The sequence below is a fragment of the Rosa chinensis genome, chromosome 4 (assembly GCF_002994745.2).
Source record: "Rosa chinensis cultivar Old Blush chromosome 4, RchiOBHm-V2, whole genome shotgun sequence".
Classification (NCBI taxonomy): domain Eukaryota; kingdom Viridiplantae; phylum Streptophyta; class Magnoliopsida; order Rosales; family Rosaceae; genus Rosa; species Rosa chinensis.
In genome coordinates, this window is record NC_037091.1 from 38,216,743 (window position 1) to 38,338,638 (window position 121,896).

Here is a 121,896-nt window from a genome sequence, read left to right on the forward strand (position 1 = left end):
ATTCATTATGGATACATGTTTTATGGGAGGTACCTAGTTCTGTAATGCCTATATAAAGAGGTCTTGGTCCCTGCTCTAGCAATGAGAAGCACTTTATTAACACACTGCCCCACTGAGAGAGATTGCATAAAGAATTGCTCAGAGGAGAAGTACCATGATCAACCATGTATGTTGCAGGTTAGTACCAAGTACAATAAACATTCATCTTAATTGTAATGAATAAACGTGTTCTTATATTGAGTACAATATACATATCTATAATCTTAATTTACAATATGGGCAAGGATGGTGAAGATGAACATGATCGATGCTCATGGACTCAGGGGAGACTTGGAAGATGAATACTGCTGCACCATTAATGAAGATGAGTTCTTCAGCTTACATTCTAAAGAAAATAATGATTTAAACGAAGATTTGATGGAGTGACTGACCCGAATGGAAGATTAATAAGATTGCTTATGAATGTGATCTTGTTCACACTTCCATTCCATTGGTGCCCTGCAGGTAAGACTCTTAGCTTTTAACTATTTACTGTTCTTTATGAGTAATGACTAATGCTATATATTGTGGGTAAATTACTAGGATCTATCCTCTTTCATGACTCCAATCTTTGTTTTGCCAATTAGTTAATGACATTTTTGTTTTTGCTTTCTTATAGATTCCTTTTCTTCTGCAAAAGTCTTGAAGGAGGCTGGCACTAATTCAACTGTGTTGGTTCATGGACAACTCAACTTTAGTTTTTTTTATTTAGTTTGTTTGACATGTTTACTTTTGGCGCCTGTAAATTTTTATAGCTTCATGTAAAAGCATTTGAAACTTTGCATGATGAAATGAAAGTTGGTGATGAGTTCTCTTCAGTTTTAGTGCCAAGTACGTTTCATATATGCAAGTTTTTTAATCCAATTTATCTTTTCTCCTATGTCAATTTGAACTGTTTTGATTTAAATGCCTTTTTTTTGTTTTTTTTTGTTTTTTTGAGTTGAAGGTGGTTAGAATTTATTGATAATCAAAAACACTTTAGGGTACAAATTTCTCTTCATCTATTACATGTTGTATAAAGAAAGGAGCATGAGACCAATAGAAGTCTAGATCATGTGCAGAAGCGTGAGCTGCTAGAAGATGGACTACCTTATTGGCTTCCCTCCTAGCATGAACCAAACGAGAGTTTGGAATGGAAGCCAAATCTTCACTGACATCGTCATACAGACTACCAAGAGCTGAAATGTTTTGTGCCCTAGCTTGACACAATTGTTGCTTCAAAGTCAAACAGTACGTCTGTTTCAAAAATAACAGGATGTAGAGAATGACTGATAACAAAACCAACTGCCTTTCTACAAGCCACCAACTCTGCATGTTCTGCTGAAACAATATGATAGATAACTTTCCCAGCAGCACCCATATATGTACCACTATCATCTCGCACAACGAAGCCCATTGTTGTCCTGCCAGTACCACTATCAAATGCACCATCAAAATTAATCTTCAACCACCCTTGTGGAGGAGCTCTCCACTTAAGGACCCTTCGCTTAGCCATCACTGTCTGAAGCTTAGAATTGTGAAAGATGAAGTTGCTTAGCCTTGTAGATGACATAAGAGCAACATCACTCGATCAAGTGAGCTTATTGTCCCAAACCCTCACATTCCTTTCTTTCCAGATACTCCAAATGAAGAATAGAAGTTGAGCAAAAGTTATTTTTGACAATTTTTCAGAGCAAAAGTTAAGCCAACTAAGGGCATCTAGATTATCAGAATCCATACCAAAACAGTTTCCACTCAGACTATGGTTTGTAACCATCACTTCTCTAGTAAGAGAGCAATTGCGACACAGATGAATAATTGTTTCATTCTCAGTATTGCAGAGTACACAAACCTGAGATTCCACAGGAACATGCCTAGCAGCCAGTCGGTCTAGTGTTGGAAGAATATTCTGCCTAATTTTCCAAGCATTCACTTTTGCCAAATTTGGCATTTTCGCTTGCCAGATCTTTCTCCAGACTCTCTGGTTCATTACCACAGAAGGAGGAAGAGAAGAAGCTATTTTGGAAAATGCAAAACGATATGCAGATTTTACCGTAAACATACCTCTTCTTTCTAGGTGCCAGGAAAGCCTGTCTTCAGGACCTCTAGTGCTCAGAGGGATTGAAAGAATAGCCTCAGCCATGATTAGCAAAAGAAGCACGCACCTTTTGCTCATTCCACAAATTAGGAGGTACAATCAGGTCAATAACTTGTCACGCCCCTGATTTTTAACACAAATAAAAATCGATATATAATCTCATAATTATACATGCATGAACATTCAGTCATCAATAACAAATACCTGGAAAATTTTTCCTTTTAACTACACACATATTGATGCCCTGAACCTACTATGTCAATATTGACCCGCCCCACAGAGTCATATATTACATAAACTTACGAATTAAATTGCCAACAACAAGATAAAACGTAAATGCTCCTCAGAGCTTACTACAACGGAAGTCCAAAATAACGGCAAAGTCACAAAATTGGCTTCCTACCGTTTAGCTGCAAGTATGCAACCCCAACTTCAGCCACGATTATCCTGACTTGCAGGATTAACCCCTACACCGTTTGAATGATGTACCGGGTTGCCACACAACAAATCCGGTAAGCTTTTGCAAGCCCGTACGAGTAACTTAAAACAGCTAACACAACTCACACCAGAAATAAGGAAAACAACTCACGTTTTAATTCCTTAAAACACGAAATAAACACTACTAAAAAACCTTCAATTGCGACAGCAGTTTGCGACGGTAAATAACAATTTTGCCGTAGCAAATACTTTTCGCGATGGCAAATTGAGCATTTGCGATGGAAATGTTAGCGTTGCAATATGTGGCGTCACAAGATCCAATTGCGACGGTAAATTTCTGTTGCAAAAAGTATTTGCGACGGAAACTGCTGCCGTCGCAAAGGCTAATTTAATTGCGACGGATACTTTGCCATTGCAAAAAGATATTTCATTTTTTTAAAAAAAAATCTGGTGTGAATTTCACACCAAAGCTAGTACTGTATTACAAAAATTATAAATTGAAAAATGTTAAAGATACCATATGAACTCATTTCAATTACAAACCAACAATCATAATTACAAGCATCAAAATACCTAAAACTACTAAGCTTCTTGTTGAACTTCAAAGTTACACACAAAGCTATTCACCAAAATTTTTGAACCATAAGTATGGTGATAACTAACATCCTCCTTGCTTGTAACATTCCTCACCAAAAGACATGTTGAAAGACCTACACATACAAAGACAAACCTCAATAGCTTTTCTGTATCCAGCAGTAAATATTTGCAGAAAAAGGTGGAACATCCTTTGTAACTCCATATATGTTTCCGTTTGTGTCAAAGCTAGAGAGAGTAAGAAAGAGAAATGAATTCTGTGTTATATATGGCATGGATTCCTAACTTCTTATCTCAGACCATAATGCAAATTAATAAGTAGCTCAAGGCAATAAATCGGTGGGTAAATGTACATTATACCAAAAGATTAATAATTAGCTATACCTCCATTGAGTCAAATGACCAGAGGCTTAGACAACGGATCTTTAATAGCAGCCTCAGTGAGCCAGTAAAAGAGTGCTCTTCCAACCCTGTGATTCACAGTGACAACCTACATAACTTATTCTTTCTCTGAACTTTTGAAAACAGAAGCACACATGCAGCCAAAATCACAAATTTTAGTAGAAAACAGAAGCACACATGCAGACACGCATCAACACATGTGAATAGATTGAGTATCAAGGATTACCTGAGAAGAAATATGAAAAAAAAGGAGAATCTGGTTTATTGAATATATCAGTAAGGGAACCATGATCACCACCAGATGTATGTCCATCCAACCTAAGGTACCGATACTGCTTAAAGCTGAGATATTCCTCCATGACATCAAGTAGCCTAGTCATTGTGAAGAAAAAAAAAAACAGAACCTGCAGAATGAAAAATTTCAATAATTTACATCTTACATCAGATAATTTAACTTGCAAAAAAAAAAAAAATCTATGGAATAAAAACAAACAAACCATGTCGCAAGAAACATGGAAAAGCATTTCCATACCGTATGTTTGTTGCTTTTAGCTTGGGAAATAATCGATCTAACATCTCAAGCTTCCCAGAAAGCCTTATAATTGATGGTAGATAGTGCTTTGGTATTAAGTTATCAACCTGCAAATAGCAATCAGATAACAAGTTTTATCCAGAAGAAAGCTTACTCTGTATACAAAAGAAAGGAAAAGATAGGTCTTCAAATCTTAAAAGGGAGCAATCAGATAACAAGTTTTATCCAGAAGAAAGCTTACTCTGTATACAAAAGAAAGGAAAAGATAAGTCTTCAAATCTTAAAAGGGCACTTGTGAAAAAACAAAGAAACAATCTTCATTTTACAAGGTGATAATTAAAAATTATTTAGTTCTCATTTCCATTATCATTTATAAGAGTTGAGAATTTAAAATGAAAAGGGAATGAACATACCTCCTCTACATGAAGCTGGCTGAAATATGGATGATTGCATACATTTTGTCGATCGTTTGAGTATTTGGGTTTCTCGTATCGCTTGCTAAATAGAGAACTTCCTTTTGACGTGAAATAGGCTTGCTTGAGGGCCCAATTAGGTTACGAGGTTGATGACTCATTCCCTTTGCCTGTCACTAGTTAAATTTGAACTTGTGGAAATTTGGGTATCAACACACCCAACATCACATTTTATGGGTAAGTTAAAATTACCAAAATAAACATAGTTGGAATTAGGAAATATCAGCAGTCTTTTTTTTTTTTTTTTTTTTTTTTTTTTTCAGGTTCTACTGCAGATGGATATCATTAAATGATTCTCAATTAATTTAGTATGCATGGGATCGAGCCTTCCTATCAATCTAGTTTCAAAAAATGTACTAACTGTTCAAATGATATGGACAAACAAGAGCAAGTGAAAACTGCTAAAAAATTCCTCAAGAACTCTTAGGATGTATTGTGTTGTTTCACTCCAATTTCATCATCAGTATTTCACAAATCTCAACAATTGGCATCTGAGTATTGTCTTGGTCAAGTCCTCAATGATAAGCAATTCCCCATTGGCATCTGAGTATTTTTAACCCAACAAGTGACAAACAATTAAAACCTTTTTTGGGTCCGTTGTATTAACTTTAGTGATAACCATGTTATTTACCGAAACTTTCACATTGAGCCATTGAGGAATTGATGATGAGTCTTCTAGTGTAATATGCTCGTCGTTTTTTTTTTTTTAAACTGCAACAATGCAATAGGTAGTCTCTCTTGTATAAAAATAATAATAATAATAATAATAATAAAATAGGTAGTCTCTTACCCTATATTTATCTCAATTTATTTCAGCAAAAAAAAAAAAAGGATTAATTTCAGTTTACCCCCCTGAGGTTTGGGGGTGAAATCATTTCACCCCCTAAACTTTCAATTTTGAATTTTTACCCCCTAAACTTTTCAATTTCAATCAGCCGTGTCCAATTTTTACTGTTCCGTCCAAATTGGACGTTAAGTTTGACTTTTGAGGGTTAAAATGGTCATTTCAACATAAAAAAATAAAAATAAATTTTTTTTTTTTTTTTAATAATTTTGTCTTCAACCTATATACCACAAGTTATAATAGGTTTATAAAAACAAAAAAAAATACTCTAGGTAGTTGAAAGCCGCTCGCTGGTCTACGATATTTGTGACATATCTCCGATAAAGTGAAGAATTTAGGATATATCCCAAATAAAGTGAAGAAATATTTGTAAAAAATAATTTTACACTTTATCTGTAAATAAATATCTGTATATTCCCAATAAAGTGAAGAAATATCTGTGTAAAATCATTTTTGGTCTGCGATATTTGTGATATATATCCAATATTTATCTGTAAATAAATATCTGTAAAAAATGATTTTACACAGATATTTCTTCACTTTATTGGGGATATACAGATATTTACAGATAAAGTGTAAAATCATTTTTTACAGATATTTCTTCACTTTATTGGGGATATATCCTAAAATTCTTCAATTTATTGGACATATATCACAAATATCGTAGACCAAAAATGATTTTACACAGATATTTCTTCACTTTATTGGGAATATACAGATATTTATTTACAGATAAAGTGTAAAATTATTTTTTACAAATATTTCTTCACTTTATTTGGGATATATCCTAAATTCTTCACTTTATCGGAGATATGTCACAAATATCGTAGACCAGCGAGCGGCTTTCAACTACCTAGAGTATTTTTTTTGTTTTTATAAACCTATTATAACTTGTGGTATATAGGTTGGAGACAAAATTATAAATTAAAAAAAAAAACTAAAAACCAGAAAAAAAAAAAAAAAAAAAAAAAAAAAAAACAAACAGAATTTTTTTTATTTTTTTTATTTTTTTATGTTGAAATGACCATTTTAACCCTCAAAAGTCAAACTTAACGTCCAATTTGGACGGAACAGTAAAAATTGAACACGGCTGATTGAAATTGAAAAGTTTAGGGGGTAAAAATTCAAAATTGAAAGTTTAGGGGGTGAAATGATTTCACACCCAAACCTCAGGGGGGTAAACTGAAATTAATCCAAAAAAAAATGTATTTAGTGAAAAGATATGGTGTATTGTGAATGATCGAGCCCCAAAATGTATTTACTCCTTCCTCTTCCCTTCCCATTTTTAACCTGCTGGGGTTGTCTTCTCTAAATTATCGAGCCCCAAAGTTCACTCCAGTCAACTGGATTTGTCCCAATCCCCCATGGATAAAAGTGAATACAGATGGGTCGTTTGTTGATGACCAACATGCAGGCTTCTGTGGAGTCTGTAGAGACTCTAATGGCTTATTTCTGGGAGCTTTTGCATCTAGAGTAGTGGTTCCTAGTGCGGTGGATGCTGAGGTTCTTGCTGTCATTAAGGCCTTACATATTGCTCATGTTTGTCATTGGACGCATATTTGGCTTGAGACTGATTCAAGTCTAGTAGTTCACTATTTTAACAACCATACTCTGATTCCTTGGCGGCTACGGGTTCCTTGGTTGAATTACCTGCATATTGCTCGTCAGTTAAACATAAAAGTTTCTCATGTCTATTGAGAAGGAAATAAGGTGGCAGATTGTCTTGCAAGATTTGGTGCTGCGAATGATGGCTCCCTCTGGTGGGACGAGGTTCCTGATTTCATCTCTGGGCCTTTTGGCAGAGACATCACTTCTACAGTTTATTATCGGTGTTCCTAGTTTATTATCTGTATTTTTCTTATGTCCTTTTGAGACTTGAGTACTTTTGTTTTGTGCATTCTTCTTTGTACTCTCTAGGCAAGGTTTTGGTCTAACCCCCCTTGCTTTGTATTTTTTATTGGTTATTAATAAAACTTCGGGTGAGGGCGCTGAGTTTGCCCTTATCTCGCTTCCCTAAAATAAAAAAATAAAAAAAATGGTGTATTGTGAATGAGGATAGTTTAGGAAGTTTGGGGTTGTATTTCCAGTAAAATGTTAAAATAAAAAAGATAATATACTAAGTAGGAGATGCGTATTTATCATTTAGCAATGTGTGAATAAAATTCACAAGGGACAAACCTCACCTCATACATAAATGAGAAAGCTAAATGAAAAGATAAAACAAAAATTACAAAAGAGAAGCAAACGAAGCAATATCTAAAACTAAAATAGTGAAAAACATAAACCACCACCTTATTAGGCGATGGGCCATCCTAGAAGTAAGGTCATGGACAGGATTCAAAATTGCTCACCATCATTGGGTGGTGATACCACCACTCTATAAAAATTTGCCACGTGTTCTACAATACAACCTTGGTTAACTCTTTAAAATTCTATTATAATAAACTAATAATATTTGTAATTAATGAAAGAAATAAAAATTACTCTCTCTTCCTTCCCGATTCTTAGAAACAGTTCTTCGGGAGCTTAATTTCATCTTCCTCTCAGCAAACTCGATCAATTGTAGACCACTTCATGTATATTTTCTCTCTTCTACTTTTACTTTGAAATTTAATATTCATGAAGTATGGCAACTCTAAAACAAACAAACAATAACCGAAAAATCCCAGATTAGGACCCATCATCTACTGTTCATTGTTCATGGTTACGGTTGGTTTTCCACGACCTCGACTAGTTCTCTGGGTTTCAAAATAATACCGGGTCATGCTTGTTTCACAGAGTGGAAGAATTTGGTGGAATTCTGAGAATTCGCGTTGCCTCTGTTCACAGATTAGCTGATTAATCTGCCTCTCGATACCAAGTACAAAACAATATTAAGAAATTGAAGCTTTATGGATTGTGGGTGGCATTTCGATTTGGGTTTTCCTCAAGGAAATCTTGTTGGAAGATGTTGGGTATAGATTATAGTGGGACTGTGGGACTTCGGAATAATTTGCAAAACTAAAATAAAATCCCAAAATTGAGGTTTCTGGTATAGAAAGCAACAACACCACCAGCACGATAGGTTTGACTGTGGAAGATAATGGACAAGGAAGCATTAAGATTCTGAAATTGAGTTGAGAATATGAACGCCCGATGAAAACCCATAGCAAATTTGAAGTCTAATCGAAATTTGGAGGCCATTTGATCACCCAAACAATCCTTTTTTTTTTCTTTTTTTTTCTATACAAAAGCTTGAAGTGAAGAGGGTGAGGTAGAGAAATTGGAAAAGGAAGGCTGTAGGGGAAGGTGATTCGATGGATCAGGGAAGAAGGAATCAGAGGTTTCGTGGTTCTCTCTACCTTTCAACTCAAGATCAGTATTACAAAAATGATTAGCCAGAGAGGGAGTTAGGGTCGTTATGGTTGTGGATGAGATGAAAGGGTGAGAGGAGAGATATGAGGCTGCTGTATTTTATTAAGAACATAATAAAATATTAAAATATAGATAATTAATATATCATTTTTATAACAGTTAACTATAGTTAACAAGTTAACCAGAGTTGTGTTGAAATACACGTGGCAAACTTTTATAGGGTGTTAGTATCACCACCTAATCAAATGTGTTGAGCAAATTTGAATCCTTATAGACATGACCTAATTGGTTGATAAAGACGAAAATTGATTATGACGTCAACATTACACCTTGATAAGAGTGGTACATGCATGAAGGAAAAATAATACCTCTATCAAGCTCCCTTTAAACATTACCCACATTAGTGGGTTGCACCTACAATTATGGCTCTTTATATGGGTTTCCAACCCTCTTATTATTTTTCTTCTGATATTGATTCAAGTTTGAATTTTTTTTTTTTTGGGTTACATTGAAAGGATGAACTTGCTAAAGTAACCTAATGCCAACTCATTTTCGCATCCTTCTCAACACTTGGCCAACATAGGGGCCGATTCAAGCTTTGTTTTGTAATTTATTAATTGTTTTTTTTTCCTACGTGGATAAGCAAATTATTGTCATGTTTGAAAGGGCAAATTTTTTTGTTTTTTGTTTTAGAGCTTATTGGTGAATGACCAAAGAAAGAATAAGGGTGGTGCAGTCTCAAAAATGGCTGGAGTCAGTTAACAGTTATTGGGCTTTTCTATCAAAGCTCGTTTATGTAATGAACCTCCAAATTGTATTTAAATCCATACATCTCTAATTCTTTCGATCTCAGAATTCTACCAATACACAAGAAGAAGAAGAAGAAGAAGAGGCGACGTCGTAATGGCGTTGAAGTTTCTGAACAAGAAGGGGTGGCACACCGGGAGCCTCCGGAACATAGAGAACGTCTGGTGAGGAAGAGGGAGGTTTTGACTGTGTTGGGAAAGAAGGCGTGGGCTTTTATTGGTAACCAGCTGGGCAAGTTGAGAGAAATGGAGGCTCGGCTTGAACAGCGTGAGGCAGAGAGAGAAAGGGAGAGACAGAGGAGTGAGAGTTTTAGAATGGAGTGTGAGCAAGAACGGGAATGGAAATGGGAGGAATGGGTGAAGAAGAAGGAAGTGAAAGAAAAGGCAAGGGAGCAGTTGAAGAAGCAGAGGATTCAAGAATGGGAAGCATTTCGAGAAGGACAGTGAGGAGAGACAGAGAAGAAGAAGAAGAGGAGAAGAAGCGTTGATTCATGAGAGGGAATGGGAGGAGAGGATGAATAGGAGGGAGGTCAGAATCAAAGGAGAGGATGGATGATATGTTGGGTCACCACCGGGCAGAGATGGGCCAAATGCAGACTCGCATTCTCCATGAGCAGCAAAATCTTACGAGCCAGTTACTGGGGATTGTCTCTCAGTGGACTGCTCATCCAGCTGGACTGTCTGATCATACCGGTGCAAGCAACCATTATTTATCACAGATGACGCAGAATTTGCACCATCTGAATAGTTTGGATCATGACGATGCTAGGGTTGATGGAGATAATCAAGATGATCAGTTCATTGTTGACGGATGTCTTTTCTTGTAAAACTGCTCTCTGCATGTATGCAATAATCTCTGCAGTGGTGGTGGATATGTAAAGGTTAGTGAATTACTTAATGTACTCTGATGAGTACTTTGTTCAGTTAGGTGTGGTTCTATACTGATCTGTCTAGCTTCAAATCAAGTCAATAAGGGCTATCTATTTGTTAATCCAATTTTTAATGTAACTATCTTGCTTAGAATGAATAAAAGTTCCTTTTTCCTTTCAATAATATTTTGGCATTATGATTGTGAGATCAGTATTAATGTTTACGGTTTTGATGTGGCACTGTGATTCGTCCTTTTATGTGAAGCTCTTTTTGCTGAGTTTGACCCGGTTCATTGTAAATTAGCTCAGTTATATCTCTCCTTTATGTTGTATTAGTTTTTCTACAAGTGTCTATGACGCAGTCGGAATGATAAACTAGGTTTACCAGCAATAAACCTAAGCAAACGATTCTGGAGTCCACCAGAGATAAAAGAGAATAATCTCAATATATTGATAAAAGATGATAAGATGCCTTCTGCAGCCGCTTGCGGCTGCATAAATAAGAGAAAAGTACCCTAGGGCGACTAACAACGAAACCCTAAGGCCCATGGATAAAAACGAAAACAATCCAAAAATAACTAAGAAAACCAAAAACGGGTAAAATAGAAAAATGCCGTTTTGAGGCCCTAAACGATCCCGAAAGCCCGAAAAAGGTCACACGTCGTGGCATAGCGACGAGTTTGCTTTCTGGCGCGATTCCCTTTCCGGAAAGCTAAAGTGCGTCCCGATCGGACTCCGGAGGCCCATTTCACGTCTACTAGTCCCTTTTCGGTTTCCACCCTTAGCACGATCCAATTGTTCTTGAAATTGGACCGCTATCTGTTCTACATCAGTCTAAGTCAAGAGGAACAAGCATTCTGAATTGTTTTATACATTGTTTAGTATTTCAGTAAAATACCTTGCTGTAGTAAAAAGCATGACCCTAGATATTCAAAGAATTCCACCTGCTGATAGAATTCACTATGGCTCTTAGGATGCTAAGGAAAATTACTTCATAGTGCTTCTAGTTATATATGCGTAGGACAGACATCCTTCTTGCTAGTTATAACCATGTTTCGTGCTATCCTTTTGGAAGAGAATGTTGCTTGGGTCAAATGAAAGGTAATTTGATACACGATACTTTCAGCATTCAAGGTGATAAGCAATGAGGTTAAGAAACTAAAAGATGAGGGGTTCAGTTTTGCACTTGGCCGTATGGGATATTTACCGCATGAAAAAACTAAACTTGATTATACCCAATGTGATTATTGTAAGTAGACCTGGCAACAGTGTGGTCACGGGCGGGTTACGGGCGGACTTAACGGGTTCGCGGTCTTAACGGGCTCAACCCGTTATAACCCGTTAAGAGGGTTACGGGCGGACTTAACGGGTTCGCGGTCTTAACGGGCTCAACCCGTTATAACCCGTTATCTTAACGGGTTATAACGGGTTGAGCCCGATGGGTTCGCGGGTTACCTGTTGGAACCCGTTAAGACCGCTAAGGTTTTTTTTTTTTTTTTTTTTTAATTTTAAAATTCTTTTCTAATCAATTACCCACTCAAACCCGTTAATACCTGTTAACAATAAATTGGCCATTGAAACCCGTTAAGACCCGTTAACATAAAAATGAATTTATTTATTTATTTATTTTTGCATTTTTTTAAACTCTTTTTCACACCCATTATCTATTAAAACCCTTCTTAAAAAAAAAAAAAAGTTTTTATTTTTTATTTTTTTAAACCCTCTTCCAACCCATTACTCATTAAAACTCTTTTTCATTGTTGATTTTCATTAAATCGAACTATCAAAAGTTAATATATATTGGGCTCACAATTCTATAAAAAAAAAAAAAAACTTTTTTTTTTTTTCCTCTTCTTACCGGGTTCGATGGGTTCCGTCGGGCAACCCGTTTCCGCCCGTTAACTAACGGGTTGGCAGCCTATTAACACGTTAAGTTATCGGGCGGAAATAAATGGGTTTTTAGCGGGCGGTTAATGGGCGGTTAACGGGTCATGGGCTGAATTCCAGGCCTAATTGTAAGAAACACTTGCTACTTTGTTTATAGATGCTTAGGTATGGAAAAATATTTATCCTCATTACAGTCTATTCAATATGGCGGGAAGAGGTAGCTATATGCTTTCGGACGAGATAGCTGCATTATAAATATTTCATGTTTCAGTTGAAAAATTATGTTCTTATATAAGCTTGCAAAAATAGGTACATATATATTTACTCATCTTAACATATATCCATGTCTGTATCTGTCTTTCAACATTGCAGGTTTGTGTTTTTCTGTCTGGCTATTGATTCTCCACACATGATAATCATTGATCTGTTCCTTTCAAAGCCTAATTTTATTTGAAGTCATTTAGATTGAAACTTATTTGATTGGGCTTGTCAGATACTTATGGTCTTTGCTTGGATGAATATATCTATATATGTGGTGGAACTCTAAGATGTTTGTGAATTTTGATACATATAGGTTTTAACTGCGCATGTGGTTGTTTTGCCAGGGTAAGCTGTGCTGCTCTAGATTTCTCATATAAGCTTTGTGCACTTTTTCCAAATTCTGCAAATCAGTCACAATGTGGCCAGTGGCCGGGATTAGATCATTAGAATGTGACCAACACCATTTTATGGGCCTGTGTTTGACATAATTTCCGATATTTTGGACTTCTTTTGGCGCATATGATTGGATTATATTTGCTAACTCATTACATTGAAGGAAGAAATGGAGGCTAATTTCTGACTTTTCTGCAAGTTCAAGAAAGAAGGTGATGGTTAAATGAAGGACATCTATGGTTTCCAATCTGCACAAATTGGTGGGATATTAACTCCTTATAACCAATCCATCTTCTTCCTTTCAAATTGGAGAAAGATTGGAAGTCAATCTTCATTTCATCCTGCAACACACCTTGAATGTAATGTATTTACATATCCAATCAGTCCTAGTTACCAAAGCGGACCTAGTGTGTTGATCTTGAGGAGGAAGATTAGTGACGCAGTCGGAAAGATCACCTAAGGTTTACAAGCAATAAACCTAAAACAAACGTTCTGAAGTCCACCAGAGATAATAGAGAAAAATCTCAATTTGATTTATAATATGATAAAAGATAGTTCTGCAACCGTTTAAGGTTGCTTATATATAAGAAAAGAAACCCTAGGGCGACTAACAATGAAACCCTAAAGCCCACGGGTAAAAATAAAACAAACGCAAAATAAACTAGGAAATCGAAATTTCTAGAAAACAATAAATTGCAGTTTTGAAGCCCTAAACGACCCCAAAATGCCGAAAAGGCCCACACATTAGCCACGAGTTTTGTTCCTAGAGCGATTCCCTTTCTAGAAAGCTATGGCGCGCCCCAATCGGACACTGAGCTTATTCATGGCTACTAGTACCTTTTCGTTTTCCTCCTTTTGCACGATCAAACTGCTCCTCGAATCGGGGTGTCATCCGTTCTGCATCAGTCTCCTCCACCTCCGAAGAACTCGACCCCGAGTTCTTTGCAGGATAAAGAACCTCATCTTCACGAAACTCATGCAGATCAGCCACATTAAAGGTGTTAGAAATGCCCATGGAATCAGGAAGGGCAACAACATAAGCATTGTCGTTGATCTTCCTCAGCACCTTAAAATTACCATATTTTCTGGGCTTCAGCTTGTTGTAGGTACCAACAGGAAATCACTCCTTCCTCAGAAACACCATCACGTCATCACTCTCTTGGAACACTTTAACTCATCGGTGCTTGTCAGCTGCAGCTTTATACTTGGCATTAGTTTCTTCCAGCTTGGCCTTAACTGCTTCTCTAACATCCTGCACATCTCTAGCCATACCCTCAGCAACAATACTAACACCAAAAACTTTAGGAAGCTTCACCAAATCAACCACATGTCGAGGAACAGCAGTATAAACCAATGAGAATGGTGACTTCCCTGTTGCACTATGCACAACACTGTTATAAGCAAACTCCACCTGTGGCAAAGCATAATCCCACTGTTTGGGCCTATCTCCACAAACACTCCGAACCATGTTACCCAAAGTCCTGTTAGTAACCTCTGTCTGCCCATCAGTTTGAGGATGAGCTGTGCTACAACGATTCAAAGCCGTTCCAAACATTCTCCACAATGTAATCCAAAAGTGACTAAGAAACTTCGTGTCTCTATCAGAAGTAATGGACTTGGGCACTCCATGTAAACGAACCACTTCCCTGAAAAACAGTTTGGCTATATTGGACACATCACACTACTAGAAAAATTGAATCAGACGATGCCACTCAGACGACGCACTAGAGTTTTCCGTCGTGTGATTGATTTTTATTTTTTTAGACGTTGTTTTTAGAAAATCCGTCGTCTGATATGGAATTATGAATCAATTCAGAAGATGTATAAGGACAGAACCGTTGTATGACCCTAAAAAAATTTGAGCGCCAAGTTTGCCACCAAGTTATGTGGTACCAAACCCATCTGAAGCCCTAAATTTTCCCTAACATGTGTCAGTCATACGACGATAAACAAAAAACCTGTCGTCTAATAAACATGTCTGACAGAAAGGAGGGAAATTTCCCTCCTCCATCTTTCTCCAGCTCCTCAAGGCGGGAAGTCCAATTAATAAGAGATGAGGCTCAAATTTAAATGGTTGTATTTAGACGACGTTCTTACGTAAACCCATTGTGTGATTCCTTGTCCAAATTGATAGGGCCTCACAAATCCGGCTGAAACCCCAACACTTAGAGAAAAAAACATAACAAAAAGAACAAAATAATAGCAAAATGCGCGTACCCCTCTTTCGACAGCTAGCCCTTGCTCTATGTTAATTGACTCACCTCACTGTCGACAGATCCAAAAACAAGACCTAGCTAGCTCTCGCCCAGTGGCCTCACTCTCGACACACCTAATCCAAAACCGGAATCCTCTCTATCTCAACATACCCAAAGCCAAACGAAATTCCTCACTCTATAGCCTAGACCTCACTCTCCCAAACCCTCATTCTTCTCTCTAACCAATCTCATCTCTCTGAGAATGAGATTGAGTCGATGAACTGAGATTGAACGGTGAACTGAGATGACGCTAGTTTAGCCTCTCTAGATCTAGTTGATTCCCTTGGAACGAAGCACTGTTAGCCTCTCCGACTGGTTCTCGTCGCACCCAGGGGCAAGTGGAGACCAAATTGTTTCTTTTTCCCGTCGCACCCAGCTACAAGATCAAATTTTTGGTATGAAATCGTTTCTTTCTGTTGATTCTCTTCGATTCTGTAACTCGGTTTTGCTATTACATCTTGTTTTCACTTGGGTCCTCTCAAGTTGCGATATATTGTTGTAATTATCATGCGGTTTTCTGGAATAGAGACCCAAAACAGAAAGTCTGGTTTTCTGGAATACCCAGCCAATTGATGATAATAGAGTAGAATAGATTCTTTCTGCTGTTGAGTTGTGGATCTATTGTGTGCTTGATTTTGGTTAGATATGATAGATCCTGTTGTTCTTGGTATGAATATTGGGTTATTTCAGCTATTCTGGTCGAATTTACAATGTGAATTGGTTTATGATGTTGGGATACATTACTTTAACCATGGAGCTTAATTACTTTTGTGAATCTAGTAGCTTTCTGTAAGCATATAGTTCATATTTTCTGGAGGATTTGTGCAGATTTTCTATTCTATTCTGTTCTATTCTGTTGTGCAGATTTTCTATTGTGTGATTGATTTTTATTTTTTTAGACGTTGTTTTTAGAAAATCCGTCGTCTGATATGGAATTATGAATCAATTCAGAAGATGTATAAGGACAGAACCGTTGTATGACCCTAAAAAAATTTGAGCGCCAAGTTTGCCACCAAGTTATGTGGTACCAAACCCATCTGAAGCCCTAAATTTTCCCTAACATGTGTCAGTCATACGACGATAAACAAAAAACCTGTCGTCTAATAAACATGTCTGACAGAAAGGAGGGAAATTTCCCTCCTCCATCTTTCTCCAGCTCCTCAAGGCGGGAAGTCCAATTAATAAGAGATGAGGCTCAAATTTAAATGGTTGTATTTAGACGACGTTCTTACGTAAACCCATTGTGTGATTCCTTGTCCAAATTGATAGGGCCTCACAAATCCGGCTGAAACCCCAACACTTAGAGAAAAAAACATAACAAAAAGAACAAAATAATAGCAAAATGCGCGTACCCCTCTTTCGACAGCTAGCCCTTGCTCTATGTTAATTGACTCACCTCACTGTCGACAGATCCAAAAACAAGACCTAGCTAGCTCTCGCCCAGTGGCCTCACTCTCGACACACCTAATCCAAAACCGGAATCCTCTCTATCTCAACATACCCAAAGCCAAACGAAATTCCTCACTCTATAGCCTAGACCTCACTCTCCCAAACCCTCATTCTTCTCTCTAACCAATCTCATCTCTCTGAGAATGAGATTGAGTCGATGAACTGAGATTGAACGGTGAACTGAGATGACGCTAGTTTAGCCTCTCTAGATCTAGTTGATTCCCTTGGAACGAAGCACTGTTAGCCTCTCCGACTGGTTCTCGTCGCACCCAGGGGCAAGTGGAGACCAAATTGTTTCTTTTTCCCGTCGCACCCAGCTACAAGATCAAATTTTTGGTATGAAATCGTTTCTTTCTGTTGATTCTCTTCGATTCTGTAACTCGGTTTTGCTATTACATCTTGTTTTCACTTGGGTCCTCTCAAGTTGCGATATATTGTTGTAATTATCATGCGGTTTTCTGGAATAGAGACCCAAAACAGAAAGTCTGGTTTTCTGGAATACCCAGCCAATTGATGATAATAGAGTAGAATAGATTCTTTCTGCTGTTGAGTTGTGGATCTATTGTGTGCTTGATTTTGGTTAGATATGATAGATCCTGTTGTTCTTGGTATGAATATTGGGTTATTTCAGCTATTCTGGTCGAATTTACAATGTGAATTGGTTTATGATGTTGGGATACATTACTTTAACCATGGAGCTTAATTACTTTTGTGAATCTAGTAGCTTTCTGTAAGCATATAGTTCATATTTTCTGGAGGATTTGTGCAGATTTTCTATTCTGTTCTGCTCCGTAAAAATACTTCTCAATTCAAAATTTATAAAAGAAAATATAGGGATTGGTTAGTGATTATCATCTAGTTATGTATGACAATCTTCTTGAGTTTATGCAGTGGAAACCATGTTACTGAATCCTGATTCAAAATGCATAGTTTAATTAGGTAATTTACAGTTAAATCAAAATGGAAGCTGAAAAGTGCAATCCTCTATCTCTGTGAAATTGGGTTTTTGGCTTTTAGCTTATATTCAAAATGAACTCTTTATTACAGATTGAACTTTTGAAAACCAGAATCAACATCTACTTGCATTATTGTCAACTAAATTTTCAATGCATGCATAAATAAAAGAATAATGAATTTAAAACAGAAGTAAGACATCTAGTTATCCATTTGAGTATCGAGGATTGTTGATATATAGTTCTTGCATCTTGTCATTGTGGACAAAATGGACAGATTCTTTCAATTTTAAAATTACTTGCCTTGATCTGATATTCAGTTTCAGAATTTAGAGCACGTAATAGTCTTGTGGGTTTGCTTAACAATTAGTAATCGTAAGAATTGTATACTCATCAGGAATCGATGAGATGAACTCATGAGCATAAAATACCTTTACATGTACAGCCCATTCTATATCTTCGTAACCATATCTTATTGTTGACTTGATGTTAATGTGAAATATATTTGGTTCGAGACGTAAAAATTTTATTGTCAACTCAAGAAAGTTTTGTTCATGAGAGGGAAAGTAGCAATATATATTAGTGGTTAGTGAGACTTCCTACTTAACTAACATATATATAAATGGTGACTATTGTAATAGCTCAAAATTTAGCCTTGACTTAATCAACCCCATTGTGAACTGTAATGTCAATGTTTAAAGCAAATTAGCAATTAAGTATACAAGTTCCACGCTTCCTGTCAAACATTGGAGTTTCTCTGATTCGCAAGTTTAATTTTTTTTTTTTTTTTAAATTTCCTGTCAATTGTTTCTGGTCCTGTGAGTTTGGTGATGTTTTAGGTAGATAGCAATGCTATAATAAACTGCTAAAGTGCTACTGATGTCACTTAGAGGTATTATCTATTATGGAAGATACTGAAATTTGGTGCATGGATGCACTCGGAGTATTATTATTTATTTGAGAATGTCTTTTTTTTTCTTTTTTAATATAATGGTATCTTATTTGGACTGTAAAGATAAGAACAAGAAGCCGAAAACTTGATTGTTGTTCAAGTTAAATTCGAGCCTTTCTATTGAAGGTTGGAGATTAATTTTGCAACATAATGAGCACCTTATGGTCTAGATGAGTTGATATTTGTTGCTTTATTAATTTGGATTGAATGATACAGGGAATTTAGTAACATTGTTCAGAACACATGTAGTTAATCTTTAGGTGCCGTTTTGATCTCTTATTTGAAATTCTAACCAAGATACTTGATTGTTGTTCTATTTGAAGGTTTTCTCAAATTCAGCAAGAGTTGGAGGCTTAGATGGAGTATTGATACCTTGGGCAAGTAGATTAAACACGGTAACTTTACTTACTTTATGATGTTCTATTTTCATTTGGTTGGTTAATGATTGAACAATGAGAAGTTGATGAGGATACATCAACCCTATATTTTCATTGCACTTACCGGTAGAAATTGCTAATTAAATATTGATATTGGTTCAATTTTATAGTGATTTGCTGGTGCGGTGGCGGCAGCAAGCAGAAAGCTTGCGTCTGGGCGCGGGGGCGCCGTGCAGAAGGGCAGCAACGCAGGAGGGCGTGTGTGCAGCGTGGGCTGCTGGTGTGGTGGCGGTAGCAAGCAGAAAGCTTGCGGGTTTGTGTAGGCTGCAGGGGAGGAGGCCGGAAGAAGGATCTGGAGGTCCAGCCGGTGAGGTGAGGCTGAGGCCGGGTTGGGAATTTTTTTTTTGGGTTGGAGGCAGAGAAGAAAAATGTTTTTTTCTTCTAGGGTTTTTTTTCTTTTTCTGAAGTTAGGGTTAGAACTCGTGCTGATAACATGTTGTAGGAGAATAGAATTGTGTGTTATCATTGATAATAGGAGCCCTTTAAATAGGGAGTTACAAGGTACCCAAAAGGTAATAGAATCCGATTACAATTGAATACCTAAAACACATTCCTATTACAACTCTAAACCCTAGTTTGTAGAGGCACACATTATGTCGATATCCTTTAACATTAATCTGTTGTGATAATTTTTCACTGACCTGATTTTTCTGCATTGTCTTATTTAGAAGAAGAGCTTTTCTTTTGCCAAAGTCGATCTCAAAATATGGCAGTTGATGGTGAGAGGCAGAGACACCAACTAATCTGGACTCATGTGATGATCAACTCTTGATCAATCCACACGAACAAGGCTAGTTTTGTTCTTCAATTCGTATTTGCTCATTGGTTGTATGGCTTTTTTATTATATTTTTTTATTTTTAACTCTGCGCCTTTAATTGTATTGTTTGCTCGGTGGCTTCTAGTGCCCTCTGTTTATCACAAGTGAGATTGATATAATGCTGTATATCTTCAAACACTGATAAGTTAGTTATAATAATAAACAACGCATACATAAGGACTACTGACTTAATTAATTAAAAGAAATTCATATGATTATATGACATGAAATTTTGATCTCACCAACTAAAAAGTAGGGAAACTACCTAAAATACCACTTGGAAAAGAAAAAAGGCATTTCAAAATGTGTGAATGTGCATGTCATCCATATGAGAAAATAATGTCCACCAAACATTCCTAACAGATTTGGAACATGAGTGTTTTATTAAAGACAGTATAAAGTGTGCACATTTCATACATTAGACTTTGATAAAAGAGTAGAAATATCAATGGAGGACAGCTCTTACAGAAGCAGCAAATTTTCTGCAGTAGCCTCTCTTGAATCATCGTATTTCCAATTGCACGTGTGTATGTGTGTGTATTGCTGTAGTTTTCTCGCATATATGATTCCATTTTTAATCTGTCTTTTTTGCTTATTAATGTAATTATTCATTGCTTAAATTTCTGAGTTGTGTTGATAAAAATTGGGAAACTGTTGGAATATGTAGTCTGGGGGCATATTTTTCAACTCGATGAACGAGAATGAATGAATCTTTTTTTTTTTTTTTTTGTGAATGAATGGATTGAGAATTGCAGGTTTCTTGATTATGAGTGAAAATTCAGTACTTGGATGGTTATATGTATCTGATAATATAACTAACAAATGGCTTACTCACTAGCTGGCTAGCTAACAGTCCTAACTGGCTTGTAGTTTTACATCCTTCACTGTTACAGTCACTAACAACAAATTAATCACAGTAAGCTGAGTCATAGTTAAGCATACTATACTGTAACTAACTTCCCCCCTCAATCTTTAGGTAGAGGACTTAGCTGCAGGTTGGCAATAAGAGAATGAAAGTGAGAGCAGGGAAAGCCCTTAGTAGAGACATTTGCAAGGTGCTCTGCACTGGAAAGATGGGAGTAATTCCTATAGCTCAATTCATGATATTTCTAACCACAGGCATAGGAACCATCTTTTAAGTACCTTTGCCTGCACTTAAGCACAGCCTGCTTTCATTCTGATTATGAGAAGCATAGAAATCAGAGGAAATAAGAGTCTTAGAAAGGAGCTGAAATATGAGCTAGCTTTAGTGATCAGTTGAAGAACTGCTGAAAATAATAGTAGGTTGTGCAGGAACTTGTGTGACCAACTAAAGTGAATCAGTTTGAATATGAATGAGCTGAAGACTGAGGATGAATTATGTAAAAAGTAATACTGTCAAGGCTCTTTACATGTGCTCGTGCGCGCAGCATAGTTTCTGATTCAACTGTACTTGAATAAGCATAATTGCTAGGTTGATTCTTCTGAAAAAGGTGACATGCTATGGACCATGCTTAGAACAGAGTTAACATGAGAGTAATGAGATAGTAATGGATGAACCATAATTACTGAAACCGATGAATCATGATATTGAAACCACCATAGGGTCCTGCCATTGTCTGAATCAAAAGCAATCGTGCCTTTATTTTAAAAGTATCCATCACCATATTTCTGCCTCTCTCTTCAACTTTGAGGATTTTATGTTGCGTGGTTATCACTGAAGTTGTATTGTTAATGGAGGAGATATTCTTGGCATCATCTCCTCCAGACAGAGGAGAAAGCTGCAATGTTGTGGCCACCTGATCAACTGTTTTGATTGCGTTTTCATCAGTGATATAGGTTATAGTACTCTGATACATTGCAGATTTTGAATTAATTCTATTTCAAAGATCAATTATGGACCTTGTGGTCTGATTATATATATATCGAAAGAACGAAAGTTGATAGACAAGTAGGTGTAATCTATCAGTAGTAATATTCTCAGTCATATTCAGCTGCTCTCATCTCTTGAAAATGGACTTCTGATTCTAGATTGAAACTTAATTAGGAGCGCTATTTGGAGATATTTCTTAGTGTGAACATTGTACTACGGGGTAATGCTACCATTAATCGTTTGCCACTTCAACCTACTAGTCTAACAAGTGTATGTCACACGCACAGACAGTTTTTGTATTCTCTGCCCTTTTCAAACATATATGGAAACATACAATTTCATTAAATGTTTCTATGCTTCTAAACTTGCAGGCATGTTTTTGAGTCTCAACTAATGCATCCAGAGCGTAGTTGATGAGATGATTTAATATGGTGTGGAGCTTAGCAGGATAACTTCCAGTTTGCTGGGTAATATTCATTTGAATTGGAAAACGAATATGGCAAGGGGTCTTTGATTTAAGGATAGTCAAGGGTCAAGTCCCTGCTATGCTTCCTGTAAAACTTCGGTCAGTGGTTATGTAAAAGTTAAAAGAGTAGATGGACCACTAAGGCGTGTTAAGTAAATGATCCAAACAAATTGATGCCTGATATGAAATGCGAATTCTTTTTGAGAGGTTTTCATCTCTGAAGGCATTTAATATCAGTTGGTGCAGTTGGTGTTGCACATCACTAAATAATATAAATTATAAATTTTGTTTTCTTTATTTCGTTAGGATAGAACAATTGACTATTGGTCTTGAATTTGATTGCCTTATTGCCCTAAGCCACTAACAATTCAAGTAACTGTTGCCTGATAAAGTTGAGAGGGAAAACCCTGCAGAAAGTGTACATATATGCAGACATCTGCCTCTGTAGTCTATACATATTTTGGAACTTACATTTGTTTTTGGGGCAGCCTTATGATTTAGTGATTCACATTCAGGTATTTACCAGACAAAAGGTCAATTGCAAACCTTGTTATGTTATGCTATGCTATATGACTCTGACACTCAAATTAGGAATGTGGAAAATGGAACAGATAGAATTCATTGACTTGGACAGTCTCTGCATGATGTGTTGCTATCAATCATTTGCTTTTTTTATTTTGTCAACTTTATGGGCTTCATAATTGTGAAAATGCGTCAGTGGCATTAGAAACTTCCTCAGGAGTCAGTGAACTAGGAATTCACGTTCACTTTCTTCCCTTTAATTTGCTTCCTCTCCAAAAATCTCTGAACTCTTTCACTAGCTCTTGTCATCTTGACAACTAGCTTTATTTCAATGGTGAATATTGAAGAATCCTCTTCTTCTTATTTCACCCATCCATGGAAATACCATGTTTTTCTGAGTTTTAGAGGTGATACACGCAATAATTTCACAGGTCATATGTGCAGAGCTTTGTGGCAGAAGGGGATCATCACCTTCATGGATGATCAACTCGGACGAGGAGAAGAACTATTAACAGCACTTCTCCAAGCAATTGAACGGTTGAGGATTTCAATCATCATCTTCTCTGAAAACTATGAATCCTCCAAGTGGTGCTTGGATGAACTTGTCAAGATCCTCGACTGCAAGAAATCAAATCAACAAATGGTTCAACTGGCTTTCTACAAAGTTGATCCCTTGGATATACGAAATCATAGAGGTAGTTTTGGGGAGGGACTTGCTAATCTGGAACGCAAATTCAAAGATAACTTGGAAAAGGTCTAGAAATGGAAAAATGCTCTTTCAGAAGCAGCAAATTTGTCAGGATGGACTCTCTTGTACGAGTCCGTTTTTATCCACTGGCATTAATTAATTTATCCTACAGCTTGATATAACCTTGATTACCCTATTTAACTTCTGTCATTTTTCAATTTCTTTACATATAATACAAGATTATCTTGACGAATTACAACATACTTCAAGAAGATAATATTTATTTGACATATTTGTTGAAATTGTTACTGCGAGTGTGTTTTTTTTTTTTTTTTTTTTTTATGAAAACTGCGAGTGCGTGTTGATGATATTCTTCTTTTTTTTTAGTAAAAGAGTCATCCCTTTATTGAAATGGTGAAAGATTACATAGGAATAGCGTCAGCTGCAAGAGCAGCTGCTAAAAAGCTAGGTGCTGAATCATAAAACGCCTCCCGGTAGAGAGATTTGGCATGATCTGCAAGAAGATGAGCCACCTGGTTTGCCTCCCTCCTTGTATGGATGATTTTCACATTTGGAACCGACCGCAATGCCTCACCAATATCATCGTATAGCCTGCCCAGTAGTGACGTATTTGAACTGGAATGAATAGCAGCTTGTTGTTTCACTAACACCGAATCAGTCTCAATCACAGCCGGCATCATGTTATGGTCCTGAACAAACCTCACAGCTGCTTGGCATGCTAATACCTCTGCATGCTCAGCAGACATCAGATTTCGAAGAGGCAGAGCTCGCCCCACCAACATGGAACCATTAGATACTCGGATAACAAAGCCTAAGCCTCCCTGCCTTGTAGTATAGAGGAAGGCACCATCAATATTAACCTTGAGTATCCCATCAGAGGGGCGTTGCCACCGTATCACTCTGGCACTCCGACTTATGTTCCCCGCCTTACCATTGTGAACACGAAATTCGGGTAACCTTGTGCTAGCACCTAACGCTACATCAGCAGCCTGAGAAGATTTCGGTTCCCACACTCTTATTGCACTCCTTCCAAACACACCACATCAAATACATAAAATCCTCAAAAACCTGTTTAGAAAGATGACTAGCACAGAAGTTGAACCACTCAATAACGTCCATCCCATCAGTTTGTATATCCAAGCAACTACTCACCCTTCTATTAGTTTGTAGCACCTGTCTTGTAAATGAGCAGTTTCGACACAAGTGAAGTGTAGTTTCCGGCTCAATCCCACATAAGATACAAACCTGGGACTCAAGAACCACTTGCTTTGATGCAAGACGCTCCAAAGAAGGTAAAACATCATTACACACTCTCCAAGCATGTAGCTTAGCCGAAGTAGGTATGACTCCCTTCCAGATTTTTTTCCAGAAATCATTAGTGACACTTACAGTACTAGGTATCCTAGATGGGGAATGCACAAAAGAGTGTCTGTATGCAGTCTTAACAGAGAAACCCCCATTACTCTCCATTCTCCACACACATCTATCTTCAACCACCCTAGAGCTTAAGGGAATGCATAAAATCGCCTCAGCCTCTTCAACATAGAATAACTCCCTAACCAACCCTTCATTCCAAGAAGAATTATCAATAATTAAAGAAGTGACCTTAAGAGATGTGTTAACAACAGGAGCAAGAGCGACCGGTGTAAGATGAGGGAGTCTTGGAACCCAAGGATCCTGCCACACCCGAACCTGCTCCCCATCCCCTATCTGCCAAATAGAGCCTTGTAAAATTAACTCTCTTGTAGCCAAAATACTCCTCCAGGAATACGATGAAGAAGCATGTGACTCTGCTGTCCAGAAAGACCCTGAAGGGTAATATTTGGCCTGGTATATTTTAGCAATCAATGAAGTGGGATTGGAGATAATACGCGAAGCCTGCTTGGCTAGCATTGCAGAATTAAACTCTGAAAGGCTACGAAACCCCAATCCACCCTCCTCCTTCAGATTACACAGAGCATCCCAGGACTTCCAATGTATTTTCCTTTTATCTAATGTGCTTCCCCACCAAAACCTAGCGCACATTTGTTCCATATCTTCACAAAAACCCTTCGTGAGTTGGAACACACTCATAGCATAAGTCGGCAAGGCTTGAGGAACCACCCTGATCAAGATATCCTTCCTTGCACCACTCAACAGTTTACCTTGCCAACTCTTAAGCTTTTTAGCAAGGTTATCCTTAATGTACTGAAAAGTTGCAGATTTCTTCCGGCCTACATAGGTTGGCAACCCTAAATATTTCTCGTGTGACTCCACTATCTCCACACCCAAGAGACTAGAAACCTCCTGCTGCATAAACTCAGAGACATTCTTACTGAAAACAACATAACTTTTATTAAAGTTCACCAGCTGCCCCAAAGCTCTCCCATATGTTTCAATAACATCCTGAATCTGATAACAGTCCTCCAAACTAGCAACGTGCCCGAGTTTTTCGCGGGTGATAATGTGATGTTAATGAAAAATAGATCTATTAAAAAGAATAGTGGTTATTTATTTTTTAGACATAGAATAGTGGTGGTTTGGATATTTTTTCAATTTACTCTTTTATTTATTTATATTTTATTAATTAACTTAATTTGATAATAGGCACTTTTAATTTGTTATAAAATATTATAGGCACTTTTAAAATTTGGTAAAGTCTTTGACACAAAAAAATAGCCTCCAATTATAGTAGTACAGATAATGTTGTTTATTTTATCTGTGAGGGGAACTGGTTCCTTACATGTTTCCTATACTTCTCAAATATCAGGCAATGTTCTGAACCCAAACTTAATTACGACATTGCTGAAGAAATCTCAATGAAAGTGAAAGAACGTACATATGTGGAGGTAACCAAGGAAGTCTCAGGAGAAAAATGCTCATAGGCTTTTAGGTGTTGAGGGAAGAGATGTTCATATGGTGGGGATATTGGGAACTGGTGGAATCGGAAAGACAACAATTGCAAAAGCTGTTTATAACTCAATTTCTCATAAGTTTGATGGGAGTTGATTTTTGAAAAATGTTAGAGAAAATGGATGACAGAGGTCGGCTTCGTCAAACTACAAAAAAAAAAAAAGAACACTTCTTTTTGAGATTCTAGGGGAACAAAATTCAAGGTGGCAAATATAGCTAGAGGAATCACTATGATATAGGAAAGGTTGCAATACAAATGTGTGCTCTTAGTTCTTGATGATGTGAATGACATGGATTAAACAACTTGAACGATGAATCTAACTGGTTTGTTATGGGTAATAGAATTATCATAACGACAAGGTATAAGCAGTTGCTAATCACTTATAATGTTAATTTAATATACAAGGTGAATGAATTAGATCATCATAAAGATCTCGAGCTTTTAGTTGGATGCCTTAAAAACAAACGAACCTTTAGATGATTATGTGGAACTCACAAAATGTGCAATACGCTATGCTCAAGGCCTTGAGTGTTCTGGGTTCTTCTCTATGTGATGGAAGAATACAGAAATGGCAAGCTGCGTTTCAAAAGTCCAAATATTTGAAAAGTTCTCAAAATAAGTTAAGATGGATTGGATGACATTTTGAAAGAAGCTTTTCTTAACATTGCATGATTCTTTTAGGTGAAGATAGAGAACATGTGCTACAAATACTATAAGCTTGTGACCGCAACCGTAAGTAATTAGTAATTTATCGATGTGCTCATAGAAGAGGCCCTCACTAGACTTACATACCATGATTGCATTTGGATGCATGCAAGAAGAAATGGGTAGTGATATGGTTTACCAAAAGTCGTCTTACAAAATGTTGTAAATTATGGGGTCATGAAAATGTTTACCATGTTCTAACAGAGAACACAGTTGCATATCTTAATTTACCTCAAGTTTAATTATTTTTTCATTAACATCCTACACTAGGAAAATATGTCATTAACGCCATCGATGACTATTTACGGCACGCGGATAGGAGTCTTTATATAGACCGCACCGTAAAAATGAACTCAATTTTTCAATTTTACAGCACATTTTGTACGTTGTGAATAAGCTAGATGCACGCCATAAATGATTATTTTGCGGCACGCATTGAACGCCTTAAATGAAAATGTATGACGTTCATTGCATGCTGATTTAAAATAATAATAAAAATAAAAAATGTCAATTAATTTGGCCAGGAAAACATATGCTATAGAAGAAAGATAAGATCACTTCACTGAAAGTTAATAAATCACTTCAATTATTATAATAACAATACCTGTTGATCCTAATCTACATAAAACTGCATTCTAGCTTTCCACATATTCACTAAAACAAACTAGATAATATTCATTTATGCATCCAGAATTGCTAGTCCTCGAAATGACTCCCAAATAGGGATCAAGCCTGCAATTACAGAAATGTATAAGAAAAGGTGAAGAGAATTCAAAATTTGAAGACCGGCAACTAATAATATCATAATAATTCGGACAATCATTTGCCAAAAGAAAAAAAAAATTAGGACAGCCAGAACCTGAATGATCAAAAGGACACAGCAGTTTATAAAGGTGAGATATAAACTAGTAATCATGCTGCTAAAAATTATAATCTTGGTTAAATTATACATTTCACTCTAACCTATTTCTAAAACAGTTATGAAATAGAAATTAGTAATTACCTTGTTAGCAATGTTGTTGGAGAGCCAATCCAGGCCTTCATATAGACCCTCTCCAGAGGTTGCACGAGTGTTCTCGATGTATTTGTAAAGACAAATGACACATATTAGAGTAATGAAGATTGAATGAATGACAGAAGCGGAGGGGTCATGAAGCTCATGAAGTTACTAGTGACGTTGTTGGAGAGAGTGGAGGCCAAGCTTACCAGTAATTTCAGCAGCATTCATTGCATTGGGGAATGGGGAGATCTTGTTTGTTGGCAAAAACAAGCAACATAGCTACGTACAGCAATACAGCTCATCCTGAAACCAACATTTAACTTAATTAAATATGGAACAGAAACCTATATACATCTAATCTCACTCAGATAAAACCTCTAAAGAAAAAGGGAACAGATAACAGGAATAAAAGAATAGACCTTTAAATTAACATGATCATACTAAAGCACATAAATCCAGTTCAATGATGGATATTAATTAGGCATAACAGGCAAAGCTAAAGCAAAGTAATAGATTGGCAAGATAAGCTTCATTCCATAAGTCCATTTTGGGAAGAAAAAAAAAAGAAAATACAATGAAAGCTTGCAGATATCCAACACGTGTGGTATACAAATACATGGTAAAGTATGCTACTTAAGCCACTGGCTGCTGATTTTCATAACAACCTTGCATTCATTTCTATAATCTACAAGTCTTTCATCTATTCATAACTTAAACCTCATATAACAGAGCTAGGAATCTAGTTACAGCAAGGATAAAAAAACGTGTCTGTAAACGTGCTCTCACAAGATGAGAACAAACCTCATTTGACATCCTGTGCAATCCATCCCTTGCCTCAACAACACGGTCTCTGTCATTGCTGTCTACAACAAAGGTAAGACCCTGTGTGTTCTGGAAGTAGTGCCCCCAAAAAGGTCAGACCTGAAAAGAAGAAAATGGGTATCTAAAATCTGTCAAGCCTTTTTGATACAAGAAAGTACTACAAACTTTCAGAAATAAGCCAACTTAAACTTCATTTCATGACTCCATGTGGCTCTTTAACAATCACTAACTTCATACATTGTCCTGACCCCCGACATCCCAGACTGTAAAAGAGAATGATTATGGAATAGTATTTTGCATACCTCAAACGTGAGATTGCTTTTCTATTTATATTACAGTTGGGTTCATATACAATTAATGTGTGATTCAATGATAATAACAGTTACAAAATCAGAGAGCTAGAATCAAGCTAATTAAGACAAAAGGAAATAATGACATTGATAGAGAATGATTCACTCTTTATGTAATAACCTGTTCTTAATGGAGTTACTGTAGTTTAAAAAAAAATGGCAAACACACTTTCTGTTTTTAAGGACTAAAACACGGGAATGTTTGTTCCTGTTCATGATTAAATTCCTGCTTTCTGCAGCTCCCTCTCTCTCACCCTCTCTTTTCTCGTCCGAAAACAGAGCCTTTGCTCTCAACTCTCTCTCTCGCTTCACCGACCACCAGGCAGCACCACATCTCCTCCCACCCCTTCAAGACGATCGTGCGCAGCTGCAGGAGGCGGCCTTGCGCTGCAGAACCACCGGAGACGACGGCGGAGGCCGAAAAAATCCGTTTTTGTTCCAAGCTTGATAACTCGAGCTACCGGCCACGAAACCTTCCCAAACTTCACCCACAGGTTCGCCTTGACCTTCTGGAACTCCCAGAACCTCCCTTGCACGGCGTCGCTGCCTCTGGAAGCGGCTGGAACTCGAACCCGGTTGCACCGAAAACTTCGATCAGGTATATCTCGAGTTGTAGAGCTTGGTTTTGATTGATTCTTGAACCAGTGAGTTCACCATGATGTTCTTAACAACTTTCCAGAAGGAATCGAGGCCTGAGGTTGCATTTTTTACGTCGAACTTGGAGCTCGCCGGTTTCTGGGTTTTTTTCCGGCCAACCCGACTGTTTGAGGTATTTTCTATCCCTTCCGGTCATTTTCAGCTTACATGCTAGTTAGGAAAGTCATTAGGCTTGATGAGACGAAGCAGAGCAGCCTGGCCCCGACACCATTAGTGGTGGTCGGCGGCGGCTCTGCCACTAACTCCGGCGGCCATTTCCGGCCACTTCCGGGGGTCACATGGATGGTTTCTGTACATTTTTAGATTCTATACTTCGATACGATCATTTCGATATATTATACGCAATTTTTCGATATCGTATGATTTAGTTATGAATTTTACGATTTCGATCGATTTCGATCGTTCGATTTATGATCTGTGAAGATCAGACCGTTGAATGGACTTGAAATTTAAATATGTTGATCGTATGACTGACCCGATGACTTTTTGTGGTCACGGGCGAAGATCCGACCGTTGGATCTTCGTATAATGGTGAAATGGTGTTTTGGAAGTCGATTCGTGAGAATCCGACCGTCGGATTTTCTTATAAATCTGAGGAGATGTTAATAAAGGCGATTCAGGAAGATCGGACCGTTGGATCTTCGTGATAATTTTGGGAGGATGATCCAAAGGGCGATCCGTGAGGATCTGACCGTTGGATCATCGTATAAATTCGATCCGACCGTTGGATCATTGTGTAAAGTTGATCTGACCGTTGGATCATTGTATAAATTCGATCCGACCGTTGGATTGTCATTTGTTTTATGTTGTGAGTTGTTGGCTAAACTCAAGTCATTTATGATTAGGTGATTAACGGTTTTTACTTGGGCGAGCGAGTTTTGGTGTGATTGTGAGAGTGAAGACGCAGCGGGATCAGAGGTGAGTAAACCTCACGTGGATCTTATTATGATTCGAGTACCTTCAATTAATTTATTTTCTGTGGTAATTGTGTGAAAATGTTTATGGAATAAATATTTGTTTTAAATCATATGGACTTGATCAACTACGGTCCATAGGTAAGTAAAATGATTTAATTATACAAAAAGAATTTCCTGGTTTTCTTGTGTGAACTATAGTTGGTATTAGTGGTCACTCCTGAGTGGGTGATTACGTATATATATATTTACGTGATTATATACGAATTGGTGTGACATTGAAGAGTGTGAAATGGTGATGATTTATTTATTTTGGATTGAGATGTGACGTACCATAATTATATTTGATGAACATGATTGATGAGTTCTTGTTGATATTCTTGATTTATATTGGAGGAGGTATAGAGTGGAGAACATAGGGTTCTGAGGACAGATGTCCGAAGTTCGACGGTTAAGGATAACCGGAGTGTTTGTGTTCTGAGGACGGGGATGTCCGAAGTTCGACGGTTATAGTGTTAACCGGAGTATATTGTTCTGAGGACGGGGGGTGTCCGAAGTTCAAGGGTTATTAAACCTGGCGATATGTCGTTTACTTGCACCTAGGCCAAGGTGACTGTAGCGACGTGGTTAGAGCTCTAACGTATGGTCAAGATGGACCGAAGTGGTGGTATGGGAGTTGGGTGTTGTAGGACCAGTGTGGTGTATTGTGATTTGAGGATTGTGAAAATGTATTCCTTGTGGTTTTTCATGAGTGGGTTGATGTCTCCTTGCAGACGTATTACAGTTGGATTTTTACTTGATTTGTAAGATTTATAATTTAATAAATCAACAGTTCCTTCTTGTTTACTCATACGGGCTGTCATGGCTTACCGGGTTTTGTGTTGTTGCAATTCCCGGTACACTATTCAAACGGTGTAGCGGGTAATCCTACAGGACAGAAGAATCAGGAAGGAGATCGAGCTGTGTAGAGTAGCTGCATGTAATACTCTGTTTTTTCTATTGAGAGGTTTGTTATGCTCATTTAGAGCTTTACAATCTTACTTGTAAGAGTGAGTTGTAATAATTAACTCGAGGTTTTCGAGATTGAATTTTTGAGTGGCGTGTGGTGTGGTTGTTCAGAGAAAAAAATTCTGAATGTTAATTGTTGTAGTTGTTTAATTCATGTTTCGGATTTGAAATTGTTATTCAAAATTCGGGGCGTGACACTTTAAGAGCTGATTCTCCATTACTGATTTCCTTTGATTTATCACCTCCCCGCAAGCTGACGGGGCATGCACGAACAGGAAGCTTGAGAACTAGAGAAGAGAATCTAGCGGAAGGCAAACCTTTGGTAAATAGATCTGCAATCATATCAGTTGTGCAGAGATAGCGAACTGTAAGCTCACGACGGACTACCTTTTCACGGACATAGTGATAATCGACTTCCACATGGCGAGTACGGCTGTGAAATACTGGATTAGATGCTAGAGAAAGAGCGCTGATATTGTCACACCATAAAGTTGGACAAGAGAGAGGCAATATGAGGTCTTTGAAGAGATGTCGAAACCATGAAATGGTTGCTGCTGTATAAGCTAGCTGACGATATTCAGCTTCCGTGCTTGATCGAGAGACACCTCCTTGTTTCTTAGAAGACCAAGAGATTAGATTAGGACCCAAATAGATGCAAGAGCCACCCGTAGATATTCGTGTATCCGGATCTCCAGCATAGTCCGCATCAGAGAAAGCATTAATGTTGAAAGAACCAGGCCGATAAAAGAGACCATGAGTTGGAGTTTTCTTGATGTACCTGAGAATACGCTTTACTGCAACCCAATGTGTGGTAGTAGGTTTATGTAAAAATTGACATACTTGATTAACAGCAAAAGCAATGTCTGGACGTGTGATGGTGAGGTATTGAAGAGCTCCGACAACACTTTGAAAAACAGTAGGATCAGATAAGGCATCACCATCATTAATACTCAAACGTTTACCACTAACAGCTGGAGTGGCGAAGGGTTTGGCATCAATCATATCTGTGCGACGTAAGAGATCAAGAGCATATTTAGATTGAGTGAGAGAGAGACCAGCAGCAGAACGGTGAACTTCAATACCCAAAAAATAATGCAGATTGCCTAGATCCTTCATAGAGAAGAGCTTGCCCAAACGAGTAATGAGTGTAGCAATAGAAGATGAATTATTGCCCGTGATCAGAATATCATCAACATAGATTAATAAATAAATTATCACAGTTCCAGAATGGTAGACAAATAGGGAAGAGTCAGCCAAGGAAGCCACAAAACCAAGTTCTTCAAGGTAGGAGGAGAAGCAAGAGAACCATGCCCGTGGTGCCTGTTTTAGGCCATATAATGACCGGTTTAATTTGCAAACAAACTGAGGGAACTGAGCATCAACAAATCCAGTAGGTTGTTTCATGTATACATCCTCAGTGAGAAATCCATGTAGAAAGGCATTTTGAACATCTAACTGTTTAACAGACCACCCAAAATTGACGGCAATAGCAAGAATAAGTCGTATGGTGGAATGCTTAACAACAGGACTGAAAGTCTCACCATAATCAACACCTTCACGTTGATGGAAACCGTTTGCCACTAATCGTGCTTTATATCTCTGTATCGAACCATCAGAATGCCTCTTGATCCGAAAAACCCATTTATTGGGTAAAATATTCATGGTAGAGGATGGTGGAACAAGAGTCCATGTACCAGCTTGCTGAAGTGCATTGAATTCATCATTCATGGCATGACGCCATTCAAGTTGTTTCACCGCTTGACTATAAGATTTGGGTTCAATGAGATTGGTTGGAGCAGAAGCAACAGCAGCATATTTGGGATTTGGTTTTCGGATTCCACACTTGCCTCTTGTAAGCATATTGTGAGGTGGTAATACTGGTGGAGGAGGAGGCGCTGGTGGGGTAGCGTCATGGGCATTGTGAGAAGGGGATGGAATTGTGAAGGGAGGAGAATTTACAGTTGAAGGTGGGTGAGAATGTGGAGAAGAAGAAGGAAGAGACGTTGGATTTGGTGGGATTGTAGGAGCTGCAGTTTGGGTAGGTGAATTCGGCAAAGGAGTGGTATTAGTTGGGGTTGAAGTGTGTGGAGGAGAATTAGGCAGAGAAGGAATGTTTTGTGGAGGAGAATTCGGCAGAGTAGTGTGATGTGGTGTTGAATTTTGTGGAGGAGAAAAAGTAGGTGGGATAATTGCAAGGAATGGTGACAAGGACCGTTCAGGAGCAGTAGTAATGGTCTTACGAAAAGGGAAACAAGATTCATTAAATATTACATTTTTGGACAGATAGACTCTTCCTGAGATGGGATCTAGACATCGATACCCACTGTGATTTAAAGAATAACCAATAAAAACACATTGTTTAGACCGAAAAGCAAGTTTGTGTGTATTATAGGGACGCAAACAGGGATAGCAAGCACATCCAAATGTACGAAAGAAGGTATATGTAGGCGAATGCCGAAATAATTTTTGATAAGGAGATGAGAATTGTAGGACTTTTGTGGGTAAGCGATTAATGAGAAAAAGTGCAGTATTAATGGCCTCAACCCAATATTGGGAAGGCATTGAGGCATGAGCAAGCAAGGTTAAGGCAGTATCAACAAGATGTCGATGTTTGCGTTCAGCACGTCCATTTTGTTGAGGGTGATGAGGACAAGAAAGGCGGTGATGAACTCCTTTTGAGGCCAAAAATTTTTTAAAATTGTTATTAACATATTCACCACCACCATCAGTTTGGAAAGATTTAATCGAACAATTAAATTGATTGTGGATGTAAGTATAAAAATCAACAAAGATAGAAAAAGCTTCATGTTTAAATTTCATTGGGAAGATCCAGGAGTAACGAGAAAAATCATCCACAAATATAATATAATATTTAAATCCTTGAATTGATAGACAAGAGGACGACCAAACATCGGAATGAACTAATTGAAATGGAAAAAGGGAAACAGACTCTGATATATGAAAAGGCAAGTGTTTAGCTTTGCCCAATTGACATGACTCACAAAAGGAAATATTATTTGACCCTGAGAATGGCAAATCGCCATTATTCATAAGTTGATTCAAGACTGGTGAAGCGGGATGACCTAGGCGCGAATGCCATAACTGAGCATTGACCCGAGAACCGACAAAAGCAAAAGCACGATTATTTGGAACATTTGGGGAAAACTTGAGAGGATAGAGACCATTACTACTCGCTCCGTGCAAAAGGGTCCTCCCCGTCGTTAAGTCCTTCACATAAAAGGCATGAGGATAAATAAGCATATAACAATTATTATCATTAAGGAAACGGTTAACAGAGATCAAATTTGTAGAGGCTTGGGGACAATGGTACACATTACGTAATTTAAAGGTAGTGGTGGGAGTAGAGAAAGAAGAAGAACCAGTGTGTTGGATGCCCAAACCGAAACCATGATTAATACCTCCAACATTGTCGGGTCCATGATATTCCACAGGGTGGACTAGATTGCCCAGGTTGGAAGTGATGTGAGTGTTGGCACCAGTATCGAATAGCCAAGAATTATTGGAAGCAGATGGGGAAGCATGAGCCGCCATGGCAGAAAGACGCTGAGTAGGAACACGACCCTCATAGGCATGATTCATTCGGTTATAGCAATCAATGGCGGAATGGCCAGTCCGACCACAAATTTGACAAGGGTAGCGGGTGGTAGTGGTGGAGTGAGTGTGAGAAGAAGAGCCCATACGAGACATTGGAGGAAAATTGGAAGGTGGTGGTCCAAGGATCGAAGAACCGTGTCCAAAGTTACGACCATTAGAAGAAGAGGATGAAGGGAGGGATGCAGAGACAAGACGAGTAAGGGCACCACGAGTAGAGTGTGGTCCACGGCCAAAAGGAAAACCACGACCGCCACCACGGCCAACACGGTGTGGATGAGCAACTAGAGCGGTAGTTCCTGTGTCAATCCCCAATGCAGTTTGGCTTTGCATCCTTCGTTCAGCATTGAGTAATAAAGCCTCCAAGGCATCATAAGTAATAGGTGTGTCTCGTGCTTGGGCAGAACTGACAGTGTTTTCATACATTGATCCGACATTATTCATAATGATGGCAACCAAATCAGTTTCAGAGACAACATGTCCAGCAAGAGCCAAATTATCGGCTATACCATTAATTTTGTCAAGGAAGTCAGAGATTGAAAGATCACCACGAGTAGTACGAAGAAGCTCGCTGCGAAGCTGAAGAATGCGATTTTGAGACTGAGAGGCATATCGCTTTTCAAGAGAGACCCAAGTTGCATGAGAGGAAGTGGAGCGAGCCATAGTGGCAAGGACAGAGGAAGTAAGAGATCCATTGATCCAGCTGAGCACCATCTGATCTTGTTGAATCCATGCATCATAGTCGGGATTGACAGTATCAGTGAGGGTTCCATTTGCATCTTTAAGAAAACAAGGAGGGCATTTGTGAGAGCCATCAATGAAGGCCATGAGATTACGACTGCGCAAGGTGGGAACAAGTTGAGCGAGCCAGAGGGAATAATTGGTCCTATCGAGTTTGATATTCAAGAAGTTGGAAATGGAAGGAGTAGTGATGGAAGTGGTGCTGGAAATGGGACTGGAAACGGGACTGGAAATGGAAGAGGAAATAGTAGTGGAAGTAGTACTGGAGGTAGTCATCGGAACAAGGGAATGGGAGGAGGGAAAAAAAAATTTCTTTGTCGTTAGACTAGGGCTGTGATACCATAAAAGAGAATGATTATGGAATAGTATTTTGCATACCTCAAACGTGAGATTGCTTTTCTATTTAAATTACAGTTGGGTTCATATACAATTAATGTGTGATTCAATGATAATAACAGTTACAAAATCAGAGAGCTAGAATCAAGCTAATTAAGACAAAAGGAAATAATGACATTGATAGAGAATGATTCACTCTTTAAGAGCTGATTCTCCATTACTGATTTCCTTTGATTTATCAGACTGAAGCTGATGTTCTGTATTCCACAGTCTCAATATTGAATCCTGGAACATCAGAATCATTGAATTTCACAAGGCAACCTAGTAAATTTCACAGAACAAGATCACTATCTGATGTATTTGCGAGAGCTTGGTTCTGATGTATTTGATGTTTCCGGGTATAGTAGCCTAGCCATTTCAAGGCTTTATAATCCATACTCACTATCTGTATTTTATTCCAGTGTTGCACAAAAAGTTTGTTTCTTATAATAAAAAGATGAAGAAGGCAGACACAGAGTGTGTTTACTATATAAGAAAAAGAAAAAAAAATAAGCAGAGAACATGCATGCACAGTGTTAATGTCTAAAAGTTCGGCGGTAGCCGAACCTTCGTTAACGCTGATCCGGTGGGCGGATCGATGTTTATGATGTTCTCAAAGCTTCCACTGCCTGTCGAGTAAAATACAAAGGGCGTCAGAGGGAGACCGCGCTGGGCGGTCTTCGACTCTCCGATGCCTAAGTTAGTCAATGTATTTAGGTTGACAAAGTGACAGTAGGTAAGTATTGAATGCCTAATTAATGAGGAGAGAGGAGAGAACCTTTTATAGGTAAGGAAGAGGAGGTCCTTCTCTTTGTTTTCGATGTGGGACTGAAATGTTTCAGTTCCCAGCTCTGGGAGCTACTGATGCCATTTTGGCACGGCGCGTGGCGGCGCGTCGGCGGTGATCTGGGGGTGATCCGACGCTGGGGTTGTAGCCCGCCTGGCGGTGTACCTGTATGTCATTCCTTTTGGTTGGAATTAGTACATTTAGCGGTACAATGAGCGTGGCCCATTATAGCTAATTATGCTTGCAAATGTACATGTATGTACAAGTCCCCCAAGTCCCCAGTCAAGGAGGGCAATCTTGGTTGGGGAGTTGTTCGGCGGTTTGAAGCGTTTTCTTCCGCTAGACTTGCAAGAGCATAATTAGCGTCAGCGCGTTGTCAACCATGGACTTGAAACGCTTTATACCCTTTCGGGTGGGCCCCTGCTAGGCCCCCCAGGGAGTCCCCCACTCCCCGGCCAAGGTAGACCTCCGGATGGTCGGCGGATTGTTCTTTGAGGGGGAGCTGCACGGAGCAGAGGGTGTTGGGTAGCGAGCCCAATCTTTATTACCCCAGTGACGGGGGTCAACATGCCTGATCAGGGCCGTCGTAGACTGTTGACAAGTCCCCGTGTCCCGTAGGGACGGTCTGACTGTAACGCCGCGTGGCTATCGTTGTCAGAGTGAGGCGTGGCCTCGGGATCCGCTGCTGGCGGATATCCCCCCACTGATTACAGCAGGAAGCAGCGTCCAGTAGACGTGCCTGGCGGTATTTTATTGAGCGAAGTCGTGCTGAATAAAGCACGCAGCTTGCAAGATGAAAAGAGGATTCCGCTAGAGGTGTGTAGCGGAAGACGCCCAGCTTGCAGGATGAACAGGGAGAAGTTCCGCTGGCAGGGTTTCGCTCAGCGGGGAGTTCGTTACTTGGAAAAGGAGAAGTTCCGCTGGCGGGGATTCGCTCAGCGGAGACTTCGTCGCTTGGAAAAGGAGAAGTTCCGCTGGCGGGGTTTCGCTCAGCGGAGACTTCGTCGCTTGGAAAAGGAGAAGTTCCGCTGGCGGGGTTTCGCTCAGCGGAGACTTCGTCGCTTGGAAAAGGAGAAGTTCCGCTGGCGGGGTTTCGCTCAGCGGAGACTTCGTCGATTGGAAAAGGAGAAGTTCCGCTGGCGGGGTTTCGCTCAGCGGAGACTTCGTCGCTTGGAAAAGGAGAAGTTCCGCTGGCGGGGTTTCGCTCAGCGGAGACTTCGTCGCTTGGAAAAGGAGAAGTTCCGCTGGCGGGGTTTCGCTCAGCGGAGACTTCGGACGATCGGTGAATTCATCCCTAGTGGTTAATTCCATCAGACATTTCGTCTGGCGGTGGTTGACACGTGTCCAACCCGTAGAGGGTTAGCGTGCAGAGGCCTGTTTCCTAAGCCTGGCCGTCTTGTCGCCATTAATGATAATATTTATGGGTTTCGTTAACCGAGGCGACGCCTCGGTTAATCCGGAGAGTAAGTGGAGACCTGCGACACGTGGACGGCTGATGTGTGATGTCGTTTTTGAGCAGACGGCTTAGAACGCGTTGATGTTGACATAAAAGGGGGGGGAACCTTAGCAAGTTTTGACACTGTGAAAACTTCAAACCTGAGTCGTCGTCTTCAAGCGCTCTGTGTCTGAGATCGGGAAAAAGAAACGAGGCGATATCGGCGAGTTCTCGTGCGTGGAAGAACAGACTATCTCCGGCTGCGAAGAGTAGTGTACACACTGCTGTCAGGGGCTCCACTGTCAAGGTTGGTAATCTGGCCTTTTTCCTATTATATGTTATTTGTCAACGTACTGTGAGGGTGTGAGTCGGTTTGGGGAAGAGTGATTGACAATTGGGGTTGTTAGGGCTTTTCTAGCTGGTCGAATCTGGGTTTTAGTGGGTTTGCTCTTGTTTTGGCATTTTCTGGGTTGAGTGTTGTTGATGTTCTTGGGCACTAACTGATATAGGGATATGTTAGATCTTGTGTGAGCTAACTGATTTGGGTTTTAGGGTTTTGGGATGGCCAACGTCATAGAGATCTCGAGCAGTGAGGATTCCGGATCTGAAGTGTCGTTCAGCGCTGCGGATAGAAATTTTATTGACTCGTTGCGTCCGTCTGCCCGTGCAGGAACTTCACTGCCAAAACCTCTAGAAGTCGAGCCGCTACAGACTATTCCGTGCGACGTAGTCATGGGTCGTGTATCGCGTCCGGAGAGTTCTAGGGCGGGGGAGGCTGCCGCTGCGCGTACTTTGCACGAAGAGCGGCTAGAAAGTAATAGTGCCGCCAGCGGTTCCTCTAGTGGGGGAGGTGGAACGGGGGAGGATACCGAGTCTGCGTGGGTGTTCGAGGACGGCACCCCCGTTGATAAGGCCGGAGGTAGGATGACGGCGGTTGCAGTCAACCGGCTGAAGCGGGTGTTCCGGTTGCCCGACGCGGTGAAGCTGCGTCCGCCGACGGTGGAGGAGAAAGCTTCAATTCTACTAGCAGGTCATGCCGCGGTGCACGAGGCTATATTTCGTGAGGGAGTGACCCTCCCGCTGGTGCCCAACCTTCAGATTCTGCTGTGCGAGTTCGGCATCGCCTTTGGGCAAGTGTGTCCCAACATGTGGCGGTTACTGCTGTCGCTGAACTCGTTGTGGCGGTTGTCTGGTTGCGAAGGACCGACCGTGGCGGAGGTGTTGCATTTCTATGAACTGGTGTACGTGAAGCTCCAGGGTTGTAGAGGGCAGGTAAACCTCAGCCGCAGGCAAGGAGCGCCCAAGTTGATCGAAAACCTACGGGACTCAATGGCGTATTGGCAGGGCTCTTTTTGCATTGCCACAGCGGGATGGGAGTACCAGGCGGGGGCTAACGAGTGGGAGCCGTCGTTTAGAATTAAGTCAGAATTTCAGCCCATCCGAGGTTGTTTGCTGTTTCCGCTGAATATGACTGGTGTGGTTCTTCCTTTTTTAGTGTATTCTACTGACAATGACCTATTTGTGCAGCGGGGTTGCGGCACAACTTAACTCCTGAGGAAGAGTGCCGGGTAGCACGCATCAGAGGTTGCTGGCGGAATCGCAACTTGCTGGACTTCCGTCTCCTTAGCGGGTGGGAGTTGTTGGTAGCTCAACAATTGACGCGCGCCGTTGGTAAGTGATCTTAGCTGTATCGTACCTTTGGTGAGGTTGTCCCATGTTAACTGGCCTACCACTAATTTTTGCAGAGACTCCGCCGGGAAACAAGGCTAGCCGTGACGGCTTTGCAAAAGCCATGGACCGCGCTGAAATCGACAACTTCCTTGAAGCCATGTATGTCTCCGGGATGGCGGCACAAAAGACGGTGGTGGACCCAGAGACATTGGCGCTGAGCCAGTCAGAGGTCCCTGTGGTGCTGCCAATGCCACACCATTCCCATCTTGGTGGTGATGGGCTGCCCGCCGTTCAGGCGGGGCCCAGCGGGGCGAGTGAAGCGGCGCCGAGGAAAGAGAGGGCGCCGGCTCTGCGGCGCGGAGTGCCGAAGAAAACGGTGCGCCCCACCGAGGGTATTACCATAGCGGGGTTGGCGCCGCAGGCGGGGGGTTCGAGGCCTGCCGTTGCTGGGGGCACGCGGGTAGTTCAGCGAAAACGCCGCCAGCCGGACTCCGGTGGGGAAGAGGAGGAAGTGGAGGTAACTGGGGCCCGAGAGCAGCTGAAGAAGTCGAGGCAGGCTCCGGCCGAGGTTGTTGCTGAAGCGGCGAAAGAGGTGGGTGCGAGCGGTCTGGACTCATTTAGTGCCTACGCCGAGTTTCTCAACGACGGTGAGCGGGACTTCTTGTATCACCTCTGCGAGCGGCTGGGGTACGGCGGCCTGGAGGGAATTGTTCGGTCGACTGCCGTCAGTGAGTCGCCCTTCAGCATAGCCTTTGGGCACGTCGCCGTTGGGCTTCATGAAATGTTCCAGGCGGCGTCCAAGCAGCCCCTGATTGAGCGGGAGCTGAGGGAGGAAGTGGCGGGCCTCCAGAGTGACTTGGGGAAGGCCCAGGAGAAGTTGGCTGACGTTGAGCGACGTCTGGCAAAGGCCGACTGCGATGCGGCGGATGCTAGGGGCAAGATGAACGTTGCCATTGAGCGGCACCTGGATCAGAATGAGCGGTATGCCAAGCTGGAGCAGGATATGTCTCTGGTGCGGGACCGGTTAACCGCGAAGGAGAAGAAAATAGAGATCCTTCAGCGGGAGTCCGCCGTTAAACAAGCAGAGATCAAGCGGCTGGAGGGTGAAGTCGCTCGCTTGGGGGCTGAGGGAAGCCGTGCTGCGGCTGCCGCTGTTGAATCGTATAAGTAGTCAGCGGAACACAAGAAGGCGCTGAACGAGGCAGCCAAGGCCGGTGCCCTGGCCAATGTGGAGATGTTGCGTCAGAAGGGCGCCATTGACTGGGCCAAAGCGGCATTGTCGGTCGTATAGCCAAGTAAGGGAGCGCCGCTGACAACAAGTGCCGCTCCCACTGCAGCCCCTGGTCCCGGAGTCCTCTCGGGTAGCGGGGAGAGTCGTGAGCCTCCAGAAGGTGACTCCCAGCGGACGCCTACGCAGTCCGAGGCGTCCCGCGCTGGGTTCCTGGCGGCCCACACCCGGGCGGATGGCACAATAGAGACTCCCAGTCCCACAGCCCGAGGGTCCAACCAGACGAGCCGCTCCCATCCTCCGCAGGCCGCCGGTAGAACTGCTGAAGGTAGCGGGGCCGACCCGACAAATCCTGCCGACCCCGCCAACCCCTAAATAGGAGTAGGAAATTTTCTTGTGTAGCCGCTGAGGCATCACATTGTAACAAATTTTTGGAAATGGAGTTTTTGAATTTTCGTTTGTTATGATGTGTTTGTACCGCTAGTACTTTGGCTTGGGGTTATCTTTTGTCAATCAATGAAACATTAAAGGAATTAAGATTGGTCCAAGTGCACCACGTAGCGGACGTGGTCCGCTGACGATTGCTGGCGTTGCCAGTTGCCCTCGGTGCTTAGGCTTAGGAACAATGGTTTGAATAATTCCTCGTTTCATTGATAGCTGATTGATCAGTGTGTACAAAAAGTGGGGTAGTACCCGTTGGGTAGCTTCCCTTAGCTAAATATTGAACAAAAATTTAGCTAAGTCAAGATGCTCCTGGGTAGCGGCATGACTATTTGTAGTAATACCGAAGGTGTTTGGTATTCCAAGGGTGGGTCGTCGTGACGTCATCCTTGCTCATTAAGTAGAAGGTGCCGGGGCTAACGACTTCCACAATTTTGTATGGACCTTCCCAAGTTGGGCGGAGTTTTGTTGGCGGTGGAATGACTTCCTTCATTACCCAGTCCCCCAATTGGAGGTTCCGGGCCTTGACTCTGGCGTTATAGAAACGCGATACTCGCTGTTTGTTTTGCAAGTTGTGCAAGTGAGCCTTGTGTCTTTTTTCTTCTAGGAGGTCTCTGTCCAGGTTGATGCCGTCGTCGTTGGTTTGTGGGCCGTAACCTTCGACCCTAGCGGTAGGTTGAGTTACTTCAATAGGTAGGACAGCCTCTGTTCCGAACATCATACAAAAGGGTGTTTCGCCGGTGGTGGAGGTTGGTGTTGTCCGGATGGCCCATAGAACTTCTGGAAGCTTCTCCGCCCACAAACCCTTGGCGTCATCGAGTTTCTTTTTTAGCAATTTCTTGATTATCTTGTTTGCTGCTTCAACCTGGCCGTTGGTTTGGGGATGGGCGACAGATGCAAAACTCAACTTGGTGCCCAAGTTGGCGGTAAAAGAGATGAGTTCCCTGTTGTTGAACTGCGTGCCGTTGTCTGTAATGATTGTATGTAGGACGCCATAACGGCAGTAGATGTTCTTCCAGAGGAAGTGAATTACCTTGGCGGTAGTTATTGCCGTTAGTGGCTCCACCTCTATCCACTTGCTGTTGTAGTCGATGGCAACAATGATGTACTTGAACTGGCCCTTGGCGGTTTGGAATTTTCTCATTAAATCGAGTCCCCACGTGGAGTGAATCCATAGGCCGATGATGACTGACAGCGGTTCTGCCGGTGCATGTGGGAGATCTGCAAACTGTTGGCATTTGTGGCAAGACTTCGAAATCTGCCGGGCGTCATCACCAAGTGTGGGCCAGAAGTAGCCCTGTCGCATTGTGCGGTTGGCCAAGGATCTAGCGCCCGAGTGGTTTCCACATTCTCCGCCGTGTATCTGTCCTAGAACAATCTTTCCCTCCTCCGGGGTGAGATAGCAGAGGTTGGGATGGGTGAATCCCTGGCGGTAAAGCTTGCCATTCTGGATGTTATATCGCGTTGCTCTCCGTTTGAGCTGTCTCGCCTGGATTTTGTCCTCCGGCAATGTGCCGTTGCGCTTGTATGCAATGATCTCGTCCATCCAGCTGGGACGGACCTCAATGCTGAAGATCTCTGCCAGGGTTTTTGTGATACTTGGTCTGTCAAGGCTTTCCACCCTTGTGTCCGCTGGACTTTGATGTGGTTGGGCGGTTGCCAGTCTAGCTAGTGAATCAGCTTTGGCGTTCCTTTCCCTGGGGATTTGGGTGATGGTGTGGAATTTGAACTTTTTAAGCAGCGTTTTGACGTACCCCAAATATGCCGCTAATTGCTGGTCCTTGGCTTGGAAGCTGTCATTGACTTGGTTAACGACTAACTGAGAGTCGCTAAATATGTTGACGCTGTCGGCACCCGAGTCGATGGCAAGGAGTAGGCCGGCTATGAGTGCTTCGTACTCCGCCATATTGTTTGAAGCTTTGAAGTTGAATTTCAACGCGTACTCCGCGTTCAGTCCCCCGGGTCCTGTTAAGATGACTCCGGCGCCACTGTCCTTGGCACTAGCGGAGCCGTCCATATGGAGGTTCCAATCCGAGTGCGGAGTTGACTCCTCGGTGGTTACCATTTCTGTTCCGGGCCTTGTCTCGGTACCGGGTTCTGGTTGACGCTCGGTGAGTTCAGCGATGAAGTCCGCCACTGCCTGGCCCTTCATGGCTGTTCTTGGCTTGTAGTCTATGTCGAACTCACTGAGCTCTATGGCCCACTTGCTGAGGCGCCCCGAGTGTTCAGGGTTCTGCATCACTTGCCTCAGCGCCTGATTGGTCAACACATGGATCGTGTGAGCCTGGAAGTATTGGCGGAGGCGCCTGGCGGCAACGATGAGTGCGAGGGCCATTTGCTCCAAGGGAGAATATCTTGTTTCTGCTCCGTTCATGCCTCTATCGGCGTAGAACACTGGGAGCTCGTCTTGGGCCTCCCTCCGGACAATGGCGCAGCTTACCGCCGATACCGAGACCGCTAGGTAGATAAACAGTGTCTCTCCTTGCACAGGGACAGAAAGGAGAGGGACTACTGCTAGGTATTCCTTCAGGCCCTGGAACGCCGCCTGACACTCTGGGTTCCAGTTGATGATTTTCTTGTGAGTTGTTTTGAGGAGTTTGAAGAATGGGGCACACCTATCCGTGAGTCTGGAGATGAATCGAGAAAGGGCGGTTAACTTGCCCTGGAGGCACTGGACGTCCACCTTATACTCGGGGTCCGCCAGGTTAAGGATGGCTTGTACCTTGTCCGGGTTAGCCTCGATGCCTCGCTCGCTGACTATGTATCCCAGAAATTTGCTAGCGGTGACTCCAAAGAAACATTTTTCTGGGTTGAGGCGCATACCATAGGCCAGGAGAATGGTTACTATGATCTTGAGGTTTGTAACATGGCTGCTGGCCTTTATGCTCTTAACTAGCATGTCGTCCACGTAGACCTCGATGATTTTTCCCAGGTGTTCAGCGAACATGGCGTTCATCAACCGCTGATAAGTTGCACCGGCGTTCTTCAGACCGAAAGGCATGACATTGTGGCAGTAGAGGCCTTTGTCGGTAGTGAAGGTGGTGCATTCCTGGTCACCAGGGTGCATCTTGATCTGATTATATCCGGAGAACGCGTCCATCATGCTGAGGAGCTCATGTTCGGCGGTTGCATCGACTAGCTGATCGATACGAGGCAGCGGGAAACTATCCTTTGGGCATGCCTTGTTGAGATTTTTGAAGTCGACACACATCCGCCACTTGCCGCTGGGCTTCTTGACCATTACCAAATTGGAGATCCACTGGGGATAGACGACCAGGCGGATGAATCCAATGCTCTGGAGCTTGGCAACCTCTTCTCTTATTGCCTGGTATTTCTCCTCATCAAAGGCCCTCCGCTTCTGCTTAATGGGATAAAAGGAGGGTTTGATGGTCAGCTTATGAGTGATGATTTCAGGAGAGATACCTGGCATGTCCGCGTAGGACCATACAAAGACGGCGGTGTTATCATGCAAGAATTGAGTGAGCTCTGCCGCCACCTCTAGGTCTAGTTGGGCTCCTATGCGGACTGTCCGCTCAGGGTGTTCGTCCGAGATGCAGACAACTTTCAACGACGTGTCCGGGTTGACCGGCTCTTTCTTTACATATTTCTTCTCCTCATCTCTAGGGTCTTTGAAAATATTTGGGGGCGGTGCGTGGTCGCCCACTGTCAGGATCTCATGGCGACGCGCCGAGCGTGTTATAGTCGTTGAATAGCATTCCCGGGCCAACTGTTGACTTCCTCTCACACAACTTGTGCAGTTGGGTGTGGGGAATTTCATGAGAAGCATGTATCCGGCAATGATGCACTTGAGCTTGTTAAGCACTGGTCGTCCAATGATTGCTTTGTACGAACTGAAACAATCGATAATAATGAATTCCGTGTGCACCTCTACCATGCATGGGCTGTTGCCAATAACCAGCCGCATGTAATCCGACCCCAGCGGTTGGGTGACGTCGCCGGAGAAGCTGAGCAGTGGCTCGTGATCCTGGAGTAATTTCTTGTTCCGCTTGAGGCGATCGTAGCAACCGCTGAAGATGACTTTGACAGCGGACCCGCTGTCCACCAGGATTCTCCCCACAGAAAATCTGCCCAGAATGGCGTCGACCAAGAACGGGTCGTCATGGGGTAAATGCACTCCGCGCTCCTCCTCCTCTGAGAAGGTAATAGGTTCCCAACCTGATCTTGGGAGGTTGGTGGATCTTTCGTAGCGGATGTTGCAGACTTCCTTTGGGTGATTAGAGCGTGCATAGCGCTTCCTCGCCCTGTGGGACATGTTAGTGATTGGGGCACCGCCGTCGATGGTGTTGATACGGCCCAAAGTCTCAATATTGGTAATCACAGGTGGCGGTTGGCACACCTTGAACTGCTCCAATTTGCCGTCACGGTACAAGGTTTCAATGGCCGTTTTGAGAGCATTGCAGCTGTTGGTATTGTGGCCGCTGTCCCCGTGGTATTTGCACCATTTACCGGTGTTCCTGGGTTTGCCCGTTTTGGGTACTTTGGAGGGGGTGGCGGTGGGATCTAATCCTTGCACTGATTGTAGATGTCCTCGTACGAGGCTGTGAGGACTGTGAACACTGCATACCGTTGCGAGGACTCCGCCTGCCTGTTGCGGTTATCCCCATGGGTTGGGCGGTTGCCCTTGTTGTAATGCTGGTCCTTCTGCCGCTTGCTCTGGTGGTGGCCTTGCTGCTACTCCCTCTTCTTGTCAGTTGGAGGTGCTGAAGGGGCCTTGTTAGCGGTTTCCTGATGACTGGGGGGTGGCTGTGTTGATTTTGGAGTTGCTGGTGGTGGTAGATTTTCTCCATATGTGAGGAATTCCGCTTGGGCATGGATGACCGCCTCACTCATGACGTGGTCATATGCCGCATTAGGATGGTTGTAGTTGAGGTGATAGAGGAATGGCCCTTTGAGGAGTCCCTGCTTGAAGGCCGCCAATGCTATTGTTTTGTCTAGGTCACGGCACTGAGATGCTGCCGCTCGCCACCTTGTGACGAAGGCCTTCAGTGATTCGTCCGTCGCCTGCTTGACGCCGAACAGTTGACTTGTGTTGTGATGTCCGGCGGACAATAGGATGAACCGAGAGAGGAAGGCGTGTGATAGTGCATGGAATGAGTCAATGAACCCTGGCGGACACTCGAAAAACCAGCTCATCGCCTCACCGTCCAATGTTTCGTTGAACAAGTGGCACAGGGTGGCGTCGTCAAATCCCTTATTGTTGGTGACTTTCTTGAAGGTGTCCATGTGGACGAAGGGATCAGACACTCCGCCGTAATGCGACATCTTTGGGGTTTTCGCATATGCTGGTCTGATAGCTTGTAGGATCGCAGCGGTAAAGGGTCCAGGTCTGGAGGCGAAAAGCGGATTCTGAGTTGGCGCTGGGGCGCCCGACTCCGCCCGGATTAACCTGTGCTCCAGTTGCTGCATCCTTTCCAATATCTGGGCGGTTGCATCACCGGCGAAATCGGCCTGAACACTCCGCAGGAAGGGCCTGCGCCTCGGTGCAGGCGGATTGCCTTCAGTCCTTGCCCTACCTTCTGAGCGGTTGGTGTGCGGCAGTGATTCCGCCTCCTGTTCTAACATTACTTGGGGGATGGATGGTGGTCCCATCCCCAATAACTCAGGTGGGTCCAGTGGTACCTGCATCTGTATGACTGGCCCCGGTACCAATGCGCCAGTACCGGGTCGACTACGCCTGGTGCTACGTGACTGTTCGCTTTGCGCTGGATTGGCGGTCGCCTCCAGCGTCCTCCTCAGTTCATCAAAATGCGACTTCAGCATAGCCAACTGTCCTTGGGCCTCAGCCTTCTCCTTGCGTTCCTCCTCACGTTCTCTGTTTGCCTTATGAAGATCCGCTAGTGCCAGCTCGTACATAGTGATGAGATCTTGGCCCGGCGGGCGGCTGCTGCTTGGATTTGCCTCAACGCCGGGGTTGGCCGGGGTTGTGAATAGTGCACGGTTAACGCCTACCGCTGGGTCGGAGGATTGGGGGATGGCGGAACGGTCTGCCTGCTCTTCAGCGTTTCCCCTGCTACCGTTAGTCATGGTGATTGTGGTGGGATGACCTTTTGTTCAAGAAATTCCCACAAACGGCGCCAATGTTAATGTCTAAAAGTTCGGTGGTAGCCGAACCTTCGTTAACGTTGATCCGGTGGGCGGATCGATGTTTATGATGTTCTCAAAGCTTCCACTGCCTGTCGAGTAAAATACAAAGGGCGTCAGAGGGAGACCGCGCTGGGCGGTCTTCGACTCTCCGATGCCTAAGTTAGTCAATGTATTTATGTTGACAAAGTGACAGTAGGTAAGTATTGAATGCCTAATTAATGAGGAGAGAGGAGAGAACCTTTTATAGGTGAGGAAGAGGAGGTCCTTCTCTTTGTTTTCGATGTGGGACTGAAATGTTTCAGTTCCCAGCTCTGGGAGCTACTGATGCCATTTTGGCACGGCGCGTGGCGGCGCGTCGGCGGTGATCCGACGCTGGGGTTGTAGCCCGCCTGGCGGTGTACCTGTATGTCATTCCTTTTGGTTGGAATTAGTACCTTTAGCGGTACAATGAGCGTGGCCCATGCAAATGTACATGTATGTACACACAGAGATAATATTGCAATACTATAACCAGATATTCAGGAGTAAACTTACATTAGAAAAGGCGGAAGGGGCAGAACTTGGACTATCCCCTTCTTCCGTACTTGAGCAAGTATGCTCCTTTCTTCAAAGTAGTAATGACCTGGTGTTAAGATCAACCAAGAATCCAACTTAAGAACTTTCAGCACATTTGCAAGTGGGAAGAAATGCATGAACATGACAATGAAAACAATGAATAAATCCACAATATGTGAATAGGACGTATGAATTTTAAAGAAAAGAATCAAAGTGTATCATTTCGTAGAAGTAATCATTCAAAATGTGTTGTGGTATTAAGACCCGACTAACAATTTTTCAGTGGATTTCACCTTCTTTTAATATTTTCTAAAGCTAGAATCTCAAGTAGCTTAGCGACATATCAAATGGAATATCCAGTTATTTGAAGCATTCAATCAAAATTTGATCAGAAACAGAAGCAGAAATTGACCTTATTAGTAGTGAGAACCAAGTGGCATGACCGTCGCTCCCGCCACTCCGTCAAATCTTTCCTAAAACCTCTGTAACATGTAAATTTAAAAGAAAAGCATCAAATCAAACTGATATACAAATCCAAATTGACCAAATAACATATACATATGAAAATCCAGAACCGAACTTAAATTTAACATATCAAACTTTCAGATACTAGGCTCGGATATCACGAAAGCTTCCCTTACGGATTGAATTGAACGAATGTTGATATCAAATTCAAAAAAAAAAAAAATCAAAAAAAAAAAAAAAAAAAAATTGAAAACCCTAAATTACTGATCGAACTGCAGAGCAGGAAGGATTAGAGAGAGTCGACTATTCGATCGAAATGGTGCGCATTTGAAGATCTGAATCAAAAATTGGGAAGTGAGTCCTTTGACGAAGTCTCTGAGATCGTCGTCGGAGAGGCCGAACTTCTGGAGCTCCGCCTTGGATGGCACACTGGCAGAGGCGGATTTGACAATCGAGAGGTTGGAGAGCTGAGGGAGTGTGATCTCGGAGACGATATCATTTACGGCGCGCAATTATGCGTCGTTAACTAACAAGTAATTAAGTCACGTGAGTGCCCACCACTGTCCCTTGTTAGAGTTTTATTATTGAGAAGTGAGAAATGAAAAGGACAAACCTGTGTTTTTTTGTTTTTTGAGAATATGAAAGGGACAAACCTCACCTTGTACATAAACGAGAAAACTAAATGAAAAGATAAAACAAAAATTATAAAAGAGAAGCAAACGAAGTAATATCTAAAACTAAAATAGTGAAAAACATAAACCACCACCTTATTAGGCGATGGACCATCCTAGAAGTAAGGTCATGGACGTGACCTAGTTGGTTATGAAGACGAAAATTGATTATCACGTCAACATTACACCTTGACAAGAGTGATACATGCATGAAGGAAAAATAATACCTCTATCAAGCTCCCTTTAAACATTACACACATTAGTGGGTTGCACCTACAATTATGGCTCTTTATATGGGTTTCCAACCCTCTTATTATTTTTCTTCTGGTATTGATTCAAGTTTGAATTTTTTTAATTTTTAATTTTTTGGGGTTACATTGAAAGGATGAAATTGCTAAAGTAGCCTAATGCCAACTCATTTTCGCATCCTTCTCACCACTTGGCCAACATAGGGGCCGATTCAAGCTTTGTTTTATTATTAAGGGTTAATGCTCATGCACCCCTGATTCTTGAAAATACTTCTCATACACCCCACTGTCAGGAGATAGAAAAATTGAGAAAATTAAAAGAGTATAGAGAAAGTCTTAATAGAGAAACTCCCAACTACTGGGATATCATCTATAGACTTCAGACCAGAATCTATAAAATAGAGAAAGATATTGATAATCTCTTATATGTTCTAGAAGAGGAACAAAAACCTCTTGATAATTTGAGCATTGGTTAGATCCGCACATCACTGGTAACAGAGCTTGTAAAGAGCTCAGCAAAGGAATCCCCAATGGGGACAATATCTAATTTAATAATAGAGAAACTGAATTCTCTATTAAAATTTTATGATGAAAAATATCAGAACCTACAACAAGAATTGACTAGATGTCAAAATCATCAAGAAAGAATGCCTGCTATAATCCACCAATTAGAAAAATTGGAAAACAAACTGGATTATATCAAGAAACTTCCGAAAACGGAAGAAGAAAAGCTAACAAGTGTTAGTAGAAAAATCAATGAACAGCAAAAAATGCTAGATTCTATGAAAAATATACTGAATGACAAGAAAATGCCTACAGTAAAAAAGAAAGCTAATGGATTCAAACCATTAGAAAAACCAGACAAGAATCATGTTCCAAATATGATTTTTCTGGATCCATCAACTAGTTCTACTAGTATTCGGTATGAAAATCCGAAAGAAACTCGAGATGTTAAAATGATAAGCATCTTCGGGAAAAAGAAAGGAGTACAACTCGTAAATGCTGAAGAATTCGAATACAACGAAATCGAGCATGAGGTAAAAAACGCCTAAATTCCAAAGCTAGATTTCAAACAAATCTACAAAAGAGGAACATTTGACCTGATGGACAACCATCATTTCAAATTATTGGAATTTACAACCCCTTCCACAACAGGAGAAACAGATCTTCTTCTAGTCGCTCCTGAAGAAGTTGCCAGAGCAAGAGCAAAAAAATATCAATTTATGCATATTGGAGCAGTCCAAGTAGGCATAAAACTTCTTGCCGGAGAAGGCATAAACTGTTCAGTTCTATGTGTCATACAAGACAATAGACTAACAGATTTTCAAGCTAGTCTGCTGGGAACCCTTGAAGTATCCTTATGCAATCAAGTAGTTTATTTCAACTGCTTCCCAAACTTCTCAACCAGCTTAAAAGATGCAGCACTGTCTCTGACTGAGAGTCAAGACAGATGGCATATCAATGAAAAATGATATGCAAGAATTGGCGATAGTATACAGGATATACTATAAACTGATGAGTACCACGGTTGAGCCAAAGACAAGGATATCAAACATCCCTGGTCTTACTACTGGGTTACTCACCAGTCAGAAGAACCATTCACAACAGATTCACAAGGTTACTTGGAATGAAGTAACTTTTCCTATTGAATGGAAGTTATCTGGTCTGAAGCTACCAGCAGAAAGTGCAAAAGCTAAAATTTATGAAAGTTGAAAGACTGGAGAAATCAGTCTAAATTTTGACAATCACAGAAAAAGTGATGTATGTCTTGAGAACATCAGGATAAACAAAAACCTTCTCAGAAGAAGCTACAGCACTAGAGAAGAAGCTAGTGTTAGTGGTACAAAAAACTCTGTAGAACCATCAGAGTCTATCACTGAAGAAGAATTGGAAGCTGATCTAAACAGACCAGCAAATATGCTTAGAGCACAAAAACTCTATGATCTATATGAAGAAGCAGAGTCCCTGTACTTCGAGCTTAAACTCCCTGTACAGAAGGCCCCTACGAGAAGAAATGGAGAAAGAAATTCTCAAAGATTTGTCCCAGAGGACAAGATACCCAGAGTACCAATTTCCAACTATGGAATTTGGCTAGATCTGGATAAAGCTTTAGACAAGAGAAAAACATATAAGACATTATGGAGCTCTAATGTAGGTGTAAGTCTAACCGAACCGGTTCCTAACACAGGGAAGACTTCACCATTTGCATTGGTAACTTTAGACACAGGTGGTGGTGACAAGTGGGTAAAATAGGATTTATCATAAGTCATATGGTCCAATACCCCAGAATCAATGATCCAGGTATCTTCCCCAACAAAATCATAAATATGTAAAACAGTACCAATCTTACCACGTCCAACCATGGATACAGAAGGATTACCAGCAGCAGTTGTGTGACCTCGCCCCTCCACACCATAATAATCAGGATTTTGGACTAAATGAGCACGTCCTTGTTGATTAGGTGCTAATTTTCCCCAAGATGCAAGATATCCATTTAGCTTTAATGTGCCCTAACTATTTGCAGTAGTTGCAGAAAGGACGATTACCAGTAGGTGATGTAAAGCTAGACTGAGGACGCAACTATTAAGTATGTGGTGGCACATATTTAGGTGGTGTAGGATTAGACTGAACTGTGAGACTAGACAATTCAGAGTGAATTGCCTTAGCACTCTCTAGTTGAGCCTCATCCTTGCGAATATAGACAAAGGCTCCATCAAGGGAAGGAGGAGTAGCAAGTCTTAACAACTCACATTTTGCACTAGCATGCTTGGAATCAAGTCCATTCATAAATATATGCACCCGCAACAAATCTTTCTCCTCATTGTGCAGCTTGATATCATCAGCATTCTTCATCTTATTAGGGCGCCTCTAATCAATCTCCAACCAGATGTTCTTCAAAGCAGCAAAATAAAGGGACACACATTGTCCATTCTGAGTCATCTTGAATGCCTTGGTGTGGAGTTCATGAATCTGAGCAAAGTCAGAATCATTGAGATACAACTCTTTCAAAGTGTTCCATATCTCAGCAGCTGTCTCGCATCTAATGATCAATTGAACTACCTCATCGGTCATTGATTTGTAGAGGATGGACATCACAGACCCATTTGAGTTTTCCCACTTTCTGAACCCTAGGTCCTTCTCATTTGGTGCTTCAATTGTGCCATTCACATATCCCATCTTGTCAAGCCCACACAAATGGGCAGTCATCATCTTCCTCCAAGTACGGTAATTGGTGCCATTCAACTTAGCACCACCAAAACCCCCAGAGGAGTCTTGATTCAGAGATACCTCCACCTTTTGAACAGCGATATCATCATCCTTGCCTGACCCTTGTCCTCCCATTGCAGTAATAGAGCACAGTGGAATAAAAAGATGAAATTGAGTAGGCCGAAAAAAAAAAAAAAAAAAAAAAAAAAAAAAAAAAAACAGTAGAGGCTTGAAGAAAAAACCCTAAAACTTCTAGGTTTAAAGGTTTGAACATTCTCAATCACAAGAACACAGACAAACAAATCCCGATTACCAGGTTGAAGAAAATTTAAGAGAAAATAAATTGAGAGAATTGAGAGCAATGAGAGAACAAAGAGACAAAGTCCAATACGGATCTTTGCTTTGATACCAACTTGAGAATAAGAACGTATTTCGGAGAATGATGAGATGATTTTATTCTTCTCATAAGGAGATATTTATACACCAAGGTTACATATACTAACTAGGTAAGTGCTAATTACAATTAAAGAGATAATTACATTCCTAATTGCATGCAATAAGTACATTCCTAATAGAATAAGAATATTCTAAATAGAATACATTGACTCACGCTAACATTAATATATCTGATAGTATAACTAACAAATGGCTTACTCACTAACTGGCTAGCTAACAGTTCTAACTGACTTGTAGTTTTACTTCCTTCACTGCTACATAATCACTAACAACTAATTAATTACAGTAAGCTGAGTCATAGTTAAGCATACTATACTGTAACTTCCCCCCTCAATCTTTAGGTAGAGGACTTAGCTGCAGGTTGACAATAAGAGAATGAAAGTGAGAGCAGGGCAAACCCTTAGTAGAGACATTTGCAAAGTGCTCTGCACTGGAAAGATGGGAGTAATTCCTATAGCTCAATTCATGATATTTCTAACCATAGGCATAGGAACCAGCTTTCAAGTAAGAATATATGTCTATGTGACATGTGAAGAGAAGGTGACTCCACAATGATGATTTAAATGAAGAATGGAGTCATTTAAAATGATGATTTAAACGAAGAATGGAGTGACTGACCCGAATGGAAGATTAATGAGTTCTCTTCAGTTTTAGTGCCAAGTGTGTGTCATATATGCAAATTTTTGTAATCCAATTTATATTTTCTCCTGTCAATTTGAAATATTTTGACTTATATGCCTTGCATGCATAAGGCAAAAACATTTGGTCTGTGTGAAAGTACAAGCTAAACCTGCAAATATCCACAAATAGAAACTACCACAATACATTAGCATAATTTACTAGAAAGAAAATTAGTAAGGAGCTAGGCCATAGTGTCATTTTTTTTTCTAACTAACAAGAAATTAAGTCATATTAACTTTCTCTATGGTAAGGTGTGAGGCGTGAGATGCACCCACAGAACTTCAAGGGGGATTACTATATATGAGTGCTCACTGCATCTCTGGTTAGAGTTTTATTAATTAGAAGAGAGAAATGAAAGGGAGACGGAGAATATGCCAAAACCTCTCTTGAAAGGAAAGGGAACAAACCTCACCTAGTACACAAGCAAGAAAGCTAAATGAAAAGATGAAAAGAAAAATTACTAAAGAGAAGCAAACTAAGCAATACCTGAAACTAAAATAGTGAAAAACATAAACCACCTACCTTATTAGGCAATCGGCCATCCTAGAAGCAATGTGGCGGGCATGACGTAATTGATTGATGAAAACCAAAATTGTTTAGGACTCTCCGACATTACACATGCATGAAGCGACGTCGTAATGGCGTTGAAATGGTCCCACAGAACTTCAAGGGGGATTACTATATATGAGTGCTCACTGCATCTCTGGTTAGAGTTTTATTAATTAGAAGAGAGAAATGAAAGGGAGACGGAGAATATGCCAAAACCTCTCTTGAAAGGAAAGGGAACAAACCTCACCTAGTACACAAGCAAGAAAGCTAAATGAAAAGATGAAAAGAAAAATTACTAAAGAGAAGCAAACTAAGCAATACCTGAAACTAAAATAGTGAAAAACATAAACCACCTACCTTATTAGGCAATCGGCCATCCTAGAAGCAATGTGGTGGGCATGACGTAATTGATTGATGAAAACCAAAATTGTTTAGGACTCTCCAACATTACACATGCATGAAGGGAAAATAATACCTCTATCAAGCTCCATTTAAAAATTACTTCATAGTTTTTTTTTGTTATATATGCGTAGGACAGACATCCTTCTTGCTAGTTATAAGAAACACTATCCTTTTGGAAGAAGAATATGTAGCTTGGGTCAAATGAAGGGTAATTTGATACACGATACTTTCAGCAGTTAAGGTGATAAGCATTGAAGTTAAGAAACTAAAAGATGAGGAGTTTCAGTTTTGCCCTTGGCCATAAGGGGATATTTACTGTATGAGAAAAACTATACTAGATTATACCAATCTGATTATTGTAGGAAACAATTCCTACTTTGTTTGTAGACGCTTGGGTGGGGAAACATATTTTATCCTCATTTGTTGTCTATTCAATATGGCTGGAAGAGGTTGATATATGCTTTTGGAAGAGATAGCTACATAATAAATATTTCATGTTTCAATAGAAAAATTATTTTCTTATATAAGCATACAAAAATAGGTACATATATTGTACTCATCCTAATACATCCATGTCTGTTTCTGTCTTTCAACATTGCATGTTTGTGTTTTTCTTTCTGGCTATTGATTCTCAACACATGATAATCATCAATCTTTTCTTTCCACAGCCTAAGTTTATTTAAAGTCATTTAGATTGAAAATTATTGATTGGGCCAGATACTTTTGGTCTTTGCTTGGATGAATATATCTATATATGTGGTGGAACTGTTAAGATGTTTGTGAAATTCGATACATATAGGTTTGAACCGCACATGAGGTTATTTTGCCAGGGTAAGCTGAGCTGCTGTAGATTTCTCATATAAGCTTTGTGTACTTTTTCCAAATTCTGCAAATCAATCACAATGTGGCCAGTGGCCGGGATTAATTGGATCATTAGAATGTGAACACCACCATTTTTTGGGCTTGAGCTTGACATCGACCTCTTTTGGTTTGGTGCATACGATTGGATTGGATTGGATTTGCTAACTTTTCTGCAAGTTGAAGAAAGAAGATGATGGTTAAATGAAGGACACCTGTGGTTTCCAATCTGCACAAGATGGGATATCAACTCCTTATAACTAATCCATCTTCTTCCTTCAAATTGGAGAAAAGTTGGAAGTCAGCCTCCATTTCGTCCTGCAACACACCTTGAATATAATGTAGTTACATATCCAATCAGTCCTAGTTACCAAAGGGGACCTTAAAGTTAGAGTGTGTTCATCTTGAGGAGGAAGATTAGCACTTTCCTCTTTACAAAAAAGGGTGAAAGAAGGATGACAATACTCTGTTTTGATTTATAAGTAGAAGTAAAATGTTGGATTTGTTTTTAGGAAGTCACACATACAGAGGGAAATGATTCAAATATAAAAAGAAGGATCCAACATCAGACTCAGAAGCTATGGGTTCTGTTTAATTATAGACAATATTATACATACCCATAAGCAACAGACATGCAGACAACAGTGGTTTTCAAGGTCTTGCAGTTATTAGAACGAACTTGTATATATCACTGTGTGTGTGTGTGTATTATTTGTATGCAAGAAAGTATTCAAGAAGCTGACGCAGTCGGATTGATAACTAGGTTTACCAGCAATAAACCTAAGCAAAAGATTCTGGAGTCCACCAGAGATAAAAGAGAATAATCTCAATTTAATTGATAAAGGATGAAAGATCCGTTCTGCAGCCGCATAAATAAGAGAAAAGTACCCTAGAGCGACTAACAACGAAACCCTAAGGCCCATGGATAAAAACGAAAACAACCCAAAATTAACTAAGAAAACCAAAAACGGGTAAAATAGAAAAATGCAGTTTTGAGGCCCTAAACGACCCCGAAAGCCCGAAAAAGGTCACACGTCGTGGCAAGGCGACAAGTTTGGTTTCTGGCGCGATTCCCTTTCCGAAAAGCTAAAGTGCGTCCCAATCAGACTCCGGAGGCCCATTTCACGTCTACTAGTCACTTTTCGGTTTCCACCTTTAGCACGATCCAATTGTTCTTGAAATTGGACCGCCATCTGTTCTACATCAGAAGCACTTGCTGTTGTTGTCACTATTACTTTCCTAACTTCTACCTCATGCAAGTCTAACAATGGGAAGAAGCTGTGCAGTTATCTGAAAACGTGATTGGTGGCGGAGTCTTTCTTGATATTGTTACATTCATTGGTCATTTGGATGCTTTATGCAAGGAAGGGAAGCAGCAGAGACAATTAGTTTTGTGGAAGAAATGATTGATAGAGGTAAAGCTTGATCCTTGCACTATTACTTACTGTTGCTTAGTCCTTTAGTTTATGGTATGTGCCACATAGGTCAATGTGGACAAACCCCAGGGTTGTTTGATGAAATGGTAGGTAATGGAATTTTATTTGACGCCATAACTTTGACAATGCTTTGGATACTCTCTTCAAAAGAAGGATGACAGGTGAGGCTCCCAAAGCATTTGAGGCAACAATTCAATATTGTATGCAGTATGGAGTTGAGCACAACTTACAGTATGCTGATTGATAAATATTGTCTGAATGATAAAGTGGATAAGGCAAATGAGGTTGCTGATAGTTAAGGGTTATGTCCTTGATATGGTTTTCTATGAAACCTTCATAAAAAAAATTAAAAAAAAAAGATGAAGCACTAGGGCATGATCTGGAAATGCAGAAAACTTTGAGAGGTTTTCATCCTGCAAGGCATTTGTATCTGTAGAATAAGTTTTTATCCCTTGGTGGTGAACAACGGTACAAAAATGTAGATCTCTTTTTGTTTCTTAATGACGTAGTTTGAGCGATATATGATTGTGTTTGCATTTTATTGCAACACAGCCCCAAGTGATCAGGTGGCTCGGCTGGAAATTTTTGTTTTGTTTTGTTTCTTTGTTTTCCTGATAAGTTGAGAGGGAAACTCCTGCATACATTGAATACAGTGACTAGGCTCACTGACTGAATATTCGGTATTAATATGTTCAACTTCAAATATTGTTGTCAGCACAGTTACCATTTATTCTGACATTTGATTTGATAATAATTCTATGGTTTCTAAATCTTTCAGTCGACAGCAAAGAGCCAAAGATATCTGATGGTAATTTAGAGAACTCATGCTTGTTTATTTTGGGAGCTTTATAATTTAGAGATGACATTTCAGGTATTGATCCGGTTTATGTGGGTTTCTTGGTCATGCCATTTATTTATACTGAAGCTGCTTGTCCTCGATCATTTGTGTAGTCTTGAATCTGATGGTAATGTCGTTAATTATCACTATAATTTATATACACTCCTATTTACTAATTAGCCTCTGTAATATTAGGATGATGACAGATAAAAATACACCTGAGACAATGGTTTTGCAAGTCTTATCATGTTCTGTAGTGGTTGGTATGATTGGGATCATTGAGTTCTGCATAAGACATTTTGTCAGCTAGGTTCTGAACACTTTTGCTTTCATACATGACTCGGACTCATATTCTCTCTTGTTCAGTGGGAATGCAGCATTTGTACATATTGCAGGAATGAAAGTCCAGTAATATTACTTTACAATTTAAAATGATGTGGTATTACATGTGGGTGAAATCTTGATGTGTTCTTTTTCTTTTTTCTTCTTTTTGTCAAAAAGTGCAGAGATGGCAAATTTGAAACCTTAACTCACACTTAATTTGTTGAAACTTGTCTTACCTCTAGATCAAATGCTAATCAAGAAGATAATATGTTATTTAGGAACTTGAAAATTCTATTGAATTAGGATTCTTGCATGAACTATGAAATTCTGATTACTTACTTTTGCATGATGTGTGGATGTGATCTAATTGCCTTTTTAGTTTTTGTTTATTACTGTACGTCTTCTTTTTGTTACACCAATTGGTCAAAACTGGTGAGTGTGGGACTGGAGTTAACAGTGGAGACTGGACAGTGTGGGCTCATTTTCTTTTCAACTTTACAGATGTGTGGACATCATTTATGATCGTGAAAACGCGTGGGAAACATAACAAGGAAACTTCCTCGTCAACACCTTTGCTTTATCAGTGACTGGAGAATCCAATTTACTCTTCGTCTTTCTTCTCCAAACTCCAGAAACTCTTTCAGTCTATCTTGTTATCTCAAAGCTTTCAATGGTGATCATTGAAGAAGCCACTCATCCATGGACATACGATGTCTTTCTGAGTTTTAGAGGTGAGGATACACGCAACAATTTCACAGGCCATCTGTGCCGCGCTTTGCGTCAGAATGGAATCAACACCTTCATGGATGATCAGCTCAAACGAGGAGAAGAAATATCACCAGCACTTCTCCAAGCAATTGAAGAGTCAAAGATTTCAATCATTGTGTTCTCTAAAGATTATGCATCCTCGAAGTGGTGCTTGGATGAGCTTGTCAAGATCCTTGAGTGCAAGAAATCAAATCAACAAGAGGTTCGACCAGTTTTCTACAAAGTCAATCCCTCGGATATACGAAAGCACAGAGGTAGCTTTGGGGAGGCACTTGCTAATCATGAATGCAAATTCGAAGATAACTTGGACAAGGTTCAGAAATGGAAGGCAGCTCTTAAAGAAGCGGCAGATTTGTCAGGGTGGCCTCTCTCAGAGTAATTTTCTACCCACTGGCTTTAAATTTCCTTTTCAGCTTCAGTCTTCTTCTTTTCAATTTCTTTATTGTTTTGACAAAAAATGAACTGATCTTGATATATTATCAAGATATACAAATGACTGTACTATTATCAATCAAGTACACAATTAATTCAAAGAAGATAATATCTAATAACTCGGTGGTAAACTGTATTTACAGTAATTGGACTTCTACAACGTAATATATATTTTATTTTATTTATCTGTGACTGTAAATGTGAATGTGTTTTGTGTTCTTGATTAAATGTTGTTTGTTCTAAATGTCCAGGCATTGTTCTGAATCCAGTGTTATTCATAAAATCGTTGAAGAGATTTTAGAGCAAGTCATAAACAGTACATATTTGTATGTGGCCAAGTACCCAGTAGGAATAGAACCTCGTGTGCAAGAGATCCATAACCTTTTAGGTGTTGGGGAAAGAGATGTTCGTATGGTAGGTATATGGGGGGGTGGTGGAATAGGTAAGACAACAATTGCCAGAGCTGTCTATAACTCATTTGCTCATAAATTTGATGGGAGTTGTTTTTTGGAAGATGTTCGAGAAAATTCAATGGGTGCTGAAGGCTTTGTCAAACTACAAACGAAACTTCTTTGTGAGATTCTAAAGGGAACAAATTTGAAGGTGGCCAATGTAGCTAGAGGAATCACTATGATCAAGAAAATGTTGCAATACAAAAGTGTTCTCTTAGTGCTTGATGATGTGAATGATATTGATCAGTTGAACAACTTAGCTGGTGACTGTAGTTGGTTTGGTAAGGGTAGTAGAATCATCATAGCAACAAGGGATGAGCAATTGCTGACAGATCATGGTGTTGAATTAATATACAAGGTCCAAGAATTGGATCATCATGAAGCTCTCGAGCTTTTTAGTTGGAATGCCTTCAAAAGAAACGGACCTTTGGATGGTTTTGTGGAACTCACAGAACGTGCAATATACTATGCTCGAGGCCTTCCATTAGTTTTGTGCGTTCTAGGTTCTTATATATGCGGTGGAAATGTAGAGCAATGGGAAGCTGCATTAGATGGTTTCAAAAGCAGCAAAATTCAAGATGTTTTGAAAATAAGTTACAATGGATTGGATCACAGAGTGAAGGAAGCTTTTCTTGACATCGCATGTTTCTTTAAAGGTGAAAATAGAAAACACGTGATAAAAATATTGGAAGCTTGTGGCAGCAAACAGCATGTTATTAATGTGCTCATAAAAAAGGCCCTCATCAGTATTGATTATAAGGATTGCATTTGGATGCATGACTTGGTAGAAGAAATGGGTAGAGATATAGTTCACGAATTGTCACCCAATAACCCTGGAAAACGAAGCAGGTTGTGGTTTCATGAAGATGTTTACCATGTTCTAACAGAGAATATTGTAAGTGCATATCTCAATTTACCTCAAGTTTAGTTTTTTTTTTTTTTGGTTAAAATCCTAAAACCTAAGTAGACCTTGAAATTTAATTATTTTAGAAAGAGCTTGGTGTGTTAATACTATTGCACTTTCATATTAGGGAACAGCCAAGGTTATAGGCATCAAGGTGCAGTTCCCCAAAGATTCAGATGTGATATACTTAAGTGGTACTACTTTCTCCAACATGCCAAATCTTAGACTTTTCATATACCGTTCTGGACGCTATGCTGGAGTTGTTGATAATCTGCCTAATAGCTTGAGGGTACTTGATTGGCCTGACTGTGACTTACAATTTTTGCCATCCAATTCTTTTGCTGTAATCAATATGCCAAGAAGTTGCATCAGAGGATTGGAAGTTGGATACAAGGTATGTTCTTTTGGATACACATGTAGAGTATTTGTGGTGGTTTCACGTATTTATCTCTAGCTGATCACATGTGACTTCCTCTCCATCATTTTTTTTTTGTTTTGTTCTTGCAGCATCTGAAAAATTTGACATCAGTAAATCTAAAACATTGTAAATACCTTACAAAAGTCTCGGACTTATCCGGAAGTCCAAACTTACAACGTTTGGATCTAAGTTACTGTCAAAATTTAGTTGAAGTGCATCGTTCTGTTGGATTCCTCAATAAACTTGATTATTTGAATCTTTGGTTCTGCTCTAGTCTTAAGACTTTTCCAACTGAAGTTAGTTGGAAATCCATGAGGACGCTTCAGCTTGTCTATTGTGAAAGGCTTGAGAATTTCTTGAACATTGTGCACAAGATGGAGTCCATTAAAACATTGACCTTAAATGGAAGCGGCATAAAAGAACTGCATTCCTGCATCGGACGTTGCACTACGTTGGAAGCTTTGGATTTGCAATATGGAACTTCAATCAAACAATTGCCTTCATCGATTGGGAATCTCACTTCCTTGGTGAAATTGGACGCGTCTGGAAGTCCCCTTAAAGAACTGCCTTCATCAATTGGAAATCTCACTTCCTTAACAGAACTGAAGCTGTCTAAAACTCTCATCCAAGAATTGCCTTCATCTATTGGGAAACTCTCTTCCTTGGTGGAATTGGATGCATCTGGAACTCTCGTTGAAGAATTGCCTTCATCAATTGGGCATCTTACTTCTTTAAGAGAACTGCAGCTGTCTAAAACTCCCATTAAGGAATTGCCTTCATCTATTGGGAAACTCTCTTCCTTGGTGAAATTGGACGCATCTGAAACTCTCATTGAAGAATTGCCTTCATCAATTGAGCATCTTACTTCTTTAAGAGAACTGAAGCTGTCTAAAACTCCCATTAAGGGATTGCCATCATCAATTGAGAATCTCACTTCCTTGGTGGAATTGGACGTTTGTGAAACTCTCATTGAAGAATTGCCTCCATCAATTGGGCGTCTGACTTCCTTGGAGACATTGAAGCTGTCTAAAACTCTCATCAAAGAATTGCCTTCATTAATTGGGTATCTCAATTCCTTGCGGGTATTGGAGGCTTCTGAAACTCTCATCGAGGAATTGCCTTCATCAATTAAAAAGCTTACTTCCTTATTTAGATTGGACCTGTCTAAAACTCCCATCAAAGAACTGCCTTCTTCAATTTGGAATCTTACTTCCTTAACCAACTTGGACGCTTCAGAAACTATGATTGAAGAATTGCCTTCGTCAATTGAAAATCTCTTTGGTTTAAAACTAAAAGGATGTGCAAACCTTAGAACTGTGCCGCACAGTGTTTACGGAGGGCTGCAACATCTAGAAGAATTAGACCTGTCTTGGTGCCCAAAACTGGTGACATTTCCAAGTAGGGCGAGCGCTTTGGTTTCATCAAGTGCAGAATCTCTTCCTCCGATGCTTCCAACTAATTCAAACAATGGGCATGATCATCCTGGTTCCTCACTGTTTCCCAAGCTACGGTGGCTTTATTTTAAAGGATGCAAATTATCAGTCTCTGATTTCCTAACGAATCTTGACTGTGCGTCCACATTACGGACACTTAATCTATCAAGAAGCAGTTTTGATAGTCTTCCGGCATGCATCAGCAAATTTCATCGGTTGGATGATCTTGATTTAAGTGGTTGCGAGAGGCTTCGAGACATTTCAGAACTTCCACCAAATATAGCATATATAAATCTGGATGATTGCGTATCGTTGGAAAGATTTTCAAAATTGTCAAATATACTGGAACAGAAAGACACTCCGGGACTTCTTCGAATTATGCACTTGTCTAATTGCAATAGACTGATGGATAATCTTGGCATGGACATGGTGTCGAAGATGGCAAAAGCATTGCTTAATCAGGTTCTCTCTCTCTCTCTCTCTCTCTCTCTCTATCTCTCTAATAATTAACCATATATATCTTGCAGCTGGTGTGTCACGGCTTCGGTTGGCCTGTGAACTGCTGGATGCTTCGACTTCCAAGTCTCCCGGGAATTGAAGTTCCAAAGTGGTTTAATAGGGGTGAGGGGGCCACAAGTGTGCCTCCTGGTAGCCCTTACCCTGAGTATGATATATGTGAAATTTTGATCAAAATTCCTAGGAATTTGATGGGAGAGAGAATACGATTGGTTGTCTGTGTTGTTTTGGAAATTACCCAAGATTTTTCTGGTGAGTGTGGTGTGACGGTTGTGATTAATAAACAAGGGCATTATGGCGGTGGAGATTATGGTTTGTCTTCAGCTCATGATGATGTATATGTCTGTCTGACATGTATTGATTTCATGGAGCTAGCGGTGGTGGATCATGAGGTTCGAGTGACATTTGAAGGGTATAACTCACGTGGCAAACGGTTGCTCCTAAAAAGTTTCGGGGTCCACCTGGCTAATATGCAAGAGAATGATGATGATCAAGTAAGTGGTGAATACTCGGCACGAGAAAGATATAGGCAGAGCAATGCTAGCATTTCTGATTTTGAAAACGAAGAAGGGGCAGCTGTAGCATCATTAGTATCAGATGACAGCAGTTCCGGGGAAGTAGACGATGATCATCATGATGGGGAACAGGAACAAGAACAGGAACCTCATCCTCCAACCGAAAGATTTGAAGACTTGACAAGACAAACTAATATAGGCAGAGCAATGTTAGCATTTCTGAGGTGCTTTGGAATTACCACCTGCTTGTGATTTTGGTCACGCACAAGGTGCTGCTAGCTCTAGTGTCATCAACAAATACCAATCGAGGCCTTGAAGTACACTGCGACCATTATAGTTGGATTTCAGGTATTAATATTCCATGCCACATGCATAAACTCTTAATCTGTTGTGATAATTTTTCACTGACCTGATTTTTCTGCATTGTCTTATTTAGAAGAAGAGCTTTTCTTTTGCCAAAGTCGATCTCAGAATATGGCAGTTGATGGTGAGAGGCTAGATCTGGACTCATGTGATGATCAACTCTCTATCAATCCACACGAACAAGGCTAGGTTTGTTCTTCAATTCGTTTTTGCTTATTGGTTGTCTGGCTTTTTATTTATTTTTTATTTTTAACTCTGCGCCTTTAATTGTATTGTTTGCTGGCTTTTAGTGCCCTCTGTTTATCACAAGTGAGATTGATATAATACTGTATATCTTCAAACACTGATAAGTTAGTTATAATAATAAACAACGCATACATAAGGACTACTGACTTAATTAATTAAAAGAAATTCATATGATTACATGACATGAAATTTTGATCTCACCAACTAAAGTAGGGAAACTACCTAAAATACCACTTGGAAAAGAAAAAAGGAACTTCAAAATGTGTGAATGTGCATGTCACCCATATGAGAAAATAATGTCCACCAAACATTCCTAACAGATTTGGAACATGAGTGTTTTATTAAAGACAGTATAAAGTGTGCAACATTTCGTACATTAGACTTCGATAAAAGAGTAGAAATATCAACAGAGGACAGCTCTTACAGAAGCAGCAAATTTTCTGCAGTAGCCTCTCTTGAATCATCGTATTTCCAATTGCACGTGTGTATGTGTGTGTATTGCTGTAGTTTTCTCGCATATATGCTTCCATTTTTAATCTGTCTTTTTTGCTTATTAATGGAATTATTCATTGCTTAAATTTCTGAGTTGTGTTGATAAAAATTGGGAAACTGTTGAAATATGTAGTCTGGGGGCATATTTTTCAACTCGATGAACGAGAATGAATGAATCTTTTTTTTGTGAATGAATGGATTGAGAATTGCAGGTTTCTTGATTATGAGTGAAAATTCAGTACTTGGATGGTTATATATCTGATAATATAACTAACAAATGGACTCACTAACTGGCTAGCTAACAGTCCCAACTGGCTTGTAGTTTTACATCTTTCACTGTTACAGTCACTAACAACAAATTAATCACAGTAAGCTGAGTCATAGTTAAACATACTATACTGTAACTAACTTCCCCCCTCAATCTTTAGGTAGAGGACTTAGCTGCAGGTTGGCAATAAGAGAATGAAAGTGAGAGCAGGGCTAGTAGAGACATTTGCATGGTGCTCTGCACTGGAAAGATGGGAGTAATTCCTATAGCTCAATTCATGATATTTCTAACCACAGGCATAGGAACCAGCTTTTAAGTACCTTTGCCTGCACTTAAGCATAGCCTGCTTTCATTCTGATTATGAGAAGCATAGAAATCAGAGGAAATAAGCGTCTTAGAAAGGAGCTGAAATATTAGCTAGTGATCAGTTGAAGAACTGCTGAAAATAATAGTAGGTTGTGCAGGAACTTGTGTGACCAACAAGAATGAATCAGGTGGAATATGAATGAGCTGAAGACTGTGAGGATGAATTATGTAAAAGTAATACTGACAAGGCTCTTTACATGTGCTCATGCGCGCAGCATAGTTACTCATTCAACTGTACTTGAATAAGCATAATTGCTAGGTTGATTCTTTTGAAAAAGGTGACATGCTATGGGCCATGCTTAGAACAGAGTTGACATGAGAGTAATGAGATAGTAATGGATGAACCATGATTACTGAAACTGATGAATCATGATATTGAAACCACCACGGGGTCCTGCCATTGTCTGAATCAAAAGCAATCGTGCCTCTATTGTAAAAGTAGCCATCACCATATTTCTGCCTCTTTCTCTTCAACTTTGAGGATTTTATGTTGTGTGGTTATCACTGAAGTTGTATTGTTAATGGAGGAGATATTCTTGGCATCATCTCCTGCAGACAGAGGAGAAAGCTGCAATGTTGTGGCCGCCTGATCAACTGTTTTGATTGCGTTGTCATCAGTGATATAGGTTATAGTACCCTGATCCATTGCAGATTTTGAATTAATTCTATATCAAAGATCAATTATCGAAAGAACAAAAGTTGATAGACAAGTTGGTGTAATCTATCAGTAGTAATATTCTCAGTCATATTCAGCTGCTCTCATCTCTTGAAAATGGACATCTGATTCTAGATTGTGTTTAAGTATAATGTATTTGAGAGAGATTGATGAGAGAGATGTGTTCTTATTATTGAGAATAGGAGCCCTATATATAGGGATTACAAAGTGCTAGTTCTAATGTTACAAGGAATACCAATCCGTGTAGGATTGGGAAATCTAGAACCTTCTCTCCTATTGCTACTCCTAGTTTGATAAGGCACACTAAATCGATATTCCTTCAACACTCCCCCTTGTGCCGCTTCAAACTTGGTGGTGACGCTTCATCCGTTGCCTCGTTAAAAACCTTGCCAGGTAACAAAAACCCTGTGGGATAAAAATAACCCTGGTCGAAGGACAAAAAGAGCACAACACGTCCTTCACTCTTCGAGATCGAACATGTAGACATCATAACTCCCCCTGATGTCGATATCTCCCCCTGATTGCTATAATCGTGGGAGTTCGGATAACTTTCTCAATCCGATGCTCTTCACATGTTTCTCGAAGGTGGATTTAGGTAACGACTTAGTGAATAAGTCCGCTACATTATCCTCTGATCGGATTTGATTCACTTCAATCTTTAGAAGTGATTGTTGTTGCTGATTATAAAAGAACTTAGGCGATATATGCTTGGTGTTGTCGCCCTTGATGAAACCTAACTTCATTTGTTCAATACAAGCTGCATTATCCTCATAAATGCATGTAGGTTCATTTGTGGTAGACTTCAAACCACAACTTCCTTGAATGTGTCGAATTACGGACCTTAGCCATACACATTCACGTACAGCTTCATGTAGAGCAATAATCTCTGCATGATTTGAGGAAGTAGCAACAAGGGTCTGTTTTGTAGACCTCCAAGATATCGCAGTGCTTCCCATGGTAAAGACATAACCAGTTTGGGAGCGACCTTTGTGAGGGTCAGAGAGGTACCCTGCATCAGCAAAACCCATCAAGACATCATTGTCGTTTTGATGGAGGGAGATAGGAGAACGCCGGCCACCATGAGCGGTGGCGGCGCCGGCGGCGGCAACATGGCCGGCGGCCATTCCATGGACGGGGGCGTTTTGCCTCTTGGGGTCCAATCCCAATTTTCCGTCATTCCTTTTCTCTCTGTAGGGATAGAATAGGCCCATATCAATCGTACCTCTTAGGTATCGAAAGATTGTCTTTATACCAATCCAATGGCGGCGTGTTGGCGCAGAGCTATGTCGAGCTAACAAGTTCACTGCGAATGAGATATCCGGTCTTGTGCATTGAGCTAAGTACAATAATGCGCCTATTGCACTCAAATAGGGCACCTCGGCCTCTAATGGTTCTTCGTCCTCATCCCTTGGACGAAACGGATCTTTTCCGGGCTCAAGACTACGGCCGATCATGGGAGTACTCGTAGGCTTTGCTTTATCTTCATTAAAGCGCCTTAGGATTTTCTGAGTATATGCAGACTGATGGATCAAGATTCCATCACTACGGTGCTCGAGTTCTAAACCGAGACAAAACCGTGTTTTCCCAAGATCTTTCATCTCAAATTCGGATTTCAAGTATTTAGCAGTTTCCTTCAACTCATCTAGAGTTCCAATTAGGTTCATGTCATCGACATAAACTGCTACGATTGCAAATCCGGAACTTGTTCTTTTAATAAACACGCATGGGCATATTTCATTGTTAATATATCCCTTCCCAATCAAGTAGTCACTTAGACGGTTATACCACATCCGTCCGGATTGTTTTAATCCATATAGTGAGCGTTTTAACCTTATTGAAAACGCGCTCCGTGGTTTAGAGCCACTTGATTTGGGTAATTGAAGTCCATCTGGAACCTTCATATATATCTCTGAATCTAGATCCCCATAGAGATATGCTATAACCACATCCATAAGCTGCATGTCAAGTTTTTCGGAAACTACCAAACTGACGAGGTAGCGGAACGTTATAACGTCCATTACGGGAGAATATGTCTCCTCGTAGTCAATTCCAGGGCATTGTGAGAAACCTTGCGCCACAAGGCGGGCTTTGTATCTAACAACCTCGTTTTTCTCATTACGCTTTCTAACAAAGACCCATTTATGGCCAACAGGCTTTACACTTGGGGGTGTCTGCGTTACAGGCCCAAATACCTGTCTCTTTGTTAGTGAATCCAATTCAACCTGGATTGCATCTTTCCATTTAGGCAAATCCGCTCTTTGTTGACATTCTTCAACAGAGCGAGGTTCGATATCATCATATTCTATAATTCCTTTTGCAATATGATATGCAAATGCATCATCAATCACCATAGAATTTCTATCCATCATCTCATGTACACTAGTGTAATTTATGGAGATCTCTCTATTCTCTGGAGTTGGTTCTGACATTGGAGCGTCCCCCAATGATGTCTCTTGGACATAATCATAATCCGGAATATTCTCATGAGATGGATTATTTACATCGATGATTAATAGATTATTTTGTGCCGAACTCGCTTTCTTTCTTGGGCGAGAATCCATCGAACCTATGGGCCTCCCGCGCTTCTTGGCGGGAGCCGTGGGCCTAGCCACAACGTCACCATCATTGAGAGATGGGACGTTGGCGCCATACTCATGCATTCTTGAGTTGGCGTCATGTCCTCTACTTTTAGGGACATCAATCCTTGCAGGCACGTTTGCAGCAGGTATGTGTGATCTCGTCACTTTAGCGATATCAGAAAACGCATCAGGCATCGAATCTGCTACGTTCTGAAGATCGAGAATTCTCCGCACTTCAATTTCTGACTGTGCGGTTCGGGGATCAAGATGAGACAGAGTGGGGACAGACCACGACAATTCCTGTCGTTCCTGTTGAACATTGATGTTCTTATCTCCCCCTAACGACGGGAAGACTGTCTCATCGAAGTGACAATCCGCAAATCTAGCGGTAAAGAGATCGTCTGTCAAGGGTTCTATGTAGCGGATAATCGTTGGAGAATCATATCCAACATAAAGGCCTAATCGTCTTTGAGGACCCATTTTGGTGCGATGTGGCGGCGCAATAGGCACATAGACTGCACACCCAAATATGCGTAAGTGTGAGACATCAGGCTCATACCCAGTAACCATCTGGGACGCAGAGAAGGGTTGAGTGGCAGTGGGCCTCAGACGAATAAGCACAGCTGCATGCAATATTGCATAGCCCCAAGCAGAAATAGGGAGATTGGTGCGCATCACCAATGCTCGAGCAACCATTTGTAGTCGTTTAATGGTGGCTTCTGCGAGACCATTTTGGGTATGAACATGAGGAACAGGATGTTCAACATCAATCCCAATGGACATGCAATAATCATCAAAAGTCTTTGATGTAAACTCCCCAGCATTGTCTAATCTTATAGACTTAATGAGATGATCAGGGTGGTGAGCCCGTAATTTAATTATTTGTGCTAGGAGTTTAGCAAATGCAGCATTCCTTGTGGACAATAGCATGACATGTGACCAGCGTGTCGATGCATCAACCAACACCATAAAATATCTAAATGGTCCGCATGGTGGTTGAATAGGTCCACAAATATCACCTTGGATTCTTTGCAAGAATGGTATATTTTCTTTGGTGTCCTTTGCATAGGATGGTCTCGATCCTAACTTTGCTAAAGAGCAGGCTTTGCAGAACGAATGATGGGCTTTGGAAACAACCAATGAGGATTTTGGTTGAGCCATGAAGTCACAATGGACCTTAGAAGTAAAAATTGGAGGCAAAGGAGCCTTGGTGGCGTCAATGCCACCCTGAGGCCGCAGGGGGATGGCGGCGCCGGCCAAGGATGGCCGGATTTTAGGGTGAACGGCGCCGTGAGGCGCAGGGGCTCCTTCGGTGTCCAAAAACCGAGTTTGACTTCTTTACGTTCTGAAAAAGGGATGTCCGTGTGAAGTCTTTAAGATACGGATCATCATGTCACGACCTGGGTGTCCCAAACGGTCGTGCCAAAGCCTATATGTGTCGGAATCCCTTAAATCATCTCTCATGACATGGTTGGATTCAATGATTCGAATAGTGGTTGCATACAACCCACTAGATCGACACATAAGTTTCTCTAATACTCGTTTATTTCCGTAGTCATTAGAGGTGATGCAAAGGAACTCTTGTCCATTCTCACAATGCGTTTCCGCATGAAAACCATTGGCTCTTATATCTTTGAAGTAATAAAGTTCGAAAAACATGTCTACGACATGAGATAAAATAAATCGATACTTTATTAATAATAGCCAATGATTACATCAAAGTTTCGTGACCATAATCTAATCCAAAGAAAAATCAAACATTAGACAAATTGTAGTCACTCAATTCGTTCGGTAATTCCAATTAAATATGACCAGGGAAGTAGAGAGAGATGTCGGTGGAGCAAAGCTCTCTTAAGTACCACTAATCTCAATTACTTTCCTAGATATCATACTTAATTGAGTACGCCTAGAAGAAAAGAGATAATCCAATAAGTCATTTTATTGATTAAGGCATAATTGCCATTACATAATTCTTGGAAAAATAAAAGACTATAAAAAAATCTGCGGTATTTTGTCTTCATCGCCAGATTTAAAGTCTTTTATAGCTCGATGTATTACCATTGATCAGGTACTCCATAAAATATCATGAAGAGGATGCTCTCTTGATTGAGGTGTATTGACACAATACATATGGTCCCTAGAACCAATGGCGTTGGAATAGTGCAATCATGGCCAAAAATGGCGCCATGGTGTCCAACCCTATACCCTCAACGTCATGACTCCTATGGTCATGTTAGGGTTTTCTCAATCAATTTGTTATTTTGTGTTTTTCCACAAGCATGCATAAATAATATGATGCAGAGAGCCTCCGAACAATATTTCATAACTCTTTCAAAGTTATAGTGAAGCAGATATTATTCCATCGTGCTTCTATGTTCGGAAAGTTGTGAATGTTACTAAAACGTTCACTAGGCGCAACCCAAAGGTTGTTAGCGTTATCCTCATTCATGTACTCAAACTGGAGGGCCATCTTCATGTGGCGCTTCATCAGGGTAAATGCCCTGGAATTTTCTATCTCAGTTTGTGAGTCTTGAGCGGTTCCTTTAGAACAGGGCTCTTGGATTGTAGGCAAATAAATATCCCGTGCCCGTTGAATCCAATGGAGTAAAATCGAACTCGTTCAAGTCTTACATCCTGAAAGGAAAGCAAGAACGTATTAGTTTCGGAGTCAATGCTTCCACGAAAACTAATATAAGATTTCTGAGCCTTAATGCTACCAAGAAATCGATTTCCAAGAATAATTGGATTAGACCGAAACAATGATGTTTATATGTTCGTTAATCGATGCTTACGGACGCTCTTAGTCCGAAGTCTTACAAACGCTCTTAGTTCGTTAATTGCGTGAATCCCCACGATTCCGCTTTTCTCAAAGATCGAACCCACGTTATAAGAAAGGTGGGATGTAGAAGAAGGGAGGTTTTCAAGTCCCCGAGAAAAGAAGAAGGAATATAAATTCTGAAATTACAGGACTTCAAAACTTACTCTTTTGAATACTTACTTGGTGAAAATTCGGAGCAGATTCTGTTCTGAACAGCTTGTACCTCGATTGGTGTACAGATCTCAATATGACTCCGATAAGACTGAAATTCGGAGGTTAGATGGAAGAGACAGAGACGAACAACTTTGATGAAGAAAGTTTTTCGATCTGAGCTTCCGAACTAGACGTTTCGAGGCTTGCAAGAAGACGGATGTGCACAGGAACGGGAAAAAGATGCAGTGGGTGTGCGTTGGCTTGTTTGCGCAGCAGGGATGCTTCGGTGGCAGCAGGCTGGAACGCAGGGCTGCAGGGAGGGAGCAGCAGGGGCTGCTGTGCAAGGTTGCAAGCACACGGGCGCTCGGGCTGCAGCGAAGGCTCGGCTAGCTCGGGCTAGGGGCTGCTTTGTGAATGAGTTTTGGTTTTCTGTTTTGTGGTTAGAGTCGTGCTGATAACGTGTTTAAGTATAATGTATTTGAGAGAGATTGATGAGAGAGATGTGTTCTTATTATTGAGAATAGGAGCCCTATATATAGGGATTACAAAGTGCTAGTTCTAATGTTACAAGGAATACCAATCCGTGTAGGATTGGGAAATCTAGAACCTTCTCTCCTATTGCTACTCCTAGTTTGATAAGGCACACTAAATCGATATTCCTTCAACAGATTGAAACTTAATTAGGAGCGCTATTTGTAGATATTTCTTAGTGTGAACATTGTACTACGGGGTAATGCTACCATTAATCGTTTGCTGTTGTAGTATATATATATTTATATGTCTATCTCATGTATAAAGGGGGATGCTTAAGTGTAAAGATAGGAATAAGTGACTTGTATGATAAGCTTTATGCCAAAGGGGAACAAGCATGGTTATCTCTATCATCACAGCCACAATGCCACATGAGAAAGCTAGAAATGGAGCTGTCATCCAAGTTGTATTTCATTCTTTAAGCATCTCACATCTCAAATGTATTCCTATAAATACCTCCTTGAATGAGATGAATAAACACACTTGAAAACTCCATTCTCTCTTTGGATTACTCTCTCTCTCTCTCTCTGTGTTTCATTTTATAGTTGTACTTAAACACGTTATCAGCACGAAATTGCTCTAGAATTAGGATCGAAGTTGAAAGGAGAAGAGGTAGTTCATAATCCAATCGAAGCCATTTTTTCAAACTTACAAAAAACCTCCAAACCCTAGCTCATATCAAAGCCCTTGATTCAAGAAGCCCAGAACCGGTTTCAGAATCCCCAGAACCGGCCGGAAACCACCCGAACCGGCTGCCGGAAGTTCTGAAACGCTGCCCGAGGACCTGCGCAGCAGCTGCCGAGCCCCTGCCGAAGTGCTGCCGAGTGCTGCCGAGCCCCTGCCGAAGTGCTGCCGAGCCCCTGCCGAGTGCTGCCGAGCCCCTGCCGAGCCCCTGCCGAAGTGCTGCCGAGTGCTGCCGAGCCCCTGCCGAAGTGCCGCCGAGCCCCTGCCGAGTGCTGCCGACAGCCCCTGCCTACCCCCTGCATACCCCTGCGCAGTAGCTGCCGAGCATCTGCCGAGGACCTGCGCAGCAGCTGCCGAGCACCTGCCGAGCCATCTGCCGAGCATTTGCCGAGGACCTGCGCAGCAGCTGCCGAGCAGCTGCCGAGCCATCTGCCGAGCATCTGCCGAGCAGCCTGCCTAGCACCTGCGCAGCAGCTGCCGAGCAGCTGTCGACACATCTGTCGACAGATCTGTCGAGCAATTTTCCGGCGACTTTCCGACAACTTTCCGGCGACTTTCCGGACACTTTTCCGGCGACTTTCCTGACACTTTTCCGGCTACTTTCGGACACTTTTCCGGCGACTTTCCGGACACTTTTCCGGCGACTTTTTCCGGCAATTATTCCAAGGTATTATTTACTAAAAGTTCCCGTTTTTGAGTTTTTACTTCATTTTTCCTCTCTTTCTTTTTCTCGGGAACTTACAATTAAAAGCGGAATTACCGTAATTCACGCTAAACGAACTAAGAGCGTTCGTAATCATGAACTAAGAGTGTTCATAATATTCGGACTAAGAGCGTCCGCAAAACATCATTGTTTTGGTCTAAATATTATTGATTTTAGCTTTCATGGAAGTTTTAAACTCCGAAACTAATATATCTTCTCTTATTATCTTCAGGATGTCGAATGAACCTAGACTCGACTTTCAAATACTTGACTCAACGGGTTCGGAATACCATAGTTGGGTAACCGACGTTGAGAACCACCTCACTTCAAAGGGAATATTGCCCATAATTCCAGCTCCTGATCCAGGCCTTGTGTTCCAACGAACACCTACAAAGCATGCACAAGCTATTATCTTGATGCGGCGCCATATGGATAAAGCACTCAGATTAGAGTACATGTCAATCAAAGATGCAAGAGACCTATGGGTAGCGCTAGAAGAGCGTTTTGGCAATATCCAAGATACCCTCCTCCCTGACTTGAAGGTTCAGTGGAATAATATACGCTTCTCCGACTTTAAGTCTGTTGCTGAATATAACTCGGAAGCTCTTCGCCTCAAATCCATGTTGAGGTTCTGTGGAAAGCCTCTCACAGAAGAAGAGCTAATTGAGAAGACTCTCTCCACCATTCCCGTCTCAGCAATTGTGATATCAAAGCAATATCGCACCGAAGTCAATGCTGGACGAATTACAAGGTTTAATGAGCTTATTAATCTTTTGTCGGTAGCTGAAAAGCACGACAACATCCTTGTAAAGAATTATCATTCAAGGCCCATCGGAACCAAGAGCGTCCGTGAGGCAAATTATAATGCACCCAAAAGAGGGCGCAAGCAGCAATACCCTAATAACAGGGGACATGAAAGGCGTACGGGCCCATATAACCACTCCAATAAAGAGAGAAACCGCAACTTTAAAGCGGACACACGTGGTGGTAACTCCACACGTGGTGGCTTCACACGTGGTGGCAACTCCACACGTGGGAGAGGTGGATACGATAACAATAAGGGCCGTGGAGGTCGCATCATAAGACGTGGTAGTAGCAGTAACCCTCCTAGGGAATATCCACAACGTGGACAAACTGCACCTCCAATGAAAGGAGGCAACCATAATGACGTGTGTCATCGGTGCGGATCAATCGAGCATTGGTTCAAGCAATGCAATGCAAGTACTCAACTAGCTGCAAGCTATAAAGAGTATAGGCAATTCAGGGAGCAAGAAGCTAACCTTGCCGAAGATGAAGAGAATGAAGATGTCAATCTCACCATAGAAGACTTCAAAGCTAAACAAGTGCACGAGGATGCAGCAGACTTTGATTAAAATAGTCTTTTCTATTTCCCAATAATGGCAAACGTGCCTTAATCAAATTGTATTGACTCTCTCTCATGTGGCGTACCCAATGAAGTATGATGTCTAGGAAAGTAATTGAGATCAAGGTATTTAAGCGAGCCTCGCTCCACCAACATCTCTCTACTTTCCTGGTCATATTTCATTGGAATTACCAAACGGATTGAGCAATTACAATTTGTATATGTTTGATTGTATTTTGGAATAGACTTTGGGAAACCTTGATGTAATCATTGGTTATTTCCCTTATTAATAAAGTATCGCATTCAATGTCATGGACATGTGTTAATATTCCGAACTTTATTCTTTTTCAGTATGTTTTCCGGAGAAATGGAATGCCTTCTTGATAGTGGCACCACACATACTATATTACGAAATAGGCAATTATTCTTATGGATGACGCCTAGTCGATCTTCAATAACTACGATGGCAGGATCATCACAATTGATTCATGGTCGAGGACCAGCTCAATTCTTGTTGCCAAATGGCACGAATATTAATGTCACTGAAGCTCTATACGCTCCTAGGGCTGGAAGAACCCTATTGAGTTTTAAAGATATAAGAGCCAATAATTTTCATGTGGAAACACATTGTGAGAATGGACAAGAGTTCCTTTGCATTATCTCTAATAACTACGGAAATAAACGAGTATTAGAGAAACTTATGTGCCGCTCTAGTGGATTATATGCAACCACTATCAGAGTAATTGAATCCAACCATGTTATGAATGAAAATTTATGGGATTCTGACACATATAGACTTTGGCACGACCGTTTAGGTCACCCAGGTCGAGATATGATGCTCCGTATATTAAAAACTTCACACGGACATCCATTCTTCAAAACGAAAAAAAGTACGAACCAAAGATTGGTCGAAAGAACTACTTCATATCATTCGTTTTGCAAGGCTTGCTCTTTAGCAAAGGTAGGATCGAGACCGTCCTATGCAAAGGACACTAAAGAAAATATACCATTCTTGCAAAGAATACAAGGTGATATTTGTGGACCTATTCAACCAACTTGCGGACCATTTAGATATTTTATGGTGTTGGTTGATGCATCGACACGCTGGTCGCATGTCATGCTATTATCCACGAGAAATGCTGCATTTGCTAAACTCCTAGCACAAATCATTAAATTAAGGGCTCACCACCCTGATCATCCTATTAAGTCAATTCGTCTTGACAATGCTGGAGAGTTTACATCAAAAACTTTTGATGATTATTGCATGTCCATTGGGATTGAGGTTGAACACCCTGTACCTCATGTACACACCCAAAATGGTCTCGCAGAAGCTGCCATTAAAAGACTTCAAATGGTTGCTCGAGCATAGGTTATGCGCACCAATCTCCCTATTTCTGCTTGGGGATATGCAATATTGCACGCAGCTGTGCTTATTCGTCTTAGACCCACTGCCACCCAACCATTTTCTGCCTCCCAGATGGTAACTGGGTATGAGCCCGATGTCTCACACTTACGCATATTCGGGTGTGCAGTCTATGTGCCAATTGCGCCGCCACAGCGCACCAAAATGGGTCCTCAAAGACGATTAGGTCTTTATACTGGGTATGACTCTCCCACCATTATCCGCTATATAGAACCCTTGACAGGCGATCTATTTACCGCAAGATTTGCGGATTGTCACTTTGATGAGACAGTCTTCCCGTCATTAGGGGGAGACATGAACGGTAATGTTCAACAGAAAAGACAGGAATTGTCGTGGTTTGTCCCCACTCTGTCTCATCTTGATCCCCGAACAGCACAATCTGAAATAGAAGTGCGGAGAATTCTCGATCTTCAGAACGTAGCAGAATCAATGCCTGATGCGTTTTCTGATATCGCTAAAGTGACAAGATCACATATACCTGCTGCAAATGTGCCTGCAAGGATTGATGTCCCTAACACTAGAGGACATGATGCCATCTCAAGAGTACATGAGAATGGCACCAACGTCCCCTATATGGGTGACGTAGTGGCTAGACCCACGGCTCCCGCCAGGAAGCGCGGGAGGCCCATAGGTTCGATGGATTCTCGCCCAAGAAAGAAAGCGAGTTTGGCACAAAATAATCCATTAATCATCGATACAATTAATCCATCTCATGAAAATATTCCGGATTATGGTTATGTCAAAGAGACATCATTGGAGGACGCTCCAATAACAGAACCAATTCCAGAGAATAGAGAGATCTCCATGAATTACACTAGTATACATGTGATGATGGATAGAAATTCTATGACTATTAATGATACTTTTGCATATCATATTGCAAAAGAAATTATAGAATACGATGATATCGAACCTCGCTCCGTTGAAGAATGTCAACGAAGAGCAGATTGGTCTAAATGGAAAGATGCGATCCAGACTGAATTGGATTCACTAACAAAGAGACAGGTATTTGGGCCTATAACGCTGACACCACCAAATATAAAACCTGTTGGCCATAAATGGGTCTTTGTTAGAAAGCGTAATGAGAAAAATGAGGTTGTTAGATACAAAGCCCGCCTTGTGGCGCAAGGTTTCTCACAACGCCCTGGAATCGACTACGAGGAGACATATTCTCCCGTAATGGACGTTATAACGTTCCGCTACCTTGTCAGTTTGGTAGTTTCCGAAAAACTTGACATGCAGCTTATGGATGTGGTTACAGCATATCTCTATGGGGATCTAGATTCAGAGATATATATGAAGGTTCCAGAAGGACTTCAATTACCCAAATCAAATGGCTCTAAACCACGGAGCGCGTTTTCAATAAGATTGAAACGCTCACTATATGGATTGAAACAATCCGGACGGATGTGGTATAACCGTCTAAGTGACTACTTGATTGGGAAGGGATATATTAACAATGAAATATGCCCATGCGTGTTCATTAAAAAGACAAGTTCCGGATTTGCAATTATAGCAGTTTATGTCGATGACATGAATCTAATTGGAACTCTAAATGAGTTAAAAGAAACTGCTAAATATTTGAAATCCGAATTTAAGATGAAAGATCTTGGGAAAACACGGTTTTGTCTCGGAATAGAACTCGAGCACCGTAGTGATGGGATTATGATCCATCAGTCAGCATATACTCAAAAATTACTAAGGCGCTTTAATGAAGATAAAGCAAAGCCTGTGAGTACTCCCATGATCAACCGTAGTCTTGAGCCCAGAAAAGATCCATTTCGTCCAAAGGATGAGGACGAAGGCTTATTAGAGGCTGAAGTGCCATATCTAAGTGCAATAGGTGCATTATTGTACTTGGCTCAATGCACAAGACCGGATATCTCATTCGCAGTGAACTTGTTGGCTCGACATAGTTCCTCGCCAACACGCCGCCATTGGATTGGTATAAAGACAATCTTTCGATACTTAAAAGGTACGATTGATATGGGCTTGTTTTATCCCTACAGGGAGAAAAGGAAAGAAGGAATTATGGGACTAGATCCCACAAGGAAAAAAGCCACCTTCCCCCCCTCCATCAAAATGATAATGATGTTTTGATGGGTTTTGCTGATGCAGGGTATCTCTCTGACCCTCACAAAGGTCGCTCCCAAACAGGTTATGTCTTTACCATGGGAAGCACCGCGATATCTTGGAGATCCACAAAACAGACCCTTGTTGCTACTTCCTCAAACCATGCAGAGATTATTGCTCTACATGAAGCTGTGCGTGAATGCATATGGCTAAGGTCTGTAAATAGACACATTCGAGGAACCTGTGGTTTGAAGTCTACCACAGAAGAACCTACATGCATTTACGAAGATAATGCAGCTTGTATTGAGCAAATGAAATTAGGTTTCATCAAGGGGGACAATACCAAGCATATATCGCCAAAATTTTTCTACAATCAGCAACAACAAACACTTCTAAAAATTGAAGTAAATCAAATCCGATCAGAGGAAAATGTAGCGGACTTATTTACTAAGTCGTTACCAAAATCCCCTTTCGAGAAACATGTGAAGAGTATCGGATTGAGAAGGTTATCCGAACTCCCATGATCTCCAGGGGGAGTCTAAATCAGGGGGAGTATCCATACACATACTCCACACTCGATGCGCATTGTGCTCTTTTTCTCCTTCGACCAAGGTTGTTTTTTCCCACAGGGTTTTATTACTTGGCAAGGTTTTTAACGAGGCAATTTCGAAGCGCACGGCCTAGACAATACTATTGACATGAAATATCCAAGGGGGAGTGTTGTAGTATATATATATTTATATGTCTATCTCATGTATAAAGGGGGATGCTTAAGTGTAAAGATAGGAATAAGTGACTTGTATGATAAGCTTTATGCCAAAGGGGAACAAGCATGGTTATCTCTATCATCACAGCCACAATGCCACATGAGAAAGCTAGAAATGGAGCTGTCATCCAAGTTGTATTTCATTCTTTAAGCATCTCACATCTCAAATGTATTCCTATAAATACCTCCTTGAATGAGATGAATAAACACACTTGAAAACTCCATTCTCTCTTTGGATTACTCTCTCTCTCTCTCTGTGTTTCATTTTATAGTTGTACTTAAACATTTGCCACTTTAACCTACTAGTCTAACAAGTGTATGTCACACACAGAGACAGTTTTTGTATTCTCTGCCCTTTTCAAACATATATGGAAACATACAATTTCATTAAATGTCTCTATGCTTCTAAACTTGCTGGCATGTTTTTGAGTCTCAACTAATGCATCCAGAACGTAGTTGATGAGATGATTTAATATGGTGCGGAGCTTAGCAGGATAACTTCCAGTTTGCTGGGTAATATTCATTTGAATTGGAAAATGAATATGGCAAAGGAGGTCTTTGATTTAAGGATAGTCAAGGGTCAAGTCCCTGCTATGCTTCCTGTAAAACTTCGGTCAGTGGTTATGTAAAAGTTAAAAGAGTAGATGGACCACTAAGGCTTGTTAAGTAAATGATCCAAACAAATTGATGCCTGATATGAAATGCGAATTCTTTTTGAGAGGTTTTCATCTCTGAAGGCATTTAATATCAGTTGGTGTTGCAGATCACTAAATAATATAAATTATAAATTTTGTTTTCTTTATTTTGTTAGGATAGACACAATTGACGATTGTTCTTGAATTTGATTGCCTTATTGCCCTAAGCCACTAACAATTCAAGTAACTGTTGCCTGATAGAGTTGAGAGGGAAAACCCTGCAGAAAGTGTACATATATGCAGATATCTGCCTCTGTAGTCTATACATATATCATATTTAGGAACTTACATTTGTTTTTGGGATAGCCTTATGATTTAGTGATTCACATTCAGGTATTTACCAGACAAAAGGTCAATTGCAAACCTTGTTATGTTATGCTATGCTATGCTATATGACTCTGACACTCAAATTAGGAATGTGGAAAATGGAACAGATAGAATTCATTGACTTGGACAGTCTCTGCATGATGCGTGCTATCAATCATTTGCTTTTTTTATTTTGTCAACTTTATCGGCTTCATAATTGTGAAAATGCGTCAGTGGCATTAGAAACTTCCTCAGGAGTCAGTGAACTAGGAATCCAACGAATTCACATTCACTTTCCTCCCTTAATTTGCTTCCTCTCCAAAAATCTCTGAACTCTTTCACTAGCTCTTTTGTCATCTTGACAACTAGCTTTATTTCAATGGTGAATATTGAAGAATCCTCTACTTCTTTCACCCATCCAATTTTTCTGAGTTTCAGAGGTGATACACGCAATCATTTCACAGGTCATTTGTGCAGAGCTTTGCGGCAGAAGGGGATCATCACCTTCATGGATGATCAACTCAGACGAGGAGAAGAACTATTAACAGCGCTTCTCCAAGAAATTGAACAGTTGAGGATTTCAATCATCATCTTCTCTGAAAACTATGAATCCTCCAAGTGGTGCTTGGATGAACTTGTCAAGATCTTCGACTGCAAGAAATCAAATCAACAAATGGTTCAACAGGTTTTCTACAAAGTTGATCCCTTGGATATACGAAATCATATAGGTATTTTTGGGGAGGGACTTGCTAATCTGGAATGCAAATTCAAAGATAACTTGGAAAAGGTCTAGAAATAGAAAAATTCTCTTTCAGAAGCAGCAAATTTGTCAGGATGGACTCTTTGTACGAGTTTGTTTTTATCCACTGGCATTAATTTATCCTACAGCTTGATATAAGCTTGATTACCCTATTCAACTTCTGTCATTTTTCAATTTCTTTACATATGATACAAGATTATGTTGACAAATTACAACATACTTCAAGAAGATAATATTTATTTAGCATATTTGTTGAAATTGTTACTGCGAGTGTGTCTTTTCTATGAAAACTGTGAGTGCGTGTTGATGATATTCTTGATTATAATGTTGTTTATTTTATTTGTGAGGGGAACTGGTTTCCTTACATGTTTCCTACACTTTTAAAATGTCATGCACTGTTCTGAACCCAAACTTATTTACGACATTGCTGAAGAAATCTCAATGAAAGTGATAGAATGTACTTATGTGGAGGTAAATGAGGGAGTCTCGGCTGCAAAATGTTCATAGGCTTTTAGAGCAAGTTCACCCGTTGGGTCACCGGGTCACTTACTATTCACTGTTTTTTAGTGTATATTTTCAATCTCTGGGTCACGAAATACACTGTGCCCGTGACCCAGGGCACGAAATACACTGTGCAGGTCACCATGACCATGGTGACCCAGAATACTGTACAGGGTAACCCAAGGCACGAAATACACTGTGCTCGTGACCCAGAGGGTGAAATTAACACTAAAAAGCAGTAAATAGTGGGTGACCTGGTGACCTAACGGGTGAACTTGCTCTTAGGTGTTGAGGGAAGAGGTGTTCATATGGTGGGGATATTGGGAACTGGTGGAATCGGAAGGACAACAATTGCAATAGCTGTTTATAACTCAATTTCTCATGAGTTTGATGGGAGTTGTTTTTGGGAAAACGTTAGAGAAAATGGATGACAGAGGCTTCGTCAAACAACAAAAAAAAGAACACTTCTTTTTTAGATTCTAGGGTAACAAAATTCAAGGTGGCCAATGTATATAGAGGAATCACTATGATATAGGAAAGGTTGCAATACAAACGTGTACTCTTAGTTCTTAGTTCTTGATGGTGTGAATGACATGGATTAAACAACTTAGCCGATGAATCTGATTGGTCTGTTATGGGTAGTAGAATTATCATAACGACAAGGGATAAACAGTTGCTAATCGCTTATAATGTTAATTTAATATACAAGGTGAATGAATTAGATCATCATGAAGATCTCGAGCTTTTTAGTTGGATGCCTTAAAAACAAACGAACCTTTGGATGATTATTTGGAACTCACAAAAGGTGCAATACGCTATGCTTAAGGCCTTCCATTAGCTTTCAGTGTTCTGGGTTCTTCTCTATGCGATGGAAGTATAGAGAAATGGCAAGCTGCATTAGATGGTTTCAAAAGTCCAAAAATTTGAAAAGTTCTCAAAATAAGTTATGATGGATTGGATGACGTTGTGAAGGAAGCCTGTCGAGTCTTTAAGGTGAAGATAGAGAACATGTAATACAAATACTACAAGCTTCTGACCGCAACCCTAAGTATTTTATCGATGTGCTCATAGAAAAGGCCTTCATTAGAATTGCATAATGCATACCATGACTGCATTTGGATGCATGACTTGCTAGAAGAAATGGGTAGTGATATAGTTTACCGGGAGTCGTCTTATGACCTTGGAAAACGTTGTAGATTATGGTTTCATGAAAAATGTTGTAGATTATGGTCTCATGAAAATCTTTACCATGTTCTGACAGAGAACACAGTTGCATATCTTTTTTTTACCTCAAGTTTAATTATTTTTTGTTAACATACTACTACAGGAAAATATGTCATTTACGGCATGCAAAAAACACCATAAATGAATTTTTAACGGCGTGCAGATAGGCACCTTTATATAGACCGCATCATAAAATTGAACTCATTTTTCAAATAAAGAATGTCAATTAATTTCTGGCCAGGAAAAACATTTGTTATAGAAGAAAGATAAGACCACTTCCCTGAAAGTTAATAAATCACTTCAATTATTATAATAACAATACATGTTGATCCTAATCTACATACAACTGCATTCTAGCTTTCAACATGTTCACTAAAACAAACTAGATAATATTCATTCCTACATCCAGAATTGCCGATCATCGAAATGACTCCCAAATAGGGATCAAGCCTGCAATTACAGAAATGTATAAGAAAAGGTGAAGAATTCAAATGTTGAATACCGGCAACTAATAATATCATAATAATTCAGACAGTCATTTGCCAATAGAAGAAAAATTAGGACAGCCAAAAGGACACTGGTATTTTCTAAAGGTGAGATATAAACTAGTAATCATGCTGCTAAAAATTATTATCTTGGTTAAATTATACATTTCACTCTAAACTAATTCCAAAACAGTTTTGAAACAGAAATTAGTAATTACCTTGGTAGCAATGTTATTGGAGAGCCAATCCAGACCTTCAAATAGACCCTCTCCAGTGGTTGCACAAGTGTTCTGGATGTACCTGTAAAGACAAATGACACATATTAGACTAATGAAGATTGAATGAATGACAGAAGTGGAGGAGGGACATGAAGCTCATGAAGTTACCAGTGACGTTGTCGGAGAGAGTGGAGGCTAATTAGCTTATCAGTAATTTCAGCAGCATTCATTGCATTGGGAAGATCTTGCTTGTTGGCAAAAACAAGCAACATAGCTTCTCGCAGCTCATCCTGAAACCAGCATTTAACTTAATTAAATATACAACAGAAACCAAATTGGTTTAACCAATATACATCTAATCTCACTCAGACAAACCTGTAAAGAAAAAGGGAACAGTAACAGGAATAAAAGGATAGACCTTCAAATTAACATGATCATACTAAAGCACATGATTGCAGTTCAATAATGGTTATTAACAAGGCACAACGCAAAGCCAATGCAGAGTAACAGGTTGGTCAAGATAAGCTTCATTCCATAAGTCCATTTTTAGGAAGAAAAAAATACAATAAAAACTTGCAGATATCCAACACACATCTGTGGTATACAAATACATGGTAAAGTATGCTACTTAAGCCACTGGCTGACTGATTTTTATAACAACCTTGCATTCATTTCTATAATCTACAAGTCTTTCAACTATTCATAACTCTCATATACCAGAGCTAGGAATCTAGTTACTGCAAGGATAAAAAAACATGTCTGTAAACATGCTCTCGCAAGATGAGAAAAACCTCATTCAACATCCTGTGCAATTCATCACTTGCCTCAACAACACGGTCTCTGTCATTGCTGTCTACAACAAAGATAAGACCCTGTGTGTTCTTGAACTAATGCCTCCACAAAGGTCAGATCTGAAAAGAAGAAAATGGGTATCTCAAATCTGTCAATTTATACAAGAAAGTACTGCAAACTTTCAGAAATAAGCCAACTTAAACTTCATTTCATGACTCTATGTGGCTCTTTAACAATCACTAACTTCATACCTCGTGAATCTCAGTTGTGATGAGATTCACAAAAGCATCACAACTTAACCAACTTCATTGAGGAACATCAGTCATTGAAATTCACAAGGTAACCTAGTAAATATCACATAACATGATCACTATCTGATGTATTTGTGAGAGCTTGGTTCTAATGTATTTGTTGTTTCCAGGTATAGTAGCCTAGCCATTTCAAGGCTTTATAGTCCATACTCACTGTCTGTATTTTATTCTAGTCTTGTACAAAAATTTTGTTTCTTATAATAAAAAGATGAAGAAGGCAGATACAAAGTGTGTTTCCTATATAAGAAATAGAAAAAGAAAAGGCAGACACAGAGACAATATTGCAATACTATAACCAGATATTCAGGAGTAAACTTACATTAGAAAGGCGGAAGTGGCAGAACTTGGACTATCCCCTTCTTCCGTACTTGAGCAAGTATGCTCATTTCTTCAAAGCAGTAATGACCTGGTGTTAAGATCAACCAAGAATCCAACTTAAGCACTTTCAGCACATTTGCAAGTGGGAAGAAATGAATGAACATGACAATGAAAACAATGAATAAATCCACAATATGTGAATAGGACGTATGGATTTTAAAGAAAAGAATCGAAGTGTATCAATTCGTAGAAGCAATCATTTAAACTGTGTTGTGGTATTAAGACCCGGCTAACAATTTTACAGTGGGTTTCACCCTCTTTTAATATTTTCCAGAACCTAGAATCTTAAGTAGCTTAGCAACATATCAAATGGAATATCTAGTTATTGGATGCATTCAATCAAAATTGAACAGAGAGAGAAGCAGAAATTGACCTTATCAGTAGTGAGAACCAAAGTGGCATGTATGTCGCTCCCGACACTCCGTCAAATCTTTCCTAAAACCTCTGTAACATGTAAATTTAAAAGAAAAGAATCAAAACAAACTGATATATAAATCCAAATTGACCAAATAACATATACATATGAAAATCCAGAACCGAACAAATTAAAATTTGACATATCGAACTTTCAGATACTAGGCTCGGATATCACGAAAGCTTCCCTTACGGATTGAATTGAACGAATGTTGATATCAAATTCAAAAAAAAATCAAAACGAAAAAAATAAAATTGAAAACCCTAAATTACTGACCGAACTGAGCTGCGAGGAGCGAAGTGCAGAGCAGGAAGGATTAGAGAGAGTCGACTAGTCGATCGAAATGGTTCGCATTTGAAGATTCGAATCAAAAATTCGGAAGTGAGTCAAAAATTCGCATTTGACGAAGTCTCTGGAATCGTCGGAGAGGCCGAACTTCTGGAGCTCCGCCTCCGATGGGACACTGGCGGAGGCGGATTTGACAATTGAGAGGTTGGAGAGCTGAGGGAGTATGATCTCGGAGATGAAGATTGACTTGATTTTGGCGGAGGCGGAGGAGCTAGTATCTGGAGAGGCTTGAGAATTCTCGAAGCTTTTGAGTTTTGACGGGGGGAGGGGAAGAGAGAGAGAGAGAGAGAGAGAGAGAGAGAGAGAGAGCCTCTCTGTGAGGGAACTCGGGAAGCACCGAGAAGGAGATATAAGTTTTGGCCAAATTTTGCGGCGGTTTGATTACCCAAAGACCGCGCATACCCCAAAGGCGTCGTAATAAAAATTTGCACAATAGTAGCACTCTTTAGTTTTTTTACTTAAAAACGTAGATTTTTGTTTCAGAACTTTCATGGTGCACATCAAATGTAAGTCATGAATGATATCATTTACAGCTACGCGTTGTTAATGTGTTTTCACTGCACATTAAATGTAACACGTGCTTTCCCTACACACTTGCTCTACATCTTTATGGACGTCTACCGTGCAGGATACAACTCTCAATTCAAGATTAGTAGTGTTATCTTGTATTCTATCGCAAACATCAATATGTGTTCTCTCTCAAAAGATTTTATGAGTAACGGGGGAGTATTCAGAGCACCGCCGTGCACTTGCACCAATACAAATAAATGGTTAGATTGCATTAAATACACTTTTTGTTATTAAAAATAAAGTTGATAATAAATATCAAGGGTTGAGATTATTTTATAAGGGTTGGATCACTTGCACCGTCGGTGCATAGAATAATTTCCAATGAATGATATGTGAAAACTGATGTATTTTGAGAATTGGACTTTGTGTGTCTTTTATAGAGTTCAGATTGAACCGTTGCATATATGAGAAGTTACAACTGTTTGATTTGAATTTCAAAATGAACGGATGTGTTCTTTGTGACTACTGTCATATTTATTTGAAACAAAAGAAACATGTCTTTTCTTTCAAAATAAAATAAAGATGCTCAAGTGCTTAAAGCCTGAGACCCAAAGTCACAAAGTTCCAACATTAAGTTCCAAAGTGGTTCAATTATTGTGAGCTCGACATAGGTGTGCTTATCGGTTCTAACAGTTATGATATATGTGAACATTTGTTTGAAATCTCTTGGACTTATAAATGGAAGAAAACATGATTGATTCTATGCGTTGTTTTTGAAACCACTCAAGATTTTTCTAGTTGTGCTTTTGACGCAGAAGTTTGGGTGGATCAAATGAGAATGGATAAATGCATGAGTCAAGACAAGTAGTGTTTCAAATCAAAAGCGACAGAGTCATTAGCTCATCCTGTGTGGCTCAAATGTGTTGGATTGGATGTTGACATGAAGCCACTAATGAATGAAATAACTCAATTAAGTGATCAATGAATGCCATATATGTGTAGAGTTTTTTTTTTTTTTCATTATTTCGACAGTGATGACCATGGATTGCTCTTTAAAAGTTGCGGAGTCCACCAGGCTAATATGGGGGAGGATGGTGATGAAGATGAACATGATGATCATGGATTCGGGAAAGACTTGGAAGATCAGTACTGCTGCACCGTTAATAACGAAGATGACGAAGAAGATGAGTTCTTCAGCCTACATTTTGATGAAAATGACGATTTAAACGATGAAGACTTAATTGAGTGACTGACCCGAACGGGAGATCAATAAGATTGCTTTAGTTTTTTCATTTAATTTGTTTGATATGTAAATTTTTATAGCTAGCTTCATGTAAAAGCATTTGAAATTTTGCATGATGAAATGAAAGTCGGTGATGAGTTCTTTTTAGTTTTAGTGCCAAGTGTGTGTTTCATATATGCAAGTTTTTATAATCTAATTTATTTTTTCTCCTATGCCAATCTGAAATGTTTTTATTTATATCCCTTAATAAGGCAAAAACATTTGGTCTGCGTCAAAGTACAAGCTAAACCTGCAAATATCCACAAATAGAAACTACCACAATACATCAGCTTAGTTTATTAGAAAAAAAAATTGGTAAGGAGGTAGTGACAGGATCCGTCCCGAATTTCACCCTGAAATCTGAGGTGGTTTTGTGGGGCCCACCTTAAGAATAACTCTACTGAAAATTCAGCAGAGTCACCCCTAAAAGTGGACTACCCAAACCTGTACAACACACATTACACTTCTAAACAAACCATTAAATCAATTAATAATCCAAACCAAAATAAAATGCTCGATAATTAAATTGATAAATCAATAAAATCAAAATTTACGGAAATTAATTTGCATGCATCAATTTAAAATCAAAAGTCCACTCACAGTACTATTTAGGCGATCACGCGTACGAGTTCATTCGTCGAGCAATAGCTCAGTACGTCGCCCTGTACACAAATATATTCCGTGAATAACTATTCCAATTAAATACGATTCTCAAAATCGAATCCTCATAAATCATCTCTCCACTTCTTCAAAGATTCAACCCACATTTACCACTAATGCCAATTCGTTAATTTAAAGGTTCCAAGGCAGAACCGAGAGATATCCGACGGTCGGATTCTCATAAATTGATAACCGAAATTCTAAATTTCCCGGAATTTATAATGGATTCAAAATTTCCCTAATCTTCACCAAACTTCATATATAAGCTCTACAACATTTATAGGATTTAATAAGCTAATTAAAAATTGAAATTAAAAAGTTGCCCTACGCGCCTCCACGCTATACCTATAATGGCGGCGTGTGGGCCACTACCTCAGATGATCACCAAATTTTGGCAGCAACAACTACTCAACACGCACAACATTTTTCTCAACTACAACACATTCCAATTTTACCTTTAACTACACGAAATCGGCCTGCGAAATATTTCCAGAAAATTCAAAACCCTAGATTCGGGTTTCTCCTTGATTCTTCCTCTACGCTGCAAATTGGAGTTAATGGCCTTAGGGGAAATGATCGCTGGCTTGAGGCGCTTCATCTAGACCCGGTTTGGTGGCCGGAGATGGCCAGAAATGGTGGAATTGCCGGAAAAATCCCAACTTCCCCCGTGAGGAACTTGGCTTCGATTCGGGGTTTTCCAGACAAATCGCCGTAACCCAAGGTCACAAGGTGGAGAGGAGGAAGAGACAATCTGGTGGTGGCCGGACGACGGCGAATCGGAGGGTAGAAGGAAATGGTCCGACACAGGGGGAGAGAGAGGAAGAGAGAGAAAGTCGGGGGTGGGGGGTGTTTCCGAAAATGGAAACCTACCACAATAACTTCCACATTTTAGGCCATAACTTTCGCATACCAACTCCGATTTTTACGTATCACATATGCACACCCTCAGTTTAACGTCCTCTACAACTTTCATGAAGAAAATTTTCTCAAATTTTGACCTGAACAAAAAGTCAACTTTTAGGGCCACTAAAAGTATCGAAACAAAATAAAAAGTGAAAGTAGTTGTCGTTTACCGTCCAAATGACTAGTAAACGGGTAAATTTAGGTTTGGGACATAACAGGTAGCTATAGCGTAAATTGTTTCTTCCTAACTAACAAGAAATTAAGTCATATATTAAGAAGAATAAGTAATTAGGTAGATGACCAAGTAATTTTGAGAGGGAGAGCGAGAGCGAACCCTAGCTTCGACTGCGGTTTTTCACGCTATGCTCAGTGTCAGCACTTGAGGTCGACAGTTTTGGCTTTTGGTGCCATTGGCTTCCAAGGAGGGATTGTGTGTGGAGAAGATCAATCGGGAGTTTTCGATTGAAGCAGATCGGAGGCCAACGATTTTTGATTTGCAGAGCAGCATCGTCGGTCGATGGGGTTAGGTTGGTGGCGGTGCAGGTCGAGGTCGTATCAGATAGGCGCCAAACAAACCAGCTCGAATTTGGGTTAGGCCTGGGCACGGTCCCAGACCGGCACTGTTTTTACCTGGACCGGGACCGGGACCGGCAAGTATACTTCGGGCCGGGCTTTCAATATATGGAAATAGGGACCGGTTAAACCCAGACCGAGAGTAAACGGTCCGGTTTGGCCTGGCTTTTGGTTCCTGGCAGCAGTTGCAGCAGTGCTGCATTTTGCCACCAAAACCTACTGCTGTCCTGCACTCCTGCTTGGCTGCTTTTGTTTAGGAATTAAAACTGATAAAACACCATCATTTCATAACTCGCAAAAATAAACCACCCACAAAAATTTAACCCATAATTTAACAGAGGAAAACAAAAGCTGATAACAAAGAGTCAAAGAACACAAGAACCATCAAACATAAATCTTATACAAAAACAGTGTTACACACTTACACACCAGAAATGGACTTTGAAGATTATCCAATCAATCTCAAAACTTACATAACTCAATAAAGTTTATTACTTTGCGCAAACTAAAACAAAGAAGTGAAAGAACAATAACCCACTATCGCAAAAACAAAGATTTATAAACAAATCTACAAAATTAAAGTCCCTACAAAATCTGACAACAACTCAGTAGCACAGAGCCACAGATCAGAAAGACAAGAGCAAGAAACAAAGATTTGCTCGAGAGACAGAGTAATAGTGTAATACCTTTGAGAAGAGAAGACCGAGGTTGAGTGAGAGAAGAGGGAGTGAGTTTCCCTCAATGGCTCAAGTCTCTCTCCTCACCAAACTGAACTTCACAGCATCTCCCTGATCATGTTGGAAGAGTGGAGTTCGATCGAGGGCTCAAGGAAGAGACTCAAGAGAGGCCGAGACGGAGTAGCCGAGGCCGAGTAGGTGAGTGTGAGTGTGAGGTCATATAACTGATCTGATTTAGGTGATTAGGTCATTTAGGATTTTAGGGCCTCATCAATCACGTGTGGTCATGTCCATACTAATAACATAGACCCTAAAAACTAACCAATAAATGAAGGACACATACACATCTTCGGTTTTTCGGTCCACGAAGTCAGCGAAATTCTGGGATCGGGACCGGACCGGCAACACTTAGTAATGGGACCGAACCGGCCCGAATGTAGTTATTTTTAGTGCAAAACCCCGACTGGACTGCCGGTTCGGATCGGTTCTTTCCGGTTTTTCGGTTTTCCGGTTATTTTTGCCCACCCCTAATTTGGGTTTGCTGGTGGTGCTCTGATCATTGGGTGTCCAGATCCGGTTGGGTTTTTTTGGCCGAAGTTGTCTGGTTTAGGATATTTGCTTATTAAAGAAAGATGGAATGGTGGAAAGGCCGACCGCCAGAAATTCAGATGCCGGTGACGGCCTGGCAACATTTTTGGGCTTCTGTTTCAAGAACTCAGATTTGGGCTTGGGTCTTTGGTCCAGGGCCCAATTTGAGTAAGCAGATTTCACAAAAGAGCAAGAAGACCAACCTGTTGTCGAGGTTGTTAGCTGCTAGATTTTAATTTCTGCTATTAGACAATTGGATGCAAGTCTTGTTTAGGTAAGGGTAAACTCTATAAGCTTTTCTAAGATGTTTCTAGTTGTGATTTGTACCACAATTGCATGTCGGCAAATTAGACTAGATGAAAGTTTTTTTTTTTTTTTTTTTTTTTTTTTTTTTTTTTTCCATAGGAAGCGAGATTTTTCTTGCTTAGTTAGGCTTGCGCCATGCGAGCGTCCCTTTAGACTTTAATGAGTTTAGTTGGCTTAGATAGGTTATCCAGTTCTCCAGATTTTCTTATAAGTTCTGTTAGACTTTGGCCTGTCTTCATGGCTTGATTACTAATGCAATCAACTTCTATTAAAAAAAATAGTAAGTCATATGTTAACTTCTCTACAGTAGTGTGAGAGGCATGACATGCACCCACAGACCCTCAAAGGGGATTACTACATATGAGTGCCCACCGCATGTCCCTAGTTAGAGTTTTATTAATAAGAAGAGAGAAATGAAAGGGAGATAGAGACTATGCCGAAACCTTTCTTGAAAGAACAAGGAACAAACATCACCTAGTGCATAAACAAGAAAGCTAAATGAAAAGATAAAACAAAAATTACAAAAGGGAAGTAAACTAGGCAATACCTGAAACTAAAATAGTTAAAAACAAAAACCACCACCTTATTAGGCAATGGGCCATCCTAGAAGCAAGGTCATGGACATGATCTAATTGGTTGATAAAGAAGAAAATTGATTAGGACATCAACATTACACACCGATGCAAACGTATTTCTAAAGTGGCTAGCCAAAATGACTTTTTAGCTATTTTTGAGTTAAATTTTAGCCAAAGTAGCTAAAAAGTCACATTGGCTAAAATTTAACTCAAAAATAGCTAGCATTGCTAAAGATGCTCTAAGCCTTTAGCCCAAATGAATGCCAATGGTCCTGCATAAATAGCTCTCCGATAATTATTTCTGGCTAAATATTGTCTCTAATTCAAATTTCAGTCAAAAATATCTATCGAAATTTAAAAAGAGAATATATCAGAAATATATCAAAGATTTGTTGAAAAAGATTTTTTTTTTTTTTTTTTGTTGAAATATTCAATTTATTGGGTTTACATGTAAATAGAAATGTCAACTTTATTTACATTTAAAAAGAGACTCTAGGTGATTGAAAAAACGCTCCCTGCTCTACGAAAATACAGTAATCAGACCAACACATATAACCCATATAGTATGAATTATAGTGATGGATATGATAGTTATAGATCTTTTTGGAGCTGCGGACTGTTTTCCTTATAAGGGGATAGTAAGGATGAATCCAACTGGATGTATGGTATGTACTTCTCCATAATGATTAATATCTATAAGCATTATAACCAAATTGATTATATCTATAAGCACTATAACTAAATTAATTGTCTAAAATCTTCATACAATTGAGGCAGTCAGTCCTTGTAATTGAGAAAGATGAAGTGAGTGAGTTACTTTTTGAAACATGACTCCATCAGATTTGTTTTCTTTTGCTGAAATTGTTCCATCATGATTTCTCCTCATCTAAATTCATCTTAAGAGTGTTTATCCTCACCTGAATTCCCTCGAGGGGATTAGCCCTCACCCAGATTCGCCTTGAGGGGATTTCTTCTCACCCAAGTTTTCTTTAAGGGGACTACTCCTCACCTATATTCTCCTTGGGGGATTTCTCCTTACATAGATTCTTCTTTAGGGAATTACTTCTCATCCAGATTTGTCTTGAGAGGATTTTGCCTCACCTAAATCCGTCTTAAGAGGTTTCACCTCGAGGCATTTTTCCCAAGCAGGTAGCTATCTGCCTATGTAACCATTTTCTGACTAGAAATTGTTCTTAAAGTTTTACACCCCACATAATCTCCATATTGATACATGTATCTGTGTGAATAATTGAGTAACATTAAGTACATATACACCATCTTTTTTTTTTTTTAATAAAAAATAAATTTATATTTAATCATAAAACAATTATTACAATCATTAATAGGGGCATCCTGAACATCCACAAGCGCATCCACTAGCTGAGCGCTTGAGTGCTCGGTGTTGGGGAAGCCTCCAGTGCTTCCATAGCTGTCTGCTGGCGGCGTTAACTAGGCGAGAATGGTTTTCTTTCACAGAGAATATTCCACATTGTAAAAGTAAAATGGGAAATTGGTCTATTCATTTCATTAGATAGTCCCTTTATATAGGGTGAGGATTACAATGGTAATAGCAATTACAATAATGACAATAAGGGAGCTATAACCGCTAATTCCCTAATTCCCTCTTCGTCAATTACTTTGACGTGATGAAGGCACATAACGTGTTTTTTCTTTAACACTCCCCCTTGTACCAACTCAAAGATGAAAATGGTGCATGAATTGTTGCCTCACTAAAAACCTTGCTAAGTAACAATAAAAACCCTATGGGAAAAATACACCTTGGTCGAAGGAAAAGAGCACAACGCACCTATTATATTTGATGATGACATGTGTGTGTTAGACCCCCCTGAAGTCTACACCTCCCCCTGATCCTTACATCAGTCAAGGGAGCTTGGAAAGTCTGCGCATTCCTATGTTTTTCACATGTTTCTTAAATATGACCTTAGGCAATGATGTGGTAAACAAATCTGCCACATTCTCTTCAAACGCTACTTAATTCACTTGAATCTTGAGGAGAGCCTGTTGTTGCTCAGTTGATCTCCAAGATATTTCAGTGTTGCCAATGGTAAATACATAACCATTTTGGGAACGACATTTATGTGGGTCAGAGAGGTACCCAATATCAGCAAAACCATCCAAAACATTATTTGGGGTTTCAGTGTAGTGGATGACGCTTTCACCATGAACATTTCCTTTAGGGATTGCAGTTCCATCTACGGTCCCTCTTGTCTCTCTGTAAGGAAAGAACAGTCTCAAGTCAATAGTTCCTTTTAGGTATCACAAAATGTTCCAGTGACGCTGCGTTGGCTCTGAGCTAAAACTAGCTAACAAATTCACTGAGAATGCAATGTCTGGTCGAGTGCACTAGGCTAAGTACAATAGTGCGCCTATTGCACTTAGATAGGGAATTTCAGCTCCCAACATCTCTTCGTCATCTTCCTTTGGACGAAATGGATCTTTCCTTGCATCCAAACTTCGACCGGTCATGGGAGTGCTAGCAGGATACGCTTTGTCCATGTTAAATGGCTTGAGCATCTTTTGGACATACGCAGACTGGTGTATTAGTATTCCACAAACTTGGTGTTCTAGTTCAAGGCCTAGACAGAATTGAGTTTTCCCAAGATCCCTCATCTCAAATTCGGATTTCAAGCAGCTCGCGGTTTCTCTTATTTCATCAAGAGTACCTATTATGTTCATATCATCGACATATACAGCTACAATTGCAATCCGGAACTTGTTTTCTTTATGAATACGTAGAGTCATAATTCATCGTTCTTTTATCCCTTCCCAATCAAGTAATCACTTAGACGGGTATACACATCCGCCTAGATTGTTTCAATTCGTAAAGTGAGCGTTTCAACCTAATTGCAAACGCACTCCGTAATTTAGAGTCACTTGACTTGGGTAATGTAAGGTCATCAGGTACTTTCATTTATATCTCTGAATCAAGATCCCCATAGAGATATGCAGTAACCACATCCATGAGCTGCATTTCCAGTCCTTTGAAAACTACCAGGCTAACTAAGTAGCGGAACATTATAACGTCCATTACGGGAGAGTATGTCTCCTCGTAGTCAATTCCAGGGTGTTGTGAGAAACCTTATGCCACAAGGCGAGCCTTGTACCTCAGGACTTCATTCTTCTCATTACGCTTTCTGACAAAGACCCATTTATGTCCTACAGGCTTTACACTTGGTGGGGTTAGCACTACCGGACCAAATACCTATCTTTTTGCCAGAGAATCTAGTTCTGCCTGGATTGCTACTTTCCATTTAGACCAATCTGCTCTTTGTTGACATTACGCAACAGAGCGTTGTTAGATATCATCGTGCTCTATGATTTCTTGAGCAATAGTGTATGCAAATACATCATCAATGTGTATGGAAGATCTTTCCATCAACTCATACACACTCTCATAATCCATTGAGTTTTCTTTATTTTCTGGAATCATTTCAAACATCAGAGTGTCCTCCAGTATTGATTCATGAACATAACTATAATTAGAGACAATCTCATGAGAGGGTTGTTATGATTGGGATCATTGGATTTCTGATCAAGACATTTTATCAGCTGGGTTCTGAAGACTTTTGCTTTGATGCAGCACTAATACTCAAATTAGCTTGTCAATTTTATTTGGTAACTAATTCTCTCTTGATCAGTGGGAACGCAGCATTTGTGCATATTGTTGGAATGAAAGTTCAGTAATATTACTTCACAATTTGAAATGATGTGGTATATTATACGTGGGTGAAATCTTGATGTGTTGTTTTTCTTTTTTCTTCTTTTTGTCAAAAAGTGCAGAGATGGCGAATTTTAAATCTCAACTCACACTTAAGTTGTTGAAACTTATGTCTTACCTCTAGATCAAATGCTAATCAAGAAGATAATATGTTATTTAGGAACTTGAAAATTCTACTGAATTAGGATTCTTGCATGAACTGTGAAATTATGATTATTCACTTTTGCATGATGTCTGGATGTAATCTTCTTTTTGGTCAAAATTGGTGTGAGTGTGGGACTGGATTTAACAGTGGAGACTGGACAGTGTGGGCTTATTTGCGTTTCTACTTTACAGATGTGTGGACGTCATTTATGCATGGTTGTGAAAACGCGTGGGAAACATGACCAGGAAACTTCCTCCTCTGCACCTTTGCTTTATCTCTGCCTCTTGAGAATCCAATCTACTCTGCCTCTTTCTTCTCCAAACTCCAGAAACTCTTTCACATTCTGTCTTGTTATCTCACAGCTTTCAATGGTGATCATTGAAGAAGCCTCTCATCCATGGACATACCATGTCTTTCTGAGTTTTAGAGGTGAGGATACACGCAACAATTTCACAAGCCATCTATGCAGCGCTTTGCGTCAGAATGGAATCGACACCTTCATGGATGATCAGCTCAAACGAGGAGAAGAAATATCACCAGCACTTCTCCAAGCAATCAAAGAGTCGAAGATTTCAATCATTGTGTTCTCTAAAGACTATGCATCCTCCAAGTGGTGCTTGGATGAGCTTGTCAAGATCCTCGAGTGCAAGAAATCAAATCAACAAGAGGTTCATCCAGTTTTCTACAAAGTCGATCCCTCTGATATACGAAATCACAGAGGTAGCTTTGGGGAGGCACTTGCTAATCATGAATGCAAATTCAAGGTTAACGTGGAGAATGTCCAGATATGGAAGGCAGCTCTTAAAGAAGCGGCAAATTTGTCAGGGTGGACTCTCTCAGAGTAATTTTCTATCCACTGGCTTTAAATTTCCTTTTCAGCTTCATTCTTCTTCTTTTCAATTTCTTTATTGTTTTGACAAAATATGAATTAATCCTGATATATTATCAAGATATACAAATGACTGTACTATCACCAATGAAATACACAATTAATCTCAAAGAAGATAATATCTAATAACTCGGTGGTAAACTGTATGTACAGTAATTGAACTTCTACAAGGTAGTATATATTTTATTTTATTTTATTTTATTTATCTGTGACTGTAAATGTGAATGTTTTTTGTATTCTCGATTAAATGTTGTTTATTCTAAATGTCTAGGCATTGTTCTGAATCCAGTGTGATTCATAAAATCGTTGAAGAGATTTCAGAGCAAGTCATAAACAGTACATATTTGGATGTGGCCAAGTACCCAGTAGGAATAGAACCTCGTGTGCAAGAGATCCATAACCTTTTAGGTGTCAGGGGAAGAGATGTTCATATGGTAGGGATATGGGGGGCTGGTGGAATAGGCAAGACAGCAATTGCCAAAGCTGTCTATAACTCAATTGCTCATAAATTTGCGGGGAGTTGTTTTTTAGAAAATGTTAGAGAAAACTCGAAGGGTGGAGGCCTCGTCAAACTACAAAAGAAACTTCTTTGTGAGATTCTGAAGGGAACAAAATTGAAGGTGACCAATGTAGCACGAGGAATCACTATGATTAAGGAAAGGTTGCAATACAAAAGTGTTCTCTTAGTTCTTGATGATGTGCATGGCATGGATCAGTTAGACAACTTAGCTGGTCAATATAGTTGGTTTGGAATGGGTAGTAGAATCATTATAACAACACGGGATAAGCAATTGCTGAGACGTCATAGTGTTAATTTAATATATGAGGTCCAGAATTTGGATCATCATGAAGCTCTCGAGCTTTTCAGTATGAATGCCTTTAAAAGAAGTCGACCTTTGGATGCTTATGTAGAACTCACAGAACGTGCAATACGCTATGCTCAAGGCCTTCCATTAGCTTTGACTGTTTTAGGTTCTTCTCTATGCAATGAAAATGTAGAGCTATGGGAAGCTGTGTTAGGTGGTTTCAAAAGCAGCGAAATTCAAGATGTTTTAAAAATAAGCTACAATGGATTGGATCATAGACTGAAGGAAGCTTTTCTTGACATTGCATGTTTCTTTAAAGGTGAAAATAGAGAACAAGTGATAAAAATATTAGAAGCTTGTGGCAGCAAACGGCATGTTATTAATGTGCTCATAGAAAAGGCCCTCATCAGTATTGATAGTAATGATTGCATTTGGATGCATGACTTGGTAGAACAAATGGGTAGAGATATAGTTCATGAATTGTCACCCAATGACCCTGGAAACCGAAGCAGGTTGTGGTTTCATGAAGATGTTTACCGTGTTCTAACAGAGAATATTGTAAGTGCATATCTTAATTCACGTCAAGTTTAATTTTTTTTTTTTTTCCTAAAACCTTAGTAGAATATGAAATTTAATTATTTGAGAAAGAGCTTGGTGTGTTAATACTATTGCATTTTCATACTAGGGAACAACCAATGTTATAGGCATCAAGGTGGAGCTGCCTGAAGATTCAGATGTGATATGTTTAAGTGGTACCACCTTCTCCAACATGGGAAATCTTAGACTTTTCATACACCGTGCTGGACGTTATTATGGAGTTGTTGATCATCTGCCAAATAGCTTGAGGGTGGTTGATTGGCCTAACTATCCCTTACAATTTTTGCCATCCAATTTAATTCCAAGAGAACTTGCTCTAATCAATATGCCTAGGAGTCGCATCACAGTTTTCGGAGATGGATACAAGGTATGTCTTTTGGATACACAAGTATAACTCTAGCTTATCATCTGTTCCTTCCTCTCCAATTTTTTTATTCAATATTTTTCTTCTCTGTCTCGCAGAATCTGATAAATCTGACATCAATAAATCTAAGAGGTTGTCAATACCTAATAAAAGTATCAGACTTATCAGGAAGCACAAACTTACAACGCTTGAATCTAGATGAGTGTGAAAATTTAGTTGAAGTGCATTGTTCTGTTGGATTCCTCGATAAACTTAATGATTTGAGTCTTTGGAAGTGTCGTAGGCTTAAGACTTTTCTAACGGAAGTTAGTTGGAAATCCATGAGGAAGCTTCGGCTTCCCTTTTGTAAAAGGCTCAAGAGTTTCATAAACATTGTGCACAGGATGGAGTCCATTACATATTTGACTCTAAGGGAAAGTGGCATAAAAGAACTGCAGTCATGGATTGGATGTTGCACTTCCTTGGAAGTTTTGTACTTGGATGGAACTCCAATCAAACAACTGCCTTCAACAATTGAAAATCTTACTTCTTTAAGAGTATTGGGGTTGTCTGAAACTCCGCTTACAGAATTGCCTTCATCGATTGGATGTCTCACTTCCTTGGTGGAATTGGACGCGCGTCAAACTCTCATTGAAGAATTGCCTTCATCAATTGGAAATCTCACATCTTTAAGAGAACTGAAGCTTTCTAAAACTCCCATTAAAAGATTGCCATCATCGATTGGGTATCTCACTACCTTGGAGGAATTGTTGGATGTGTCTGAAACTCTCATTGAAAAATTGCCTTCATCAATTGGAAATCTCACTTCTTTAAGAGAACTGAAGCTATCTAAAACTCCCATTAAAGCATTGCCATCATCAATTGGGGATCTCAGTTCCTTGATCCGATTGAATGCGTCTGAAACTCTCATAGAAGAATTGCCTTTGTCAATTGGAAATCTCAATCGCCTTCAATATTTATCACTAAGAGGATGTGCAAACCTTACAAATGTGCCGCACAGTGTTTACGGAGGGCTGCAACATCTAGGAGAACTAGACCTCTCTTGGTGCCCAAAACTGGTGACATTTCCAAGTAGGGTGAGCGGTTCGGTTTCATCAAGTGCAGAATCTCTTCCTTTGATGCTTTCAACTAATTCAAACAATGGGCATCATCATCCTGGTTCATTATTGTTTCCCCAGCTACGGGGTCTACGTTTTAAAGGATGCAAATTATCAGTCTCTGATTTCCTAACGAATCTTGACTGTGTGTACACATTATTCGGACTTAATCTATCAGGAAGCAGTTTTGATAGTCTTCCGGCATGCATCAGCAACTTTCATCAGTTGCTATATCTTGATTTAAGTAGTTGCAAGAGGCTTCGAGACATTTCAGAACTTCCACCAAATATATACGATATAAAACTGGATGATTGCGTATCATTGGAAAGATTTTCAAAATTGTCAAATATACTGGAACAGAAAGACACTCCAGGAAGTCTTCAAAGAATGAAGTTGTCTAATTGCAATAGACTGATGGATAATCTTGGCATGGACATGGTGTCGAAGATGGCAAAAGCATTACCATATCAGGTTTTCCATCTCTCTCTCTCTCCACACACACACATACATACATATAATTTTTTTTTTCTTTCTCTTTTACAATTTTGACTACTAATAGTTAACACAACCATATTGCTAGAATTGTATTTCATTGATTTGTACATTTACAATGTTTACAATATATAGGAGAAGCAGCATCAGTTTTGCAATGCTGTAATAACTAAATTTAATACAATATCAAAACCATGGGCGGATCCAAGTAGAAGCCTGGGCGGGCTGGAGCCCGTCTGAGATTTTTAGGCTTAAAAAAAAATTAGATGTATACTTTAATTGATGTGGGTTTAAATGTTTAATTGACGTGGGTAAGTGGGTTTAATTGATTTCAAAACTTATCAAGGTCGATCAATGGGTCTTCTTACTGCTATGCAATTGTTGTGGGTTTAATTGATTTCAATACTTATCATTTTATCAATTGTTGTGCTATCTCAATATCTCGGCCAGGAGCTTGGCCTCATTCGAATGTCGAGTAATCAATTCAAGTTTATAGAGTTAACTTTGCAGATTGGGCTTGGGTTTATTTGCTAACTATTTCGTCCTATCCATGGCTTTATATTCAGAACAAACTTTTGGGTTGAAAAAAAAAACTATATATATGATGTATATTTTTTGTTTATATGTATGTTTGTTTAACGAAGCCACCCGAACTCTCAAATTATCGAAGTTAAACTTCTCTCTGGCTCTTCCATTCTCTCCATCCATCACAAATTCTTATTCTTCTTCTTCGCAAAAATGCCTAAATTACGGACTAAATTCAATCTTTGAACACTTGAACTCTCAAGTTCTTATCTCCCCACTCTTGCATTCGCACACCTGTGCATTATTGTACTAAAAAAAAAATTTTTGGGCTTCGCCCAAAGGGACACATAAATATGTAGCCCTCCCTATTTTCAAATCCTATATCCGCCACTGATCAAAACTGATCCTAGATTAATGCACAGCATTATAGCCATATCCATGGCTAGTGATTGAGGAAGATTGATTATCTTTAACACATATGTATCTTGCAGCTGGTGCATGCCGGCTTAGATCGGCATGTGAAGTGCTGGAATCTTATGCTTCCAAGCCTCCCGGAAATTGAAGTTCCAAAGTGGTTCGATAGGGGTGAGATGGACACAAGTGTGCTTCCTGGTCATGAAACTCGTGATATATATGAAATTTTGATAAAAATCCCTACGAATCTGAAGGCTGAGAGAATAGGATTGGTTGTCTGTGTTGTTTTTGAAATTACCAAAGATTTTTCCCAGGATTCTAATAGTTGTTTTGTGACGGTTGTGATTGATAAAAAAGAGTATATTGACAATGCTAGGCACTATTTTGAATCAAAAGGGAGAGAGTCATCAGCTCATGATCATGTATATGTGTGTCTGACATGTATTGCTTTCAAGGAGCTAGAGGTGGTGGATCCTGTGGTGCGAGTGATTTTTCAAGTGAATCGCTTAGGTGCCAAAGGGTTGCTCCTAAAAAGTTTCGGGGTCCACCTGGCTAGTATGAAAGATGATCATGTAAGTGGTGAAGACTTGGCACGAGAAAGATATAGGCAGAGCATTTCTGATCAGGTGGCTTTGGACGCAGAAGGGGCAACTGTAGCATCATTAGTATCAGATGACACCAATTCCTGGGAAGTGCACGATGATCATCATGATGGGGAACAAGATCAAGAACAAGAACTGGAACCTCTTCTTCCAACCAAAAGATTTAAAGACTCGGCAAGACAAACAAATGTAGGCAGATCAATGTTAGCATTTCTGAGGTGCTTTGGAAGTACCACCTGCTAGTATCATCAAAAAACACCAGCCGAGGCCTTGAAGTACACTATGATCATTATAGTTGGATTTCAGGTATTAATATTCTATGCCACATGCATAAACTCTTAATCTGTTGTGATAATTTTTCACTAACCTGATTTTTCTGCATTATCTTATTTAGAAGAAGCTTTTCTTTTGCCAAAGTCGATCTCAAAAGATGGCAGTTGTTGGTGAGAGGCAGAGACACCAATTAATCTGGACTCATGTGATGGTAAACTCCGGATCAATCCACACGAACAAGGCTGGGTTTGTTCTTCAATTCGTGTTTGCTCATTGGTTGTCTGGCTTTTTATTTATTTTTTATTTTTAACTCTGGGCCTTTAATTGGTATAGTTTGCTGGCTTTTAGCTTTTTAGTGCCCACTGTTTATCACAAGTGCATGAGAGTGATATAATGCTATATATCGTCAAACACTGATAAGTTCGTTATAAACAACGCATGCATAAGGACTACTGACTGAATTAAGAAAATAGGATGCCATGCCTATTCTTCCTAGCATTATTAATAGTCCTAACTGACTTGTAGTTTTACATCTTTCACTGTTACACAGTCACGAACAACTAATTAAACATAGTAAGCTTAATCATAGTTAAGCATACTATACTGTAACTTCCCCCCTCAACATTTCGGTAGAGGACCTAGCTGCAAGTTGGCAATAAGAGAATAAAAGTGAGAGCAGGGCAAGCCCGTAGTAGAGACATCTGCAAGGTGCTTTGCACTGGAAAGATAGGAGTAAATCCTATAGCTCAATTCATGGTATTTCTAACCGCAGGCATAGGAACCAGCTATCAAGTACCTTTGACTGCACTTAATCATAGCCTGCTTTCATTCTAATTATGAGAAGCTTCGAAGAGGAAATAAGAGTGTTAGAAGGGGATATTAGCTAGCTTTAGTGATTAGTTGAAGAACTGTTGAAAATAATAGCATGTTGTGCAAGAACTTGGGTGACCAACAAGAGTGAATCAGTTTGAATATGAATGAGCTGAAGACTGAGGATGAACTATGTCCTCTTTACACGTGCTCATGCGCGCAGCATAGTTTCCCACTACTGTACTTGAATAAGCATAATTGCTAGGTTGAGTTTTTTTTTTCGAAAAAGGTGACGTGTTATGAACCATGCTTAAGACAGAGTTGACATGAGACAGTAATGGATGAACCATGATTATTAAAACAAATGAACCATGATTATTGAAACCACCTTTTATTCTTGAAGCTACCATTATAGGGTCCTGCCAGTGTCTAATCATCAGCAATTGTGCCTCTATTGTAAAAGTAGCCATCACCATACTAATTTCTGCCTCTTTCTCTTCAATTTGAGGATTTTAAGTTGCGTGTTATTACTGAAGTTGTAATGTTAATGGAGGAGATATTTTTGGCAATCTCCTGCAGACAGAGGAGAAAGCTGCAATGTTGTGGCAGCCTGATCAACTGTTTTGATAGCGTTTTCATCAGTGATATAGACTATAGTACTCTGATATATCCTTTGCAGATTTTGAATTAATTCTATGTCGAAGAGCCATATCGTCTCTTCCTAATTGTGGGCTTGTGGTCTGATAAGTCAAAAGGAACAAAGGGATTTTGGGTTTTCTGATTATATTCTTCTTCTCCAAGAATGGAGCATATATACAAGATACAACGTGTCCTACTAGGAAACAAAATAAAAGAAAATATTCCTAATAATACACAAGATACACAACCCTAATAATACATGGTATGACTTATGTCAACACTCCCCCTCAAGTTGGTGCATATAAATCACGGATGCCCAACTTGTCGAGTGAGTCATAAAAGGCTTTACTTGAGAGAGCCTTTGTGAGAATATCTGCCAACTGCTCTTCAGTAGGAACGAAAGGAAACAAAATGACCTTTCTATCAAGGTTTTCTTTAATGAAATGCCGATCTACCTCCACATGTTTCGTACGATCATGCTGAACAGGATTGTGAGCAATTTCAATCGCCGCTTTATTATCACAATAAAGTGGCATAGCCTTTTCCTGCTTGAACCCTAAATCTCTCAACAAATTTCTCAACCACAACATCTCACAAAGTCCTCGGGCCATTCCTCTATACTCTGCTTCTGCACTAGAACGAGCCACCACCTTTTGTTTCTTGCTCTTCCACGTAACCAAGTTACCACCTACAAATGTGAAGTAGCCCGAAGTAGATCGGCGTTCTGTAATATTACCCGCCCAATCTGCATCTGTATATCCAGAAATATCTAGGTGACTGTATTTTGAAAAAATTAACCCCTTCCCTGGAGCAGACTTTAAATACCTCAAAATACGAAATACAGCACCCATATGAGCCTCACTAGGATTATGCATAAACTGACTCACCACACTAACTGCATAAGCTAAATCTGGTCTAGTGTGAGATAAATAAATCAACCGTCCGACTAACCTCTGGTATCTTGCTTTATTTGTAGGTACCTGATCCAAATACTCTGCCAATCGATGGTTCTGCTCGATAGGAGTATCAGCAGGTTGACAGTCAAGCATACCTGTTTCTGCCAGCAAGTCTAGAACATACTTCCTTTGACTCAACACAATACAATCCTTCCCACGAGCAACTTCAATTCCCAAGAAATATTTCAAGTTACCCAAATCTTTCATCTCAAACTCAGAAGATAACTGACCTTGTAACCTTTGAATCTCCTCTAAGTCATCACCTGTCACAACCATGTCATCAACATAAATAATCAAGGCAGTCACTTTACCATACTGATGTTTAAGGAACAAGGTGTGATCGGAATTGCTCTGCCGGTACCCAATTTTCTTCATGAACTTGGTAAACCGGCCAAACCAAGCTCTGGGAGACTGCTTCAAACCATAAAGAGACTTCTTCAATTTGCACACCACTTGCTCTTTAGAAGAAGTACCATAGCCCGGGGGCAAATCCATATAAACCTCTTCATGTAGATCACCGTGTAAGAACGCATTCTTAACATCAAACTGCTGCAAAGGCCAATCAAGATTAGCAGCTAACGAAAGAAGTACCCGAATTGTGTTAATTTTGGCCACTGGTGCGAACGTCTCATCGTAATCCACCCCGTACTTCTGAGTATAGCCTTTAGCTACTAGTCTAGCCTTGTACCTGTTCACCGATCCATCCGAATTGTGCTTCACAGTGAACACCCACCGACAACCAACTGTCTTCTTTCCGGGTGGTAATGACACTAATTCCCACGTACAATTCTTCTCAAGAGCATCCATTTCGACTGCCATAGCTTGCATCCACCTCGCATCCCGCATTGCATCCTGCACTTTACTAGGAAGAGACACAGAGGATAATTGATTCACAAAGGCAACATAAGGTTGAGACAGCCTATGGGTCGACACATAATTAGCAACAGGGTATTTAGCTTTTGCATTTAGAGTGGGTTCATAGCGTTTTGGAGGCTGACCACGGTTTGACCGACTAGGCACATGTTTGGTGGGAACACATGCTGACACAGAAGATGGATTAGACAAAAGAGAAGGAGAACATACCTCAGGTGACGATGGGGTAGGTGAGACTGAAGGAGGAGGGGGACTGTTCAAGGCCACGGAATCAAGGACACAATCTGTAATTGTTGCACCTCCAGCGGACGGGACAGAGTCTGTCGACTCTGCATCTCCGGTCGACTGGACTGGATCTGTCGGCGCTGCATCATCGACCGACTGGACGGGATCGGGGGGCGAATGGCCCAGAGGCATAACCGCCGCCTCTTCGTCGCCGGCCAACAGGCCAGGTCCTGATTTGAACCGCCGAAACTCATCTCCGGCCGACCCGATACCAGGTCCTGATGGTCTTCGCTGGAGCGGGCTACCCATGTCTCGATTGCCGGACGACCCAACGTGCCTCTCCTGGGTCGCGTGGTCCAAGTTTGACCCGATGTTCCTTTCCCGGGTCGTAAGGTCCAAAGGGGACCTGTGGTGGATTGGTGAAGGTGGCATGCGGTGGCCGGAGTTGTTCTCAGTCAGCGGGTAGCTATCCTTTAAGTTGGGAACAGTCAATGGGCAGCTGTCCTCTTGGTCATGTTCAGTGCCCAAATCTTCTTTGTCACGTTTCGTGCCCAAAGACTCCAGACTAGAGAACTCGGATTGCCCATCGTGCCCACTGAACAAATCTTCATAGTAACAAGACTTCTCCCCCTGACGATGAGTCATAGGGGGTAAAAAATAACACGCATCTTCATTGAACGTAACGTCCATGGTGACATAAAATTTCTGGGATTGGGGATGATAACATTTGTAGCCTTTCTGATGGGAACCATACCCCACAAAGACACACTTAAGGGCTCTAGCATCCAATTTTGACCTCTGATTCTTATACAGATGAACATAGGCAACACAACCAAAAACACGAGCAGGAAGAGTGTTAGATGATGGAATAGAAACGTAGTGAGACAAAAACTCGAGTGGGACATGACCGTGAAGAGAGGTAGACGGAAGACGATTGATAAGATGAGAAGCACACAAAATAGCCTCTCCCCAAAGATACTTAGGCATATTAGCACTAAGTAAAAGAGACCGAGCCATATCTAGAAGATGACGATTTTTCCGTTCAGATACTCCATTTTGCTCAGGAGTTTGTGGACATGAGGTTTGATGTATTATGCCATGCTGTTGGAAATAATCATGAAAAGAATGATTGACAAACTCACCCCCGTTATCGGAACGAAAAACCTTAACATGAGCATCATATTGAGTGCAAACAAGATTATGGAATGCTGTAAAAGCAGAGAAAACAGAATCTTTGGACTTAAGTAAAACGACCCAAGATAATCTAGTAAAGTCATCAATGAATAATACAAAATATCTCATTCCAGAAAGGGTAGAATGTTTAGAAGGACCCCACACATCTGAATGAATTAACTCAAAAGGCATAGTACTAGAATGAAAACTTGAAGGATAACTAGACCTATGGCTCTTAGCCAAAGCACAAGTTTCACAATGCAGGCTAGACTCACTGACTCCCAAAAACAATGAAGGCATGGACTTCTTCATAACTCCAAAAGATGGATGACCCAACCGCCGGTGCCACAGCCATAGCTCATTCAATCGATCAGAATTCAATGTCAGGGCCAAAGGTGGTTCCATCACTGGTGTTGGTTCTGCGTACATGCAATCCAAATGGAACAGTCTTCCCCTCAGGTCTCCCTTGCCCATAATCACCCTGGTGCACAGATTCTGAAAAATAACATACATTGGGTAAAAGGTTACAGAGCACTTATTTTGTGACCCTAATTGAGAGACAGATAAAAGATGATGAGACAACGAAGGTACATAAAGCACATCATGCAATACAATGGATGGTGTAACCTGAACAGACCCAACACCTAAGACTGGAAAGGATGCACCATTTGCATTAGAAATATGGGATATAGAAGGGGATGACATAGACATAAAGAAGGACTTATCATAGGTCATATGGTCAGACGCACCAGAATCAATTATCCATGTATCACTACCAGTAAAGTCAGAAACATGTAAAGCAACACCAATTTTACCTCGAGTGTCCGTAGTCAAGGAAACATTACCCTTTGAGGGATCTTGTCCCTCAATGCTATAGAAGTCCGGTTCTGGCACTAATTGGATTGCAGCTTTGCCTTTTTGACCACCACCACGTCCTCCACGACCTCCAGTATGATTGCCTCCTCTCCAACTAGAGTTATTGTAATTAAACCTTCGCAGCTTAGGGCATTGATTCTTGAAGTGTCCAGCTTCCTTGCAATAGTTGCAAGTCATTTGGGTATAATTTTGATTCTGCTGATATCCCTGAGTTCGTGGTTGATACTGGTTCTGAAATGGAACTAGGGTAGAATTCCCAATTGGAGGTTGAGATGGAGGTGTAGCATGGATTGCTAAACTGGAAATTTCAGTATGAAGGTTCTGAGCGGCAGCCTTGTTACCTTCATCTCTTCTGATATAAGCAAAAGCTTGCTCCAACGTAGGTGGAGTTGCAAGACGCAATAACTCATTCTTTGCTCCTTCAAAGTGAGGGTCCAGGCCAGCAAGAAAAATATGGACCCGCATCTTGTCCTGCTCATTCCGATAGGAATTAATATCAACTGCACAAGTCATAGGATTAGGGTTTCTCTGATCAAGCTCCTGCCAAATTGTCTTCAAATTCGCATAAAAGGTTGCAACAGGCTGTCCACTCTGAGTTATTTTGAAAGCTTTGACAGTCAATTCATGAACACGAGCAAAATCACTCCCATCATAATATGTAGCAGCAACAGAGTCCCAAATTGATTTGGGAGAATCATAGTTAGCAAATAATCGCATCACCTCCGGAGTCATAGCTTTGAGAAGAATTCCCATCACGTTATTATTTGCCGTATCCCATTCATCAACTTTTGGACCTACAACAGGTCTTGCTGCACTACCGGTAACATAACTCCACTTTCCAATCCCCTGAATATGGATCTTCATAAGTCTATGCCATAATTGATAATTGGTACCATCGAGTTTGACACCAAAACTCGAACTATCTGTGACATTCTGGACAATTACAACTTCACGTGCCACAGAACTTGCTTCTCCAAACTCCTGGGAGTCTCCATTTTTCCCGTCAGTGATCTTCAAGTCCACCATCTTCTTCCTTCCTTAAATACTAAATAAAGTTGTAACAATACGACAAAGAGTGATCAATGAATATTCCACAAAAACAAGAAGGCTGTTGAGTTTATTAAGTATTCCCTTGTTGAAGAAACCAAAAAATGTCCAGTGGTGCTAATCAATAGAGAAAAGAGAACAACCAGCAGGGCCACAAAGTCAAGAACCAAAGCAATCAAGTCAAAGAAAGGGCCAAAAAGTCACGAACCAAAGAACAGCCAGCAAACAGCAATATCGAACCAATCAGTCAAAAAACCAGCAAACAAACCCGAAAGGACAAGAGACAAAAGATCACAAGCGAACAAGTTTTCTTGCAGCGGAAGCCGAATAGCACAGCCGAGTCCAAAAGGATCTCGGCTCTGATACCAAGTCAAAAGGAACAAAGGGATTTTGGGTTTTCTGATTATATTCTTCTTCTCCAAGAATGGAGCATATATACAAGATACAACGTGTCCTACTAGGAAACAAAATAAAAGAAAATATTCCTAACAATACACAAGATACACAACCCTAATAATACATGGTATGACTTATGCCAACATGATATATATATTGAAAGAACAAAAGTTGATAGACAAGTTGGTGTAATCTATCAGTCGTAATATTCTCAGTCATATTCAGCTGCTCTTATCTCTTGAAAATGGACAGCTGATTCTAGAATGAAACTTAATTAGGAGAGCTACTTGGAGATATTTCTTAGTGTGATGTTGAACTACGGCCGGGGTAATGCTTACATTTACCATTTAACACTTTAACCTACTAGTCTAAAGTGTATGTCACACATACACGGTGTTTGCGTTCTTTGCCCTTTTTAAATTAACATGTATGGATAAATACCATTTCATTAAATGTTTCTATGGTTTTAAACTTGCAGGCATGATCTTGAGTCTCAACCAATGCATCCAGAACGTAGTTGATGAGACGATTTAATATGGTGTGGAGCTTAGCAGGATAACTTCCAGTTTGCTGGGTAATATTCATATGAATTGGAAAATGAATATGGCAAAGGAGGTCTTTGATTTAAGGATAGTTAAGGGTCAAGTCCCTCCTATGCTTCCTGTAAAAATTTGGTCAGTGGTTATGTAAAAATTAAAAGAGTAGCTGGACCACTAAGGCTTGTTAACTAAATGATCCAAACAAATTGATGCCTGATATGAAATGCAAATTCTTTTTGAGAGGTTTTCATCTCTGAAGGCATTTAATATCAGTTGGTGTTGCACATCACTGAATAATATAAATCATTGTTTCAAACATAGATTTCGTTTTCTTTATTTCGTTAGGGTAGAACAATATTTGTCTATTGTTCTTGAATTTTTTTTTGAGAGGTTTTCATCTCTGAAGGCATTTAATATCAGTTGGTGTTGCACATCAGTAAATAATATAAATCATAGGTTTTGTTTTCTTTATTTCGTTAGTATAGAACAATTGACGATTGTTCTTGAATTTGATTGCCTTATTGCCCTAAGCCACTAACAATTCAAGTAACTGTTGCCTGATAAAGTTGAGAGGGAAAACCCTGCAGAAAGTGTACATATATGCAGACATCTTCCTCTGTAGTCTATACATATATCCTATTTAGGAACTTACATTTGTTTTTGGGGTAGCCTTATAATGTGATTCATATTCAGGTCTTTACCAGATCAGATCTGATACACAGAAACAAAAGCTCAATTGCAAACCTTGTTATGTTATGCTATGGTATGCTATGCTACATGACTGACTCTCAAATTAGGAATGTGGAAAATGGAACAGATAGAATTCATTGACTTGGCCAGTCTCTGCATGATGTGTGGTATCAATTAATTCATTTGCTTTTTTTCTTTTGTTAACTTTGTCGGCTTCATAATTGTGAAAATGCGTCAATGCCTCAATGGCATTAGAAACTTCCTCAGTGAAATAGGAATCCAATTAATTCACACACACCTTCCTCCCTTTAATTTGCTTCCTCTCCAAAATCTCTGAACTCTTTCACTAGCTCTTTTGTCATCTTGACAGCTAGCTTTATTTCAATGGTGAATATTGAAGAATCCTCTTCTTCTTCTTTCACCCATCCAAGAAAATACCTTGTTTTTCTGAGTTTCAGAGGCGAGGATACACGCAATAATTTCACAGGTTATTTGTGCAGAGCTTTGCGGCAGAAGGGATCATCACCTTCATGGATGATCAGCTCAGACGAGGAGAAGAAATATCGACAGCACTTCTCCAAGCAATTGAACAGTCAAGGATTTCAATCATCATCTTCTGTAAAAACTATGCATCCTCCAAGTGGTGCTTGGATGAACTTGTCAAGATTCTCGACTGCAAGAAATCAAATTAACAAATGGTTCAACCGGTTTCCTACAAAGTCGATCCCTTGGATATACGAAATCATAGAGGTAGTTTTGGGGAGGGACTTGCTAATCTGGAATGCAAATTCAAAGATAACTTGGAAAAGGTCCAGAAATGGAAGAATGCTCTTTCAGAAGCCGCAAATTTGTTAGGGTGTACTCTCTTGTACGAGTACGTTTTTATCCACTGGCATTAATTTATCCTACATCTTGATATGACCTTGATTACCTTTTCAACTTCTGTCATTTTTCAATTTCTTTACATATGATACAAGATTATGTATGAATTACAACATACTTCAAGAAGGTAATATTTATTTAGCATACTTGTTCAAATTGTTATTGCGAGTGTGTTTCTTCGATGAAAACTGCGAGTGTGTGTGGATGATATTCTTGATTACAATGTTGTTTATTTTGTTTGTGAGGGGAACTGGTTTCCTTAAATGTTTCCTACACTTTCAAAATGTCAGGCACTGTTCTGAACCCAAACTTATTTATGACATTGCTGAAGAAAGCTCAATGAAATTGATAGAACGTACATACGTGGAGGTAACCAAGGACCCTGCGATGGAAGTGTAGAGAAATGGCAAGCTACATTAGATGGTTTCAAAAGTCCAAAAATTTGAAAAGTTCTCAAAATAAGTGGCAATGGATTGGATGACATTGTGAAGGAAGCTTTTCTTGACATTGCATGTTTCTTTAAAGGTAAAGATAGAAAACATGTGATACAAATACTAGAAGCTTGTGACCACAACCCTGAGTATTTTATCGATGTGCTCATAGAAAAGGCCCTCCTTAGAATTACATACCATGATTGCATTTGGTTGCATGACTTGCTAGAAGAAATGGGTACATATATAGTTTACCACGAGTTGATTTATAACCCTGGAAAACGTTGTAGATTATGGTTTCATGAAAATGTTTACCATGTTCCAACCAAGAACACAGTTGCATATTTCTGCCTCAAGTTTAGTTATTTTTTTGTTAACATCCTAAACTATAGGAAAATAGGTCATTTACAGCGTGCAAAAAATGTCGTAAATGACTTTTTACGGCGCATAGATAGGTGCGTCCTTATAAACCGCGCTGTAAAATTGAACTCAAATTTTCAATTTCACAGCGCTCATTTTGCACGTAGTGAATAAGCTGTATGTAAGCCGTAAATGATTATTTACGGCACAGGTTGAACGCCGTAAATGAAAATTTACGACACGCACTGCACGCCGTAAATGATAAATTTATGGCTCGCTTTGCACGCCGTAAATATCATTCTGACTTTTAAAAAAAAAAATTAATTAAAATAAAAAATGTCAATTAATTTCTGGCCAGGAAAAGATTTGTTATAGAAGAAAGATAAGAACACTTCACTGAAAGTTAATAAATAACTTCAATATAGTAACACTACCTGTTGATCCTAATCTACATAAACTGCATCTAGCTTTCAACATATTCACTAAAACAAACTAGATAATATTCATTCCTGCATCCAGAATTGGCAGTCCTCACAATGACTCCCAAATAGGGATCAAGCCTGCAATAACAGAAGTGTATAAGAAAAGGTGAAGAGAATTCAAATGTTGAAGACCGGCAACTAATAATATCATAATAATTTGGACAGTCATTTGCCAAAACAGAAAAAATTAGGACAGCCAAAACATGAATGATCAAAAGGACACCGGTATTTTCTAAAGGTGAGATAGAAATAATTATAATCATGCTGCTAAAAATTATAATCTTGGTTAAATTATACATTTCACATCTTAAACTAATTCTAAAACAGTTGTAAAATAGAAATTAGTAATTACCTTGTTAGCAATGTTGTTGGAGAGCCAATCCAGGCCTTCATACAGACCCACTCCAGAGGTTGCACCAGTGTTCTGGATATACCTATAAAGACAAATGACACATATTAGAATAATGAAGATTGAATGAATGACAGAAGCGGAGGGACATGAAGCTCATGAAGTTACCAGTGACGTTGTCAGAGAGAGTGGAGGCCAAGCTTATCAGTAATTTCAGTAGCATTCATTGCACTGGGGAGATCTTGTTTGTTGGCAAAAACAAGCAACACAGCTTCTCGCAGCTCATCTTGAAACCAGCATTTAACTTAATTAAATATGGAACAGAAACCAATATACATCTAATCACACACAGATAAAACCTCCAAAGAAAAAGGGAACAGATAACAGGAATAAAAGAATAGACCTTCAAATTAACATGATCATACTAAAGCACATAAATCCAGTTCAATAATGGTTATTAATTAGTCATAAGTCATAACAGGCAAAGCTAAAGCAGAGTAACAGATTGGTCAAGATAAGCTTCATTCCATAAGTCCATTTTGGGAAGAAAAAAACTACAATAAAACTTGCAGATATCCAATACACATCTGTGGTATACAAATACATGGTAAAGTATGCTACTTAAGCCACTTGTTGACTGATTTTTATAATAACCTTGCATTCATTTCTATAATCTACAAGTCTTTCATCTATTGGTAACTTAAACCTCATATACCAGAGCCACTGCAAGGATAAAAAACATGTCTGTAAACGTGCCCTCACAAGATTAGAACAAACCGCATTTGACATCCTGTGCAATCCATCCCTTGCCTCAACAACACGGTCTCTGTCACTGCTGTCTACAACAAAGATAAGACCCTGTGTGTTCTGGAAGTAGTGCCTCCCCAAAGGTCAGATCTGAAAGGAAGAAAATGGGTATCTCAAATCTGTCAAGCCTTTTTGATTCAAGAAAGTACAGCAAACTTTCAAAAATAAGCCAACTTAAACTTCATTTCATAACTCCATGTGGCTCTCTAACAATCACTAACTTCATACAATGTCCTGAACCCCTGACATCCCAGACTGAAGCTGATGTTCTTGTATTCCAAGGTCTCAATATTGAATCCTGTCAATCAATAATTTTTATTTTTTTTATTTATTTTTTTATATTAATACTGACCTTTACATTTGCAATAATTTTAAAAGCATCACAACCTAACCAACTTCACTGAGGAACATCAGAATCAATGAAAATTCACAAGGCAACCTGGTAAGTATCACATAACATGATCACTACCTGATGTATTTGCGAGAGCTTGGTTCTGATGTATTTGTTGTTTCCAGGTATATTAGCCTAGCCATTTCAAGGCTTTATAGTCCACACTCACTATCTGTATTTTTTTTACAGTCTTGTACAAAATTTTTGTTTCTTATAATAAAAAGATGAAGAAGGCAGATACAAAGTGTGTTTCCTATATAAGCAGTAATGATCTGGTGTTAAGATCAACGAAGAATCCAACTTAAGAACTTTCAGCACATTTGCAAGTGGGAAGAAATGCACGAACATGACAATGAAAACAGTGAATAAATCCACAATATGTGAATAGGGCATATGGATTTTAAAGAAAAGAATCGAAGTGTATCAATTCGTAGAAGCAATCATTTGAAATGTGTTGTGGTATTAAGACCCGGCCGGCTAACAATTTTACAGTGGATTTCACCTTCTTTTAATATTTTCCAGAACCTAGAATCTTAAGTAGTTTAGCAACATAACAAATGGAATATCTAGTTATTTGATGCATTCAACCAAAATTGAATAGAAAGAGAAGCAGAAATTGACCTTATCAGTAGTGAGAACCAAAGTGGCATGTATGTCGCTCCCGCCACTCCGTCAAATCTTTCCTAAAACCTCTCATGTTAAATTAAAATTTCACATATCAAGCTTTCACGAATTGAATTGAACGAATGTTGATATCAAATTCAAAACGAAAAAAAATAAAATTAAAAACCCTAAATTACTGACCGAACTGAGCTTCGAGGAGCGAAGTGCAGAGCAGGAAGGATTAGAGAGAGTCAACTATTCGATCGAAATGGTTCGCATTTGAAGATCCGAATCAAAAATTCGGAAGTGAGTCCCTTGACGAAGTCTCTGAGATCGTCGTCGGAGAGGCCGAACTTCTGGAGCTCCGCCTTGGATGGCACACTGGCGGAGGCGGATTTGACAATCGAGAGCTGAGGGAGTGTGATCTCAGAGACGATATCATTTACGGCGCGCAATTATGCGTCGTTAACTAACAAGAAATTAAGTCATATGACTAATGAGTGCCCACCGCTGTCCCTTGTTAAAGTTTTATTAATGAGAAGAGAGAAATGAGAGGGACAAACTTTTTTTTTTTTGAGAATGTGAAAGGGACAAACCTCACCTCGTACATAAACGAGAAAGCTAAATGAAAAGATAAAACAAAAAGATCACCACCATTTTTTTATATTCACACGCCCCCTCTATTTTTTTATTATTTTAATTTAATTTTCTTTTAAAAATTACCCTAACTACCCTTTCTTATAATTATGTTTCTTTTTCTTTTTCTATTTGGCAAGTTGAGGATCCTAAACCCTTATTTTTCCGCAGACACAGAGGACTTCAAAACTCTTTTCGATTCCCTCTTTTCTGTTTCTTCAAAAACTTATGTAGCAAAGTCATGCTATCTCTCTAATATGATGCTTTAAAGTTTAATCATGGTAAAACAAGAAACTTTAGACCCATCTTTTGAGAAAATTTTACATTTGATTTGCAATGGAGACATGGAAAGAAAAAAAAAAGTTTAGTGATCATTCGAGCCCTTTGAATCTATTATTCCTGTTAAGATTCTAACTAAAATTATTTGGTGTATTTGAATCTATTGAGCAACTATAAAACTTTACAACAGCCTAATAATGATGGCCTTATGATTATAAACATGATTTGTTCTACTATATTATACTAGTAGAACATAATTTTTTCCCCACACGAAGATTGCAACTCATTGCATTCAATATTATCTAGAGTATCTCCAAATTTTGTGTACATCATCAACTGCAGTGTAGAAGCTTGTGGCTGAAGTGGATAAAACGTTGATTCCATATTTTTTTTATTTTTTTATTTTATTTGAGGATGATGCACCTGGATTAAGGGTCATCAACAAACAAGCATTGAGTTTGGTACTTTGCAAAATATGAGGACAAACTTTACAATTTGGATTCAGTTGGGTGAAGGTGATTACTTGGGAAGCATATTCTTTGTCTAATAATACAGGTCATTTCACTTAATAAACGTATTATTTTTCCTTCATTTATAGGTAAAAAAAAAGATTTATTGTATAAAGATGTTTGATTCATGATTGAATTGCCAAATAGAAAAAAAAGAAAAAAGAAAAAGAAACAGATTTACAAGGGAGGGTAGTTAAGGTAATTTATAAAAAAGATTGAATTAAAGTAATAGAAAATTAGAATATGTGTGTGAATAGAGAAAAATGGTGTGTGAATAGCACCACCCAACAAACATTATAAAAGAGAAGCAAACGAAGCAATATCTAAAACTAAAATAGTGAAAAACATAAACCACCACCTTAATTATTAGGCGATGGGCCGGCCATCCTAGAAGTAAGGTCATGGACATGACCTAATTGGTTGATAAAGACGAAAATTGATTATGACGTCAACATTACACCTTGATAAGAGTGGTACATGCATGAAGGAAAAATAATACCTCTATCAAGCTCCCTTTAAACATTACACACATTAAAGCAGTCGTAACCCTAAAACTTTTCTCTCAAAACAAGAGCCGCAGTTGTCCCGCAAGATTGTATGCCCAGTCCGACGGCACGCCCTAGCGGCGGAGTCGTCGGATGGGCTCGAATGGACCTTGTGTCCGATGTTCATAGGTCCAGTTGGGGTATTGGCTGCAGAATGATGGCTTTGCTGTTCGGGGCGATAAGCGGACTTGCCGGTGACGGACAATGGCGGGCTGAAGATTGGAAGGCGGTGTCGGCATCGTCTTGCCCTAGGGAGGAGCGCGAATGGATTGGTGGATGCTTCGAGGTGGTGACGCGTTTTCGGAGATCGCCTACCGGTAATGGCCGGACGTTGGCATCGTCGAGAACCACTGGGTTCAGATTGGATCTGTTAGACCCGATTTGGTTTGGGCTGTATGGCTCCGACCTGAGGGGCGGCGAGGCTAGATGGCTCGACGACAGTAGAGGTGGCTCTGCCGCCGGTGGTGGGACGACATGGGAGGCGCCGGTGGGATGCAAGGTTTCTGATTTCTGCACCTAATTGCTTCGACTTGGGCCTGTTGGAGTTTGGGTCTGGGCTTTGTCCCTTGGCCCATTTATCTTTTCTATTTTGTCTTATTTTTACTTACTTTTAATTAAACGTGGCTCTATGCCGGCAATAAGTCTCTACCACTTTTGGTTAGGGCGACGTGGGCTTTGTCCCGGTATGCACACTCAGTGTGCCTTGTCTGGCCTAGCGAGTCGGTGAGCTATTTGCTTGATCAAATGGACGCAACCTCCTAGTGGCAGAATGAAATTGAGTGTCGCCGGATTTATTTCCGTGCGACAACATAGTGGGAAAGCTGTGCTATTTGTAACGATACTTCTTTATAATAGAGTTATATTTCCGGTATGTCACCGCTATGTTAAAGCAAATGGAGTAGCCATTTGTGCACTCTTTGCTAATTGGTGCTTGTTAGAATAGATTTTGTGGAGAGCTTTGATATTATTTCAGGATGTTCTCTCTATGCTTATTGTAATATGGGGTTTAGGCTTTACGTCCCCCCCTTGTATTTTGCAATTTCATTAATCAAGGCTTGAAGGCAGCCGCACCAGCCCCCTTTCAAAAAAAAAAAAAACATTACACACATTACAAACATTAGTGGGTTGCACCTACAATTATGGCTCTTTATATGGGTTTCCAACCCTCTTATTATTTTTCTTCTGGTATTGATTCAAGTTTGAATTTTTTTTTGATTTTTTTTTTTTGGGTTACATTGAAAGGATGAAATTGCTAAAGTAGCCTAATGCCAACTCATTTTCGCATCCTTCTCACCACTTGGCCAACATAGGGGCCGATTCAAGCTTTGTTTTGTAATTTATTAGGGTAAAATCTTTATATGATACCTGAACTATCACGAAATGTAATTTTTGGTACCTATAAATTTTTAGGGAGTCTAGTGGTACCTGTATTATCCCTCCGTTAGCCATTTTAGTACTTCCGTCAATTATTCCGTTAAAGTATGGGTAAAATCGTAAAACACCTATTTTTTATATTTCTTTTACAAATTTTTAACTAAACTAAATTAAACTAGGTTAAAAAGTAAGACCTAAAATTGAATGTCGTGAATATTTAGATTTACCTAACATCTCCATTGATTAATCCTATTAATTGTTCGAGAAAAAAATTATCTCATTAGTTGACCCAAATTAATATATATTAAATTTTCATAAAAAAAAAACTAAAGAAAACTAGAAGTACTTAAATTAATTGCCCCAAGTATCTCAAGAATAGTGAAGAATAAATTGGGTATTATTATTATTTTTTTTATGTGTCAATTTTTTTTTAATTATAGATATTCAATATATTAAATTCTATAATTTCTAAATATGAATGAAATACTATTTTACCCTTACTATTTTACCCTTACTATTTTACTCACATGAGTGTCACATGACCGCCACATAGGCATTTTTAACGGAATAATGGACAGAGATACTATAAGGGCTAACGGATGGATCATACAGGTACCACTAGACTCCCTGAAAATTTGTAGGTACTAAAAAGTGCATTTTGTGATAATTCTGATACTATATGAGGATTTTACCCAATTTATTAATTGGTTTTTTTTTTCCTACGTGGATAAGTAAATTATTGTCATATTTGAAAGGGCAAATTTTTTTGTTTTTTGTTTTAGACCTTATTGGTGAATGACCAAAGAAAGAAAAAGGGTGGTGCAGTCTCAGTTAACAGTTATTGGGCTTTTCTATCAAAGCTCGTTTATGTAATGAACCTCCAAATTGTATTTAGATACCTACATCTCTATTTCTTTCGATCTCAGAATTCTACAATATGCAACAAGAAGAAGAAGAAGAAGCGACGTCGTAATGGCGTTGAAGTTTCTGAACAAGAAGGGGTGGCACACCGGGAGCCTCCGGAACATAGAGAACGTCTGGTGAGGAAGAGGGAGGTTTTGACTGTGTTGGGAAAGAAGATGTGGGCTTTTATTGGTAACCAGCTGGGCAAGTTGAGAGAAACGGAGGCTCGGTTTGAACGGCGTCAGGCAGAGAGAGAATGGGAGAGACAGAGGAGTGAGAGTTTTAGAATGGAGTGTGAGCAAGAACGGGAATGGAAATGGGAGGAATGGGTGAAGAAGAAGGAGAAAGAGAATGGAGTGTGAGCAAGAACGGGAGCAGTTGAAGAAGCAGAGGATTCAAGAATGGGAATCATTTCGAGAAGGACAGTGAGGAGAGACAGAGAAGAAGAAGAAGAGGAGGAGGAGAAGAAGCGTTGATTCATGAGAGGGAATGGGAGGAGAGGATGAATAGGAGGAGGTCAGAATGGAAGAAGAGGATGGATGATATGTTGGGTCACCACCGGGCCGACATGGGCCAGATGCGGACTCGCATTCTCCATGAGCAGCAAAATCTTTCGAGCCAGTTACTGGGGATTGTCTCTCAGTGGACTACTCATCCAGCTGGACTGTGATCATACCGGTGCAAGCCACCATTATTTATCACAGATGGATAGTTTGGTGGATATGTAAAGGTTAGTGAATTACTTAATGTACTCTGGTGACTGGTGAGTACTTTGTTCATTAGCTTCAAATCAAGCCAATAAGGGCTATTATTTGTCGATCCAATTTTTAATGTAACTATCTTGCTTGGAATGAATAAAACTTCCTTTTTCCCCTAGACAATATTTTGGCACTATGAGTGTGAGATCAGATATTTATTTAGTGTATATTAATGTGTAGGGTTTTGATACGGCACTGTGATTTATCCTTTTATCTGAAGCATTTATTTGCTGGTTTTGACCCGATTCAATATAAATTAGCTTAGTTATAGCTCTCCTTTATGTTGTATTAGTTTTTCTACAGGTATCTAAGTCAAGAGGAACAATACTCTACTGTATTCAAAACCTTTGGCGCCCTAGCTGTTCAAAGAATTCAACCTTCTCATAGAATTCACTATGGCTCTTAGTAGCCATAAGGAAATTTACTTCAATAGTTCTTTTTGTTATATATTGTACATACATGTGCATTTGCAAGCATAATTAGCTATAATGAGCCACGCTCATTGTACCGCCAGGGGTACCAACGCCCACCATATGAGTGACTGGCGTAAAGACAGCTAGCCGGGTTACCGCCTGAGCCCCGGATCAACCCCAAAGCACCGCCGACGCGCCACCACGCGCCGTGTCAAGTTAGCATCAGAAGCTACTGAAACTGGGAACTGAAGCACATCAGTCCCACATCGAAAACAAGGAGAAGATCATCCTCTTCCTCACCTATAAAAGGTCCTCTCCTCTCTCCTCATTAATTACGCATTTACTACTCATTATTGTTATGCTGCCTATATGCATTGACTGACTTAGGCATCGGAGAGTTGAAGACCGCCCAACGCGGTCTCCCTCTAACGCCCTGTCTTGTGTTTGGCAGCTAGCGGTAATCCTCGGATCGGCAGAGTAGCGGTCCGCCTGCCGGACCAGCGTTAGACCAAGGTTTGGCTACCGCCAGACTTTTGAGCATTAACATTGGCGCCGTCTGTGGGAAACCTTGAACAAAAAGTCATCCCATCACAATTACCATGACTAACGGTAGCGGGGGAAATGTCGAGGAGCAGGCAGACCAGTCCGCCGTTCCCCAACCCGCCCACCCAGCGGTAAGCATCAACCGCGCACTATTCAGCACCCCGGTCAACCCCGGCGGTGAAACAAATCCAAGCAGCAGCCGCCCGCCAGGTCAGGACCTCACCGCCTTGTATGAGCTGGCGCTGGCGGACCTCCACAAAGCAAACAGAGAGCGCGAGCAGGAACGCAAGGAAAAGGCTGAGGCCCAAGAGCAGGTGGCCACGCTGATGACACGTTTCGACGAGCTAAAGCGGGCGCTGGACGCAAACGCCAACCCAGCACGAAGTGAGCAGTCACACAGCACCAGACACAGCCGGCCTACCGCTGGTATAGGACCCATTGTGCAAATGCAGGTACCGCTAAACCCACCTGAGCTGGCAGGAATGGGACCACCCCTTGTCCCCCAACTGTTGGAGCAGGAGGCGGAGTCATCGCTGCGCACCCACCGCTCGAGGACTAGAGCAAGGACTGAGGGCAATCTACCCATTCCCGGGCGAGGGTCAGTTCCGCGGAGCGCCCGAGCAGGCCCCGCTGGCAACGCAACCGCCCAAATTTTGGAGAGGATGCAGCAGTTAGAACAGAGGCTAATCCTGGCGGAGGCAGGCACCCCGGCGCCAGCCCCAAACCCACTCTTCGCGTCCAGGCCAGGACCATTCACCGCTACAATTTTGCAAGCCGTCAGACCAGCGTTTGCAAAGACCCCAAAAATGTCACATTATAGCGGTAAGACCGATCCCTTCGTCCACATGGACACGTTCAAGAAGGTCACCAACAACAAGGGATTTGATGACGCCACCCTGTGCCACTTGTTCAGCGAAACGCTGGATAGCGAGGCAATGAGTTGGTTTTTCGAGTGTCCGCCAGGGTCCATCGGCTCATTCCAGGCGTTATCTCATGCTTTCCTCTCTCGATTCATCTTGTTGTCCGCCGGTCATCACAACACGAGCCAGTTGTTTGGCGTCCGGCAGGGAGAGGACGAATCATTGAAGGCATTCGTCACAAGATGGCGGGCGGCAGCATCTCAGTGCCTCGATCTCGACAAAACAATGGCTTCGGCGGCTTTCAAGCAGGGACTCCTCAAGGGACCATTCCTCTATCAC

The 121,896-nt window shown here is 40.2% G+C and overlaps 3 protein-coding genes, 5 long non-coding RNA genes and 3 pseudogenes across 20 annotated transcripts; 6 read left to right on the plus strand and 5 right to left on the minus strand.

Annotated features, from left to right (window-relative positions):
- Nucleotides 1-3,707: 3,707 nt before the first annotated feature.
- LOC112195738 lies at nucleotides 3,708-4,549 on the minus strand. The gene is made up of 3 exons (XR_002934750.2): nucleotides 4,496-4,549; nucleotides 4,083-4,189; nucleotides 3,708-3,776 (listed from the first exon to the last, which is right to left on the minus strand). It is a non-coding gene; the product is annotated as an uncharacterized LOC112195738 (long non-coding RNA).
- A 21,728-nt stretch (nucleotides 4,550-26,277) lies between these two features.
- LOC112199240 lies at nucleotides 26,278-26,828 on the plus strand (annotated as a pseudogene).
- A 692-nt stretch (nucleotides 26,829-27,520) lies between these two features.
- Nucleotides 27,521-28,264, minus strand: LOC112197930. Its single transcript, XR_002935800.2, has 2 exons — nucleotides 27,984-28,264; nucleotides 27,521-27,712 (listed from the first exon to the last, which is right to left on the minus strand). It is a non-coding gene; the product is annotated as an uncharacterized LOC112197930 (long non-coding RNA).
- A 1,158-nt stretch (nucleotides 28,265-29,422) lies between these two features.
- LOC121052696 lies at nucleotides 29,423-31,811 on the plus strand. The gene is made up of 4 exons (XR_005809816.1): nucleotides 29,423-29,750; nucleotides 29,832-29,921; nucleotides 30,655-30,727; nucleotides 31,642-31,811. It is a non-coding gene; the product is annotated as an uncharacterized LOC121052696 (long non-coding RNA).
- Nucleotides 31,812-59,358: 27,547 nt separating this feature from the next.
- LOC112197926 (TMV resistance protein N) lies at nucleotides 59,359-81,809 on the plus strand. 3 transcript variants are annotated; one of them, XM_024338895.2, is made up of 7 exons: nucleotides 59,359-59,959; nucleotides 60,268-61,363; nucleotides 61,500-61,766; nucleotides 61,880-63,685; nucleotides 63,751-64,602; nucleotides 64,691-64,806; nucleotides 81,224-81,809. In XM_024338895.2, the coding sequence occupies exons 1-5, from the start codon at nucleotides 59,487-59,489 to the stop codon at nucleotides 64,504-64,506; spliced, it is 4,398 nt and encodes a 1,465-aa protein (XP_024194663.1). In that variant the 5' UTR covers nucleotides 59,359-59,486; the 3' UTR covers nucleotides 64,507-64,602; nucleotides 64,691-64,806; nucleotides 81,224-81,809. The 3 variants fall into 3 exon arrangements, with proteins under 3 accessions (XP_024194663.1, XP_024194665.1, XP_024194664.1); XM_024338897.2 differs by having other exon boundaries at nucleotides 81,237-81,809; XM_024338896.2 differs by lacking the exon at nucleotides 81,224-81,809 and adding an exon at nucleotides 65,784-66,874.
- Nucleotides 72,759-75,692, plus strand: LOC112197928. The gene is made up of 2 exons (XM_024338905.2): nucleotides 72,759-74,097; nucleotides 74,366-75,692. The coding sequence occupies exon 2, from the start codon at nucleotides 74,367-74,369 to the stop codon at nucleotides 75,504-75,506; it is 1,140 nt and encodes a 379-aa protein (XP_024194673.1). The 5' UTR covers nucleotides 72,759-74,097; nucleotide 74,366; the 3' UTR covers nucleotides 75,507-75,692.
- On the plus strand, nucleotides 81,139-82,845 carry LOC112199241 (annotated as a pseudogene).
- Nucleotides 82,846-83,525: 680 nt separating this feature from the next.
- LOC112199242 lies at nucleotides 83,526-84,855 on the minus strand (annotated as a pseudogene).
- Nucleotides 84,856-84,865: 10 nt separating this feature from the next.
- LOC121052695 lies at nucleotides 84,866-86,598 on the minus strand. Its single transcript, XR_005809815.1, has 4 exons — nucleotides 86,120-86,598; nucleotides 85,802-85,872; nucleotides 85,370-85,456; nucleotides 84,866-85,083 (listed from the first exon to the last, which is right to left on the minus strand). It is a non-coding gene; the product is annotated as an uncharacterized LOC121052695 (long non-coding RNA).
- A 9,771-nt stretch (nucleotides 86,599-96,369) lies between these two features.
- On the plus strand, nucleotides 96,370-111,306 carry LOC112197927 (disease resistance protein RPV1). Of its 7 annotated transcripts, none has more exons than XM_024338899.2 (8): nucleotides 96,372-96,990; nucleotides 97,310-98,402; nucleotides 98,530-98,808; nucleotides 98,904-100,373; nucleotides 101,411-102,241; nucleotides 102,330-102,454; nucleotides 109,682-109,777; nucleotides 110,933-111,306. In XM_024338899.2, exons 1-5 carry the CDS (start codon nucleotides 96,518-96,520, stop codon nucleotides 102,176-102,178), a joined length of 4,083 nt encoding a protein of 1,360 aa, XP_024194667.2. In that variant the 5' UTR covers nucleotides 96,372-96,517; the 3' UTR covers nucleotides 102,179-102,241; nucleotides 102,330-102,454; nucleotides 109,682-109,777; nucleotides 110,933-111,306. The 7 variants fall into 7 exon arrangements, with proteins under 7 accessions (XP_040374074.1, XP_024194667.2, XP_024194669.2 ...); XM_024338901.2 differs by having other exon boundaries at nucleotides 102,330-102,419; XM_024338898.2 differs by lacking the exon at nucleotides 110,933-111,306 and having other exon boundaries at nucleotides 109,682-110,100.
- A 1,123-nt stretch (nucleotides 111,307-112,429) lies between these two features.
- LOC112197929 lies at nucleotides 112,430-115,242 on the minus strand. Of its 5 annotated transcripts, XR_005809813.1 has the most exons (7): nucleotides 114,939-115,242; nucleotides 114,756-114,826; nucleotides 113,965-114,041; nucleotides 113,714-113,833; nucleotides 113,105-113,222; nucleotides 112,940-113,021; nucleotides 112,460-112,665 (listed from the first exon to the last, which is right to left on the minus strand). It is a non-coding gene; the product is annotated as an uncharacterized LOC112197929 (long non-coding RNA). The 5 variants fall into 5 exon arrangements; XR_005809814.1 differs by lacking the exon at nucleotides 113,965-114,041 and having other exon boundaries at nucleotides 112,430-112,665; nucleotides 113,652-113,833; XR_005809812.1 differs by lacking the exon at nucleotides 113,965-114,041 and having other exon boundaries at nucleotides 114,756-114,817.
- Between the last annotated feature and the right edge of the window lie 6,654 nt (nucleotides 115,243-121,896).

What these genes read in the sequence shown, in the direction of transcription:
- LOC112197926 (XM_024338895.2), top strand. Translation starts at nt 59,487, where the DNA reads ATGGTGATCATTGAAGAAGCCACTCATCCATGGACATACGATGTCTTT. An exon ending in ATGTTCTAACAGAGAATATT is followed by an intron (nt 61,364 to 61,499) that starts GTAAGTGCATAT and finishes CTTTCATATTAG; the next exon opens with GGAACAGCCAAGGTTATAGG. An exon ending in GATTGGAAGTTGGATACAAG is followed by an intron (nt 61,767 to 61,879) that starts GTATGTTCTTTT and finishes TTGTTCTTGCAG; the next exon opens with CATCTGAAAAATTTGACATC.
- LOC112197928 (XM_024338905.2), top strand. Translation starts at nt 74,367, where the DNA reads ATGTCGAATGAACCTAGACTCGACTTTCAAATACTTGACTCAACGGGT.
- LOC112197927 (XM_024338899.2), top strand. Translation starts at nt 96,518, where the DNA reads ATGGTGATCATTGAAGAAGCCTCTCATCCATGGACATACCATGTCTTT. An exon ending in TCAGGGTGGACTCTCTCAGA is followed by an intron (nt 96,991 to 97,309) that starts GTAATTTTCTAT and finishes CTAAATGTCTAG; the next exon opens with GCATTGTTCTGAATCCAGTG. An exon ending in CAAAAGCATTACCATATCAG is followed by an intron (nt 100,374 to 101,410) that starts GTTTTCCATCTC and finishes TGTATCTTGCAG; the next exon opens with CTGGTGCATGCCGGCTTAGA.